The sequence below is a fragment of the Schistocerca gregaria genome, chromosome 10, assembly GCF_023897955.1.
Source record: "Schistocerca gregaria isolate iqSchGreg1 chromosome 10, iqSchGreg1.2, whole genome shotgun sequence".
Classification (NCBI taxonomy): Eukaryota; Metazoa; Arthropoda; class Insecta; order Orthoptera; family Acrididae; genus Schistocerca; species Schistocerca gregaria.
The window spans coordinates 121422609-121566787 of record NC_064929.1 but is presented as its reverse complement, the minus strand read 5'-3'; the positions used below and the strand labels follow the sequence as shown (position 1 = coordinate 121566787).

At 43.4% G+C, this 144179-nt stretch overlaps 1 protein-coding gene across 1 annotated transcript; it reads right to left on the bottom strand.

Annotated features, from left to right (window-relative positions):
- Window positions 1–48188: 48188 nt before the first annotated feature.
- LOC126293571 (natterin-4-like) lies at window positions 48189–117107 on the bottom strand. Its single transcript, XM_049986847.1, has 4 exons — window positions 117001–117107; window positions 90130–90326; window positions 72790–72933; window positions 48189–48355 (listed from the first exon to the last, which is right to left on the bottom strand). The coding sequence occupies exons 1-4, from the start codon at window positions 117005–117007 to the stop codon at window positions 48269–48271; spliced, it is 435 nt and encodes a 144-aa protein (XP_049842804.1). The 5' UTR covers window positions 117008–117107; the 3' UTR covers window positions 48189–48268.
- Between the last annotated feature and the right edge of the window lie 27072 nt (window positions 117108–144179).

Below are 144179 nucleotides of genomic sequence, written 5' to 3'. Positions count from 1 at the left end.
AAGTCATATAATTTCCCTAAACAGTGGGACGCTGACTCGTGTTCGCATTGATGGTGCCTGATAACGACATAAACAGGTGTTGGTTACAATTGGATCATGTGAAATTCCTTGGCCAAGACATCAACGTGAGCTCAGTAGAATGCTCCTCAGACTGCTGTAGAATGGTTCTGGCTCCGAGACACAATACTACTGGGGAGGACATAAAGCATGAATGGATACAGGTGCTTTGTGGCTGTCAAAGTGTACTCGATTACTAGCACAGGTCCCATTCAAGCGCAGGAGAAGGTCTCCCACAGCATAATACGGCTCCCACCAGCCTTCGTCAGTGGCACAGTGTACGTTTCCAGCCGCCGTTCACCTCAGTGACGGCGTTTGTTAAGACGACCATCGACTTAGTGCTTTTCCATTGATCAAAAGTCCAATTTGGACCGAGCGAGGTGGCGCATTGGTTAGCACACTGAACTCGCATTCGGGAGGACGATAGTTCAATCCTGCGACCACCCATCCTGATTGAGGTTTTCCTTGATTTCCCTAAATAGCTCCAGGCAAATGCTGGGATGGACTTCCTTCCCCTTCCTTCCCTAAATCATATACTGGTCTCTTCCCTCAAAACGATCCCCATCTAATTTGGTTCGTTTGTGCCCACTGCAATCGTGACTGACTATGTCGTTGGGTCGACATGTAGACACGTATGGATGGTGAGCTCCGGAGCTTCATGTTCGATACAGTACGATGAACTGCGTGCTATGAAACACTTCCGAGAGCACTGGCATTGTGCTATTTCGCCAGAGACACCACGTTCCGTGAAGGGTCGCGCACGCCCAACCACTTGGTAGTTTCACTGTCCTTCTAAGTCTTTCTATAGACGCTCACGTCAGTAGCACGTGGAAATTCGACCAGCTTCGCCGTTTTTTGAGACAATCGTTCCCAGGCTGTGCATTATAAAGACCTGTCCTTATCTAGCCTACTTTACAGAGCACACAAGTCTCCAAATCCCACTTTCTGTCGCGGACGTTCAACCACTTATCGCCCATTGGTAGATTCAATGTCCTTCTATCTCTTTCTATACACGCTCACGACTGTAGCAATTAGGAAATTAGACCAGCTCCACCGTTTTTTGAGACAATCTTTCACAGGCTCTGAGTAATAATGACCTGTTCTTAAATTATCCTACTTTACAGAGCAGACAAATCTCCAAATGCTACGCTCTGTCGCGGATGCTCAACCACTTATCGCCCGCTGGTAGTTTCACTGTCCTCCTACCTCTTTCTATAGACGCTCACGACAGTTCTTTTTCTTTTTTTTTTTTTGTCATCAGTCTACTGACTGGCTTGATGCGGCCCGCCACGAATTCCTTTCCTGTGCTAATCTCTTCATCTAAGAGTAGCACTTGCAACCCACATCCTCAATTATTTGCTTGACGTATTCCACTCTCTGTCTTCCTCTGCAGTTTTTGCCCTCTACAGCTCCCTGTAGTACCATGGAAGTCATTCCCTCATGTCTTAGCAGATGTCCTATCATCCTGCCACTTCTCCTTATCAGTGTTTTCCACATATTCCTGTCCTCGCCGAGTCTGCGCAGAACCTCCTCATTCCTTACCTTATCAGTCCACCTAATTTTCAACATTCGTCCATAGCACCACATCTCAAATGCTTCGATTCTCTTCTGTTCCGGTATTCCCACAGTGCATGTTTCACTACCATACAATGCTTTACTCCAGACGTACATCCGCAGAAATTTCTTCCTCAAATTAAGGCCGCTATTTGATATTAGTAGACTTCTCTTGGTCAGAAATGCCTTTTTTGACATAGCGAGTATGCTTTTGATGTCTTCCTTGCTCCGTCCGTCATTGGTTATTTTACTGCCTAGGTAGCAGAATTCCTTAACTTCATTGACTTCGTGACTATCAATCCTGATGTTAAGTTTCTCGCTGTTCTCATTTCTACTACTTCTCATTACCTTCGTCTTTCTCCGATTTACTCTCAAACCATACTGTGTACTCATTAGACTGTTCATTCCGTTCAGCAGATCATTTAATTCTTCTTCACTTTCACTCAGGATAGCAATGTCATCAGCGAATCGTATCATTGATATCCTTTCACCTTGTATTTTAATTCCACTCCTGAACCTTCCTTTCATTTCCATCATTGCTTCCTTCTTGATCGTCCACTCTTATTATTCCCTCTTGGTTGTTGTACATATTGTATATGACCCGTCTCTCCCTATAGCTTACCACTACTTTTTTCAGAATCTTGAACAGCTTGCACCATTTTATATTGTCGAACGCTTTTTCCAGGTCGACAAATACTATGAACGTGTCTTGATTTTTCTTTAGCCTTGCTTCCATTATTAGCCGTAACGTCAGAATTGCCTCTCTCGTGCCTTTACTTTTCCTAAAGCCAAACTCATCGTCACCTAGCGCAATCTAAGTTTTCTTTTCCATTCTTCTGTATATTATTCTTGTAAGCAGCTTCGATGCATGAGCTGTTAAGCTGATTGTGCGATAATTCTCGCACTTGTCAGCTCTTGCCGTCTTCGGAATTGTGTGGATGATGCTTTTCCGAAAGTCAGATGGTATGTCGCTAGACTCATATATTCTACACACCAACGTGAAAAGTCGTTTTGTTGCCACTTCCCCTAATGATTTTAGAAATTCTGATGGAATGTTATCTATCCCTTCTGCCTTATTTGACCGTAAGTCCTCCAAAGCTCTTTTAAATTCCGATTCTAATACTGGATCCCCTATCTCTTCTAAATCGACTCCCGTTTCTTCTTCTATCACATCAGACAAATCTTTACCCTCATAGAGGCTTTCAATGTATTCTTTCCACCTATCTGCTCACTTCTCTGCATTTAACAGTGGAATTCCCGTTGCTGTCTTAATGTTACCACAGTTGCTTTTAATGCCAGCAAAGGTTGTTTTCACTTTCCTGTTTGCTGAGTCTGTCCTTCCAACAATCATATCTCTTTCGATGTCTTCACATTTTTCCTGCACCCATTTCGTCTTAGCTTCCCTGCACTTCCTATTTATTTCATTCCTCAGCGACTTGTATTTCTGTATTCCTGATTTTCCCGTAACATGTTTTTACTTCCTCCTGCCATCAATCAACTGAAGTATTTCTTCTGTTACCCATGGTTTCTTCGCAGCTACCTCCTTTGTACCTATGTTTTCCTTCCCAACTTCTGTGATGGCCCTTTTTAGAGACGTCCATTCCTCTTCAACTGTGTTGCTTACTGCGCTATTCCTTATTGCTGTATCTATAGCGTTAGAGAACTTCAAACGTATCTCGTCATTCCTTAGAACTTCCGTATCCCACTTCTTAGCGTATTGATTCTTCCTGGCTAATATCTTGAACTTCAGCCTACTCTTCATCACTACGGTATTGTGATCTGAGTCTATAATTGCTCCTGGGTACGCCTTACAATCCAGTATCTGATTTCGGAATCTCTGTCTGACCATGATGTAATCTAATTGAAATCTTCCCGTATCTCCCAGCCTTTTCCAAGTATACCTCCTCCTCTTGTGATTCTTGAACAGGGTATTCGCTATTACTAGCTGAAACTTGTTACAAAACTCAATTAGTCTTTCTCCTCTTTCATTCCTTGGCCCAAGCCCATAATCTCCTGTAACCTTTTCTTCTACTCCTTCCCATACAACTGCATTCCAGTCGCCCATGACTATTAGATTTTCGTCCCCCTTTACATACTGCATTACCCTTTCAATATCCTCATACACTTTCTCTATCTGTTCATCTTCAGCTTGCGACGTCGGCATGTATACCTGAACTATCGTTGTCGGTGTTGGTCTGCTGTTGATTCTGATTAGAACAACCCGGTCACTGAACTGTTCACAGTAACACACCCTCTGCCCTACCTTCCTATTCATAACGAATCCTACACCTGTCATACCATTTTCTGCTGCTGTTGATATTACCCGATACTCATCTGACCAGAAATCCTTGTCTTCCTTCCACTTCAGTTCACTGACCCCTACTATATCTAGATTGAGCCTTTGCATTTCCCTTTTCAGATTTTCTGGTTTCCCTACCACGTTCAAGCTTCTGACATTCCACGCCCCGACTCGTAGAACATTATCGTTTCGATGATTATTCACTCTTTTTCTCATGGTAACCTCTCCCTTGGCAGTCCCCTCCCGGAAATCCGTATGGGGGACTATTCCGGAATCTTTTGCCAATGGAGAGATCATCATGAGACTTCTTCAACTACAGGCCACATGTCCTGTGGATACACGTTACGTGTCTTTAACGCAGTGGTTTCCATTGCCTTCTGCATCCTCATATCGTTGATCATTGCTGATTCTTCCGCCTTTAGGGGCAATTTCCCACCCCTAGGACAAGAGAGTGCCCTGAACCTCTGTCGGCTCCTCCGCCCTCTTTGACAAGTCCGTTGGCAGAATGAGGCTGACTTCTTATGCCGGAAGTCTTCGGCCGCCAATGGTGATTATTTATCAAAATTTAGGCAGTGGCGGAGATCGAACCTGGGACCGAAGACGTTTTGATTATGAATCAAAGACGGTACCCCTAGACCACGGGTCACGACAGTAGCACGTGGAAATTCGACAAGTTTCGCCGTTTCTGAGACACACGGCCCAAGGCGCTGAGTAAAAATGACCTGTCCTTATCTATCCTACTTTATAGAGCAGACAAGCCTCCAAATCACACGTTCTGTCGCGGGTGCCCAACCATTTATCGCCCATTGGTAGTTTCACTGTCCTTCTATCTTTTTCTATAGACGCTTATGACATTAATACGTGGAAATTTGACAAATTTTCCCGTTTTTGAGACACTCCTTCACAGGCTCTGTGCAATAAAGACCTGTCCTTATCTATCCTACTTTACATAGCAGACCAGCCTCCAAATCCCATGTTCTGTGACAACTCACGGACGCTCAACCAGCTCACTGGTATTTTCACTGTCCCTCTAGCTCTTTCTATAGACGCTCACCGCAGCAGCACGTGTAAATTCGACCTGCTCCGCCGTTTTTTGAGACACTCGTTCGCAGGCTCTGAGTAATAATCTGACCTTATCCATCCTACTTTACAGAGCATACAAGCCTCCAAATCCCAAATCCTGTCGCGGACGCCGAACCACTTTTCGCCCACTGGTAGTTTCACTGTCCTTCTACCTCTTTCTATAGACGCTCACGACAGTAGCACGTGGAAATTCGACCAGCTTCGCCATTTTTTGAGAGTCTCGTTCACAGGGCATGCATAATAATAACCTGTCCTTATCTATCCTACTTTACACACCAGACAAGCCTCCAAATTCCACGTTGTGTCGCAAACACTCAACCACTTAACGCCCAATGGTAGTTTTACTGTCCTTCTACCTCTTTCTATAGACGCTCACGACAGTAGTACTTTGAAATTCGACCAGCTTCTCCGTTTTTTGAGTCACTCGTTCCCAGGCTCTGCGTATTAATGACCTGTCCTTTGTCGAAGGAGCGTATCTTAATTGTTTTTCCCATTTGCAGGGCATATCTTTGCTACGGTCAACCCCCATCTGTGTCTACGCCACTTACATACTTTTTTTACCCACGTGTTTTCAATGCCACCTGGCGGCATACGACGTTGAGATGGGCAGTGGTCATGATGTTTAGGCTTATTAGTGTGTGTATATCGCTATCCCATGCCATTCGTCACCTCAGTGTACATCAGTGGATCAAGCACATATTTTCGTCATTTGTGAGCCAATCAAATGCTGAAAATATGTAGTTCTCTGATAATAATCTACATCTGGTTGATACGTATAGGACGAAAATGTATGTTTGGTACGTTGATGCTCACCGCTTTTCTCCTGTACAGATGATTGTAGTAATCGAAACCAATAGAGAATAAACTTATACTTTCTCAGCTGATGGCACAAATACGACTTCTTCGAATTATCTAACCTTCGAAAAGGTGCGTTACGCAATAGACTATATAATCGTCGTACTCGCTCTCGCTTGCTGTGCTAGAACACACTTCCGAACAGACGCAGAAGCAATCGATACAAAAATTCGCAGAGCACCATGTAAATAGCTACCGCCTTCCAGGCATGCATATTAAGCAGTAACAATACCGGTAAACAAAATTCGTTAAAATTCAAAAACGATTGTTCTTTCTTCAATATTCGATAATTTATGTGAAGCGAAGTGCACTTAAGTGATGCAGAATTAAATAAGTCATTCTTATGGAAAGTTTCCTCGAAACGATTGCTCTATTGGTCGATGCTGGTGAGGAAATTTCGATTTTTTTTTTTTGAATTGATGAGTTTACTTGTCGACTTTTTCTTCAAGAATGTGACCACCGAGCGAGGTGGCGGAGCGGTTAGTACACTGGACTCGTATTCTGGAAGACGACGGTTCAGTCCCGCGTCCGGCCATCCTGATTTGGTTTTTCCACCATTTCCCTAAATCGCTCCAGGCAAATGTCGGGATGGTTCCTTTCAAACGTCACGGCCAACTTCCTTCCCCGTCCTTCCCTAATCCGATGGGACCGATGACCTAGCTTTTTGGTCTGCTCCCCCAAACAACAAAATTTAGCACAATTTTGCCTCTCACTCTATAAAAGTCTATGTATTACCAAAACTATGTGCCCACAAATTGTTAACCAACTCGTATGCTAACCTTTGACTAGACAAGACCTTGTTTCAATTTAACTGCAGCTGTTCTGAATACATCTGTTCCTTATATTAAATGCGTAACTGAAATAAAACAATTGTGTGGCCCTAATCAAAATTACCACTTACCTCACGTCTTGCTAACATAGTTGCAGATTTCTCGAAAGCGCAAGAACACACTGCAAGCAGGCAGCGGCTAAGATAGATTTCTGTTTCTAAATAAAATTGCCACCTGTTGCATACCACGCGTGGTGATAAGTAAAGATAAACAGTGGTGTGGGGAGAGTAGCTATTCCAATGCAATGATGTTCCAAGACAACGATCTTAGAATGAAGTATAATTCAAAAAGACAGAGTAACACTTTTGCGTGATGTTCACGCATGAAATAGGTCTGACCAATACTGTGCTTAACAAAGTGAAGAATGATTCAAAGAGGGTACAATGTTAACAGAGAGTTTCCATGAAAATCACACAGCTTAATCAGTTAATATGTTAATACATCACTCAGCGAAGTAGGGCGGTCTTTCTCTCAGCTCTGAGCAAGTCAACAAAGTTATCTAGCTCCCAATAATCATATCTGCAAATCATATTCGCAGTGATGCAGTTCTACCTCAAACTTCATCTCTTTAAAAAATAATAACATTATTGGAAATTTAAACTCTCTTCGCTTTCTAATATACACGGTGGCCCATTAATCGTGACCGGGCGAAATATCTCACGAAATAAGGGTCAAACGAAAAAACTACAAACAACGAAACTCGTCTAGCTTGAGCGGGTGGGGGGTGGGGGAAACCTGTGGTTGTTCTGCTAGATGGTGCTGCCATGGATCAAACGGATATCAACCACATTTTTTTAAAAATAGGAACCCCCATTTTTATTACATATTCGCGTAACCATGAACCATGGACCTTGCCGTTGCTGGGGAGGCTTGCGTGCCTCAGCGATACAGATGGCCGTACCGTAGGTGCAACCACAACGGAGGGGTATCAGTTGAGAGGCCAGACAAACGTGTGGTTCCTGAAGAGGGGCAGCAGCCTTTTCAGTAGTTGCAGGGGCAACAGTCTGGATGATTGACTGATCTGGCCTTGCAACATTAACCAAAACGGCCTTGCTGTGCTGGTACTGCGAACGGCTGAAAGCAAGGGGAAACTACAGCCGTAATTTTTCCCGAGGACATGCAGCTTTACTGTATGATTAAATGATGATGGCATCCTCTTGGGTAAAATATTCCGGAGGTAAAATAGTCCCCCAGTCGGATCTCCGGGCGGGGACTACTCAGGAGGATGTCGTTATCAGGAGAACGAAAACTGGCGTTCTACGGATCGGAGCGTGGAATGTCAGATCCCTTAATCGGGCAGGTAGGTTAGAAAATTTAAAAAGGGAAATGGATAGGTTAAAGTTAGATATGGTGGGAATTAGTGAAGTTCGGTGGCAGGAGGAACAAGACTTCTGGTCAGGTGACTACAGGGTTATAAACACAAAATCAAATAGGGGTAATGCAGGAGTAGGTTTAATAACGAATAGGAAAATAGGAATGCGGGTAAGCCACTACAAACAGCATAGTGAACGCATTATTGTGGCCAAGATAGATACGAAGCCCACACCTACTACAGTAGTCCAAGTTTATATGCCAACTAGCTCTGCAGATGATGAAGAAATTGAAGAAAAGTACGATGAAATAAAAGAAATTGTTCAGATAGTGAAGGGAGACGAAAATTTAATAGTAATGGGTGACTGGAATTCGAGTGTAGGAAAAGGGAGAGAAGGAAACATAGTAGGTGAATATGGATTGGGGCTAAGAAATGAAAGAGGAAGCCGCCTAGTAGAATTTTGCACGGAGCACAACTTAATCATAGCTAACACTTGGTTTCAGAATCATGAAAGAAGGTTGTATACGTGGAAGAACCCTGGAGATACTAAAAGGTATCAAATAAATTATATAATGGTAAGACAGAGATTTAGGAACCAGGTTTTAAGTTGTAAGACATTTCCAGGGGCAGATGTGGACTCGGACCACAATCTATTGGTTATGACCTGTAGATTAAAACTGAAGAAACTGCAAAAATGTGGGAAATTAAGGAGATGGGACCTGGATAAACTGAAAGAACCAGAGGTTGTACAGAGTTTCAGGGAGAGCATAAGGGGACAATTGACAGGAATAGGGGAAAGAAATACAGTAGAAGAAGAATGGGTAGCTCTGAGGGATGAAGTAGTGAAGGCAGCAGAGGATAAAGTAGGTAAAAAGACAAGGGCTGCTAGAAATCCTTGGGTTACAGAAGAAATATTGAATTTAATTGATCAAAGGAGAAAATATAAAAATGCAGTAAATGAAGCAGGCAAAAAGGAATACAAACGTCTCAAAAATGAGATCGACAGGAAGTGCAAAATGGCTAAACAGGGATGGCTAGAGGACAAATGTAAGGATGTAGCAGCTTATCTCAGTAGGGCAAGATAGATACTGCCTACAGGAAAATTAAAGAGACCTTTGGAGAGAAGAGAACCACGTGTATGAATATCAAAAGCTCAGATGGCAACCCAGTTCTAAGCAAAGAAGGGAAGGCAGAAAGGTGGAAGGAGTATATAGAAGGCTTATACAAGGGTGATGTACTTGAGGACAATATTATGGAAATGGAAGAGGATGTAGATGAAGACGAAATGGGAGATACGATACTGCGTGAAGAGTTTAACAGAGCACTGAAAGACCTGAGTCGAAACAAGGCTCCTGGAGTAGACAACATTCCATTAGAACTACTGACAGCCTTGGTGAGCAAGATGTATGAGACAGGCGAAATACCCTCAGACTTCAAGAAGAATATAATAATTCCAATCCCAAAGAAAGCAGGTGCTGACAGATGTGAAAAATACCGAACTATCAGTTTAATAAGTCACAGCTGCAAAATACTAACGCGAATTCTTTACAGACGAATGGAAAAACTGGTAGATGCGGACCTCGGGGAGGATCAGTTCGGATTCCGTCGAAATGTTGGAACACGTGAGGCAACACTGACCTTACGACTTATCTTAGAAGAAAGATTAAAAAAAGGCAAACCTACGTTTCTAGCATTTGTAGACTTAGAGAAAGCTTTTGACAATGTTGACTGGAATACTCTTTTTCAAATTCTAAAGGTGGCAGGGGTAAAATACAGGGAGCGAAAGGCTATTTATAATTTGTACAGAAACCAGATGGCAGTCATAAAAGTCGAGGGGCATGAAAGGGAAGCAGTGGTTGGGAAATGAGTGAGACAGGGTTGTAGCCTCTCCCCGATGTTATTCAATCTGTATCTTGAGCAAGCAGTAAAGGAAACAAAAGAAAAATTTGGAGTAGGTATTAAAATTCATGGAGACGAAGTAAAAACTTTGAGGTTCGCCGATGACATTGTAATTCTGTCAGAGACGGCAAAGGACTTGGAAGAGCAGTTGAACGGAATGGACAGTGTCTTGAAAGGAGGATATAAGATGAACATCAACAAAAGCAAAACGAGGATAATGGAATGTAGTCAAATTAAATCGGGTGATGCTGAGGGAATTAGATTAGGAAATGAGACACTTAAAGTAGTAAAGGAGTTTTGCTATTTAGGAAGTAAAATAACTGATGATGGTCGAAGTAGAGAGGATATAAAATGTAGACTGGCAATGGCAAGGAAAGCGTTTCTGAAGAAGAGAAATTTGTTAACATCGAATATAGATCTATGTATCAGGAAGTCGTTTCTGAAAGTATTTGTTTGGAGTGTAGCCATGTATGGAAGTGAAACATGGACGATTACTAGTTTGGACAAGAAGAGAATAGAAGCTTTGGAAATGTGGTGCTACAGAAGAATACTGAAGATAAGGTGGATAGATCACGTAACTAATGAGGAGGTATTGAATAGTATTGGGGAGAAGAGAAGTTTGTGGCACAACTTGACTAGAAGAAGGGATCGGTTGGTAGGACATGTTTTGAGGCATCAAGGGATCACAAATTTAGCGTTGGAGGGCAGCGTGGAGGGTAAAAATCGTAGAGGGAGACCGAGAGATGAGTACACTAAGCAAATTCAGAAGGATGTAGGTTGCAGTAGGTACTGGGAGATGAAGCAGCTTGCACAGGATAGAGTAGCATGGAGAGCTGCATCAAACCAGTCTCAGGACTGAAGACAACAACAACAACAACATTCGTGTAGTATGTAAAGAAATATGAATGTCTTAGTAAGACCACTTTTTCCGTTTTGTGATAGATGGCGCTGTAATAGTCACAAACACATGGCTCACAATTTTAGACGAAAAGTTGGTAATAGGTAAGTTTTTTAAATTAAAATTCAGAACGTAAGTACGTTTGAACACTTTATTTCGGTTGTTCCATGTACCTTTGTGAACTTATCGTTTCTGAGAACCCATGCTGTTACAGCCTGAATATCTGTAAATACCACATTAGTGCAATAAATGCACAAAATGATGTCCGTCAACCTCAATGCATTTGGAAATACGCGTAACAACATTCATCTCAACAGCATGTAGTTCGCCTTCGGTAATGTTCACACATGCATTGACAATGCGGTGCCGTATGTTGGCAGGCGTTGTCGGTGGATCACGATAGCAAATATCCTTCAACTTTCCCCACAGAAAGAAATCCAGGGACGTCAGATCCGGTGAACGTGCGGGCCATGATATGGTGCTTCGGCGACCAATCCACCTGTCATGATATATGCTATTTCATACCGGTTCAACCGCACGCGAGCTATGTGCCGGACATCCATCATGTTCTGTCATGCAGTGAAAAATGTTATAGTAACATCGGTAGAACATTACGTAGGAAATCAGCATACACTGCACAATTTAGATTGCCATCTATAAAGTGGGGGCCAATTATCCTTCCTCCCATAATTCCGCACCATACATTAACCCGGCAAGGTCGCTGATGTTCCACTTGTCGCAGCCATCGTGGATTTTCCGTTGCGCAATAGTGCATATTAAGCCGGTTCACGTTACCGCTGTTGATGAATGATGCTTCGTCGCTAAATAGAACGCGTGCAAAAATTCAGTCATCGTCCCATAATTTCTCTTGTGCCCAGTGGCAGAACTGTACACAACGTTCAAAGTCGTCGCCATACAATTCCGGGTGCATAGAAATATGGTACGGGTGCAATCGATGTTGATGTTCTCAACACCGACATTTTTGAGATTCCCGATTCTCGGGCAATTTGTCTGGTAGTTATGTGCAGATTAGCCGCGACAGCAGCTAGAACACCTACTTGGGCATCGTCATTTGTTGCAGGTCGTGGTTCACGTTTCACATGTGGCTAAACACTTTCTCTTTCCTTAAATGACGGAACTATCCGGCGAACGGTCCGGACACTTGGATGATGTCGTCCAGGATACCGAGCAGCATACATATCACACGCCCGTTGGGCATTTTGATCACAATAGCCATACATCAATACGATATCGACCTTTTAAACAGTTGATAAACGGTCCATTTTAACGCGGGTAATGTTTCACGAAGCAAATACCGTCCGCACTGACGGAATGTTACGTGATACCACGTACTTATACGTTTGTGACTATTACATGGCCATTTATCACAAAGCGAAAAAAGTGGTCCAACTGAAACATTCAAATTTCTTTACGTATAACACGAATATGTAATAAAAAATTAGGGTTCGTATTTAAAAAAAGAACCAGTTGTCATCCGTTTGACTAATGGTACCGCCATCTAGCGGGCCAATCATAGTGCCATCTGGTTTCCCCCTTCAAGATAGACGGGTTTCGTTCTTTGTATTTTTTTTCCTTTGACGCTTATTTCGTAGTGCCATCTGGTTTCCCCCTTCAAGCTAGACCAGTTTCGTTCTTTGTAGCTTTTTCGTTTGACGCTGATTTCGTGTGATAATTGGCCCACTCACTATCAATGGACCACCCTGTATACACCTTATTCATGCTTGCTGTTCTTTACAGTAAATCTTTCTTCACCTAATAGATACCATCACAACATAGCACTAATGAATACATCCGTCACCTGACACACTTCGACTAGTAATGAATCAGTGTGTGCAGAGACAAAGACTGTGCCACAACAAGACCAAAGATCCTTCAACAGTAACGTAACTTGCTCTCTCTGACGTGCACATCTACAACATACAAAAATCAAAATGACATGACCGCCTTAAAATGTGACAGCTATTTCCTTGCAACTCTGACTAGAATGATATATCTTAATCGCAACCACGCCATGTCAGCTAGGCTTTCAAAGTCAGAATAAAGGTAGTAAATTAGCTACAAGTCGTATTCTAGAGTGTGCTCAGTGAAAGTAGTTAACCGGACTTAGGATAAGGTGATACAAGGTTCGCCATTTCCATGGATAAGTGGCGGATTCGCAGTTGCAACCTGCGATCCCATGGTGATGATTCATCGAATGTCTGTATTTCTTCGAAACTGTGCACTTCTAATAGAAAAAAAAATATTTGTGTTTAATCGCAGTACATGGTTCTAACGAGTCTTCCTCTGTTCTTCCTTGCAACGTGAGTTCTACATGGCAAAACCGAAGTGGGTAAATGTCAAGATGGTCATCTGGCTGTAACAGCATTCTTTCAGATAACAAGCAGGACCACAGTGTATTTTGATTAAAGCCGATGGTAACTTGATGAGTATAAAACTAAAGACAAAACATCCAGACAATGTTCAGCAAACCCATCTATTTTTTTTTTTTTTTTAGCGTCATGAGTAAAATTAGATATCTGAGAAAGCAGATATCACTTCGTAAGAAAGCCCTACGAGTATTTAATGAGTATTCTACTTAATCGTAAAACCCAAAAAGCCGCCCATTACTGGCGAAAAATCACTTGTTACTGCAGCAGTCAAAATGCATGAAGAAATGTTTGGCGGGAAACTGATACCACTCTGGAATGATACGGTGTTCGTCGTATTGTTGCAAAAGCCACTGACATAAAAAAAATAATTCTGCCACGTCTGAATGATAGCCTGAAATTGGCCCTGTTACCTATGACGGTAGTGATTAGGGACTTTGATATAATATCGATATATCGAGATAATTTCAAAATTCGTATCGATATATATAGGCACAAATTTTCACCACCACTATATCGACATAGCGATGTAGCAATATACTGTTATATCTTTATGATAGCCCAAAATTGGCCCTGAAAACTGATGACGATACTGATTAAGGACGTTGACAAAATAACGATTTATCGACCTTCTTTCCAACAAGTATCGACACATATCGGCACATTACTTTCCACTACTATACGGACATAGCGGTAGTCTGCATGATAACCCAACGTTGGCCTTGCAACCCTGTGGCAGTACTGATTATAGACGTCGACAATACATCAAAATATCGATATTTTTTCGAAAAAGTGTCGACGCGCTTCACCATACTGCCCCCAATCACTTTAACAACGAAGTGATACGGCGATATACAGGGTTATTACAAATGATTGAAGCGATTTCACAGCTCTACAATAACTTTATTATTTGAGATATTTTCACAATGCTTTGCACACACATACAAAAACTCAAAAAGTTCTTTTAGGCCTTCAGAAGTGTTCGATATGTGCCCCTTTAGTTTATTCGGCAGACATCAAGCCGATAATGAAGTTCCTCCCACACTCGGCGCAGCATGTCCCCATCAATGAGTTCGAAAGCTCCGTTGATGCGAGCTCGCAGTTCTGGCACGTTTCTTGGTAGACGAGGTTTCAACACTGAATCTTTCACATAGCCCCACAGAAAGAAATCGCATGGGGTTAAGTCGGGAGAGCGTGGAGGCCATGACATGAATTGCTGATCTTGATCTCCACCACGACCGATCCATCGGTTTTCCAATCTTCTGTTTAAGAAATGCCGAACATCATGATGGAAGTGCTGTGGAGCACCATCCTGTTGAAAGATGAAGTCGGCGCTGTCGGTTTCCCGTTGTGGCATGAGACACTTTTCCAGCATATCCAGATACACGTGTCCTGTAACGTCTTTTTCGCAGAAGAAAGAGGGGCACAAACTTTAGACCGTGAGGTTACACAAAACACGTTAACTCTTGGTGAAGTGCGAATTAGCTGCACGAATGCGTGAGGATTCTCTACCGCCCAGATTCGCACATTGTGTCTGTTCACTTCACCATTAAGAAAAAATGTTGCTTCATCACTGAAAACAAGTTTCGCACTCTTCCATGAGCTGTTGCAACCGCGCCGAAAATTCAAAGCGTTTGACTTTGTCATCGGGTGTCAGGGCTTGTAGCAGTTGTAAACGGTAAGGCTTCTGCTTTAGCCTTTTCCGTAAGATTTTCCAAACCGTCGGCTGTGGTACGTTTAGCTCCCTGCTTGCTTTATTCGTCGACTTCCGCAGGCTTCGCGTGAAACTTGCCCGCACGCGCTCACTGCAGGCCGACCCGTTGATTTCCCCTTACAGAGGCATCCAGAAGCTTTAAACTGCGCATACCAGCGCCGAATAGAGTTAGCAAATGGTGGATCTTTGTTGAACTTCGTCCTGAAGTGTCGTGGCACTGTTATGGCTGACTGATGTGAGTGCATTTCAAGCACGACATACGCTTTCGCGGCTCCTGTCGCCATTTTGTCTCATTGCGCTCTCGAGCGCTCTGGCGGCAGAAACCTGAAGTGCGGCTTCAGCCGATCAAAACTTTACGAGTTATCTACGTATCTGTCGTGTGTCGTGACCATATGTCAATGAGTGGAGCTACAGTGAATTTATGTAATCGCTTCAATCATTTGTAATAGCGCTGTATATTCATGACAGCCCAAAAATAGTACAACATCCAGTTGATGGTATGCATTCTAACAAAATACCGATACATCGATACTTTTTCCTAAACCAGTCGACATACACTCCTGGAAATTGAAATAAGAACACCGTGAATTCATTGTTCCAGGAAGGGGAAACTTTATTGACACATTCCTGGGGTCAGATACATCACATGATCACACTGACAGAACCACAGGCACATAGACACAGGCAACAGAGCATGCACAATGTCGGTACTAGTACAGTGTATATCCACCTTTCGCAGCAATGCAGGCTGCTATTCTCCCATGGAGACGATCGTAGAGATGCTGGACGTAGTCCTGTGGAACGGCTTGCCATGCCATTTCCACCTGGCGCCTCAGTTGGACCAGCGTTCGTGCTGGACGTGCAGACAGCGTGAGACGACGCTTCATCCAGTCTCAAACATGCTCAATGGGGGACAGATCCGGAGATCTTGCTGGCCAGGGTAGTTGACTTACACCTTCTAGAGCACGTTGGGTGGCACCGGATACATGCGGACGTGCATTGTCCTGTTGGAACAGCAAGTTCCCTTGCCGGTCTAGGAATGGTAGAACGATGGGTTCGATGACGGTTTAGATGTACCGTGCACTATTCAGTGTCCCCTCGACGATCACCAGAGGTGTACGGCCAGTGTAGGAGATCGCTCCCTACACCATGATGCCGGGTGTTGGCCCTGTGTGCCTCGGTCGTATGCAGTCCTGATTGTGGCGCTCACCTGCACGGCGCCAAACACGCATACGACCATCATTGGCACCAAGGCAGAAGCGACTCTAATCGCTGAAGACGACACGTCTCCATTCGTCCCTCAATTCACACCTGTCGCGACACCACTGGAGGCGGGCTGCATGATGTTGGGGCGTGAACGGAAGATGGCCCAACGGTGTGCGGGACCGTAGCCCAGCTTCATGGAGACGGTTGCGAATGGTCCTCGCCGATACCCCAGGAGCAACAGTGTCCCTAATTTGCTTGGAAGTGGCGGTGCGGTCCCCTACGGCACTGCGTAGGATCCTACGGTCTAGGCGTGCATCCGTGCGTCGCTGCAGTCCGGTCCCAAGTCGACGGGCACGTGCACCTTCCGCCGACCACTGGCGACAACATCGATGTACTGTGGAGACCTCACGCCCCACGTGTTGAGCAATTCGGCGGTACGTCCACCCGGCCTCCCGCATGCCCACTATACGCCCTCGCTCAAAGTCCGTCAACTGCACATACGGTTCACGTCCACGCTGTCGCGGCATGCTACCAGTGTTAAAGACTGCGATGGAGCTCCGTATGCCACGGCAAACTGGCTGACACTGACGGCGGCGGTGCACAAATGCTGCGCAGCTAGCGCCATTCGACGGCCAACACCGCGGTTCCTGGTGTGTCCGCTGTGCCGTGCGTGTGATCATTGCTTGTACAGCCCTCTCGCAGTGTCCTGAGCAAGTATGGTGGGTCTGACACACCGGTGTCAATGTGTTCTTTTTTCCATTTCCAGGAATGTACTTCTGCACCACAGGCAAAGATATTTTCTTTTCCTTCAATTCCTTTCTTTTCTTTTTTTTAACAATCTGCAGTGGTGAAATTGTCTTGTGCCGATGATTCTGTAAAACTGACTCATTACACCACACACAGAGAGGAGTTGCCTTGTAGCGTGGTACAATTGAGGTTCAATAAAGTGCTGAATGATGCAGCCAGTTGTGTAAATTCTGTGATAGCACGAGCTTTAAACAACAGGCTACCTTCCACCTTCCGTTCTTTTCGGGGGGAGGTGGGTTCTACTCATTATTCGCTTCTATTGCACACGGATATACGTTGGTTGTGTCGTGGTTAAGTTCTTCGACTCGATGTTGATCTGAAGGATGATCAGCAATTCTATACTTGAGGCTGTGTTTCTGCATGGATAAAGGATTCCTGGCTGATGTTTTTGAGGAACTGAACGACACTGCGATATCGCAACAAGGTATAAACAGTAATATCGTCTTCCTAAGCGGGAAAACGCTTGTGTTTGTTAGGACTTGGACTTTAAAATGACAGACAGGGAAGGGTGTTTGCAGAATGAGATTTTCACTCTGCGCTGGTATGGAACTTCCTGGCAGATTAAAACTGTACGCTGGACCGTGATTCGAACTCGGGACCTTTGCCCCTCACGGGCAAGTGCGCTACCAACTGCGCTAACCAAGAAGGGAAGGGTAACTGCGACATCTTATTTTGTCTGGATGATTTCGAGAAGCAAAATAAGTTGGATGTAGGCTAATTAGCGTACTAGATGTCAAAAACATTCGTCAACAATTCGGGGATAAATTTTCAAAAACCTTCTCTTGATTCTGACTACATCGACAACACTTTCAGTGCTATCACAAGAGACTCAGGAGCTAACAGAACTGTCAAGTGATAGAAGGTTTCAACCTGAATCTCAGTCGAAGCATTCTGAAATCTGCGTGTAGACTCGGAATGATTATCTCAGTTCAGCAAGAAGGGTAGCCAATATACACTCCTGGAAATGGAAAAAAGAACACATTCACACCGGTGTGTCAGACCCACCATACTTGATCCGGACACTGTGAGAGGGCTGTACAAGCAATGATCACACGCACGGCACAGCGGACACACCAGGAACCGCGGTGTTGGCCGTCGAATGGCGCTAGCTGCGCAGCATTTGTGCACCGCCGCCGTCAGTGTCAGCCAGTTTGCTGTGGAAAACGGAGCTCCATCGCAGTCTTTAACACTGGTAGCATGCCGCGACAGCGTGGACGTAAACCGTATGTGCAGTTGACGGACTTTGAGCAAGGGCGTATAGTGGGCATGCGGGAGGCCGGGTGGACGTACCGCCGAATTGCTCAACACGTGGGGCGTGAGGTCTCCACAGTACATCGATGTTGTCGCCAGTGGTCGGCGGAAGGTGCACGTGCCCGTCGACCTGGGACCGGACCGCAGCGACGCACGGATGCACGCCAAGACCGTAGGATCCTACGCAGTGCCGTAGGGGACCGCACCGCCACTTCCAAGCAAATTAGGGACACTGTTGCTCTTGGGGTATCGGCGAGGACCATTCGCAACCGTCTCCATGAAGCTGGGCTACGGTCCCGCACACCGTTAGGCCGTCTTCCGCTCACGCCCCAACATCGTGCAGCCCGCCTCCAGTGGTGTCGCGACAGGCGTGAATGGAGGGACGAATGGAGACGTGTCGTCTTCAGCGATGAGAGTCGCTTCTGCCTTGGTGCCAATGATAGTCGTATGCGTGTTTGGCGCCGTGCAGGTGAGCGCCACAATCAGGACTGCATACGACCGAAGCACACAGGACCAACACCCGGCATCATGGTGTGGGGAGCGATCTCCTATACTGGCCGTACACCTCTGGTGATCGTCGAGGGGACACTGAATAGTGCACGGTACATCCAAACCGTCATCGATCCCATCGGTCTACCATTCCTAGACCGGCAAGGGAACTTGCTGTTCCAACAGGACAATGCACGTCCGCATGTATCCCGTGCCACCCAACGTGCTCTAGAAGGTGTAAGTCAACTACCCTGGCCAGCAAGGTCTCCGGATCTGTCCCCCATTGAGCATGTTTGGGACTGGATGAAGCGGCGTCTCACGCTGTCTGCACGTCCAGCACGAAAGCTGGTCCAACTGAGGCGCCAGGTGGAAATGGCATGGCAAGCCGTTCCACAGAACTACATCCAGCATCTCTACGATCGTCTCCATGGGAGAATAGCAGCCTGCATTGATGCGAAAGGTGGATATACACTGTACTAGTTCCGACATTGTGCATGATCTGTTGCCTGTGTCTATGTGCCTGTGGTTCTGTCAGTGTGATCATGTGATGTATCTGACCCCAGGAATGTGTCCATAAAGTTTCCCCTTCCTGGGACAATGAATTCACGGAGTTCTTATTTCAATTTCCAGGAGTGTATTATTACCCTTCACATCAACTTACTTGTCAAACTCAACAATTTTCAGAGTTGCAATAATCACGGTAAAACGTCAGTCCCGACATGCAGCTGGAACGGGATCTGCGTGATAGTGTTTCAAAGATCCAACGGAGGCTGGATATACTTTCTTCACAAATCTACGCACACACAGCACACTAAATGCGCAAATGTAAGAAATTCTTGGGGGCATTTTTGTTCTGTCGTTGCAACTACAAAAACGCGTGTATTTTTTTCACCAGCTGCGTAAATGCTGTGTAGTTCCGCGTAGTCAGCGCGTACACAACTTTCCCACTAGAAGCGCGCTCCGCTAAGCACATCACTGCAGCACTCGTCTGTCTCCGCACTACGAGATGGCGCTGCCTTAGAGACGGACCAAATTGTGCTTCTGCCGATCCGCATATTAATATGTAACGCAGCCAATGAGATTGCTGCTAACATAGAACCTTTTCTCCTCACAGATCACACTCGCGCAGTGATACATTATATTATATTATTATAATGAGGTATTATAATGAGTGTACAGACCTCCGATTAATCAGTCTCCTTCAGTCTGCATTTGTCTGCACCAGTCTGTACCAGTCTATAGTCAAGTTTCAGTCTGCGCCTAATAAAATTACCATATTCCTGTACATAGCCATGAAGGTAAATGTATAGACACTTTTGTCAAGTATCAGAGATATATGTGAGAATAAGATTAACATACCAATACCAAAGGAACTTCAGATTATCAATTGTAAATAGCACCCAGAACCAAGTTAAGTAAGGTTTATGCTTGTTATTATTTTAATAAATGTGTGTGAAAATTAATCTAGTTCTGTTTAAAGTTGATCACCGTCAATCTGCTACTCTAAGCGAGCAAGTGGCATTTCTATCGTCTGACCTAACGGCAGAAGATAAACACGCCACGGTAAGACCACGAGACATATTGATGACACTCGCCTACTTCGTTAGAGCGACAAGTCAAATAATATGATGGTGTGTGTACTGGAGGTCTTACAATGAAATTACATGAAAAACGAAAGAGCCTTCACCATCGTTCACCCTCTCTCACTCTCCCACAACCCGCCCCCCCCCCCCCCATCCCACACACACACTCACTCACAATTTCATTTCAGTTCTCGCTTCTCATCTTCCCCTCTAGCTCACACTCCATCACACTGCTATACACTTACGTCCAGTCATCATGGTTTCTTCGTCCTCCACAACTACAGCAACAAAAAAACTCTCTGATATGGCGCGCGCCACTAACCTGTGATCTTGTTCAGAGCGCGCACTCTAATCGACTGTAGTTGGCTGCTCTGGTGTGGGTGGCAATCCGGTGGTGATTTGCTATTACGTCGCTGGCGTGTGTTTGCGGTGGCCGGCGGAAAGCGAGAGGGTAGAGGGTTTTCTGGGTATCGCACGGAACGTGACGTTCACTCTGCCTGACCGGCTGGTGCTAACGTTGTTGTGCCTCGCAATATGAGCAGAGTGATCTGGGGCGGAGGCGACTTGCCGCTGTACTGGCCATGCAGTGGGGATTAATTGGAGTCGGCGTACTTGTTCTGCCTGCCTGTCTGACGTCGAGGTCCGGTGGGGTCTTGTGATACTCTGGCCCGGAGACAACTAGTTGCTGGAATTTGGAGACGTCTGCCTGGTTAGGGTGTGGGCTCAGTTGGCTTGTCAGATTTCCCGCTGGAAGCTCCAGCGATGTGGGACGGCGTTATTGGAAGTTTTTGCTGCGTGTGTGTGGCGCGCTACGATATCTGTTGGTACTAATTTATTTGCTCAACTTGAGTATCTTTAGGTTGTCCCGCTGAGTGGGTCGTTGCCCACCCGGTGTGCACAGCGCTACCTCTGGCGGTGCCTGTTTGTTCCTTTTTGAAGGAATTCACGTAGGTGGTTCCTGTTACCTGCCCGGAGTTGCGTCCATCCATGGTATATTTTGCATTTCATGTGTTAGGTAGAGTCTGGCTACGAAAGGCTGTTTTGGATAGTATATGCATAGCGAATTACTGCTGCTTGGTATATGTGGTCTTCTGGGACATGAACAACACGATCTAGCCAGTTTGGTTTGTGTAACAGCATCTAGTGGTAGGTTCTGTATTTTTATTTCACTGTGTTATTAATAACAAGGAAACAAAAGAAAAATTCCGAGTAGGTATTAAAATCAATGGAGAAGAATGGAATGGATAGCGTCTTGAAAGGAGGATATAAGATGAACATCAACAAAAGCACAACGAGAGTAATGGAATGTAGTCGAATTAAAACGGGTGATGCTGAGGGAATTAGATTAGGAAATGAGACACTTAAAGTAGTAAAGGAATTTTGCTATTTGGCGAGCAAAATAATTGATGATTGTCGAAGTAAAGAGGATATAAAATGTAGACTGGCAACGGCAAGGAAAGCGTTTCAGAAGAAGAGAAATTTGTTAACATCGAGTGTAGATTTAAGTGTCAGGAAGTCATTTCTGAAAGTATTTGTGTGGATTGTAGCCATGTATGGAAGTGAAACATGGACGATAAATAGTTTGGAAAAGAGAGAATAGAAGCTTTCGAAATGCGGTACTATAGAAGAATGCTGAAGATTAGATCGGTAGATCACGTAAGTAATGAGGAGGTATTGAACAGGACTGGGGAGAAGAGAAGTTTGTGGCACAACCTGACCAGAAGAAGTGATCGGTTGGTATGACATGTTCTGAGGCATCAAGGGATCACCAATTTAGCATTGGAGGACAGCGAGGAGGTTAAAAATCGTAGAGGGAGACCAAGAGATGAATACACTAAGCAGATTCAGAAGGATGTAGGTTGCAGTAGGTACTGGGAGATGAAGAAGCTTGCACAGGATAGAGTAGCATGGAGAGCTACATCAAACCAGTCTCAGGACTGAAGACCACAACAACAACATTAATAACTTGGTGGAACAGTCTCGTTTGGTGTCGTTAAGGTACTTCCAAGACTGTGGTTTGAATGCTCATGTGCGTTTGGCTTTTATTGTTTCGTTTTAAGAAGCGAGAATTGTTTGTTAAGTTTTGTGTGTGTTGGCATCCGGCACATGTAAAGAGCGCCCGAGTTAACGGTGAAGTGGTTATTATGTGCAGTCCGGATGTTATATTGATTCAAATGGCTCTGAGCACTATGGGACTTAATATCTAAGGTCATCAGTTCCCTAGAACTTAGAACTACTTAAACCTAACTAACCTAAGGACATCACGCACATCCATGCCCGAGGCAGGATTCGAACCTGCGACCGTAGTAGCCCCGCGGTCCCGGACTGAAGCGCCTAGAACCGCGGCTGGCGGATGATATATTATTTGATTTTTGAATTTTATCTTGTGTTGATATTATCTGTATTGTCTTACAGAACACAATCAAGGTGCGTAGGTGATGGGCAGTTGTGGGACGCATGTCGGGGAGCTCTCAGTGGTTTATTTCGGGGACCGTTTCTAGTGGGAAGGCTCCGAAGTGTTGAGAGCTCACTCGTCTGTGATTGCGCTGGGAGTTGCCCGTTGCCTTTGGCTGTATCAAATTTTATATATATATTTATATAAAATAATATTTTGTTATTATATTTATTGGTTGTGTGTTGTACTTCTTTGATTTTATGTTGCCAAGTGCCATTATTTTTCTCAAAGTTTTAATATAATTGATTTCAAATTGTAATGTCAAGTTAACTTATTATTGGATATTGGTCTGTGGGGTAAAAGTTGTATTGACAAGTTAACTTATTACTGGATTTTTTTTTCTCTTGGGAGAATTCTGAAAGCACTGTTGTAAAAGGTTCTTTCATTTTATGGTGGCAAGCCGCCGTTATTGTTTTTAATGCTCATTCTCTTAACCATTTGTTAAGTTCTGTAAGTTATATGAATTTTTTGTTACTTAAAAGAGTTTAGTATTGGCAATTTAATAAATTGTGTACAGAGTCTGCTGTTTGGATATTGTTGGATGCAAATCCTTGGATAATTGTCCTATAAGAACACACATTCCACTCCCCATAGCTATTCCTTCACTACAATTACATAAATACACAGAAACATAATTAAATACAATCACGCACATCACATAATCTTAGTAAAAATAAAAATAAATGTTGTAGTTCAAAAACAAAGTAGTGGAAAGGCTATGTTGGCAACACTGCAAAACACAAACCGCAACACACATTTAGAAGCACAAAAACAAACCGAAAACAGTGGTGTGCATAAAAGTGTGTTGTGAAAAACATAAGCAATACATAGTGCTGCAGAACAACTAATATTAGACCAAAATTATTAGTGTCTAGCGCAGAAACACAACGATGTTCTAGCAGGCGGCATTTACCGATGTAAGCGGTAAATCACCCGGAAATCAGCGTAAGTACAACTTGACTTATTCTTAAGGAACTGTTTTTCGATCTAAAGGCAAATCAGAATGTAAGTAACTTATTTACAGATCACTAGTGATGCTTTACTTCAACAAAGCGAAACGCGTCTGGTGAAAAAAAAATCATGCAGTACTGTACTTGCTACGACAGAACAAAAATACCCTCAAGAGTTACAAAGCAGCGACGGACACTATGGCCACACAAAATGAGAATTAAATGACAGAACATTTCCGAATTTTGATCCGGGTGCACGTTTACTCTTCTTTATTTCCTTTTTGGTTTATCGGTGTAAATTAGAGTATTACAGTTTTTAAATTAGAATTTAAATGTTGACTAATGTTCTGTCGTCGTTTGTACAATGTAATATTTCAAATACTAAAAGACTGCAAAAGATTTAGAAGCAGTATAGATGGAAACATTTGTTAGATTCTTTCCATACTATTAACTTGCACTTCGTGCTGTCACGCTTAGTTACTTGTAATGTAGTTTTATATTCCGTGTTTGAACCATTCAGTGGTATGCAATCGCATTAATGTATGAGTTCTTCCAGTGATCATCTAATACTGTGTACATTACCTACATTTTGTGCCCCCAAATATCCTCTCTCTTTCTGTGTATGTTGACTTTGTCTAATATATGGGAACAGCACAACACCTGGCTATCTGCTGTGTTAGAAACAGTGTAACCAACGTAGCTCTCAGTTAAGCCAAAGAGATCTGAACCCTTTCAGTAGTTATTAGAGAGTTGTTAAGAGGGGCAGGACGTCAAACTGGCTTCCTTGGAGTAGAAGGGGCACCAACTGCCTTTTAATTTCCACTCTCCATACTTTTACAAATAAATTGATAAAACTTTGTCTGCATGACCAGAAATGTTTCAGGGTTCACAGTCGTAGCAGGGGAAGTTCAAAAACATAGCACAACACATTTTTTTCACATGTGAAATTTTATCACTTTTTCACATACTATTGGCTGCATTTGTTGCTGTAGGTACACTTTTCTTCATACGTAACAGAGTTCCTTCGATGAATTTTGCACAGCACGCAAACCATACTTATAGCTATATGAAACTCTAGAATTTATTTAATTTATGAAACAATGGTCGAGCTGTTACGTTTTAAGGTTCATGCTTAGAAAATACTAAAATTTTATAGTTATCTCAGTTTTTACCACAGTTTTTTTATACATTTGTAGAACCAAGAGTTTCATACACCTGTAAGTATGGTTTGTATGCTATGCAAAATTCATCGAAGAATCTCTCCTCCTTATGAAGAAAAGTGTACCTATAGCAACAAATGCAGGCAATACTATGTGAAAAATGATGAAATTTCACAAGTTAAAAATGTATTTTACTGCGTTTTTGTACTTCCACTGCTACGAGTGTGAATCCCGAATCCTTTCTCGTCATGATGACAAAGTTTTATGAATTTATTGGCAAAAGTGGAAATTAAAATGTCATGTGGTATCTCTCTTGCTCCAAGTCGGCTCGTTTCACGTCCTACCCCCCCTTAAGTTGGTTGCGGAAGAGACCCCTCTGGCCCACTCCGGCTATCTGGGGGAAGTTCGTAGCAGGGCGAAATGTAAACAATGTGATGGTGTAGGCTGTCTGCAGATAACGGAACAATAAAGTGGCAGAAAGGGTTTAGCGTCAAAAATTGTTGTTCTGTGTGGATCCTGAAATAAATCTACCTCGTAAATGACTTAGAACATTATACATAATTTATATGATTTGAATTTGAAGCTAGTGTATGGAATGAGTGCAGTAGAAAAAGGAAAAAAGGCTGCTCAAACGCTGTGTAGTATGATGGGCCTTCCTCCTCCTCCCACTAGGTTCAGAAAGTACTTAAAATACTTTTAGGTGCCTTGGCGGTTATGTCTAAAGCATCTATGAAACGTGCAGTAGAAGAAACTGCCAATATTAAGAGAACCATGGATATTGGTGTTGCATTTGATGGGACGTGGCATCGTCGAGGATATAGTTCCCTGAATGGTTTGTAAGTGCTACTTCTCTGGAGCATGGAAAAGTTGTTGATGTTGACCGCTTATCTAAGTACTCCCAAACCTGCCATGGTAACACTGAAGGACTTATTGAAGATCAGTGTTCCAATAATTATGATGGTTACAGGCGAGTTATGGAGTGTGATGGAGCTCTAAAAATGTTTCAAAGGTCGGTGCCCGTGTATAACGTTAGATATAAGAAGTACTTAGGCGATGGGGACCCTAAAGCTTTCAATAAAATTAATGAGTTCAATGTTTATGGTGATACCTTGACAACAAAACTGGAGAGTTGTGAACGTGTGCAAAAGAGTATAGGTGCTAGATTGAAGAAGCTAGGAAGGGAAATGAAAGGAAAGTTGCTACGTGATGGAAAATCTCTATCTGGCCGAGGCAAATTGACAGAAACTGAAATAGACCTGCTTCAGAGTTATTACAGACTTGCCATTTGACGAACTGCAGCTCTGAATGAGGAAAGTTCTCCACAGATGAACACCCTGTTCACGGACTTTGCCCTGAAGAAGCAGATTGTTGGTGTGGTTATGAAAGAGCAAAAGCAAGTGGTCAAATATAGCATCACAAGCACTCTCTTCCTGAGCTTGTTCTGAATTAAATAAAACGAATTTTTAGACACCTGAGTGACCCTATTTCTCTTAGTCAGTGTCTTCATAGGGGCATTATGAATACAAAAAAAAGTTTGAACCATTGCGTATGGGAAAGATTACCCGAGAATGTTTCTATCGGAGTAAATACATTAAAAGTTGGTGTACTAGATGCAGTGATATGTTTCAATTATGGAGTAATAGGAAGTTTGGAAGTCCTGAAAAGTTTAGAAATAAAATGTGGCTCTAATACGGAAGATCAATTGCTTGTGTTAGGCAGACAACAGCTGCATGATGCTGAATGATTTGCTCTTCAATTTACCAAAGAATCACGAAGTGCCCTCCGCCACACACCGTCAGGTGGCTTGCGGAGCATGGATGTAGATGTAGATGTAGATGCTACAAGGAATGCCATGAGGAAGCTTGAAGATGAAGAAGTGATGCAGGATGAAGACTATGCTTCAGGAACGTTCTGAGGTACAGTTTAGTTGGACTCATATCTTCATTCGCAATTTCCTGGAAGTTGTATTTTTCAGGATTCAGGTACAAATATTTCCTAAAGTTTATAAAGAATTGCTTTAATTTATTTAAGTTGCGAAAGTCCATACCTATGCAGTAGACCTAAGCTTTCTTGCAGAATGAACTAAATTATAGACAAAAATAACATTTTACTAGGAAAAAATTATAACAATTAAAATGTAAGATGTGATATTTGTTATCTTTGGAAAATATAAAACAAGTAGAATTCTATAGGTCTAGTACCTAAGACACCAAGTCATGCACGTGTGGTAAAAATGTATAACATTGGATTAAATGCTACCTCAATTTGAGAAAGCATCTTGGAAAAAATGAATCAATTTCCGTTGTGGTATTGGAATCTTTAATAATAGGCTTACTGAAATATCTGGTGTTTATTGTTTCATGCTGTATTGCAATCATGAATCCTTCTGTCTCACTGTATATATTGCCTTTTCTTAGCCATGCGTCTTGATCAATATGTGGCTGTGTTAGATGATATGGGTGCTTGCCATGTAGTGTTTTAATTTTCCAATTTACTTTCTTCGTATCTGTTGATGTTATGTGATCTAAAGGGTTGTAGAAGTGGTTATGAAGTCGCAATGGTGTAGCCGATGTATTTATAAGGGTGATTGCCTTGTGTATTTTGCTAGTTTCTGCTCGTTTTTAAATTGTGTACCTGTCCATAATATAGGTTTTTTATGTCGATAAATCCCTTTCGTCCTTCCTTTCTGCTTAATGTGAATCTTACTGTTGCTGAATGTATGTGATGTATTCTATATTTGTGGCATTGTGATCGTGTAAGTGTATTCAGTGCATCTAGTTCTTTGTTACTATTATTATTATTATTACTGTTGTTGATGCAATTGATGTTGTTGTGGTCTTCAGTCCTGAGACTGGTTTCATGCAGCTCTCCATGCTACTCTGTCCTGTGCAAGCTTCTTCATCTCCCAATACATACTGCAGCCTACATCCTTCTGAATCTGTTTAGTGTATTTATCTCTTGGTCTCCCTCTACGATTTTTACCCTCCACGCTGTCCTCCAATACTAAATTGGTGATCCCTTGATGCCTCATAACATCTCCTACCAACCGATCTCTTCTTCTGGTCAAGTTGTGCCACAAACTCCTCTTCTCCCCAATCCTATTGAGTACTTCCTGATTAGTTACGTGACCTACCCATCTAATCTTGAGCATTCTGCTGTAGCACCACATTTCAAAGGCTTCTATTCTCTTCTTGTCTAAACTATTTATCGTCCATGTTTCACTTCCATACATACCTACACTCCAAACAATTAGTTTCGAAAACGACTTCCTGACATTTAAATCTATACTCGATGTTAACCAATTTCTCTTCTTAAGAAACGCTTTCCTTGCCTTTGCCAGTCTACATTTTATATCCTCTCTACTTCGACCACCATCATTTACTTTGCTCCCCAAATAGCAAAACTCCTTTACTACTTTAAGTGTCTCATTTCCTAATCTAATTCCCTCAGTATCGCCCGACTTAATTCGACTACATCCCATTATCCTCGTTTTGCTTTTATTGATGTTCATCTTATACCCTCCTTTCAAGACACTGTCCATTCCGATCAACTGCTCTTCCAAGACCTTTGCTGTCTCTGACAGAATTAGAGTGTCATCGGTGAACCTTAAAGTTTTCATTTCTTTTCCATGGATTTTACTACCTACTCCGAATTTGTCTTTTGCTTCCTTTATTGCTTGCTCAATATACAGATTGAATAACATCGGGGAGAGCCTACAACCCTGTCTCACTCCCTTCCCAACCACTGCTTCCCTTTCATATCCCTCGACCCTTATAACTACCATCTGCAATTGATAGTTGCAAAAATTAGATGTAATTTGATAGATACTGCGCGCCGTTTCTGTACGAAGTATGAGAAGAGCAGAGGAAGGGAAGAGAAGTAGGGGAGGTGAGTTGGTGGGGGGGGGGGGGGGGCAAAACAGTTTTCAGAAGTGGGAGAGGGACGGAAAAAGTTTGAGAACCCATGATCTGGAGCACCCACAGTCTTGTACAAATCGTCACTGAAAACCATTTTCCTGGCGCGGGCACTACATATCGTACCACTGCTGGGAGCCATGTGTCTGGCACTCACTACTGTTCACAGGTCTGCATTTTGACAAAGGTGGCACCAGCGAGAATCTGGAGCTAGAGAGACGTGGTCCTCGGTTTATTACGAAACTATTGAGTAATAAGAATAGTTGGTTGGTTGGTTCGTTTTAGGGGGAAGACGAAGTTAGGTCTTCAGATTAGTGGAGGTTGGGGAACAAAATTGGCTGTGCTCTTTCGACGGAATCACTCCAGCATTTACCTAAAGCGATTTGGGGAAACCACAGAAGACGTAAATCAGGATGGTCAGAAAAACCATCGAAGTCCCGAATGCGAATGCAGTGTACTAACCACTGTGACACCTTACTTGATGACTAATATGAATAAAGCACATCACATCCCATACTTTGAGTGCTGTTTTTATAATCATCTGTCCCCTAATACTGGTTATAAGTGAGGTCTGCAGGTGGGAAGAGGTAAAGAAAATGAGGGAATCACCATGGACACAACAAGTAAGAGAAATGCTTGATGTTGTGCGCTGGGAAAAAATACAAGGAAATAGACATGAGGAGAGAAGGAACTGTGGCATCATCCAGAGATCGTGGTGGCACACCATAGTCGGCAAAGTGAATCAGTACCACACATTATGTTGGGGCCCCACCACAATCCGCTATGATGCCTCGGAGACGCTGCGGGGACTGCTCCCCCCCTCCCCCTACACTCAGCGCTGCAGCACCCTCACACTGAGCTCAATATAGTGCTGAGCAAGCACTGGGGTGGGTTGGTCTCTCACCACCCCTTAAACAATAAGTCCGCCTACCTGGAGTGCTGAGCAAGCAACTGCGGTGGGGTGGGTTGGTCTCTCACTACCCCTTAAACAGTACGTCCACCTACCTGGATAGGTTTCAGGTTGCATGCCCCTTCACTCTGTGATGGTAGATATAGGTTCAGCGGAACAAAAGCAGCGTCGACGAAAATTCGACTAAAAACCTGCCATGCAAACTGCTCAATAAACAGTAGCTGAAAATTAGTTAAACTATCAAGCGTTAGGGGTTCTTGCACAACTCATTTGGAGAAAAGTCTAAACTTCCCTTATTTTGTTTATCGACTTTAAAATGCGGAAAACAGCTATCACGTCCGTATTTAATATCCCGACATCAGTCACACAATGTTACTGACGTCTCTGTTACAAATCCACACCCCAAAACAGTCAGAAGATATCTATTACGACCCAATGATTAGAACATCCTAAACAGTCAGTGACCCTTGACTACTTGCAAGTTAACACAGTCAGTCGTTCAACAGGGTACTTGTGGTTTGCATACTATAAGACCTTCTGTACACAAACTATCAGATTATTTGACTTGTAGCTCTAACGAAGTAGGAGAGTGTCAGCAATATGTCTCGTGGTCTCATCGTGGCGTGTTTATCTTCTGCCGTTAGGTCAGATGATAGAAATTTCACTTGCACACTTAGAGTAGCAGAATGACGGTGACCAACTTCAAACAGAACGTGATTAATTTTCACATACATTTATTGAAGTAATAAAAAGCATAGAAATTACTTAACTTGATTCTGGATGCTGTTTACAACTGAAAATCTGAAGTTCCTTCGTTCTTGGTACGTTAATCTTATTCTCACATATCTCTGAAACTTGACAAAGTCTCTATACATTTATCTTCATGGCTATGTACAGGAATATCATAATCTTCTTAGGTGCAGACTGAAACTTGACTATAGATTGGTACAGACTAATGCAGACTGGTATAGACTGGTGCTGACAAATGCAGACTCGTACAGACTAAAGCAAACTGACTAATCGGAGGTCTGTACACTCGTTATAATACCTCGCACGTTTAGTTATCGCTGCGCGAGTGTGATCTGTGAGGACAGAAAAGGATCTACGCTAGCAGCGATCTCATTGGCTTAGTTGCATATTAATACGTGGATTGGCGGAAGCAGAATTTGGTCCGTCTCTAAGGCAGCGCCATTTCGTAGTGTGTAGACGGACGAGTGCTGCGCCTGCGCTGTTGTGCTTAGCGGGGCGCGCTCTAGTGGGAAAGTTGTGTATGTGCTGACTACGCGGAACTATGTACACAACAAATACTCTAGTCACTTTTCGTCAATGACACGAGAACCGACCACATGCACGAATTTCTTCATTTTAGTATACATTTCGTCAGCACAGTTTAACACAGGTGCTTTACCAGAAGACAGCTCCCAAGCTATTATCTACTCATAGATCTACGGCACAAATATCCGACTGAAACGCACAGGTAAATGCTCAGTTCCTGTTGGCTAGTATGTTGAAAAGTCAATCGGATCGTCTCGAGCAGTTCCATACTCGGAGTATTACTAATGCCACCCAATAAGATTACTACAAGTGATTTAGACTAGAAATCTCGTAATGCCAGAACTAAATATAATTTAATGAAAACAAACTATGGATCAAACGGCTCTGAGCACTATGCGACTTAACTTCTGAGGTCATCAGTCGCCTAGAGCTTAGAACTAATTACACCTAACTAACCTAAGGACATCACACAAATCCATGCCCGAGGCAGGATTAGAACCTGCGATCGTAGCGGTCGCTCGACTCCAGACTGTAGCGCCTAGAACCGCACGGCCACTCCGTCTGGCACAAACTATGGTTGTTTTTCACAAAATATATTACTAATAAATTTAATACTCCACGCCACTTCTGGCTGCCTTTTACAAAATCAAGCTCACTCGACCATACATCACAAATTCTGCTACTGCACAGCAACTTTTTCACACATATATTTACCTGGTTTTAATAAAGTGTCACATTTTCTCTTTAAGTATGTCCTCCATTCACTCTCAGACTCTCCAAAACATTCAAACAACCAAAAAACGATGACATTATAATTTCAGAAAATGGCTCTGAGCACTATGGGACTTAACATCTGAGGTTATCAGTCCCCTAGAACTTAGAACTACTTAAACCTAACAAACCTAAGAACATCACACACATCCATGCCCGAGGCAGGATTCGAAACTGCGACCGTAGCAGTCACGCGGTTCCACGGTGAAGCGCCTAGAAGCGTACGGCCACCGCGGCCGGCAGAAAGCTGTGGTAATTAAACTTAAGAAAATTTCAGAAAATTAGATTATATGAACCTATCCTGTTGGTTGTAGTTTTAATTGATACTACAGAGGAATCATTACATCTTCCAACTCAGGTTTATAAAGCTAGTACGATTATTTTGTGTGTGAAGTAAAAATCGATATAGCTGAAGGTATGGGCATTATTGATTTGAAATATTAACAGTATCGTAGCGTTATCCATGAAATTTGGTATACTAACCGTGAAAAATATTGATTAATATTTAATAGTACTTCTTCAGATTCACAGAGAGTATGTGTTATGTACTGCACGCAGAGGTCAGCAAGTACACGGTTCGGTGGGCCCATTTGCCTGCGTCATGTGTGCCAGCGTGAAAACTAAACATCTGCTCTCTTCATGGCTCCAAGGCAAGCTAAGGTTTCAATGCAAGATGACAACTCGTAATAATTCGAATGAGGAGGTACTGAATAGATTTGGGGAGAAGAGGAGTTTGTGGCACAAATTGACAAAAAGAAGGGACCGGTTGGTAGGACATGTTTTGAGGCATCAAGGGATCACAAATATAGCATTGGAGGGCAGCGTGGAGGGTAAAAATCGTAGAGGGAGACCAAGAGATGAATACACTAAGCAGATTCGGAAGGATATAGGTTGCAGTAGGTACTGGGAGATGAAGAAGCTTGCACAGGATAGAGTAGCATGGAGAGCTGCATCAAACCAGTCTGAGGACTGAAGACCACAACAACAACAGCAGCAGTTCGAGCAGTCAGCTACATCAGTGAACATCGTCGAGTAGGGCAGTGGTAGATGAAGTATCTAATGAACTTTATAATATCCCTTCCCCAAGTTTACTGAAATAATGTACTAATTCACTCTTGAATGAATGTCTACTCTACTGCAAGACTGTGCAGATAAAAAAATTAAAAACAAAAAACAAGAAATGAATGTTTGTGAAGATAATTGCATTGCTTTCCCTAGCAAAAAATCTTGAATATTGTCTGAAAATAATAATAATAGTAATTATTATTATTATTATTGTATCTGCAGCAATAGAGATTCTCTCGTGTAAAGAGTTCATCTTCTGAATCTCGGCGATATCGATCCCGGAACTCCACAGCTGCGGGGATCGACGATGGTTGTGCATAATCTCAAAGAAAAAACGGGAGGGGATTGAAAATGTCAGCAGATCCTTAAGCGTTGTAGATAGATTAAACCCACGTCCGGGGTACTGAATGATACTTCTGAGAAAAGACGGCAATTTCGCTCGTCGCTGGTTTTGATCCGTGTAATTATAAATTCGATGCAGGCTCTTGCAATTATTTGTGCCAGAGAATGTAAACCTTTCTGGTAAAACTTAAACGTATATAATGTCCAACTTGAAGTGTCAGGGTTTTAAAAGAATGAATTACCCTTTCCTGTTTTGTTGTCTTTGAGATCTACATCTACGTGATTACTCTGCTATTCAAAATAAAGTGCCTGACAGAGGGTTCAATGAACCACCTTCATGCTGTCTCTCTACCGTTCCACTCTCGAACGTCACGCGGGAAAAACGAGCACTTTAATTTTTCTGTACGAGCCCTGATTTCTCTTACTTTATCGTGATTATCATTTCCCCCTATGTAGGTGTGTGCCAACAGAATTTTTTCGTAATCGGAATTATTATATTCGCCGTTTATTCACCAAGATGACCTCTTTCGACTTACAATGGTTTTTAATCCTTCCACCTTTTCTGTATTGGCACCAGACATTAATGTCACAACCGTGATTGCAATGGCTGACTATCGCAACTATACAACAGTAAATACCTCTGTTTACCCCCGCTAGGAAGACAACGCCAAACAACAACAAAATTAGAAATTATATCCAAGTCGGCAAACGAAGCCCGAGAAACAATATACAACAGTCTCTTTTTTGCATCGCTGCTACCACTCTGAGTGTCTATATTACCGTCGTAGTTTTTAACATACAAAATAATCTATAGCTTGCTTAGTCTCTCCAGATGTAAAAAGAATAATTATGCATTACGTCTCAAATCACATGCGAAGTAAACATTCGGCCAGTACCAACTTTTAACAAAATAAAAAAACGTTGACTTTACCACTTTCGCACACGCTCTGTAACTGGGAGAATACGATGAAATATTAAATTCTCTCGACGTGATACTACAAACTGTACTGTTGTTTAAGCTGATCACTGTACCTCAAGAGAACAGGTTGTTAATTAGTGTATCAAGAAATGTTTTTCTAACCAACGATGGTCGTTAATTATCAAGTAATCGTATAACAAAGAAGCGTGTCGAAGTTACGCAATCTTTAATTCATTAATGCATTAAAGTGAACTGATATTTCACGTGTTCTAGTATGATAAGACTTCTCCAAAGGTAATAAAAAAAACCACAGTTGTGGCTGGACCAAGGTAGTTCCGTCGTCTCACAACAGGGACAATATTTCTTTTTTAATTTATGGTGAGTTCCTGTGGGAGAAAACTGCTATGATCATCTGTCCCTAGGCTTACACTCCCTCTTCAGGCCACGAGTGGCCTACGGGGACCATCCGACCGCCGTGTCATCCTCCAGGGGTCGTTTGGAGATACTGTGTGGAGCTGTGGACGCTAGAAACTGGAGTAACAAGTGGAGAAATCGGAACATTTACGGCATATTGTTGTGCATGAGTTAATCAGAGGGATAACGGCAGCGGAAGCAGTCACAAACATTTGCACCTCGTATGGGGGTAATACCACTGGAGAGGGCACGGCAGGATAACGGTATTCTCGTTTTTAAGATAATCGTTTTGACACTAGTGACTCGCAAAGTTCGTGGAAGACCTTCGGAGTTTGATGATGATCTTTTAACGCATTAATCCACGACGATTCACGTCACTGTAGCGAGAACTTGCAAATTTACTGAACTGATATCATTTCATTATCGTATGAAATTTGGGTGTTACGGGGAAGATTCAAATATCAGGTGTATGTGAAACACATGTTGTTGCTGTTGTTGCAGTCTTCAGCCATGAGACTGGTTTGATGTAGCTCTCCATGCTACTCTATCCTGTGCAAGCGGCTTCATCTCCCAGTACCTACTGCAGCCTACATCCTCCTGAATCTGCTTAGTGTATTCATCTCTTGGTCTCCCTCTACGATATTTACTCTCCACGCTGCCCTCCAATACTAAATTGGTGATCCCTCGATGCCTCATAACGTGTCCTACCAACTGATCCCTTCTTCTAGTTAAGTTGTGCCACAAACTCCTCTTCTACCCAATTCTCTTCAATACCACCTCATTAGTTATGTGATATACCCATCTACTCTTCGGCATTCTTCTGTGCCATCACATTTCGAAAGCTTTTATTCTCTTCTTGTCCAAACTATTTATCGACCATGTTTCACTTCCATACATGGCTACACTCCATACTTGCAGAAACGACTTCCTGACACGTAAATCTATGCTCAATGTTCACAAATGTCTCTTCTTCAGAAACACTTTCCTTGCCATTGCCAGTCTACATTTTATATCCTCTCTACTTCGTCCATCATCAGTTATTTTGCTCCCCTAATAGCAAAACTCCTTCACTACTGTAAGTGTCTCATTTTCTTATCCAATTCCCTCATCATCCCGCAACTTAATTCAACTACGTTCCATTATCCTCGTTTTGCTTTTGTTGATGTTCATCTTATATCCTCCTTTCAAGACACTACCCATTCCGTTCAACTGCTCTTCCAAGACTTTTGCTGTGTCTGACAGAATTTCAACATCATTTGGATTTGGACTGGATTGTTTGGGGGAAGAGACCAAACAGCGAGGTCATCGGTCTCATCGGATTAGGGAGGAAGTCAGCCGTGCCCTTTCAAAGGAACCATCCCAACATTTGCCTGGAGCGATATAGGGAAATCACGGAAGCCGGACGCGGGACTGAACCGTCGTCCTCCCGAATGCGAGTCAATATCATCGGCGAACCTCAAAGTTTTTATTTATTCTCCGTGGAATTTAATACCTACTCCGATTTTTTTGTTTCCTTCACTGCTTGCTCAATATACAGATTGAATAACATCTGGGAGAGACTACAACCCTGTCTTACTTCCTTCCGAACCACTGGTTCCCTTTCATGTCCCTCGACTCTTATAACTGTTATCTGGTTACTGTACAAATTGTAAATAGCCTTTCGCTCCCTCTATTTTACGCCTGCCACCTTCAGAAATTGGAAGAGAGTATTCCAGTCCACATTGTCAAAAGCATTCTCTAAATCTACAAATGATAGAAACGAATGTTTACATCTACATCTACATCCATACTCCGCAAGTCACCTGACGGTGTGTGGCGGAGAGTACCCTGAGTACACCTATCGGTTCTCCCTTGTATTCCAGTCTCGTATTGTTCGTGGAAAGAAGGATTGTCGGTATGCTTCTGTGTGGGTTCTAATCTCTCTGATTTTATCGTCATGGTCTCTTCGCGAGATATACGTAGGAGGGAGCAATATACTGCTTGACTCTTCGGTGAAGGTATGTTCTCGAAACTTCAACAAAAGCCCGTACCGAGCTACTGAGCGTCTCTCCTGCAGAGTCTGCCACTGGATTTTATCTACCATCTCCGTAACGCTTTCGCTATTACTAAAGGATCCTGTAACGAAGCGCGCTGCTCTCCGTTGGATCTATCTCTTCTATCAACCCTATCTGGTACGTATCCCACACTGTTGAGCAGTACTCAAGCAGTGGGCGAACAAGCGTACTGTAACCTACTTCCTATGTTTCCGAATTGCATTTGCTTAGGATTCTTGCAATGAATATCAGTCTGGCATCTGCTTTACCGACGATCAACTTCATATGATCATTCCATTTTAAATCACTCCTAATGCGTACTCCCAGATAATTTATGGAATTAACTGCTTCCAGTTGCTGACCTGCTATTTTGTAGCTAAATGATAAGGGATCTATCTTTCTATGTATTCGCAGCACATTACACTTGTCTACATTGAGATTCAATTGCCATTCCCTGCACCATGCGTCAATTTGCTGCAGATCCTCCTGCATTTCAGTACAATTTTTCACTGTTGCAACCTCTCGATACACCACAGCATCATCTGCAAAAAGCATCAGTGAACTTCCGATGTCATCCACCAGGTCATTTATGTATACTGTGAATAGCAACGGTCCTACGACACTCCCCTGCGGCACACATGAAATCACTCTTACTTTGGAAGATTTCTCTCCATTGAGAATGACATGCTGCGTTTTATTATCTAGGAACTCCTCAATCCAATCATACAATTGGTCTGATAGTCCGTATGCTCTTACTTTGTTCATTAAACGACTGTGGGGAACTGTGTCAAACGCCTTGCGGAAGTCAAGAAACACGGCATCTACCTGTGAACCCGCGTCTATCGCCCTCTGAGTCTCGTGGACGAATATCGCGAGCTGGGTTTCATAGGACCGTCTTTTTCGAAACCCATGCTGATTCCTACAGGGTAGATTTCTAGTCCCCAGGAAAGTCATTATACTCGAACATAATACGTGTTTCAAAATTCAACAACTGATCGACGTTAGAGATATAGGTCTATAGTTCTGCACATCTGTTCGACGTCCCTTCTTGAAAACGGGGATGACCTGTGCCCTTTTCCAAACCTTTGGAACGCTTCGCTCTTCTAGAGACCTTCGGTACACCGCTGCAAGAATGGGGGCAAGTTCCTTGGCGTACTCTGTGTAAAATCGAACTGGTATCCCATCAGGTCCAGCGGCCTTTCCTCTTTTCAGCGATTTTAATTGTTTCTCTATCCCTCTGTCGTCTATTTCGATATCTACCAATTTGTCATCTGTGCGACAATCTAGAGAAGGACCTACAGTGCAGTCTTCCTCTGTGAAACAGCTTTGCAGGAAGACATTTAGTATTTCGGCCTTTAGTCTGTCATCATCTGTTTCAGTACCATTTTGGTCACAGAGTGTCTGGACATTTTGTTTTGATCCATCTACCGCTTTGACATAAGACCAAAATTTCTTAGGATTTTCTGCCAAGTCAGTACATAGAACTTTACTTTCCAATTCATTGAACGCCTCTCGCATAGCCCTCCTCACACTACATTTCGCTTCGCGTAATTTTTGTTTGTCTGCAAGGCTTTGGCTATGTTTATGTTTGCTGTGAAATTCCCTTTGCTTGCGCAGCAGTTTTCTAACTCGGTTGTTGCACCACGGTGGCTGTTTTCCATCTCTTACGATTTTGCTTGGTACATACTCATCTAACGCAAATTGTACGATGGTTTTGAGCTTTGTCCACTGATCCTCAACACTATCTGTACGTGAGACAAAACTTTTGTGTTGAGCCATCAAGTACTCTGAAATCTGCTTTTTGTCACTTTTGCTAAACAGAAAAATCTTCCTACCTCTTTTTAATATTTTTATTTAAGGCTGAAATCATCGATGCAGTAACCGCTTTATGATCGCTGATTCCCTGTTCTGCATTAACTGATTCAAATATTTCGGGTCTGTTTGTCACCAGAAGATCTAATATGTTATTGCCACGAGTTGGTTCTCTCTTTAACTGCTCAAGGTAGTTTTCAGATAAAGCACTTAAAACAATTTCACTGGATTCTTTTTCCCTGCCACCCGTTATGAACGTTTGAGTCTCCCAGTCTATATCCGGCAAATTAAAATCACCACCCAGAACTGTAACATGGTGGGGAAATCTACTCGAAATATTTTCCAAATTATTCATCAGGTGCTCAGCCACAACAGCTGCTGAGCCCGGGGGCCTATAGAGACATCCAATTACCATGTCTGAGCCTGCTTTAAACGTGACCTTCACCCAAATCATTTCACAATTTGGATCTCCGTGAATTTCCTTCGATACTATTGCACTTCTTATCGCTATAAACACGCCTCCCCCTTCACTGTCCAGCCTTCCTCTGCGGTATACATTCCAATCTGAGTTTAGGATTTCATTACTGTTTACGCCTGGTTTCAGCCAAATTTCTGTCCCCATATTGGTGCTGTGACCGTTTATTAATGACAGCAGTTCTGGGACCTTTCTATAGACGCTCCTGCAGTTTACTATTAGCACATTAATATTGTTATTCCCTGTTGCATTTTGCCTACTCCTACCTTGCCGCGTCTCAGGAGGCGTCTTGTCGGGCTAGGGAGGGAATTCTCTAACCTAAAAAACCTCCATGTGCACTTCACACGTACTTCGCTACCCCCGTAGCCGCTTCCGGCGTGTAGTGCACGCCTGGCCTCTTCAGGGGGACCCTACATTTCTCCACCCGATAGCGGAGGTCGAGAAATTTGCACCCCAGCTCTCTGCAGAATCGTCTGAGCCTCTGGTTTAAGCCTTCCACTCGGCTCCAAACCAGAGGACCGCATTTGGTTCTGGGAACGGTACTACAAATAGTTAGCTCTGATTCCACCCCGCGAGCGAGGCTTTCCGCCTTCACCAACTCCGCCAACCGCCTCTACGGACTGAGGATGACCTCTGAACCCAGACGGCAGGAGTCATTGGTGCCGACATGAGCAACAATTTGCAGTCGGGTGCACCCAGTGCCTTCTATCACTGCCGGTAGGGCCTCCTCCACATCTCGGATGAGACCCCCCGGCAAGCAGACAGAGTGAACACTGGCCTTCTTCCCCGACCTTTCCGCTATTTCCCTAAGGGGCTCCGTCACCCGCCTGACGTTGGAGCTCCCAATAACTAACAAACCCCTCCCCCCGTGTGCCTGCTCGGACCTTGCTGAAGGAGCAGCCACATGTCCACTCACAGGCAGAGCGGGCGATGCCACACGGCCAGCCTCCACATTGACCCTCCGCCTCGTGCGCCGCGAACGCCGCTGAACCCGCCACTCCCCTTGGGGAGAGGGTGGCCCAACCGCGCCCGGTACCCGCGAGGATGTCTCGACAGCAGGGACAGTGGATGAAGCATGGAACACCTGGGGTGTACCTTGCGACGCACCAGACTCCCCACTGCCGCTACACTCCGAGGCAGCAGCCTGAAGACGGCTGACCGCGGCCATCAACACGCTCAGCTGTTCGCGAAGAGTGGCCAGCTCCTCCTGCGTCAGTACACAGCTGTCACACATCCTATCCATCCTAAGGAATCAATTTACTGAAGAGACTTATTCAACTTTTAAGTAGTCTTCTAATTCACTAAAGGCGGCTGATTATTGACTAAACCTTTTCTTAATCTGGCTTCTAAGATAACTCGTAGGGTCAGTATTGCCTCTCATGTTCCAATATTTCTACGGAATCCAAACTGATCTTCCCCGAGGTCGACTTCAACCAGTTTTACCATTCATCTGTAAAGAATTCGTGTTAGTATTTTGCAGCCGTGACTTATTAAACTGATAGTTCGGTAATTTTCACATCTGTCAACACCTGCTTCCTTTGGGATTGGAATTATTATATTCTTCTTGAAGTATGAGGGTATTTCGCCTGTCTCATACATCTTGCTCATCAGATCGTACAGTTTTGTCAGGACTGACTCTCCCAAGGCCATCAGTAGTTCTAATGGAATGTTATCGACTCCCGGGGCCTTGTTTCGACTCATGACTTTCAGTGCTTTGTCAAACTCTTCACGCAGTATCATATCTCCCATTTCATCTTCATCTACATCCTCTTACATTTCCATAACATTGTCCTCAAATACATCGCCCTTGTATAGACCGTCTATATACTCCTTCCATCTTTCTGCTTTCCCTTCTTTGCTTAGAACCGGGTTTCCATCTGAGCTCTTGATATTCATACAAGTGGTTCTCTTTTCTCCAAAGGTCTCTTTAATTTTCCTGTAGGCTGTATCTATCTTACCCCTAGTGAGATAAGCCTCTACATCCTTACATTTGTCCTCTAGCCATGCCTGCTTAGCCATTTGCACTCCCTGTCGATCTCATTTTTGAGAAGTTTGTATTCCTTTTTGCCTGCTTCATTTACTGCATATTTATATTTTCTCATTTCATAAATTATATTCAATATTTCTTCTGTCACCCAAGGGTTTCTACTAGCCCTCGTCATTTTTACCTATTTGATCCTCTGCAGCCTTCACTACTTCATCCCATTCTTCTTCTAATTTATTGATTTGCGTCATTCTTGTCAATTGTTCTCTTATGCTCTCCCTGAAACTCTGTAAAAGCTCCGGTTTAGTAATCTCCTTAAATTGACACCTTTTTACCGTTTCTTCTGTTTTAACCTATAGTTCATAACCAATAGATTGTGGTCAGAGACCACATTTGCCGCTGGAAATGTCTTACAATTTAAAAACCTGGTTCGTAAATCTCTCTCTTACCATTATATAATCTGTCTGAAACCTGTCAGTATCTCCAGGCTTCTTCCATGTGTACAACCTTCTTTTATGATTCTTGAACCAATTGTTAGCTATAATTAAGTTATGGTCTGTGCAAAATTCTAGAAGGTAGCTTCCCCTTTCATTTCTTACCCCCAATCCATATCCACCTATTACATTTCCTTCTCTTCGTTTTCCTACTATCGAATTCCAGTCACCCATGACTATTAAATTTTCGTCTCCCTTCAATATCTGAATAATTTCTTTTATCTCATCATCTGCAAAACTAGTTGGCATGTAAACTTGAACTACTGTAGTAGGCGTGGGCTTCGTGTCGATCTTGTCCACAATAATGCGTTCATTATGCTGTTTGTAGTAGCTTACCCGCATTCCTATTTTTTTTAAATTAATTATTAGACCTACTCCTGCATTACCTCTATTTCATTTTGTATTTATAACCCTGTATTACCTGACCAGAAATCTTCTTCCTCCTGCCATCGAACTTCGCTAATTCAACTTCAACCTATCCATTTCCCTTTTTAAATTTTCTAACCTGCCTGCCCGATTAAGGGATCTGACATTCCACGCTCCGATCTGTAGAACCCAGTTTCCTTTCTCCTGATAACGACGTTCTCTTGAATAGTCCCCGCCCAGAGATACGAATGGGGAACTATTTTACCTGCGGAATATTTTACCCAAAAGGACGCCATCATCATTTAACCATACAGTAAAGCTGCATGCCCTAGGGAAAAATTACGGCTGTAGTTTCCCTGCTTTCAGCCGTTGACAGTACCAGCACGGCAAGACCGTTTTGGTTAGTGTTACAAGGTCAGATCAGTCAATCATCCAAACTGTTGCCCCAGCAACTACTGAAAAGGCTGCTGCCCCTCTTCAGAAACCACACGTTTGTCTGCCCCCCCATTGTGGTTTCACCTACGGTACGGCTATCTGTATTGCTGAGGCATGCAAGCCTCCCCACGAACGGCAATGTCCTTGGTTCACGGGGAGGAGGGGGGGGGGAGGGGGGCAGAACCACATGATCTAAGCCAAAATCACAAAAACCAGCGCATGACAAAATGCGCACCTTTGCTTTCTCTTCATCTGTTGGCTCGTAAACCAACTACTCCTATCCTGTGACGAGAAATTGTGTTTTTATGCTAACGTAAGTGAAGGAAAGGAGTGGCTGAGCCAAAATAATGCAGCAACGCCCCGTACAAAGACCTGTGCACATCCATACGTCCATATAAGGACGTAGCCAGGATTTTGTCAAAGGGGGACCGGGTAGGGGGTGGGGGTGGGGGGTGGGGGGATGGAGGAGGCATCAGATTTGTTCAAGAGGGCCTTAAAAGTCAAAAAGTCTGATGGTTTTCTTTTATTAAGAGAATTCCATAATAAACGACCAACCGTTTTATTCGAAATTTATCTCGGAGTTTTCACCAACTGTAAACGTAATCTCGTTCTTTAAAAGTGCGGTATTTTGCATACCACTGCAAGGAAACCTCCCAATCGCACACCCCTCAGATTTAGTTATAAGTTGGCACAGTGGATAGGCCTTGAAAAAATGAACATTGACCAATCGAGAAAGCAGGAAGAAGTTGTGTGGAACTATGAAAAAATAAGCAAAATATACAAACTGAGTAGTCCATGTGCAAGAGGCCACATCAAGAACAATCTGCGCGCAGGAGCGCCGTGGTCCCGTGGTTAGCGTGAGAAGTTTCGGAAGAAGAGGTCATTGGTTCAAGTCGTCTCTCAAGTGAAAAGTTTAGTTTATCTATTTTCGCAAAGTTGGGATCTGTCCGTTCCTTCATTGACGTCTCTGTTTACTGTAATGAGTTTAGTGTCTGTGTTTTGAGACTGCACCGCAAAACCGTGCGATTAGTAGACGAAAGGATGTGCTTCTCCAATGGGAACGAAAAACATTTGATCGCAAGGCACATAGGTCAACCGACTCCTCCACAGGAAAACACGTCTGATATATTCTATACGACACTGGTGACAGCATGTGCGTCACATGACAGGAATATATTGTCGACCCACCTAACTTGTACACTTGGAGAATGGGTAAAAAGAAGCTTCTACCTTGCCCGATTTAGGTTTTCTTGTGGATGTGATAATCACTCCCAAAAAAGTGATGAAAACATAAGAGTTTGTCACATAAACTAAAAATAAAAATTAAACTTGTCGCTTGAGGGAAGATTTGAACCAAGTACCTCTGGCTCCGCAGCTGCTCATGCTAACCGCAGGACCACTGTCCTTCTTAGCGCATGTTGTCCATTATGTGGCCTTTGTTGCACATGGACTACTCAGTTTGTATATTTTGCTTATTTTTTCATAGTTCCACACAACTTTGTCCTGTTTTCTCGATTGATCTGTATTCAGTTTTTCAGGGCCTATCCACTGTGCCAACTTACAACTAAATCTGAGGGGGCTAAGATGGGAAGGTTCCAAACTTCCTTCATCTTCCTTGACACTCTTCTTCTTTCAGTATGTACTGTAGCTGAGGAAGTTATCACGAATGCACGAGTGCAAATTTTTTGGGGCACCGTGATTATTGCCGATACGACTTTTGGAACAAAGAGAGGTCTGTTCGAAAGAGAAACTAGAATAATGTTGGGTGGCGAAAAGGCAAAAGTTTCGGAATTATTCAGCCTTATACTTTTCCACATTTCTTCATTTAAGTTCACATGTCTCCCTTCTTGGGGTGCAAGAAAGATCATTTTATGCGGTAAAGAATGTCCAGGGAGACGAACGCATGAGCCTAAATGAGGAGAATTTGAGTTATTACTTTAACCGTACGGTTTCTGGTTCTGGGAGTCATAGAAGAGCGGTTTGGCTCGCATTCGATGCAGATCTTTTAATTTTAGCATATCTACATCTACGTCTACATGGATCACATTTAAGTGCTTGGCAGAGGGTTCATCGACCCATCTTCACAGTTCTCTATTATTCCAATCTCGTATAGTTCGTGGAAACAACGAACACCTATATCTTTCCGTCTGATTTCCCTTATTTTATTGTGGTGATCGTTCCGCCCTATGTAGGTCGGTGTCAACAAAATATTTTCGCATTCGGAGGACAAAGTATGTGACTGGAATTTCGCGAGAGGATTCCGCCACAACAAGAAACGCCTTTGTTTTAATGACGTGCACCCCAAATTCCGTATCATTTCTGTGACACTCTCTCCCGTATTTTGCAATAATACAAAACGTGCTGCCTTTCTTTGAACTTTTTCGATGTACTCCGTCAGTCCTACCTGGTAAGCATCCCACACTACGCAGCAGTATTCTAAAAGAGGACGGACAAGCGTAGTGTAGGCAGTCTCCTTAGTATATCTGTTACATGTTCTAAGTGTCCTGTCAATAAAACGCTGTCTTTGGTTAGCCTTCCCCACAACATTTTCTATGTGTTCATTCCAATTTAAGTTGTTCGTAATTGTAATACCTAGGTATTTAGTTGAATTTACGGCTATTAGATTAGACTGATTTATCGTGTAACGTTTAGTACTCATGGGGATGGCCTCACATTTTTCGTTATTTAGGGTGAACTGCCACCTTTCGCACCATTCAGATATTTTATCTAAATCGTTTTGCAGTTTGTTTTGATCTTCTGATCACTTTATTAGTCGATAAACGACAGCGTCATCTGCAAACAACCGAGGACGGCTGCTCACAGTGTCTCCCAAATCGTTTAGATAGATGAGAAACAGCAAAGGGCCTATAACACTACCTTGGGGACCGCCTGCAATCACTTCTGTTTTACTCGACGACTTTCCGTCAATTACTACGAACTGTGACCTCTCTGACAAGAAATCGAAAATCCAGTCACATAACTGAGACGATATTACATAAGCACGCAAATTTACTACGATCCGCTTATATGGTACAGTGTCAGAAGCCTTCCGGAAATCCAGGAATAAGGAATCGATCTAAAACCCCTTGTCAATAGCACTCAACACTTCATGTGAATAAAGAGCTAGCATAGGGGCTGCATGTGAAAGGGAATTGGAATCTTTCAGGAAAGAAGGACATTCGAAAGGAATTGGCTGTGGCTTATAGTAAGGGGAAACCCCCTGGCATGGGTCCAAATGAAAAATGGGAAACCACAGACAACAATTTTCGAGGTCGCCTGCGAATGGATTTCAGCCACCTATCGCCTCCCTGAGCTCAGTGACTTGACACCGACCTCATGTCGGTGGGGAATTTGGAGAAACTGGTTTTATTAAAGTGAAATAAAATGCATCGCAACAAAAGAGTCAATTCTGACATTGCATATTTTTCCTTTGATTGCAGACATTTGACAGTTCATGAATGCATGCGAATTTTAAGATTTAATTTTGCATGGAATTGCTGGCTTCAGTTGTTACAGTATTACAAAGGCGTAAATAGATTTGGGACGCACGTGCAGAGGGGGGGGGGGGGGAGGTGTGGAGAGATTGCAAGGCCCAGTCGGTTGGGTGATAAAGAGGTAGCATAGTGAAAAGGTATGGATTAAAAATAAATAAAGATAAGAGTGAGGTAATGTTATATGGAAGAGGGAAAGGGATCAAAGGAAATATTAACCTTGAATGGAAACCCCTCAAAGTGGTAGAAAGTTTCACTTATTTAGGGAGTGAAATATCTAGGGATCGAAGAATAACTGACGAAATTAATAGGAGGTTACAGAAGGGAGGCAATTTCTACCAAACTATAAAACACCTGATTTGGAGTTAGGATGGTTCAGAAAAAGCAAAACTCCTTATGTATAACTATTATTACTTCCCTATTGTCACCTATCGTGGAGAAACATGGACAATGACAGAAAGGGACTGGAGCAAACTGCAAGCAGGGGAAGTGAAATTTATCAGACCAGTTAAGGGAAAAACAATGAAGGACAGTGTAAGGAATGTAGAGATTAGAAAGGACCTTAAAGAAGCAAGTATGAGAGAAGAAACTCAAAAAAAAAAAAAAAGAGATTAAGAAGGTATGGGCACGTTAAGAGGATGCATAGGCAGAGACTCCCCAAAATTATGGAAGAACTAAAGATGGATGGGAAAAGGCCTAGAGGGCGCCCAAGAACACGGAGGAAAACGGGAGTTAGAATATCTGTAGAAAGACGAGGCGCTGACCTGGCAGCAAGTGGAGGAAGAAAAGTGGTGGGAGGGTCGAGCCAAACGGAGAGGACTCGTCAGCACCCAGACCCGGCAGTAGCTGGAGCGGGATTCAGATGTAGATAGATATAGGCGGTTGGGTCGAATTCAAGCAGCCTGCTGAAAAAAAAAATCTTTTAGAAGCGATCGAACTATAGAATGTGCTATCGTCACATACCCCTTCCGCTCTTCACAAACCCTTCCTCAGCGTTCCGCATCGGTACTGGTTTTCATAATTAAGAACCTCCCAGGTGACCAGATCGACATTTTGCCATCAGGGCTACTATTGATAGAATATAAGCAGTTTTTCCTTAAGAAAAGCAGCCATTTGGGCGATATTTGAGTTGACCAACTCCCGTTTTGGGCAGCACAGCCTCAGGAAATTCAGAAACAGAACTCCACGATCAGCCACGCTCAGGACATCCTGTCACAGCCACTGCTCTAGATGTGCTGAATCGTGCGGATGCCATCATTCGTGGCGACCGTCGCATCACAACTCGGCAATTGGCTCTACAGTTGCCAGTCAGGATTGGAAATGCGTCTGCAATGATCGAGACTCTCGGATATTCAAAGAGGTGCTCACGACGGACTGCACGAATGCCCACAGCGGACCACAAGACTGAAAGAGAGCCCATTTTATCTTGTTGGAGCATTTTGATGCTGATGGAGAGGCCTTTCTGTCACGGACCGTTAACGGGGACGAAAGCTCAGTGCACCACCTTGCGCCAGAAACAAAAAGCAGTCCATGGAATGGCATGATACTCATTCACCACAAAAGAAGCAATTCTAGACAGTCACCTCCACCGGAAAAGTCACAGTGACAGTCTTCAGGGATTGGGATGGCATCATTCCCGAGGGTGTGGTGCCAAGAGGGTGAGTCATCAATTCAGAGTGAATAAACCCAAGAACCGATTCCGACGCGTTCGATCGGAAAAGAATCCGGCGGAAAGCTTGCTCCAACACGATAATGCACGCCCACACACAAGTCTGAGAACCCGAGAACACATTGCCAAATTGGATTGCACATCATTGCATCATCAACCCTACAACCCATAACTGCCACCCTCGGATTTCCATCTCTTTTGGCTGCTTACAGATTCGCTATGGGCAAAACACTTTGAAGATGATGAGAGTGTCAGTCCTGCAGTGAAAACATGGCTACGCCTACAGTACAAGAACTTTTACCTGCAGGCAGTACACGCTCTTCAACAAAGTTGGTGTATGGCCAGTGTACGTGATGGAGACTACGTAGAAAAATAGGACACTGACAAGGCATGTTGATATATATTGTCACCAGATTCTGACTCTTAACAATAAATATATTCTGAGAAAAAAAAATGGCGCATTACTTATTGCACGAACCTAGTATGTATGTTATCTCCCAAACTTCCAAACAACTCCCATTATTAGATCAGCTGTTATGACTAATTATAGTAGTTCAGATTTATATGGATCGTACTATAGATTCGTAAACACACACACACACACACACACACACACACACACACACACAACCGAGCGAGGTGTCGCAGTGGTTAGCACACTGGACTCGAATTCGGGAGGACGGCGGTTCAATCCCGTCTCCGGCCATCCTGATTTAGGTTTTCCGTGATTTCCCTAAATCGCTTCAGGCAAATGCCGGGATGGTTCCTTTGAAAGGGCACGGCCGATTTCCTTCCCAATCCTTCCCTAACCCGAGCTTGCGCTCCGTCTCTAATGACCTCGTTGTCGACGGGACGTTAAACACTAACCACCACCACCCCCCCCCCCACACACACACACACAACACACACACTCACACAAACACATGTCTAAAATGTCTGGGATAACCAGCTACCACTGTGTTACGAGTTAGCAAGAAATGAATCGTAGACATGTCAGGGGGAAACAGTAAAAAAGAGGAAAACACACATGTAAGTGTATAAAAATGGCAGTTTATTTACAGAAACTAAGTGGTACAAATGAGAGCACACATCTTGTTATTCCCGCGCAGACTAATTTGTGATCAGCACCTCGTACTCACTCTTGCCTATCTCTCTGCCACCATATGGGATGTAGCACACGCCGTGGGACGGATGAATCTGTAGAAAGCAGAAATAAAAGACACGTAAAAAACAAATAGTAAACTGACATTTTTCAGAACTGTAATAGTTGTTGGTGAAGATAGCAGCACAGGCTGCTGACAAAAGTAACAAGGAGTTAGTAAGGAGAGTTAATGTAGTAGGTAAGAAATACACTGAGGTTATAACTGTCGTGGATAGCGGTATGCACATATACAGATGGCGGTATTATCGCTTACAAGAGGGCAGTGCATTGACAGAGCTATCGCCTGTACTCAGATAATTCGTGTAAAAAGGATTCCGCCGTGATTTCGGCCGCAAGACGGTAAGACTTTGAACGCGAAGTGGTATTGGGAGCTAGACGCTTGGGACATTCCATTACGGAAGTCGTTAGGGAATTCAGTATTTCGAAATCCACAGTGTCAAGAGTGTGCCGAGAATACCAAACTCGAGGCATTAACTCTCACCATGGACAATGCTGTGGCCGATGGCCTCCACTTCACGACCGAGAGCAGCGGCGTTTGCGTAGAATTGTCAGTGCTAACAGACAAGCAACACATCTGTTACGGCAGTGCGGCGAAATTCCGCGTTAACGGGCAATGGCCTCAGACGTCCAGTGCGAGGGGTTTAGGTAACAACACGACATCGCCTACAGCGCCTCTCTTAGGCCCGTGGCCACATTGGTTGGATCCTAGAAGATTTCAACTGCAAAGAGCCAATGCTAGGTTTCGAATCTGGCGCAGAACCCAAGAAGTCATTGACCGAAGTCGCCAACAAGGCATTGTGTGAGCTGGTGGTGGTTCCATAGTGTGTGCGCTGTACTTACATGGAATCTGCTGGGTCCTTTAGCCCGAACGAAACAATCATTTGACTAGAAATGGTTATGTTCGTCTACCTCGAGATTATCTACAGTCAGCCATCCAGGGACATCATATTTCCCAAACAACGATGGAATTTTAATGGATGACAATGCGCCATTCTGGTCGATTCGAGCGAATAATTTGTGATCCGTGGTAAAAATTGTGTACAGCAATCGCCCTCCGTTTCTGGAGGTGGCGCCGCTGTGGCAATCGCAGCTTTGGTGTCTCCCTCTGGTGGGAAAGGGGAAAGGTTGCCTGTTCACGTGCGTTTAAGGGGGCGCTATGAGCTCGGCAGAAGGCAGCCTGGGGTTAGTCTCTCGTCCACATTTGTTTGGCAGTTAGTGTTCGCCTGTCGTCACGAGTGCTGGTACGTCTGTCGTTCGGATCAACCTTTAAAGCCGGCAAAATGGGAGTCTTTCCACTCCGCCAGTAAGAGAACTCAGCGAGTGGTCGATCGGTCCGAGCTTAGCTGCTGCATCAGAGTCCGCGCGTTAGGCCGCCAGTCTGCTCGAGTTTGCTCAGGCAGTGGCCATTGGCGGTTGGATCGTTCGGTCGGTCGGTCGCGCACTGAGACACGAGATGGCTTGTCTGTCTCGAGCGTCGGCGCATGTGAGGCCGCCACGTGAGTCCAGTGGGCCGCGGCGTATAGCGAGGGGTAGTGGCTTCAGCGGTCGACACGAGAGCAACAGGAGTCAACCCACGACATCAGTCTGGCCGGTGCGAGCTGCGGCGCCGTGACACGGGAGAAGCGACTGGCAGCGAACGGTTCGGGAGACCGATTGGGAGAGGGGGGTGGAGGGGGGGGGGGGCGGGAGGTGCTGCGTCAGGTCTTCTCGAGAAAGAAGTTAAGTGATTGGTGGTATGGCCGGGCAGGGTGGCCGTGCGGTTCTAGGCGCTACAGAGTGGAACCGCGCACCGCTACGGTTCGAATCCTGCTTCGGGTATGGGTGTGCGTGATGTCCTTAGTTAGCTTTAAGTAGTTCTAAGTTCTAGGGGACTGATGACCTCAGAACTTGTCCCATAGTGCTCAGAGCCATTTGAACCATTCGATTGGTGATGTGTTGTTTCATTTACTCTTGTTAAATTCTACTTGTCTTCTTGGTCAGTCTCTCGTCTCCAGCTTGCTCGTATGTCCCCCGTCCCCATTTGTTAGGCAGTTAGTGTCTGCCGGCCGCGGTGGTCTAGCGGTTAAGGCGCTCAGTCCGGAACCGCGCCACTGCTACGGCCGCAGGTTCGAATCCTACCTCGGGCATGGCTGTGTGTGATGTCCTTAGGTTAGTTAGGTTTAAGTAGTTCTAAGTTCTAGGGGACTGATGACCACAGCAGTTAAGTCCCATAGTGCTCAGAGCCATTTTTTAGTTAGTGTCTGTCTATCGTTCGGAGCTGAATCTGTCATGTTTGTCGGATTTGGTGTGTCAACGAATTTATTGCTTGGAGTGTAACGGCCTAATAAGTGAAATATGTTCTGATCTTGCCTATCATGTTGACAGGCGGTATCTGTGTACTGTAGAGCACCTTAACCTGTCTGGCCAAATTTGTAGAAGTTTACATGAGATTGCATTTCCTGGGCTTTCATTTCAATGATCATCTTAGTATATAAAGTTGCCACTCTTTTACCGTAAGACTTTCCTTAGAAGTTAAAATCAAGTTGCACCTTTGGTGGCAAAAATTAATATTTTAACTGTTAGTATTTTGTACCATTTCTATCCCTCCTACGGGGATGCATAGTTTGTGTGCTTGTGTGAATTGTTAAAACCCTTAAAGTTATCTAGTGTGTTCCAGATTTGCACCAGTGTAGTCTTTCAGAGGGTGTTGTGAGCGGTCGTAACTACGGCCGTGTCAAAAGGGAGCGGCAAGGTTCTCTGCCTGAAAGCTCATACACTCAAAACTTGTTTCTTTCTGCCTCTGAATAAATTGTAACTTTTACATTTAGAGGGTGCTTTTTGATTATAGTTTTAAATATGCTTCTCTTAAAAAATGCTTTTAGGCACTACTAAAGTGAATAAAATTCCCATTTGTTAAAAGGAATTTGGTTATGATTTCATCAGTTGCTCCCTGGCAACTACTTCCACGCTTACATACTGTGATTAATTGTGTTAATGTTTTGATAAATCGCTAGTAAATAAAATAAATTCTTAAGAATATTCTCTGAAAATAACTCACGGTTCAATTTGGCCACCCATATCCTTCGAAATTTATCCAATCGAAGATTTATATCGCATAATCGAGTGTCCACTGTGTACACAAATCCTGCACTGGCAATACTTTTGCAGTGATGAACGGCTGTAGAGGCTCAGTATTTATGAGAAATTTCCAACGACATTTTCAGTACATGCCACGCCGAGTTGCTACCCCACACTGGGAAAATGGATATCCGACACAATATTAACAGGTATCGCAAGACTTTTGTAACCTCGACGTGGTTCTGAGGTTGCCCTCCATATTTATACTGAATCATATGAACGCACGCACACAGGCCAACTTGTCGATACATATGGAAAGATTGCCTGTATTGGGTACAAACTGGAAATAGTGCACAGAATTTAAGGTCTGCCAAAGTTATCGAAAACTGTCAAGAAGAGACCCCTCCGTTACCCTGAAGGCATGGCTCCTAACTTCTCCAACAAACGGGCAAGACCTTGCTTTCTTTGATTGTTGGTAAGGCCAAAAGTTGTCTTTCCATTCACCTGCTCTTCCTTTCAAATGGTTCAGATGGCTCTGAGCACTGTGGGACTTAACACCTGAGGTCATCAGTCCCTTAGACCTTAGAACTACTTAAACCTAACTAACCTAAGGACATCACCCACAGTCATGCCCGAGGCAGGATCCGAACCTGCGACCGTAGCGGTGGAGCGGTTCCAGACTGAAGTGGCGAGAACCGCTCGGCCACCCCCGGCCGGTGTCTTCGTTTCATGCAGGTAATGACGCTATTATCTATTTCAGTAGCTTAGTGCTAGTGCGAAATCATGAAAGGATCGTCCGAATGGAACGGATATCGATAGGTGTGCTGTACATGTACAGACAAGGAAATAATTACAATTGGAGAAATAATTCTTGATGAATTCAAGAGAGAGATCTTCACAAACAGAGCAAGTGAATAACGCACTGGTCGACTTCTGGCATTTTGAAAGCAGTTATTCAACTCGCCATTGATTGGTGACTGAATGTCTTGAGGGATTCATGCCAAATTCCGCCCAATTAGCGCGTTAGATCGTCCAAGTCCGGAGCTGGCTTACGGACCCAGCCCATAATGCCCCGAACGTAGCACGCACAAATGATAAACTTCCGTTATTAAAATTAGAAAAACTGAACGGTGAATGTATGTGCATTTCATATAAAGGCATTTCTCAATACTATGCTCTCATTCCACTGTTTGAGAAATGTTAATTACCAGCAGAATAATAAACAAATGCTAAACGAAAAGGCAGACGAAGCAGTTCGGGGATCTTCGGGTCGCGCCCAACTTGATTAGGCTATAAGATCAGATCTGGTTCGGCAATCTCTGTCGGTGTCGGTTAAGATCTTAATTAGATCCCTGGCTATTTGCAAGTATAACTGCGAACTAGTGTAATAGTAAATACGCAAACATCCAAGTCTTTATTTTATTTATTTTCTGTGAACGTGTCAAGAAGAGAAATTATCTGTGATTCATAAAGTGATATACAATGAAGCCTGCGTAATCAAATACAAACATATGTAAACAGGCAGTATTCGGCGCTGTGGTCGGCGATGCCTATATATGACAACAAGTGTCTGGTTCAGTTGTTACATCGAATCGCAGGTTATCAAGATTTAAGGGAGTTTGAACGTGGTCGGCGCATGAACGATGGCACACAGCACCTCAGAGGTACCGACGAAGTGGGGATTTTCCCGTACGACCATTAATATGAATATTAGGAATCCGGTTAAATACCAAATATCTAACATCGCTCCAGCCGGAGAAAGATCCTGCAAGATCAGGACCAGCGATGACTGAAGAGAATCGCTCAGCGTGAGAGAACTGCCACCCTTCCGCAGATTGCAGCAGATTTCAATGCTGGGCCATCAGCAAGTATCTGCGTGCGAACCATTCAAAGAGACATTATCGAAGTGGGCTTTTGGAGCCGAAGGCCCGCTCGTGTACCTTTGATGACTGCACGTCACCAAGCCTTACGCCTCGCCTGGGCCCGTCGACACCAACGTTGGACTTTTGATGTCTGGAAACATGCTGCTAGGTCGAATGAGTATCGATTCAAAGTGAATGAAGCAGATTGACGTGTACGGGTATAGAGACAACCTTATGAATCCATGGATCCTGTATTTCAGCAGGGCACTCTTCAAGCTGGTGGAGGCTCTTTAATCTCTGTAATGGTGTGGGACGTGTGCAGTTGGAGTGATATGGGAACCCTGACACGTCCAGATACGACTCTGACAGGTGTCACGAAGGTATGCATACTGTCTGACCACCTGCATCCATTGATGTCCACTCTGCATTCCGACAGGCTTGCGCAATTCAGCAGGGCAATGCGACACCACACACGTCCAGAATTACTACAGACTGGCTCAGGGAACACTCTTCTAAGTTTAAACATTTCCGCTGCCGACCAAACTCCCCAGACATGGACATTGTTGAGTATGTCTGGCATTTCTTGCACTGTCCTGTTCAGAAGAGATCTCCATCCTCTAGTGCTGTTACGGATCTATGGATTCATGGTGTCAGTTCCCTCCAGCACTGCTTCAGAAATTTGTCTAGTCCATGCCACGTCGTGTTGCTCGCGGGGGCCTTACACGATATTAGAAAGGCGTACCAGTTTCTTGAGTTTTTCATTCTGCAATTCATCAAATTCTACTTATAAAAAGCGAGTGGCTTCTTGCGCTTTTCGAGAAGACCGTGGACGATGCGAGGGTTTGAATCCAGCCAACACAAATGTTTTTAAACAACTTTTTTTCATGAGTGGTCACTTTATTTCATTTATATAACAGAGGAAATACACTACTGACCATTAAAATTGCTACGCCACGAAGATGTGCTACATACGCGAAATTTAACCGACAGGAAGAAGATGCTGTGATATGCAAATGATTAGCTTTTCAGAGCATTCACACAAGGTTGGCGCCGGTGGCGACACCTACAACGTGCTGACGTGAGGAAAGTTTCCAACCGATTTCTCATACACAAACAGTAGTTGAACGGCCTTGCCTAGTGAAACGTTGTTGTGATGCCTCGTGTAAAGAGGAGAAATGCGTACCATCACGTTTCCGACTTTGATAAAGGTCGGATTGTAGCCTATCGCGATTGCGGTTTATCGTATCGCGACATTGCTGCTCGCTTTGGTCGACATCCAATGACTGCTAGCAGAATATGGAATCGATGGCTTCAGGAGGGTAATACAGAACGCCATGTTGGAACCCAACGGCCTCGTATAACTAGCAGTCGAGATGACAGGCATCTTATCTGCATGGCTGTAACGGATCGTGCAGCCACGTCTCCATCCCTGAGTCAACAAATTGGGACGTTTGCAAGACAACAACAATCTGCACGAACAGTTCGACGACGTTTGCAGCAGGATGGACTATCAGCTCGGAGACTAAGGCTGCACTTACCCTTGACGCTTCATCACAGACCTGAGCGCCTGCGTTGGTGTACTCAATGACGAACCTGGGTACACGAATGTAAAAACGTCATATTTTCGGATGAATCCAGGCTCTGTTTACAGCGTCATGATGGTCGCATCCGTGTTTGGCGACATCGCGGTGAACGCACATTAGAAGCGTGTATTCGTCATCGCCATACTAGCGTATCACCCGGCGTGATGGTATGGCATCCCAATGGTTACACATCTCGGTCACCACTTGTTCCCATTGACGGCACTTTGAACAGTGGACGTTACATTTCAGATGTGTTACGACCCGTGGCTCTACTCTTTATTCGATCCCTGCGAAACCCTACATTTCAGCAGGACAATGCACGATCGTTGTTGCAGGTCCTATACGGGCCTTTCTGGATACAGAAAATGTTCGACTGCTGCCCTGCCCAGCACATTCTCCAGATCTCTCACCAGTTGAATACGTCTGGTCAATGGTTACCGAGCAACTTGCTCGTCACAATATAGTGGTCAATACTCTTGATGAAGTGTGGTATTGTGGTGTCACCGCCAGACACCACACTTGCAAAGTAGTAGCCTTTAAATCGGCCGCGGTCTGGTAGTAGACGTCGGACCCGCGCGTCGCCACTATCAGTGATTGCAGACCGAGGGCCGCCACACGGCAGGTCTAGAGAGACTTCCTAGCACTCGCAAAGTTGTACACTCGACTTTGCAAGCCATGGTTCACAGACTTCTACGCTCCCATTTGCCGAGACGATAGTTAGCATAGCCTTCAGTTACTTTATTTGCTACGACCTAGCAAGGCGCCATTATCAGTTACTATTGATATTGTGAATGATGTACCGTCGAGACTAACTTTCATCATTAATGCATTAAAGTTAAGTATTCCACGAGCTACGTCCGTTTACCTGAACTCTAATTTCCTTGTCTTGTTCCAGACCTCACGCCAGCCTGCGTGAGCTAAAATGCGTGCCTTTCGGCCTCCTCTAGTAACACGGTGTTGGCTCTCCTGCCAACCACAATATTGGCGACGAGGCAAAATTGCGTTCTTATCGAAATTGCCCTGATTTACTTGTGTACTGGCTTCGCCACAATCTCCAGATGTACTGTCCGAATATCGTCACTTAAAGAATCAGCAGACGCAGGCATTACTGGATGCCCTTGGACAGCTCGTCCAGGGTCAACGTGCAATGCAAAACGATGCGGCAGCAGCCGCTTCACCGCTAACGCAGCCACAACACGCTGTTGCGCCCACTTTTCGACCTTTTGATGCTGCACTGGAAAGCTGGACGGAGTGGTCCCGCCAATTTGGATTCCATCCAGTATTAGAATCGGAATTTAAAAGAGCTTTGGACGACTTACGGCAGAAGGGATAGATAACATTCCATCAGAATTTCTAAAATCATTAGGGGAAGTGGCAACAAAACGACTATTCACGTTGGTGTGTAGAATATATGAGTCTGGCGACATACCATCTGACTTTCGGAAAAGCATCATCCACACAATTCCGAAGACGGCATGAGCTGACAAGTGCGAGAATTATCGCACAATGAGCTTAACAGCTCATGCATCGAAGCTGCTTACAAGAATAATATACAGAAGAATGGAAAAGAAAATTGAGAATGCGCTAGGTGACGATCAGTTTGGCTTTAGGAAAAGTAAAGGCACGAGAGAGGCAGTTCTGACGTTACGGCTAATAATGGTAGCAAGGCTAAAGAAAAATCAAGACACGTTCATAGGATTTGTCGACCTGGAAAAAGCGTTCGACAATAAAAAATGGTGCAAGCTGTTCAAGATACTGAAAAAAGTAGGAGTGAGCTATAGGGAGAGACGGGTCATATACAATATGTACAACAACCAAGAGGGAATAATAAGAGTGGACGATCAAGAACGAAGTGCTCGTATTAAGAAGGGTGAAGACAAGGCTGTAGCCTTTCGTTCCTACTCTTCTATCTGTACATCGAGGAAGCAATGATGGAATATAAAAGAATGGTTTAGGAGTGGAATTAAAATACAAGGTGAAAGGATATCAATGATACGATTCGCTGATGACATTGATATCCTGAGTGAAAGTGAAGAAGAATTAAATGATCTGCTGAACGGAATATGTCGGGATGTAATGGGAATATTGCGAGGCAATCAACGCCGTTGTGTATTTGCTTTGTCATGCTATAGACTGCTGAAGAAAAAATATAAGAGGTCCATTTAAAAAAAAAACATAGGTTTGTGTTAAAAAACACATATGGTTTCGTTTTAGAATGTTTCCAAATATGTACATTCATGGGCCGCAGCCCTACATTAACACCGGTGAAAGTCGTTTTCCAGTAGCTGTTATTGTTCCAGAGATTTTTTGGGTGGACAAGATAGCTGGGACACCCTGTATATATATAATTATGAGATTAAATTTGAAAGAATTGAAATATATTTAACTTTTTTGTTTCTTCTTTTATCATACTAGAAACACCAAAAAATAATTAATGTAGAGTGATGAATTTTCGGGAGTACATATGTGTAGGTACAATATTTAAGTGACTACCGTTGCAAAAGCTCCGGTTAATATATGCGAGAGCTAAGCCACTGCAAACGTGAAATCGTGGCACGTTAATAACCGACACAACCGTCAGCATATTGACTGCTAGCATGCAAACGTGCATGCATTGTGTTGTACAGGTAGTGCTCGTCAGCTTTCGGAATGGAGTTCCATGCGTGTTGCACCAGGGTTGGTCAATACACGTAAAGTTAATACAGTTTATGTATGACGCTGGAGTCCGATGATGTGCCAAGCAAGACCAATTAGAGGCGGATCTGCTGACCAAACAGGACAATGCAAAGTGTCGAACCCCTGAAACGCTGTCCCTGAACTGCAGCCAGACGGGTCGAATCACCAGATTCGCTTATAAATTTGCTGTCAGGGTGCTTGGAACCACCACCATTGTGCTCCTGGTGTCATACAAAATGGTAACCAAAACCACATCTCCAGGTGTGGGTCCAGTCTGTGCTTCTCGCAGACAGTTTGGTTCCAGGCTCTCAACTTCCCTCCTTATGAACTGCTCACGACCATCACCGGCACAGAAATGCCGTGTTAGAGTAAGCGTCGATAAGTGCGAAGCCGCTCTGTTCACCAGAAGACCAAGGCAACTGCGCAAACACCGATACTGCACACCCCAATAACTCTACATGCACGCCCAATACGTTTCCGCGAGAAAGTCAAATGCCTCGGTGTCTGGCTGGATCGGAAACTACTCTGGGGGGACCACATACAACACATGACCAAGCGAGCAAGCGCGAGGCTCAAACAGCTCTACCCTATGCTCAACAGGTGTAGCACACTGAACAGAAGGGTGTCGAAGTCCATGTACATGACGTACGCAGTGCCCGTCTGGCGTAGCAGCCCTTTTTCTGTTTCCGCTTTTTCGTCTGATAGGTGAAAGTTTGATTTTTTTTTATATACACATTGACTGTCATTGAAGGGTTTTACTTTTATTTAATATTGTCCCGGCTAAGTATCAGTTGATTACTTTTAAAACCCAATGTTAAACGTGGATGACCTGGATAAACTGAAAGAACCAGAGGTTGTACAGAGTTTCAGGAAGAACATAAGGGAACAATTGACAGAAATGGGGGAAAGAAATACAGTAGAAGAAGAATGGGTAGCTTTGAAGGATGACGTAGTGAAGGCAGCAGAGGATAAAGTAGGTAAAAAGACGAGGGCTAGTAGAAATCCTTGGGTAACAGAAGAAATATTGAATTAAAATTGATGAAAGGAGAAAATGTAAAAATGCAGTAAATGAAGCAGGCAAAAAGGAATGCAAACGTCTCAAAAACGAGATCGATAGGAAGTGCAAAATGGCTAAGCAGGGATGGCTAGAGGACAAATGTAAGGATGTGGAGGCTTATCTCACTAGGGGTAAGATAGATACTGCCTACAGGAAAATTAAAGAGACCTTAGGAGAAAAGAGAACCACTTGTATGAATATCAAGAGCTCAGATTGAAACCCAGTTCTAAGCAAAGAAAGGAAAGCAGAAAGGTGGAAGAAGTATATAGAGGGTCTATACAAGGGCGATGTACTTAAGGACAATATTATGGAAATGGAAGAGGATGTAGATGAAGATGAAATGGGAGATATGATACTGCGTGAAGAGTTTGACAAAGCACTGAAAGTCATGAGTCGAAACAAGGCCCCGGGAGTCGATAACATTCCATTAGAACTACTGATGGCCTTGGGAGAGTCAGTCCTGACAAAACTCTACCATCTGGTGAGCAAGATGTATGAAACAGGCGAAATACTCTCAGACTTCAAGAAGAATATAATAATTCCGATCTCAAAGAAAGCAGGTGTTCACAGATGTGAAAATTACGAAACAATCAGTTTAATAAGCCACAGCTGCAAAATACTAACTCGAATTCTTTACAGACGAATGGAAAAACTAGTAGAAGCCGACCTCGGGGAAGATCAGTTTGGATTCCGTAGAAATGTTGACATACGTGACGCAATACTGACCTTACGACTTATCTTAGAAGAAGGATTAAGGAAAGGCAAACCTACGTTTCTAGCATTTGTAGACTTAGAGAAGGCTTTTGACAATGTTGACTGGAATACTCTCCTTCAAATTCTGAAGGTGGCAGGGGTAAAATATAGGGAGCGAAAGACTATTTACAATTTGTACAGAAACCAGATGGCAGTTATACGAGTCGAAGGACATGAAAGGAAAGCAGTGGTTGGTAAAGGAGTAAAACAGGGTTTCAGCCTCTCCCCGATGTTATTCAATCTGTATAAAACAAGCAGTAAAGGAAACAAAAGAAAAATTCGGAGTAGGTATTAAAATCCATGGAGAAGAAATAAAAACTTTGAGGTTCGCCGATGACATTGTAATTCTGTCAGAGACAGCAAAGGACTTGGAAGAGCAGTTGAACGGAATGGACAGTGTCTTGAAAGGAGGATATAAGATGAACATCAACAAAAGCAAAACGAGAATAATGGAATGTAGTCGAATTAAGTCGGGTGATGCTGAGGGAATTAGATTAAGAAATGAGACACTTAAAGTAGTAAAGGAGTTTTGCTATTTGGGGAGCAAAATAACTGATGATGGTCGAAGTAGAGAGGATATAAAATGTAGACTGGCAATGGCAAGGAAAGCGTTTCTGAAGAAGAGAAATTTGTTAACATCGAGTATAGATTGAAATGTCAGGAAGATGTTTGTGATACTATCTGTATGGATTGTAGCCATGTACGGAAGTGAATCATGGACGATAAGTAGTTTGTACAAGAAGAGAACAGAAGCTTTCGAAAGACGGTGCTGCAGAAGAACTCTGAAGATTAGATGGGTAGATCACATAACTAATGGGGAAGTATTTAATAGGAGAGGGGAGAAGAGAAGTTTGTGGCACAACTTGACCAGAAGAAGGGATCGGTTGGTAGGACATGTTCTGAGGCATCAAGGGATCTCCAATTTAATATTGGAGGGCAGCGTGGAGGGTAAAAATCGTAGAGGGAGACCAAGAGATGAATACACTAAGCAGTTTCAGAAGTATGTAGGTTGCAGTAGGTACTGGGAGATGAAGCAGCTTGCACAGGATAGAGTAGCATGGAGAGCTGCATCAAACCAGTCTGAGGACTGAAGACAACAACAACTACAAGTATAGTCTTCCCAACTCTGAGAGAAAAAAATCTTGAGTTGCTTTACTACCAATGTTTACAGACGACGATACTTTAATCTTTTGTTTACTTGTTTTAGTTACGAATCGCTAGTTTGTTCTAGGCACAGATCACGTAATCTTAACGATTATTAATCGAAGTTAAATTAATGTTCCAGACTTGTGTTATGTTTCAAATTAACAACATCAGTTTATTGACAAGAATTATTAATAAATAGGTTACTCATAGGATATCATTCAAAGAAGTTCTTTAATTAGTTGTCTAAGAAGGATTCCCGCTAGCATCAGAGATGTTAGATAATATCCTGTCACTTTCGGTAAATACGTTATTTCTATTTAATATCTGCAAACTGTCATTAACTATGAACACTAGTCGCGTGAAGTTAAAGTTTCCCACTATCACAATTCAGAGTCCAATCCGGTTAAAATTCTAAATTCAGTAAAGCGTTTAAATATTCACACGAATTGACATTAAAGCCAAAGAGATTTCTATTCACCTTCCCGTTTATCTAATCTGATAAATGTCCAAATTAAAGTCTTGAATTGACAATCGTTAAAAACAATCTCGTCACGATATATTCTTCATCCCCGTTTAATAAAGTTGCAATTGTTGTTCTCTAAGGCTGTACGTCCTAAATAACTTCCGAACTAGAACAGACTAGAGACTGGAGTATCGTAATTACAACGTAATACTTTAATAAACACTATCTTTGGTGTCCCAGGCCTACGTTCTATAACTGTTGTTGTTGTTGTTGTTGTTGTCTTCAGTCCTGAGACTGGTTTGATGCAGCTCTCCATGCTACTCTATCCTGCGCAAGCTGCTTCATCTCCCAGTACCTACTGCAACCTACATCCTTCTGAATCTGCTTAGTGTACTCATCTCTCGGTCTCCCTCTACGATTTTTACCCTCCACGCTGCCCTCCAATGCTAAATTTGTGATCCCTTGATGCCTCAAAACATGTCCTACCAACCGATCCCTTCTTCTAGTCAAGTTGTGCCACAAACTTCTCTTCTCCCCAATCCTATTCAATACCTCCTCATTAGATACGTGATCTATCCACCTTATCTTCAGTATTCTTCTGTAGCAACAACATTTCGAAAGCTTCTATTCTCTTCTTGTCCAAACTAGTTATCGTCCATGTTTCACTTCCATACATGGCTACACTCCAAACAAATACTTTCAGAAACGACTTCCTGATACATAAATCTATATTCGATGTTAACAAATTTCTCTTCTTCAGAAACGCTTTCCTTGCCATTGCCAGTCTACATTTTATATCCTCTCTACTTCGACCATCATCAGTTATTTTACTTCCTAAATAGCAAAACTCCTTTACTACTTTAAGTGTCTCATTTCCTAATCTAATTCCCTCAGCATTACCCGTTTTAATTCGACTACATTCCATTATTCTCGTTTTGCTTTTGTTGATGTTCATCTTATATCCTCCTTTCAAGACACTGTCCATTCCGTTCAACTGCTCTTCCAAGTCCTTTGCCGTCTCTGACAGAATTACAATGTCATCGGCGAACCTCAAAGTTTTTACTTCGTCTCCATGAATTTTAATACCTACTCCAAATTTTTCTTTTGTTTCCTTTACTGCTTGCTCAATATACAGATTGAATAACATCGGGGAGAGGCTACAACCCTGTCTCACTCCTTTCCCAACCACTGCTTCCCTTTCATGCCCCTCGACTCTTATTACTGCCATCTGGTTTCTGTACAAATTATAAATAGCCTTTCGCTCCCTGTATTTTACCCCTGCCACCTTTAGAATTTGAAAAAGAGTATTCCAGTCAACATTGTCAAAAGCTTTCTCTAAGTCTACAAATGCTAGAAACGTAGGTTTGCCTTTTCTTAATCTTTCTTCTAAAATAAGTCGTAAGGTCAGTATTGCCTCACGTGTTCCAACATTTCGATGGAATCCAAACTGATCCTCCCCGAGGTCTGCATCTACCAGTTTTTCCATTCGTCTGTAAAGAATTCGCGTTAGTATTTTGCAGCCGTGGCTTATTAAACTGATGGTTCGGTAATTTTCACATCTGTCAGCACCTGCTTTCTTTGGGATTGGAATTATTATATTCTTCTTGAAGTCTGAGGGTATTTCGCCTGTCTGATACATCTTGCTCACCAGCTGGTAGAGTTTTGTCATGACTGGCTCTCCCAAGGCCGTCAGTAGTTCTAATGGAATGTTGTCTACTCCGGGGGCCTTGTTTCGACTCAGGTCTTTCAGTGCTCTGTCAAACTCTTCACGCAGTATCGTATCTCCCATTTCGTCTTCATCTACATCCTCTTCTATTTCCATAATATTGTCCTCAAGTACATCGCCCTTGTATAAACCTTCTATATACTCCTTCCACCTTTCTGCCTTCCCTTCTTTGCTTAGAACTGGGCTGCCATCTGAGCTCTTGATATTCATACACGTAGTTCTCTTCTCTCCAAAGGTCTCTTTAATTTTCCTGTAGGCAGTATCTATCTTACCCCTAGTGAGATAAGCTTCTACATCCTTACATTTGTCCTCTAGCCATCCCTGTTTAGCCATTTTGCACTTCCTGTCGATCTCATTTTTTCAGACGTTTGTATTCCTTTTTGCCTGCTTCATTTACTGCATTTTTATATTTTCTCCTTTCATCAATTAAATTCAATATTTCTTCTGTTACCCAAGGATTTCTAGCAGCCCTCGTCTTTGTACCTACTTTATCCTCTGCTGCCTTCACTACTACATCCCTCAGAGCTACCCATTCTTCTTCTACTGTACTTCTTTCCCCTATTCCTGTCAATTGTTCCCTTATGCTCTCCCTGAAACTCTGTACTACCTCTGGTTCTTTCAGTTTATCCAGGTCCCATCTCCTTAATTTCCCACATTTTTGCAGTTTCTTCAGTTTTAATCTACAGGTCATAACCAATAGACTGTGGTCAGAGTCCACATCTGCCCCTGGAAATGTCTTACAACTTAAAACCTGGTTCCTAAATCTCTGTCTTACCATTATATAATCTATCTGATACCTTTTAGTATCTCCAGGGTTCTTCCACGTATACAACCTTCTTTCATGATTCTTAAACCAAGTGTTAGCTATGATTAAGTTGTGCTCCGTGCAAAATTCTACTAGGCGGCTTCCTCTTTCATTTCTTAGCCCCAATCCATATTCACCTACTATGTTTCCTTCTCTCCCTTTTCCTACACTCGAATTCCAGTCACCCATTACTATTAAATTTTCGTCTCCCTTCACTATCTGAATAATTTCTTTTATTTCATCGTACATTTCTTCAATTTCTTCATCATCTGCAGAGCTAGTTGGCATATAAACTTGTACTACTGTAGTAGGTGTGGGCTTCGTATCTATCTTGGCCACAATAATGCGTTCACTATGCTGTTTGTAGTAGCTTACCCGCATTCCTATTTTCCTATTCATTATTAAACCTACTCCTGCATTACCCCTATTTGATTTTGTGTTTATAACCCTGTAGTCACCTGACCAGAAGTCTTGTTCCTCCTGCCACCGAACTTCACTAATTCCCACTATATCTAACTTTAACCTATCCATTTCCCTTTTTAAATTTTCTAACCTACCTGCCCGATTAAGGGATCTGACATTCCACGCTCCGATCCATAGAACGCCAGTTTTCTTTCTCCTGATAACGACATCCTCCTGAGTAGTCCCCGCCCGGAGATCCGAATGGGGGACTATTTTACCTCCGGAATATTTTACCCAAGAGGATGCCATCATCATGTAATCATACAGTAAAGCTGCATGTCCTCGGGAAAAATTACGGCTGTAGTTTCCCCTTGCTTTCAGCCGTTCGCAGTACCAGCACAGCAAGGCCGTTTTGGTTAATATTGCAAGGCCAGATCAGTCAATCATCCAGACTGTTGCCCCTGCAACTACTGAAAAGGCTGCTGCCCCTCTTCAGGAACCACACTTTTGTCTGGCCTCTCAACAGATACCCCTCCGTTGTGGTTGCACCTACGGTACGGCCATCTGTATCGCTGAGGCACGCAAGCCTCCCCACCAACGGCAAGGTCCATGGTTCATGGGGGGAGGGTTCTATAACTACAATACTGATTTTCCTACGTATTGGAATAAGTAATATTTTAATATTTTCTAACATTTTTCCCCATTCCCATGTTTCTAAAATTTATAATTAAATTTTTCTTTTCTTTTCTTTTCCTGTTATACTATATATTTCCCTTTATTTGTTTTTTATTTATTTTTCGTAATTACTACTTGTGGAGGGACTTGGGTCATTTTGTGAATTGATATTTTAAGGACATGGGAGCTTTTTTTTTTTCAACACCGAGACGCGCTCCAGGTAGTGCTGCGCCCACACGCCTGTGGCGTCTGCACGATATACACTGTAATATTTGCTATTTTTGACTTCATTAAAATAGCAAATAGTTAATACATTCAGTCAGAAGACAAATATTTGTTTATAATAAGGCGTCGCATAGCGACGGTGGAATTTCCTAAACAATGTAATTATGGCCGAACTCCCACTAATAAATAACGATCCTGATTATTCCAGGAAAGCAGGCTAGTAATCCACTGCTGCTCTTACTACCCATTCCACTGACACAGAGGTTTTTTTTCCCACAGTACGGACCTTGACACTTTTTTCCCTCAAATCGCCACCCCCACTCGCGTTTCGTCCTCTATCACCCGATGGACCGTGTTAATGCGTAGTGTCACTGTGGTCATGTACTGCACTACTTGAAATCGTGTCAATGTTGCACACAACATCCTTTAATACCAAGCTAGTGTCATCAGCAAACATAAATATCTTAGAGTTACCCATAACACTAGAGGGCATATCATTTATATAAATAAGGAACAGGAGCGGGCCCAACACTGATCCCTGGGGCAACCCCCAATTGACAGTACCCCACTCAGATCCCACATCACAGCCGTTATCAACATTGTGAATAATTACCTTTTGCTGCCTGTTGCTAAAGTAAGAGGTGAACCAATTGTGAGCTACTCCACTTATTCCGTAATGGTCCAACTTCTGGAGCAATATTGTGAGATCAACACAGTCAAATGCCTTAGATAAATGAAAAAATTCGCCAAGCGTTCGAAACTTCTTGTTTAGCCTATCCATTACCTCACAGAGAAAAGAGCATATAGCATTTTCAGTAGCCAAACGACCTCTAAAGCCGAACTGTACGTTTGATAGCAAATGTTTTGATACAAAATGTTCAATTAACCTTACATACACAGCCTTTTCGATAACTTTTGCAAACTCTGATGGCATAGAACGTTTGGTGTGGTCACCACGTTGGTGCGGGCGTGGAGAGGCCCCCATCTCTGTACAAAAAACTGGCACTGGGGCAGAACCAGCTCCCATCAGAAAACACACCTGAACGCCGTCCTGGCCTCCACTACGTTCTCGCTTCAAACCAGTGAAGTGGCTGATTGAAATGATTTGGGGTCAGTGGAATGCAGGTTACAGGGTGTGAGGCATAGAGCTGTCCTTGAAATAACCGATTTGTAACAGTTCGTTGTGTCACTGTAGCGCTAGCTGCTGCTCAAGTAGATGCTGCAGGTGCAGTACGATGCACCAGAACTACAGGGTGTTACAAAAAGGTACGGCCAAACTTTCAGGAAACATTCCTGACACTCCAAGAAAGAAAATATGTTATGTAGACATGTGTCCGAAAACGCTTACTTTCCATGTTAGAGCTCATTTTCTTACCTCTCTTCAAACCACATTAATCATGGAATGGAAACACACAGCGACAGAACGTACCAGCGTGACTTCAAACACTTTGTTACACGAAATGTTCAAAGCGTCCTCCGCTAGCGAGGATACATGCATCCACCCACAGTCGCATGGAATCCCTGATGCGCTGATGCAGCCCTGGAGAATGGCGTATTGTATCACAGCCGCCCACAATACGAGCACGAAGAGTCTCTACATTTGGTACCGGGGTTGCGTAGACAAGAGCCTTCAAATGCCCCCATAAATGAAAGTCGAGAGGTTTGAGGTCAGGAGAGCGTGGAGGCCATGGAATTGGTCAGCCTCTACCAATCCATCGGTCACCGAATCTGTTGCTGAGAAGCGTACGAACACTTCGACTGAAATGTGCAGGAGCTCCATCGTGCACGAACCACATGTTCTGTCGTACTTGTAAAGGAAGATGTTCTAGCAGCACAGGTAGAGTATCGCGTATGTAATCATGATAACGTGCTCCATTGAGCGTAGCTGGAAGAACATGGGGCCCAATAAAGACATCGTCAACAATGCCTACCCAAACTTTCACAGAAAATCTGTATTGATGACGTGATTGCACAATTGCGTGCGGGTTCTCGTCAGCTCACACATGTTGATTGTGTAAATTTACAATTTGATCACGTTGGAATGAAGCCTCGTCCGTAAAGAGAACATTTGGACTGAAATTAGGATTGACACATTGTCGGATGAACCATTCGCAGAAGTGTACCCCTGGAGGCCAATCAGCTGCTGATAGTGCCTGCACACGCTGTACATGGTACGGAAACAACTGTTTCTCCCGTAGCACTCTCCATACAGTGATGTGGTCAACGTTACCTTGTACAGCAGCAACTTCTATGACGCTGACATTAGGGTTATCGTCAACTGCACAAAGAATTGCCTCGTCCATTGCAGGTGTCCTCGTCGTTCTAGGTCTTCCACAGTCGCGAGTCATAGGCTGGAATGTTCCGTGCTCCCTAAGACGACGATCAATTGCTTCGAACGTCTTCCTGTCGGGACACCTTCGTTCTTTAATTCTGTCTCGATACAAACGTACCGCGCCACGGCTATTGCCCCGTACTTATCCATACATCAAATGGGCATCTGCCAACTCCGCATTTGTAAACATTGCAGTAACTGCACAACCACGTTCGTGATGAACACTAACCTGTTGATCCCCTACGTACTGATGGGCTTGATGCTAGTACTGTAGAGCAATGAGTCGCATGTCACCGCAAGAACCGAGGTCAACGTTACCCTCCTTCAATTGGGCCAACTGGCGGTGAGTCGAGGAAGTACAGTACATACTGACGAAACTAAAATGATCTCTGACATGGAAATTAAGCGTTTCCGGACACATGTCCACATAACATCTTTTCTTTATTTGTGGGTCAGGAATGTTTCCTGAAAGTTTGGCCGTACCTTTTTGTAACACCCTGTTTACGCCGAACACAACGATATTCCTTCTCGGTATTGCCATGACGTAGTCCAGGGCCCGATCTTCTTGCGACCGCATATTCTCGTGCCAACTGGTATCAGCAATCATGTGCCGAGGCTGAATTCCTGCCAAGTCTTCCTGCAACTGCTAACAACGTCTTTGTCGCCTTAAAGGCTTTCCTGACTGACATCAACTCACCAAGTCCAATCTCAAAAGGCAACCAACGTTCATGGCCGCTGCAGCGTGTATTCAAAGTAAAGCTGGTTTGCATCCCCATACTGGAGCTACTAGCGCCACCCTTATGCGACTGGCTTGAAATCTGAATAATCATCATTCAGATGTAGAAACACGCCTACCAATTTCGTTTATGTTGCACAAGTCCTAAGTGCTGCAATTTTTTTCTGTCAGCGTATGTATGTTAAAATTTTTTTTTGGTGTTTTATTAATACTGTGTTTTGTTATACACCTGGAAGAGCAGTTGAATGGAATGGACAGTGACTTCACATGAGGATATAAGGTGAACATCAAGAAAGCAAACCGAAGGTAATGGAATGTGGTCTAATAAAATCAGGTGACGCTGAGGGAATTAGAGTAGTAAATGAGTTACTTAAAGTAGTAGAGAGGTTCTGCTGCTTAGGGACCAAAGTACCGATGATGGGTGAAGTAGGGAGAGTATGAAATGTATACTGGGAATGACAATAAAAACGTTTCTGAAGGAGAGAAATTCAGTAACACTGAGAACTGATTTAGGTGTCATAAAGCTTTCCTAAATTATTTGTATCAAAGTACTTGTATCTACATAAATGATCTTTTGAATAGGGTGGATAGCAATGTGCGGCTGTTTGCTGATGATGTTGTGGTGTATGGGAAGGTGTCGTCGTTGAGTGACTGTAGGAGGATACAAGATGACTTTGACAGGATATGTGACTGGTGTAAAGAATGGCAGCTAACTCTAAGTATAGATAAATGTAAATTAATGCAGATGAATAGGAAATAGAATCCCGTAATGTTTGAATACTCCATTAGTAGTGCAGCGCTTGACACAGTCACGTCGATTAAATATTTGGACGTAAAATTGCAGAGTGATATGAAGTGAGACAAGCATGTAATGGCAGTTGTGGGGAAGGCGGATAGTCGTCTTCGGTTCATTGGTAGAATTCTGGGAAGATGTGGTTCATCTGTAAAGGAGACCGCTTATAAAACACTAATACCACCTATTCCTGAGTACTGCTCGATAGTTTGGGGTCCCTATCAGGTCGGATTGAGGGAGGACACAGAAGCAACTCAGAGGCGGGCTGCTAGATTTGTTATTGGTAGATCTGATCATCACGCGAGTGTTACGGAAATGCTTCAGGAACTCGGGTGTGAGTCTCTAGAGGAAAGGTGGCGTTCTTTTCGTGAATCGCTAGTGAGGAAATTTAGAGAACCAGCATTTGAGGATGAGTGCAGTACAATTTTACTGCCGCCAACTTACATTTCGCGGAAAGACCACAAAGATAAGAGAGATTAGGGCTCGTACAGAGGCATATAGGCAGTCATTTTTGCCTCGTTCTGTTTGGGAGTGGAACAGGGAAAGAAGTTGCTAGTTGTGGTATGAAGTATCCTCCGCCACGCACGTAGATGTAGGTGTAGAGTGTAGCCATGTATGGAAGTGAAACATGGACGATAAATAGTTTAGACAAACAGAGAATAGAAGCTTTCCAAACGTTGTGCTACAGAAGAATGCTGAAGATTAGATGGGTAGATCACATAACTATTGAGGATGTACTAAGCAGAGTTGGGGAGAAGAGAAATTTGTGGCACAACTTGATCATAAGATGGGATCGATTGATAGGACATATTCTGAGGCATCGAGGGATCACGCAAGTTAGTATTGTAGAGCATCGTGGAGGATAAAAATCGTAGAGGCAGACCAAGAGATGAATACACTAAACAGATTCAGAAGGATGTAGGGTGCAGTAGTTACTTGGAGATGAAGAAGCTTCCACAGGGTAGAGTATCATGAAAAGCTGCATCAAACCTCTCACTGGACTGAAGACCACAACAAGAACAACTCTGTTATGTCCCTAATGTGCTGAAACCGAATGCACATGTACGAATGTCGTCACCAATAAAAAAAGTATGCGTGTCTGAGATACACACCTCAATACGTAATTACTAAGGAATCTGAATTGCTGGCACTTTACACCAATGCAATCATGGAATTACCTACATATTGCATTGTCTAGTTTTATAACTCAGAAACTTGTGGAAAAGACCAGAGAGGGTTTAGAAAGTGTTTTTGATGAAAAGCATCTTAGACTGTTTGTTGACCAATAAGTCTCGGAATGGAGTATTCTGCAAATGGTTCTAATGGCTCTGAGCATTATGGGACTCTACTTGTTCAAATGTGTGTGAAATCTTATGGGACTTAACTGCTAAGGTCATCAGTCCCCAAGCTTACACACTACTTAACCTAAATTATCGTAAGGGCAAACACACACACCCATGCCCGAGGTTGGACTCGAACCTCCACCGGAACCAGCCGCACAGTCCATGACTGGAGCGCCTTAGACTGGGACTCAACTTCTGAGGTCATCAGTCCCTTAGAACTTAGAACTACTTAAAGCTAACTAACCTAAGGACATCACACACATCAATGCCCGAGGCAGGATTCGAACCTGCGACCGTTGGGGTCGCGTGGTTCCAGACTATAGCGCCTAGAACTGCTTGGCCACCCCGGTCGGCAGAGTGTTCTAGAGCCCAGCGGGTACCAAAGCGAGGAATTCCAGCTCGTTTCACGAATGGTGAAAACAGATGTCCTGGGACTGATCTTCAGATCCTAAGAGGTCCAGTGAATAAGGTCCCTCTGTGAGACTGAGGGAGAGAGTGGTATATGCAAAGCTAGTGTTAGTCCTTTTTCCTGATGATACAAGTATAGTAATAACATCCAAAAACCAAGAATTAAGTGATGTAATTGTAAATGATGTTTTTCACAAAATTATTAAGTGATTCTCAGCAAACGGACTCTCTTTAAATTTTGATAAAACACAGTATATAGAGTTTCGTACAGTAAATGGCACAACTCCAGCAATAAATATAGACTTAGAACAGAAGTCTGTAGCTAAGGCAGAATTTTCAAAATTTTTAGGTGTGTCCATTGATGAGAGGTTAAACTGGAAGCAACACATTGATGGTCAGCTGAAACGTCTGAGTTCAGCTACATATGCTATTAGGGTTGTTCCAAATTTTGGTGATAAGAATCTCAGTAAATTAGCTTACTATGCCTACTTCCATTCACTGCTTCCTTATGGCACCATATTCTGGGGTAATTCTTCGTTGAGTAGAAAAGTATTCATTGCTCAAAAACGTGTAATCAGAATAACTGCTGGAGCCCACCCACGCTCATCCTGCAGACATCTATTTAAGGATCTACGGATCCTCACAGTAACCTCACGGTATATATATTCACTTATGAAATTAGTTGTTAATAATCCAGCCCAGTTCAAAAGTAATAGCAGTGTGCATAGCTATAACACAAAGAGAAAGGATGATCTTTACTATCCAGGGTTACATCTGACTTTGGCACAGAAAGGGGTAAATTATGCTGCCACAAAACTCTATGGTCACCTACCAAACAGCATCAAAAGCCTGACAGATAGCCAACCAACATTTAAAAGTAAATTAAAAGAATTTCTAGATGACAACTCCTTGTACTCATTGGCTGAAGTTTTAGGTATAAATAAAGGGAGGGGAAAAAACCAACTTAAACATTAGTGTCATGCAATATTTTGAGTAATTAATACGAGGTGCATTCAAGTTCTAAGGCCTCTGATTTTTTTTCTCTGGACTGGAAAGAGATAGAAACATGCGCATTGTTTTGAAATGAGGCCGCGTTCATTGTCAATACGTCCCAGAGATGGCAGCACCGTACGGCAGATGGAATTTTACTGCCAGCGGCGATAATGAGAACTGTTTTAAATACTTAAAATGACGACGTTTTTCTTACTTGAACAGCGTGCAATCATTCGTTTTCTGAATTTGCGTGGTGTGAAACCAATTGAAATTCATCGGCAGTTGAAGGAGACATTTGGTGATGGAGTTATGGATGTGTCGAAAGTGGGTTCGTGTGTGCGACAGTTTAATGAAGGCAGAACATCGTGTAACAACAAACCGAAACAACCTCGGGCTCGCACAAGCCGGTCTGACGACATGATCGAGAAAGTGGAGAGAATTGTTTAGGGGGATCGCCGAATGACTGTTGAATAGATCGCCTCCAGAGTTGGCATTTCTGTGGGTTCTGTGCACACAATCCTGCATGACGACCTGAAAATGCGAAAAGTGTCATCCAGGTGGGTGCCACGAATGCTGACGGACGACCACACGGCTGCCCCTGTGGCATGTTGCCAAGCAGTGTTGATGTGCAACGACAACATGAATGGGACCTTCTTTTCGTCGGTTGTGAGAATGGATGAGACGTGGATGCCATTTTTCAATCCATAAACAAAGCGCCAGTCTGCTCAATGTAAGCTCACAGATTCACCGCCACCAAAAAAAATTTCGGGTAACCGCGAGTGCTGGAAAAATTATGGTGTCCATGTTCTGAGACAGCGACGGCGTATTCCTTACCCATTGCGTTCCAATGGGCACTACGGTAACAGGTGCATCCTACGAAAAAGTTTTGAAGAACAAATTCCTTCCTGCACTGCAACAAAAACGTCCGGGAATGGCTGCGCGTGTGCTGTTTCACCAAGACAACGCACCCGCACATAGAGCTAACGTTATGCAACAGTTTCTTCGTGATAACAACTTTGAGAAGTGATTCCTCATGCACCCTACTCACCTGACCTGGCTCCTAGTGACTTTTGGGCTTTTTCCAACAATGAAAGACACCCTCTGTGGCTGCACATTCACCAGCTGTGCTGCTATTGCCTCGGCGATTTTCCAGTGGTCAAAACAGACTCCTAAAGAAGCCTTCGCCGCTGCCATGGAATCATGGCGTCAACGTTGTGAAAAATGTGTACCCCTGCAGGGCGATTACGTCGAGAAGTAAAGCCAGTCTCGTCGACTTCGGGTGAGTAGTTAATAAGAAAAAAAATCGGAGGCATTAGAACTTGAATGCACCTCGCGTCTTGTACAGACATGTTTTATTAACCTGACACATTCCACGTCATTAAGAAGTGACGTATTCATGATCTATGGAACAAGTATTAATCTAATCTAATGTACCTTGCCAACGGCGGTGGCCCCGTCGTGCATCACACGTCCAACGAACAGCCGCTCCCCTGTGGACGTCTGCCCCACGCGGTACCCCGAGGGAGGCACGTGGCCTGCTTTTGCATACATCCAGGCGGGGCTGCCGCCACACAGCACCTTTCAACGACAGAAAAAAAAATTGTTCAAATGGCTCTGAGCACTATGGGACTTAACTTCTGAGATAATCAGTCCCCTAGAACTTAGAACTACTTAAACCTAATTAACCTAAGGACATCACACACATCCATGCCCGAGGCAGGATGTCAACCTGCGACTGCAGCGGTCGCGCTGTCCCAGACTCAATCGCCTAGAACCGCTCGGCCACCCAACGACAACAAGCAGCATCTATAAATACCGGGTGATCAAATAGTCAGTACAAATTTGAAAACTGAATAAATCACGGAATAATGTAGATAGAGAGGTACAAATTGACACAAATGCTTGGAATGACATGGGGTTTTATACGAAACAAAAAAATAGAAAAGTTCAAAAAATGTCCGACAGATGGCGCTCCACACGATCAGAGTAGCAATGAGTAGAGTAACAAAGCAAGACAAAGCAAATATGAAGTTCTGTACAGGAAATGCTCAATATGTTCACCATCATTCCTCAACAATAGCTCTAGTCGAGGAATAATGTTGTGAACAGCACTGTAAAGCAAGTCCGGAGTTATGGTGAGGCATTGGCGTCACATGTTGTCTTTCAGCACCCGTAGGGATGTCGCTCAATCACGATAAGCTTGCGACTTCAGGTACCCCCAAAGCCAATAATCACACGGACTGAGGTCTGGGGACCTGAGAGGCCAAGCATGACGAAAGTGGCGGCTGAGCACACGATCGTCGGCAAACGAAGCGCGCAGGATATCTTTCACGCGTCTAGCAACATGGGGTGGAGCGCCATCGTACGTTCCAGCAGGTGTTTATCAGCCAGGCTGGGGATGATGCGATTCTGTAACATATCAGCGTACTTCTCACCCGTCACGGTAGAAATTACGAAAGCAGAATCACGAATTTCCTCGAAGTAAAAAGGCCCGATAACGGTACATGCGGTAAATCCATCCCAAACCGTGACTCTCACGTCGTGCATTGGAGTTTCCACGACAGCTCTAGGATCATCGGTAGCCTATATTCTGCAGTTGTGGCCGTTGACAGACCCTCGGAGCGTGAAATGAGCTTCGTCGGTCCACAACACGCTACTCAACCAATCGTCATCTTCCGCCATCATTTGAAACGCCCACACAGTAAATGCCCTCCGATTCACTAAATCGCCAGGTAACAGTTCATGATGCTCAAATGGTTCTGAGCACTATGGGACTTAACATCTATGGTCATCAGACCCCTAGAACTTAGAACTACTTACACCTAACTAACCTAAGGACATCACACAACACCCAGACATCACGAGGCAGAGAAAATCCCTGACCCCGCCGGGAATCGAACCCGGAAACCCGGGCACGGGAAGTGAGAACGCTACCGCACGACCACGAGCTGCGGACAGTTCATGATGCCGATGGATTTTGTACGGATAACATCGGAGGGTACGCCTAATTGCCAACCAAACAGCAGTGTATGGAATGCCTGTGCGACGTGCGTCTGCACGAGAGCTGATTTCCCCATGCATAGACGAACCCGCTACAGTCTCCATTTCTTCCTGAAATGTCTCAGCAGCATTACGCCTTTTGCTCGGTCGGCAAATACGGGGTCTATCGTCTAAACAACCCGTGGCTTCCGACTCTAGCCACAGCTGCATCTATAAATATATGTACAAAACACTGCCTTACGTGCAGCACCTTCGCTCTACTCACTATGCAGGCAAACCTCTGCAGAGGGAAAATACCACACTGTGCATGTAGCCAGTATCAAACCAAAATAATCACATGACGTTTTGGTACGAAACCGTTTTTTGAAATTTTGTAATGAGGAGGATTAAGGCAAGGAAAACCTAAGTTTCTAGCATTTGTAGACTTAATCTTTTGACAATGTTGACTGGAATACTCTCTTTCAAATTCTGAAGGTGGCAGGGGCAAAATACAGGGAGCGAAAAGATATTTACAATATGTACAGAAAGCACACGACAGTTATAAGAGTCGAGGGACATGAAAGGGAAGCAGTGCTTGGGAAGGGAGTGAGACAGGGTTGTAGTCTCTCCCCGATGCTATTCAATATGTATATTGAGCAAGCAGCGAAGGAAACAAAAGAAAAGTTCGGAATAGGTATTAAAACGCATGGAGAAGAAATAAAAACTTTGAGGTTCGCCGATGACATTGTAATTCTGTCAGAGACAGCAAAGGACCTGGAAGAGCAGCTGAACGGAATGGACAGTGTCTTGAAAGGAGGGTATAAGACGAACATCAACAAAAGCAAAACGAGGATAATGGAATGTAGTCGAATTAACTCTGGTGATATTGAGGGAGTTAGATTAGGAACTGAGACACTTAAAGTAGTATAGGAGCTTTGCTATTTGGGTAGCAAAATAACTGATGATGGTCGAAGTAGAGAGGATATATAATGTAGACTGGCAATGGCAAGGAAATCATTTCTGAACATGAGAAATTTGTTAACATCGAGTATAGATTTAAGTGTCAGGAAATCGTTTCTGAAAGTATTTGTATCGAGTGTAGTCATGTATGGAAGTGAAACATGAACGATAAATAGTTTGGATAAGAAGAGAATAGAAGCTTTCGAAATATGGTGCTATAGAAGAATGCTGAAGATTAGATGGGTAGATCACAATAACGTCTGAGGAGGTATTGAATAGAATTGGGGAGAAGAGGAGTTTGTGGCACAACTTGACTAGAAGAAGGGATCGGTTAGTAGGACATGTTCTGAGGCATCAGGGGATCACCAGTGTAGTACTGGAGGGCAGCGTGGAGAGTAAAAATCGTAGAGGGAGACCAAGTGGTGAACACACTAAGCAGATTCAGAAGGATGTAGGTTGCAGTACGTTCTGGGAGAAGAAGAAGCTTGCACAGGATAGAGTAGCATGGAGAGTAGCATCAAACCAGTCTCAGGACTGAAGACCAAAAAAACAACAACAATGAGGCACAAACCTTAATCCGACACATACTCTCTCCAGTGCTGAATTCCGAGATTGGTTTGCAGTAGTACGCCATTCTCCTTCTGTCTGCCTTCTCCTTCATTTTGACTTACGCAGTGCATCTCACATGTACGTATAGGATGAGTCACGAAGTTATCCAAATAGTTTAATAAAACTCTACAAGCAAAACTAGGGAAAAAATTCCATATAAACATAGGTCTACAAATATTTAGTTATGGAGTTACCACTAATGAAAGATTTTGCATGAAACTTAGCAACTCGATAATATGAAGGCCTCGCAGAAGTATACGAGGTTAAAGTAAAGTACGATTTCCATTTATTTTGTTGTTATTCGTCTGGTGAATCTAATAAAACATGTCCCAGACCAGTACCTGCAGTAGTTTTCTAGGACAATGAGAGAAGCCAAGAAAATTATACATTTGTTTACTTGAGAACGTAAAAACTTTTATGTCATTATTGACTACCGTTTGTGAATTGTTTCAGTCATTTCCTAGTTTTCTATTTTGTTCAGTGAAACAACATAATAACAGCAGTACATTTAACTGTAATCACATAGTTGTAGTTTGTAGATTATTTATGAAGTAGGGATGCCTTCCAAATTTAGGACAGAGGATTACGCCGATATGGTGTTTATTTATGTCAAATGTGATTGTTACTGGCCCCTTCCAGTTAACGAATTTCACGTACATTATCCGACTCGGAGGATTCTGAATGTACGAACCATTAATGGAGTGTTTCGAATGTTAGAGAAGACAGTTTCTCTGCCTAGTGTTCATAACCAGTACGAGCGCTCGTTACGTGAAGATGATGATGAGGGTATTGTTGTTGTTGTTGTTGTTGTAGTCTTCAGTCCTGAGACTGGTTTGATACAGCTCTCCATGCTACTCTCTCCTGTGCAAGCTTCTTCATCTCCCAGTACCTACTGCAACCTACATCCTTCTGAATCTGCTTGGTGTATTCATCTCTTGGTCTCACTCTACGATTTTTACCCTCCACGCTGCCCTCCAATACTAAATCGGTGATCCCTTGATGCGTCAGAACATGTCCCACCAACCGATCCCTTCCTCAAGTCAAGTTGTGCCACAAACTTCTCTTCCCCCCAATTCTATTCAATACCTCCTCATTAGTTATGTGATCTACCCATTTAATCTTCAGTATTATTCTGTAGCACCACATTTCGAAAACTTCTATTCTCTTCTTGTCCAAACTATTTATTGTCCATGTTTCACTTCCATACATGGCTACACTCCATACAAATACTTTCAGAAATGACTTCCTGACACTTAAATCTATATTCGATGTTAAAAAATTTCTCTTCTTCAGAAACGCTTTCCTTGCCATTGCCAGTCTGCATTTTATATCCTCTCTACTTCGCTCATCATCAGTTATTTTGCTCCCCAAATAGCAAAACTCCTTTACTACATCAAGTGTCTCATTTCCTAATCTAATTCCCTCAGCATTACCCGTTTTAATTCGACTACATTCCATTATTCTCGTTTTGCTTTTGTTGATGTTCATCTTATATCCTCCTTTCAAGACACTATCCTTTCCGTTCAACTGCTCTACCAAGTTCTTTGCGGTCTCTGACAGAATTACAATGTCATCGGCGAACTTCAAAGATTATATTTATTCTCCTTGAATTTTAATGCTTACTTCGAATTTTTCTTTTGTTTCTTTTTCTGCTTGCTCAATATACAAATTGAATAACACCGGGGAGGGGCTACAACCCTGTCTCACTCCCTTCCCAACCACTACTTCCCTTTTGTGCCCCTCAACTCTTATAACTACCACTTGATTTCTATACAAATTGTAAATAGCCTTTCGCTCCCTATATTTTACTCATGCCAACTTCAGAATTTGAAAGAGGGTATTCCAGTCAACATTGTCAAAAGCCTTCTCTAAGTCTACAAATGCTAGAAACTTAGGTTTGTATTTCCTTAATCTAGCTTCTAAGATAAGTCGTAGGGTCAGTATTGCCTCACATGTTCCATTATTTCTACGGAATCGAAACTGATCTTCCCCAAGGTCGGCTTCTACTATTTTTGACATTCGTCTGTAAAGAACTCGCGTTAGTATTTTGCAGCCGTGACTTTTTCAACTTTTAGTTCGGTAATTTTCACATCTGTCAACACCTGCTTTCTTTGGGATTTGAATTATTATATTCTTCTTGAAGTCTGAGGGTATTTCGCCTGTCTCTTACATCTTGCTCACCAGATGGTAGAGTTTTGTCAGGACTGGCTCTCCCAAGCCCGTCAGTAGTTCTAATGGAATGTTGTCTACTCACAGGGCCTTGTTTCGACTCAGGTCTTTCAGTGCTGTGTCAAACTCTTCACACAGTATCATATCTTCCATTTCATCTTCATACATCCTCTTACATTTCCATAACATTGTCCTCAAATACATCGCCCTTGTATAGATTATATACTCCTTCCATCTTTCAGCTTTCCCTTCTTTGCTTAGAACCGGGTTTCCATCTGAGCTCTTGATATTCATACAAGTGGTTCTCTTTCCTCCAAATGTCTCTTTAATTTTTATGTAGCCTGTATCTATCTTATCCCTAGTGAGATAAGCTTCTACATCCTTACATTTGTCCTCTAGCCATCCCTGCTTGGCCATTTTGCACTTCCTGTCGATCTCATTTCTGAGACGTTTGTATTCGTTTTTGCCTGCTTCGTTTACTGCATTTTTACATTTTCTCCTTTCATTAATTAAATGCAATATTTCTTGTGTTACCCAAAGAATTCTACTAGCCCTCGTCTTTTTACGTACTTGATCCTCTGCTGCCTTCACTACTTCATCCTTCAGAGTTACCCATTCTTCTTCTACTGTATTTCTTTTACCCATTGCTGTGAATTGTTCCTTTATGCTCTCCCTGAAACTCTGTACAACTTCAGGTTCTTTCAGTTTATCCAGGTCCGATCTCCTTAAATTCCCACCTTTTTGCAATTTCTTCAGTTCTAATCTACAGGTCATAATCAATAGATTGTGGTCAGAGTCCACATCTGCCCCTGTAAATGTCTTACAATTTAAAACCTGGTTCCTAAATCTCTGTCTTACCATTATATAATCTATCTGATACCTTTTGATGTCTCCAGGGTTCTTCCATGTATACAACCTTCTTTCATGGTTCGTAAACCAAGTGTTAGCTATGATTAAGTTGTGCTCTACCAGGCGGCTTCCTCTTACATTTCTTAGCCCCAATCCATATCCACCTACTACCTTTCCTTCTCTCCCTTTTCCTACTACTGAATTCCAGTCGCGCATGACCATTAAATTTTCATCTCTCTTCACTATCTGAATAATGTCTTTTGTTTCATCATAAATTTCTTCAATTTTTTCGTCATCTGCAGAGCTAGTTGGCATATAAACTTGTACTACTGTAGTAGGTATGGGCTTCGTATCTATCTTGGCCACAATAATGCGTTCATCATGCTGTTTGTAGTAGCTTGCCCGCATTCCTATTTACCTATTCATTATTAAACCTACTCCCGCATTACGCCTATTTGATTTTGTGTTTATAACCCTGTAGTCATCTGACCAGAAGTCTTGTTCCTCCTTCCACCGAACTTCACTAATTCACACTATATCTAACTTTAACCTATCCATTTCTCTTTTTAAATTTTCTAACCTACCTGCCCGATTAAGGGATCTGACATTTCACGCTCCGATCCGTAGAACGCCAGTTTTCTTTCTCCTGATAACGCCGATATGGTGTATATTCATGGCAAATGGGATGGTAATGCAACGGCTCCAGTTAACGGTTATCACATACATTATCCAACCCCGAGGGTTCTGAATGTACCAACCATTAGTGGAGTGTTTCGAATGTTAGATAAGACAGTTTCTCTGCCTTGTGATCATAACCAGTACGAGCTCTCGATACGTGAAGATGATTAGGAGGATATTTTATGGATGCTGCTCTACTTAGTCCGATTACCAGTACACGATGTATTTCTCAAGGATTAGGCATTTCACAACCTAAGGTATGGTGTGCGCTGAAATACAATAATTTGTATTCTTTATCGTAAACAAAAAGTGCATCATTTATATCCGGAAGATCCTGTCCTTCGCTTGGAGCTGTGCAACTGGTTTAATACTAATCTGCAGTAACACAAACAAATTTTATTTACTGATGGGGCACAGTTTACTCGAGATAGTGTAAACAATTTACATAAAGAGCAGTTATCGGCTGAAGCAAACCCACATGCAGTGATGTACCGCAATTTCCAGCGCGATTTAGCATAAATGGTAGCTTCCTATAATCAAACCATACTTTATTGGGCCATTCATTTTCCTAGGAGGTCTACCTGGCGAGACGTACTTACAATTCCTCCAAGAAGAAATGCCCCGCTTGTTCGAAGATGTTCCACTTGGCGCCCCCATATTTCACAAACGCCGTTGCTACACGTTTAAATGAACATTTCCCCCAGAAATGGATTGTTCGTGGTGATACACTTGCGTCGCCTCCCAGATTGCCCGATTTAGCACCAAATAGATTTTTGAGTATAGGGATGGATGAAAGACATAGTTTATGGGGAGAAAATACACGTGAGGCGTTACCTGCTCGCATTATCAGTGCAATAGACGAAATTAAGAACAACACTGTGAAACTGAAAAGAGCAACAATATCTGTTCATACACGTCCAGCTAAATGCATTAAACTCGGTGGAGACATTTTTGAACATTTATTGTGAATGTAATGTGAAATTGTAGGTACACTGTACAATTTCCTCAACACTCAGCTTTGGTTTTTCCGGTGTAACATGAATTCACGTGTGCTATGGTATTAATAAAAGCAGATTATCTACCACATTCATACACTTTGAGTTAACGTTACTACCGCCATTTTTCCAAACTTAAATTCTCTACAACTTCTGTCGAAAACTTTCTGTAGTTGTCTGGAATTTAAAAAACAAATTGAGCCAAACAGTTAATAAACTAAATATTTTACGAAATTACTTCCTTGCTTCTCTGGATGTTCTTGAAAACTACTGCAGATACACGTATGGCATATGTTTTATTAGATTCACCAGATCAATAACAACAAAATAAATGGAAATACTGCTTTACTTTAACCTCGTATATTTTTGTGACGCCTTCGTACTAGCGAAGTTGATAAATTCCAGGCAAAATCTTTTATTAGCGGTAACAGCGTAACCAAACACTTGTGGACCTGTGTTTACATGAACCTTTTTTCCTTAGTTTTACTTGTAGAATAACATATTAAAATATTTGCATCGTGAATCATTCTGACTCACTGATTCATCATCGCTCACCTCAGACCGCTAGGGATAGAAACTTGGAATTTGGAGACAGTGTTGATCTTATGCTCTAAGCGTCACATAAAAAGAAAGAATTAGGAATTGCACCTCTAACTGGGTGAAATAGGAGATGAAAAGTTTTTGAAGACGTATTGCCATTAACGCAATTTTGGAATAAGACCTTCGAAAACTGGTATTTGGTTTCTTGGTTTGAAATAAATAAATATATCTTTCATCATTTTTTTGAAATTTAACCCCTATGCAAATGATGCATTGGGTGACAGACATTTTATAAATATAAACCGTTATGAAAGAATTACTAAATTATTTTACAGCTGCATGCATGAAAACTAGTATTTGACTCTTGGGTATAATTTAAAAAAAAGTGTTTCATTGGTTTTAGAAATTCAACCCCTATGGGAGTGAAATAGTGGATGAAAAATTTTATATAATTATTTCATTATGAAAGCATTTTTAATATAAGTCCTTGAAAATTTTTATTTGGTTTCTCAGTTAGAAATGAAAAAAAGGTGTTTCACTATTTCTGGAAATTCAACCTCGAAGCGGATGAAATAGGGCCAGACCCATCCAGTGACTCACCGTCGCCCACCCTAAAACGCTAAGGGTACAATCTTGAAAGTGGGAGATAACGTGGATCGTTTAAGAAGGGACTGTTCGAGATACCACTGCTGGGGGTTGAAATAAGGGGTTAAATGCTTTTTAAAAATATGTCGCTACTACGGCAATCTGAACTATTAAAATTTGTCTTTGGTTTATCAGTCAGATGTACAAAAGTAAGTGTTTCAACATTTGTGGATACTCAGCCACAAAGGGGGTAAATGATGGATGAAAGTTTCTTTGATAATAAATCATTATTTGAAGAATTACTAAAGCATTTCTGAAGTTACTCCCATGTACATTGGTGTATGGCCTCTCGTTTGAAAAGAAAACCACGTGATTCAGTGTTCCTGTAAATTCAGCGCCCTAAGGCAGTGAAATAGACAATGAAAAGTTTTATGACATTATTTCATTATGAAAGCATTTTCAAAGCGGAATCTGCAAAAAATTGTGTTTGCGTTCTCTGATAGAAATAAAAAGAACATGTGTTTCATTATTTTTGGAAATACAGGTCCTAACTAGGTGTGGTGGGGTACGGAAATTTTAACCTAAATGCTCGGTTATATTAAAGAATTTCTAAATGTAAAACTATAAAAAGTTTCACTTTTTGGTTTGATATGAAGGGGTTGTAAGTTCCTATGGAACAATCACAACAAGAACTCAAAAGGCATGATTAACAAAAACTATGGGCTCCAGTTACCAGAATTGCTTCTTGGCCAGATGTACATTCGAAAAAGACCATGCTTCTATGGCCTTAATTGGCGTGAAAAGTGACAGCATAAAAATTCGGTTAGAGAAAAACAGAAAACAAAAAAAGAGAAAAGTGTGTGCAGTCCATACAGCGAGGCAAGCGGAGGGCAGTAAGCTGGTCGTACATTATTTGATGCATTTGGAATATCTTTGGTTGTCCCTAGCGACTTTTTTCCTCGATAGCTCATTGTTTCATCTATGTTGTTATGTCATAAACTGTGTCCTATGAGATTGCCCCAACAGCGACCTGGTTTCCCGTACTGCTCTCAACACCTCTACATTGGGTAACCCAGTCTCTCTTGCTGATTTTCCTTTTGTAGCTTCAAATCCCAGGACTTCTAGCCGTCTTCTCTCTTCCTACGTCCTAGTTGCATACCTGAATGGGTCCACACTCTAAAGAAATGCTTTCATTGTCCGTTTCCGCATTTACAGACTCTTCCTCAGGTTAAATGTAATTTTAGCTTGCCGTGTTCTGCTCACAATTTATTTCAGGTCTCTACCATCCCTCAATATCCTGCTTCCCAAAAAGATAATATCCTCTATAACTGCTAGCTCCTGTTTCCAGTTCTTATTCCTAAAAGTTCGTACTGTTCTTCGGTTCTGCTTGTTTATCCTGATTATAGGATATCCTTTCCATTGTTCTGAACACTTCCTCCGCTTCCGTGGCCACAGTAATAGCATGTGCGTAACATATAAAGTCTATCTTCTGCTCATTAATTTTGATCCCAACCTAAATGGTTTCACGGACATGGTCGATAGCTTCCTATATGCAAGCATCGAATGTAAAAGGAGATAGAGTAGAAACACCGCCTCACGCCTTTTCTTAATTTTTGCTTCCTGTTCCTGATGAAAGTTCCTAATGTCAGCCACTTCGTTCTTATAGAAGCTAATTATCACTCCTATTTCTTTCTCTTTTACACATGATTTCTTCCAGCACTCTGAAGGTCTCCTGTCATAGAATCCGTCTTAGTATTTTTGCTAACGTGACTTATCAAACTGATAAATCTGTAAGTTTCACAACTGTGAGCATCTGATTCGTTTGAAACTTGAATTACTATATTCTTCTTGAAGTCTGAGAGTATTTCGCCTGTCTCCTCCATCTTTCTCACCAGATGGAAGAGTTTTGAGATAGTTTGCTCTCCCAAGGCTATCTGCAGTTCTAAAGGAGTTTTGTCTATTCCTGGTGTCTTATTTCGACTCAGGTGTTTCAGTGCTCTGTCAAATTCTTCACGCAGTAACATATCTTCCATCTCATCTTCGTTTACGCATTCCTCCGTTTCCATAATATTGCCTTAGGACTGGTTTTCCATCTGACCTCTTGATAATCATACTGTAGGTTCTATTTTCTTTAATGGTCGCTTTAAGTTTCCTGCACTGAGTCAGTAAAAAGGAGCTGTGAGACCGTATTACGAGGTATCTCATGACGACAGTGACTCAGTTAAGAACGGCTACCAAGCCGAAACTCCGATACTGATTCTACGAGGGTAGTTCAACAAGCAGTGCTCTACATTTCTTTCTCAGAACATATTTATTCTTAAGACTCAGAATTTGTTGACATTATAGATCCACCTGTCTTCTCCATGTCCTATTTTTCTACGTAGTCTCCTTCAAGTTCTATGGCCATATGCCAACGTCGTGGAAGGGCATGTATTCATTGCTGGTAAAAGCTCTTGTCCTGTAGGCGTAGCCATGTTTTCACTGCACGGATGACACTCTCGTGACCTTCAAAGTGTGTTCCCCGTAGATTCTCTAAGCGGCCCAAGGAGATGCAAGTCCGAGGGTACCAGGTCTGGACTGTAAGGGTGGATGAGGCACCTGTGTCCAACCCAATCTCGCGATGTCTTCTCGGGTTCTCAGACTTGTTTGTGGGAGTGCATTATCCTGCTGAAGCATGACTTCAGCTGGATCCTTGTCCGACCGAACACTTCGGGAACGGATTTTAAATTTATTCAGAGTCTTCACGTATGCCATTGCATTGATGGTTGACGCTCTTAAGCATCGCATCCACGAGAATGACGCCATCACAATCCCAGAAGGCTGTCACCTTTACTTTTCCGGCAGAGGGAGTTGTCTTGAATTTTTTCTTGAATGAGGCTGATGCCACTCCACGGACTGCCTTCTTGTTTCTGGCGCAAAGTGATGCGCCCAGCTTTCGTCTCCCACAACGATCCGTCACAGAAAGGCCTCTCCGTCGGTCTCGAAACGCTCCAACAATTCAGAGGAAAATGGCCTATCTTTGAATCTTGTGCTCCGCTGTGAACATTCGTGGAGCCCATAGTGACCACCTCTTTGATTATCCAAGAGCCTCCATCATGTCAGATCGTCAACTGTAGAGCCAAATGTTTGAGTTGCGATGAGCCAGTCGGCACGAATAATGGCATCCGCAAGACTCAGCACGTCTCGAGCAGTGGCTGTGACAGGACGTCCTGAGCATGGCTGATCGTGGAGCTCTGTTTCTGCATCTCCTGAGGCTGCGACTTCCTTCACCCATTGCCCCACTGTACTTCTGTCGACTGCAGCATTGTCATACACTGCACAGAAAAGTTTATCGATGTTCAACTAGGTTTCTATTTCTGAACACGAACACGCTGCTTGTAATGTCAGCCATACGTGGACGCCATTTTGAAGCTGTACTACGGCTCTGCCATCTGGAAGCACAGTTTGAAACTTCACCGGCGCACATAACGAACATAACATCTGAAGCACCAACAATGACGTTTGTCTACGTACAAGGAACACTCCAAAAGAAATCCACACTATTTCCTTTCAATCCATCTTTTATTTTACATGTTTGAAAGTTTTACATTGTGTTACATGCTTTAGGAAAAATATTTTCATTTCTCCACATAATTTCCCTCCCTATCATCTGCACCGGCCTCAGTGACCGAGCCAGCCGCGGTGGTCTCGCGGTTCTAGGCTGTCAGTCCGGAACCGCGCGACTGCTACGGTCGCAGGTTCGAATCCTGCCTCGGGCTTGGATGTGTCTGGTGTCCTTAGGTTAGTTAGGTTTAAGTACATTCCTGGAAATGGAAAAAAGAACACATTGACACCGGTGTGTCAGACCCACTATACTTGCTCCGGACACTGCGAGAGGGCTGTACAAGCAATGATCACACGCACAGCACAGCGGACACACCAGGAACGGCGGTGTTGGCCGTCGAATGGCGCTAGCTGCGCAGCATTTGTGCACCGCCGCCGTCAGTGTCAGCCAGTTTGCCGTGGCATACAGAGCTCCATCGCAGTCTTTAACACTGGTAGCATGCCGCGACAGCGTGGACGTGAACCGTATGTGCAGTTGACGGACTTTGAGCGAGGGCGTATAGTGGGCATGCGGGAGGCCGGGTGGACGTACCGCCGAATTGCTCAACACGTGGGGCATGAGGTCTCCACAGTACATCGATGTTGTCGCCAGTGGTCGGCGGAAGGTGCACGTGCCCGTCGACCTGGGACCGGACCGCAGCGACGCACGGATGCACACCAAGACCATAGGATTCTACGCAGTGCCGTAGGGGACCGCACCGCCACTTCCCAGCAAATTAGGGACACTGTTGCTCCTGGGGTATCGGCGAGGACCATTCGCAACCGTCTCCATGAAGCTGGGCTACGGTCCCGCACACCGTTAGGCCGTCTTCCGCTCACGACCCAACATCGTGCAGCCCGCCTCCAGTGGTGTTGCGACAGGCGTGAATGGAGGGACGAATGGAGACGTGTCGTCTTCAGCGATGAGAGTCGCTTCTGCCTTGGTGCCAATGATAATCGTATGCGTGTTTGGCGCCGTGCAGGTGAGCGCCACAATCAGGACTGCATACGACCTAGGCACACAGGGCCAACACCCGGCATCATTGTGTGGGGAGCGATCTCCTACACTGGCCGTACACCTCTGGTGATCGTCGAGGGGACATTGAATAGTGCATGGTACATCCAAACCGTCATCGAACCCATGGTTCTACCATTCCTAGACCGGCAAGGGAACTTGCTGTTCCAACAGGACAATGCACGCCCGCATGTATCTTGTGCCACCCAACGTGCTCTAGAAGATGTAAGTCAACTACCCTGGCCAGCCAGATCTCCGGATCTGTCCTCCATTGAGCATGTTTGGGACTGGATAAAGCGTCGTCTCACGCGGTCTGCACGTCCAGCACGAACGCTGGTCCAACTGAGGCGCCAGGTGGAAATGGCATGGCAAGCTGTTCCACACGACTACATCCAGCATCTCTACGATCGTCTCCATGGGAGAATAGCAGCCTGCATTGCTGCGAATGGTGGATATACACTGTACTAGTGCCGACATTGTGCATGCTCTGTTGCCTGTCTCTATGTGCCTGTGGTTCTGTCAATGTGATCATGTGATGTATCTAACCCCAGGAATGTGTCAATAAAGTTTCCCCTTCCTGGGACAATGAATTCACGGTGTTCTTATTTCAATTTCCTGGAGTGTAGTTCTAAGTTCTAGGGGACTGGTAACCACAGATGTTAAGTCCCATAGTGCTCAGAGCCATTTGAACCATTTGAACCTCAGTGGCCGAGCGGTTCTAGGCGCTTCAGTCTGGAACTGCGCGACTCCTATGGTCGCTGGTTCGGATCCTGCCTTGGGCATGGATGTGTGTGATGTCCTTAGGTCAGTTAGTTTTAAGTAGTTCTAAGTTATAGGAGACTGATGACCTCAGATGTTAAGTCCCATAGTGCTCAGAGTCATTTGAACCTCTCATCTGCCTTACGCCATCTTGGAACCAGCGCCTGTATACCCGCACGGTAAAATTGTGGACCAACCTATTGGAGCCACTGTTTGCACAAGGGAGACATCATCTTCTAACCTTGTTCCACGAAGAGAGTCTTTCAGTTTCCTAAAGAGATGATAGCCACGTGGAGCCAGGTCAGGACTGTAAGGCGGATGTTGTCCATCCGAGTTTTGTGATCGCTTCCACGGTTTTTTGACTGGTCTGTGGCCGTGCATTGTAGTGCAACAGCAAAACATCCTGCTTTTTCCAATGTGGTCGAACACGACTCAGTCGAGCTTCAAGTTTCTTCAGTGTAGTCACATATGCATCAGAATTTATGGTGGTTCCACTTGGCATGATGTCCACAAGCAAGAGTCCTTCGGGTTCGGAAAACACCGTAGCCATAATTTTTCCAGCAGAAGGTGTGGTTTTAAATTTTGTTTCTTGGGTGAATTTGCATAATGCCACTCCATTGATGGTCACTTCGTCTTTGGTGAAAAATGATGGATCCATGTTTCATCAGCTGTCACAATTCTTCCAAAATATTCATCTCCACCAATCTCGTACTGTTCCAAAAGTTTGCTGCATACAGTTTTTCTTGTTTATTTCTGAGCCACTGTCAACATCCTGGCACAAACCTTTTTTAACGCCAACACTTTCAGTATTCTGTAAACACTTCCTTCCCCTATCCCAAAGTAGCGTGGGAATTCCTTCACTGTGATGCGTCTTTCAGCAGTCACCAATTCGTTAACTCTCTGCACATTACCTGTAGTGTGTGCTGTTACGAGGCCTGCCGCTGCGAGGACAATCCTCAGTATTTCCGTGCCCGCTTTCATCACGTAACCTGCTTGCCCACCGACTAACTGTACTGCGATCGACAGCAGCATCTCCATACACCTTTTTAATCCTCTTCTGGTTGTTTCCCACTGTCTCCTTTTCACAGCACAGGAATTATATGACAGCACATTGAAATTGTAAACGGTGTTTTTCAGAAAATCATTAACTGGTTCTCTGCAAATGGGCTCTCCTTAAACTTTGACAAAATGGAATGGAATGACACCATAAATAAATATAGACTTTGATCAGAAATCGGTAGCTAAGGCAGAATATTCAAAATTTCTAAGTGTATGCATTAATGAGGGGTTGAACTGGAAAAACACACTGAGGATCTGCTGAAACGTTTGAGTTCAGCTACGTACGCTGTTTAGGGTCATTGCAAGTTTTGGAGAGATACATCTGAGTAAATTAGCTTACCAACCCTATTTTCATTCTCTGCTTTCGTATGGCATCATATTCTGGGGTAACTCATCATTGAGTATAAGAGTATCCATTGCACAAAAGCGTGTAATTAGAATAATTGCTAGAGCTCATCCAAGATCCTGCAAACACTTGTTTAAGGAGCTAGAGATCTTCACTGTAGCCTCACTTATATATATATATATATATATATATATATATATATATATATATATATATATATATATATATCACATATGAAATTTGTTATTAACAATCCGAACGAATTCAAAACTAATAGCAGTGTACATGGCTGCAACACTAGGAGAAAGGACGATCTTCACTACTCAAGGATAAATCTCAGAAGGGGGTAAATTGGCTGGCTCTGAGCACTATGGGACTCAACGGCAGTGGTCAGTAGTCCCCTAGAACTTAGAATTACGTAAACCTAACTAACCTAAGGACATCACACACACCCATGCCCGAGGCAGCACTCGAACCTGCGACCGTAGCGGTCGCGCGGACTGTAGCGCCTAGAACCGCACGGCCACCGCGGCCGGCAGGGGTGAATTATGCTGCCACCAAAGTCTTTGGACACTTACCTAATAGCATCAAAAGTCTGACAGACAGCCATATATCATTTAAAAGGAAATTAAAAGAATTTGTTAATGGCAAATCATTCTACTCATTACATGAATTTTTGGATATAGTAAGTGGGTAATTTCCCCAACACCCACAAAAAAGTTTAAAATATTGAGTGTCATGCAATATTTTGCGTAATGTAATATCTTGCATAGACACCTTTTATCAACCTGACACGTTGCACATGATTACGAAGTGTCGTATTCATGATCTATGGAACAAGTACTAATCTAAGTCTGACAGATAGCGATATACCATGCAAAAGGAAATTAAAAGAATTTCTTAATGGCAACTCACTCTACTCATTAGATGAATTTTTGGATATAGTAAGTGGCTAATTTCCCCAACCATCACAAGAAAATAATTAAAAATATTGAGTGCCATGTAATATTTTGTGTAATGTAATAACGTGTATAGACACCTTTTATTAACCTGACACGTTCCACACGATTACGAAGTGCCATATTCATGATCTATGGAACAAGTACTAATCTAATCTAATCTTCTGACGAACGTCAAGTGTGGCAGCCACCTTGAAGACATGCTGTGACGGCGCCACTCACAGGAACGGGTTGAACAAAGTTTGAAAACAAGCAGGAAGGATGTATCTACACACTGTAAAACTTTGACACAAGCAGAATGAAAAGTGTATTTTTACAAAAAAAGTCTGCATTTCTTTTGCAGTGACCCTCGTATATTAATGGCTTTTTAAAATAATATGGCCGCACGGTATTAGCCGAGTGGTCTAGGGCGCTGCAGTCAAGGACTGTTCGGCGGAGCCCGGCGGAGGTTCGAGTCCTCTCTCGGGCATGTGTGTGTGTGTGTGTGTGTTTGTGTGCCTTAGGATAATTTAGATTAAGTAGTGTGTAAGCTTAGGGACTGATAACCTTAGCAGTTAAGTCCCATAAGATTTCACACACATTTGTCACTTAGGCAATATATGCATGGTATTTCTCTCCTCTGAAGACAGATATTGAAAAGCTGGCTGAGCTTGAAATCAGATTTCTGGCATGTGTGGGAAGTGGACTCACCTCAAAGGCGGTCTTGAAGTGTTCCTGGCCGTTGTGCGGCACGTAGGCGCCGCCCTTCTTTGGAACCACCTTGGCCGGCAGGAGGTCACCTGCGTGGTGAGCCCTTCCGATGTACAAGGGGGCGCCGTCCTTATCGTACCCCGCCATCACCGCGCCATGGGGGACGTGTCCACCCCTGCACACCTGCCAGTAGTAAGCTGTGGGACAAAGACAACACGACGTTACGTTGGATCCTTCTGCCTCAAACTTCCTGGCAGACCGTATCAGCGCACACTACACTGCAGAGTGAAAATCTCATTCTGGAAATATCCCCCAGTCTGTGACTAAGCCACGTCTCCGCAATATCCTTCTACAAGGTTTGCAAAAGAGCCTCTGTGAAGTTTGGAAGGTAGGAGACGATGCAGTGGCAGAAGTAAAGCTGTGAGGACCGGTCGTGAGTCGTGCTTGGGTAGCTCAGTTGGTAGAGCACTTGCCCTTGAAAGGCAAGGGTCCTGAGCACAAGTCTCTGTCCAGACATAGTTTTCATCTGCCAGGAAGTTTCATATCAGTGCACACTCCGCTGCAGAGTGAAATTGTCATTCTGGAAACATCCCCCAGGCTGTGGCTAAGCAATGTCTCCGCAGTATCCTTTCTTTCAGAAGTGCTAGTTCTTCAGGGTTCGCAGGAGAGCTTCTGTAAAGTTTGGAAGGTAGGAGACGAGGTACTGGCACAAGTAAAGCTTTGAGGACGAGGCGTGGGTCGTGCTTGGGTAGCTCAGTTGGTAGAGCACTTGCCCATGAAAGGCAATGGTCCCGAACTCACACCTCGCTCTGGGACACAGTATTAATCTGCCAGGAACTTTCATATCAGCACACACTCCGCTGCAGAGTGAAATTCTCATTCTGGAAACATCCCCCAAGCGGTGGCTAATCCCTGTCTCCGAAATATCCTTTCTTCCAGGAGTGCTAGTCTTGCAAGATTCGCAGGAGAACTTCTGTGAAGTTTGGAAGGTAGAACAAGCGGAAGTGGCACAAGTAAAGCGGTGAGGACAGTTCGTGAGTCGTGCTTGGGAAGTTCCGTTGGTAGATCCCTTGTTGGAGAAAGGCAAAGGTCCTAAGTTCGAGTCTCGGTCTGGGCCAAAATGGCATTGAGCACAATGGGACAAACATCTGAGGTCGTCAGTCTCCTAGAACTTAGAAGTACTTAAACCTAACTAACCTAAGGACATTACATACATCCATGCCCGAGGCAGGATTCGAACCTCCGACCATAGTGGTCGTGCAGTTCCAAACCGAAGGGCCTAGAACCGCTAGGCCACCAGCGGCCGGATGACTGGGACACAATTATAATCTGCCAGGAAGTTTCTTATCAGCGCACATTCCGGTGCAGAGTGAAAATTCATTCTGGAGACCTCTCATCTTTGGGATTGTCCGTTTCGAAACAAGTATCAATGACAGTGATGCGGTCGTGACAGCAATGATTACAAAAAGTCAAAGGACAAATAAATTAGATAAAACAGTCGGTTATGTCACTTCTCACTGAGGAACTTGAAACTTTTAGCACAGCTCAGGAGTATGTGGAGTAGCTGTGGCGCTAGTTTAAAAGCATACTTGACCGCTCACTGAATCAACATATACACAGTAGTACAGTTGACAACGGAAATGAATCTCTATGGTATATAGTCACTGTAAAAATACTTCTACAGAAACAGAGATTAGGTATAAAACAAAATGCATATCTATAGATAGAGAGATGGTGAATGAAAAACTTTAAACTGTCACCAAAGCAAAGCGTGATTCCAGCAATGACCATTGTAGCAGAATATAGTCAGGTGATCTTTCACAGAACCCAAATAAATTCTGGTAAAGGCACCAAAGTTAGTGTTCAGTCCCTAGCGACTGAGATCAAAATGGTTCAAATGGCTCTGAGCACTATGGGACTTAACATCTGAGGTCATCAGGCCCCTAGAACTACTTAAATCTAACATACGGACATCACACACATCCATGCCCGAGGCAGGATTCGAACCTCCGACCGTAGCGCCCAGAACCGCTCGGTCACACCTGCCAGCAGCGAATGAGACAGAAACTGTAAGTGAGCGTAGCAAATCTAATGCTGATATGCTTAATAGCGTTTTCAAACGTTCCTTTACAAAGGAAAACCCAGAATTACTCCCATTTAATCCTCGTGCCTCTGAAAATATGATTGAAATAAGTATTGGTGTCAGTGGTGTTTAGAAACAGCTGCAATTGTTAAAACTGAAGAAAGCTCCAGTGTCTGATGGGATCCCTGTCAGATTTTATGCCGAATTTGCGACTGCTTTAGCCCCACTTCTCACTATAATTTGTCGTAGATCCCTCGAACAAAAAACTGTGCCCAGTTCTTGGAAAAAACTCGCAGGTCACTTCCGTCTACAGCAAAGACACTAGAAGTGATCCACAAAACTACCATCCAACATCTTTGACATTGATTTGTTTCTGAATCTTACGACATAGGCTCAGCTCAAACATAATGATGTATCTTGAACAGAATGAATTCCTTACTGCCAACCTGCCTGGTTTTCAAAAACGTCGATCATGTGAAAATCCAACTTGCACTTTTCCCCACATGACGTACTGAAAGCCTACAAGGCTACCAGGTAGAAACACTGTTTTCTCATTTCCTAAAAACATTTGCCTCAGTTCAGCACCTACGCTTATTGTCAAAAGTACTATCATACGGGATATCAATTGAAATTCGTGACTGGATTAAGGTATTTTTGGTAGGGAGGACACAGTATGTTATTTTGGATGCATAGTCATGGTGAGATGTAGAAGTAGCTTCGAGTCTGTCCCACAGAAATGTGTTTGCACCCATGCTGTCCATATTATATGTTAATGACATTACAGACAATATTAATAGTAAAATCCGGCTATTTGCAAATGATGCAGTTATCTATAATGAGGTAGTATCTGAAAGAAACTGAATAAATATTCAATTAGATCTTCATAAGTTTGGTGCAGAGATTGGCATCTTCCTCTAACTGTTCAGAAATGTAAAACTGTGCACTTCACAAAAAGAGAAAAAAAACTGTTATCCTAAGTCTATCGTATCAACGAGTCGATGTTAGAATCGCCCCAAATACCTGGGTGTAGCACTCTATATGGATATGAAATGGGATTATCACTTAAGTTCAGTCGTGGACAGACCAAGTGGTTTATTGTTACACTACTGGGGAAGCACAATCAGTGTACAAGAGGGATTGATTGCGAATTATTCGTTCGACCCACCCTAGAATATTACTGAAGTGTGTGAGATCCTACGAGATACGACTAATGGCGGACGTGGAACGTATACAGAGGAGGGCAGACCGAATGGTCAGACGTTTGTTTAGTCCATGGGATAGGGTCAAAGAGATACTGAAGGAACTTAACTGGTAGATTCGTGAAGAGAGACATAAACTATACCGAAAAAGTCTACTAACAAAATTTCAAGAACCGGGCGTAGTTGATTACTCTGGGGATATACTACAAATGGTTCAAATGGCCCTGAGCTCTATGGGACATAGCTTCTGAGGTCATCAGTCGCCTAGAACTTAGAACTAATTAAACCTACGTAACCTAAGGACATCACACACATCCATGCCCGAGGCAGGATTCGAACCTGCGACCGTAGCGGTCGCTCGGCTCCAGACTGCAGCGCCTAGAACTGCACAGCCACTCTGGGATATACTAAAACCCCTTATGCATCGCTCACACAGGGATTGCAAGGATAAGATTAGAATAATTACTGCATGCACAGAGCCATTACGACAACCATTCTTCGCACACGCCATATGTGAGTGGAATAGAAAGAAACCATAATAACTGGTATAGTGGGACTTACCCTCTGCCTTGCAGAGTAGTTGTTGTTGTTTTGGTCTTCAGTCCAAAGACTGGTTTGCTGCATTTAATACAGAAAACAATGTCCTCCTGAGTAGCCCCGCCCGGAGATCCGAATGGGGGACTATTTTACCTCCGCAGTATTTTACCCAAGAGGACACCATCATCAGGGCATCACCATACAGTAATGCTACATGCCCTGGGTAAAAATTACAGCTTTAGTTTCCGCTTGCTTTCAGCCATTTACAGTATCAGCACAGAGAGGCCGTTTTGGTTAGTGTTACAAGGCCAGATCAGTCAGTCATCCAGACTGTAGCCCCTGAAACTAGTGTAAGGGTGCTGCCCCCTTCGGGAACCACACGTTTGTCTGGACTCTCAACAGATACCGCTCCGTTGTGGTTGCACCTACGGTAGGGCTATCCGTTTCGCTGAGGCACGCAAACCTCCCGACCAACAGAAAGGTCCATGGTTCATGGAGCGTGTATTTATAGATGTAGATGTAACTTTGAAGACCCTACAGGAACAGCCAAAACGTGACGGCCAGTAGTGGTAATTTTCTATGGGTTTAATGGTTTCTTTTATCAGTTTTTTGTAAATAAGTGAACTTACAATACGTCTTACGATTTTATAATGCGTTTCCTGTAGAGTAGTGTTGAGTATAATAAAGTATCCGTCAGTTTTTAAATTATTGATAACTATTTCTCTAGCTTCGATCAGTTCTCTCTTTTTTTTATTCCTGTAAATAATGAAAATATCGACTGATACATCGAATTGTAGAAAGAAGAAGCTGATGATGTGTGTACTAATTTTAGCTGCCACTGTATCAGCATCAGCTTCGAAATCTGCATCTATATCCAGTACTACATCTACATTTACAACTAGATCTACATCTACAGCATTTACAACTAGATCTACATCTACAGCATTTACAACTAGATCTACATGTACAGCAATGCCTTCATCTGAATCTACACTTACTGCATCTGCATCAATGTCTAAATCTACATTTCTCATATCTAGATCACAATACGCCAGTCACTACTCTTGATGTACTGTGGTACCGTGTTGAAGCTGCATGGGCAGCTGAACCTATGCACGCCATCCAAGCTCTGTTTGACTCAATTCCCAGGCGTATTGAGACAGTTATTACGGCCAGAGTTGATTTTCTGGGTACTGATTTCTCAGGATCTATGCACCCAAATTGAGTGAAAACATAATCACGTGTCAGTTCTAGTATAATATATTTGTCCAATGAACACCCGTTTATCATCTGCGTTTCTTCTTGGTGTAGTAATTTTAATGGCCAGTAGTGTACATAATTTAGAAAAGACAGATGTTTATAAAAGTCCATCATAAATGGTCAATATGTCCTCCATTGGCTGCATGGACGACATCTAGCCAATAGCCGATTTCATCCCTAACTGTCACCGAAGCTACAGCACCTGATATTCTGGTTTTTAGTTCATCAATGTCACGAGGTAAGGGAGGAACGTAAACACATTGTTCAACATATCTCCACAGGAAGAAATCACGCGGTGTTAACTCAGGGGGCCTAGGAGGCCAAGAATGTAAAGCCTGGCCTCTCGGTCTAGTAAGCTCTATCCAACGTTGGGGCACGTTGGCATTGACTAAATTGCGCACGTTATTGTTCCAGTTCGATGGTGCTCCATCTTATTGATAGATGAAACTGTCGGAGTCAAGTTGTGGGAATAACCAGTTACGCAGCATTGCAAGATTTCAATAACACAATACGCCTTTGTTGCGCGGACGCCATATTGCGCGAGATTCGCCGCACGCTCCATGTCAGCGCTCGTACCGACATCTAGCGGATTTTATCTGAAACTCTAGACCCTGGCGATTACATCTAGCGCTGTTTGACTTACCTAGTGACATTATCATTACAACTTAAAATCGGGTCTATCTTTATGGGTCACCCTGTGTTTCTCTGCGAACATTGATTTATTTTGATTTATTATTATGATCGTTTCGCCCTATGTATGTCGGTGCCGACAAAATACGTTCCAAATTGGAAGTTCGTGACTGAAATTTCCTGTTGAGAGCCTGCTGCATCGAAAAACGCCTTTGTTTTAATGATTGACACTCCATTTCGCTAATCATATCCGACGCGTTCTGTCTCCTACTTCGTGCTAAGACGAAACGAGCTACCTCTCTTTGAACTTCTTCAATGTCGAAAACCACACAAAAACCAAGATCGGAAGAAGTATTTGTTATTCAAGATAACGGGTTTCAACACTCTTAGCTGTCATCTTCAGCTCTTAAACATGTTTTTTTGTAGTAACACGCGTTCATTTGACACTCACGCTCATGCACAAGATGTTAAGTGGATAAAATTTAGCACATTATAAGCGTTTGTCATTGCTAAAATATTTTACTACACACAGCATATTGTCCGTGAGGCCTCGTTCATGTTTGTAAAATGAACATTTTCTACTACAACAATTAATTTTCTACTGTAACAAAACAGATCGCCCTTCAATACTTTCATTACGAGAAGATTCATTTCTTCGCTGTCCTTCGTCAATCCTATCTGATGTGTATCCCAGACCGCACAGCAGTACTCCAAAATAGGACGTACAAGCGTAGTAAAGGCAGACTCTTTGGTTGACCTGCTCCACTTTGTAAAAGTTCTGCCAATAAATCGCAGTCTCTGGTTCGCTTTTCCACAACATTTTCCCTATTTAGATTCAACTCCGACTTTTCGCACTATAGGGATAAATTGGTTTTGATCATCTGATGACTTAACGAGACGGTATATAACAGCGCCATCTGTAATCACTTTAACAGTGTGCTGAGATTGTCTCCTTGGGGAACACCTGATATTGCTTTTGTTCGATGATTTTCCATCAGTTATTACGAATTGTGACCTTTCTGAAATCACGAATCCAGCTACACAATTGAGACGATAGTACATAGGCAGGCGATTTCCTTAGAAGTCGCTTGTAAGGAACAGGACAAAAGCCTTATGGCTATCTAAAAATATGAAATCAATTTGACATCCTCTATCGATAGCACCCAATAAGTCGTGGGAATAAAGAGCTATTTATGTTTTACAACAACGATATTTCCTAAATCAGTGTTGGCTATCTGTCAATACACCGTTTTCTTCGAGACAGTTCATACCGTTTGAGCCCAGCATATGTTCTAAAATCCTACTGTAAATCGAAATAGCAAATAGTAACAAATAATGATAAAATTCTATGTACTGCTCGTGGCTAGCTTGACGATGGCAATTTGAGCCATAGCAGCCTATCACAATAAACAAATTCAGTTGAAACAATGTATACTACAGAATAGGTATCAAAATATATAACAGATTCCCCAAGTGTGTCCAACATATTATATAATCCAAGCCTTGCATTTGATGTAGTAAATGCTGCTAGAAAAATATTTGTGGATCTATTATTTTCCATGTAATAATCCTTGAAATTGTATTTCATTTGAGCCACAATGCCATTAATGAACTTTATATCTATATTAACTAATCGGCCATCCAAAAGTATCTCATCAAATTTTTGTAAATCTGTCACATACTCAGTTTTCCTCATATTTTGCCTTTGTCCAAATTTTCCCTACATTGAATTAAGACATCTTAGCAACAGCTCGTTTCCCAGGATTTTCCTTTATTCTGTCCGGATCTAAGTCAGTATCCAGTTTCTGTTTAACTATTTTGATATACTCTTCATCAGTTTCGAAATTTCCAGATTTTTTGTCATAAAATCTTTCATATAAATTTTAAACAGCATGTTGCTTTTTTCTCTAACATCCCAAACTTCATAGACATCTACAATTTTATATCCCATTTCTACAGCCAACTTCATCTGTTACCCAGGTACCAATAAAACTTCTCTCATCATCATTGTGACTGCATTTTTTTCTTCAATACATTTGGCACACAAAGGAAAAAACACTTTCTCATTTCCATCGATTTGCATATGTGCAGGTAAAACAGGGGGATACAATCCTCTAGGTACCAATACCTTACATTTTATAAAATCATACCATTTTTTGCCATAATGTCTTGGTCTATATATTTTTCGTTCATGTCGCTCATGATAATAATCATAACATCGCACAGTTGGATACAAACAACATACATCAATATATTTTATTTTTGTGCTAACACCAGCTGCTTTAACTCTTAATTTTATCGCACTTGTATGGCCACCATAAAATGCATCTCTTCGATTCAATGGTTCGACAACTTCTGGTAACTTTTCATATTTTTTAAGCTTTTTGTACTTCAGTGATTTAGGCTAATGACATTCCCACATCTCTACTAAATTGTATCCAGCATTTCGTATTTCTGCATTTCTCGTTAACGTCTTTTGATAAAGGTCATCCATTCTTTCTATATTTTCATTGTTATTCATCTCACTTTTGAAGAATTTTTTACAACCATGACAGAAGCAAGCATGATATTGATAATCAGTATTGCTTTCTTTATCAAATGCATGTACTTTTGCACCAGCGATTCTTACTTCGCCACCATTAAGAGCATGCGAGATATTGTCATTGTTTAAACTGGATTCATTACTATAGTTCTCTTTCTATTCTTTATCCAATACTTCAATTCTATTTTCAGGTAACTATTTATATCTGTAAATTCAAACTTCAGCAATGGTTAAATACCAGAATGGGTCTACATTAGCTATTTCTAGCAATTGTTTTCTCAGTTCTAAACAACCTCTTCTCGAAATATCTACATCAGAATTACAGCATTCAAAAATTTCTTTCTTCACATTGACCACAAAATCTTCTTTGACTGTGGAGCTATGCCATTTGAGAAATGCTTCCCTATCTTTTGGCTTCATAGTGTCAACACAATAGTATTGAGTATCTGGAATAGGTCCAATGTAGTTTTCGTTTTCTGGTGTATTGAACAAAAGAGGGAAGTAGCCTTTCTTCAATTCTATCAAATCAAAAGTTTCTGGAAAACTACTAAGAGGCTCTCGTACATAGTCACTACTATATAATTTTTAGACCTAAATGTTTGATCTCCAATTACATCAGTCTTGGTCCAGTGTAGATGGTATATGACTTTATTGTATTTTCAATGCAGTACTTCAAAATAAATTGGGAATCGTAACCTTTAGCATTGTGAGCTATGAATGTATAGTCACAGTGTTCATCAGATATCATCCAGCAACAGAAATCATCATTTGTATTAAATTTATGTTTGTCACAACTAAAATTGTGAGCTATTACGAAATTTGGAATATGTTGAACTTCATAACCAAGCCACATATATCTTTCAGTGTAGGTACAATTCACTCTCCTCAACTCGGTGTTAAGTATGCTACATCAACATCGACTGCACCCGTACCATATTTCTATGCACCAGGAATTGCATGGCGACGCCTTTGAACGTCGTGTACAGCTATGCCACTGGGCACAAGAGAAATTACGGAACGATGACAGATTCTTTGCACGCGTTATATTTAGCGAGGAAGCGTCATTCACCAACAGCGGTAACGTAAACCGGCATAACATGCACTACTGGGCAACGGAAAATCCACGATCGCTGCGACAAGTGAAACATCAGCGACCTTGGCGGGTTAATGTATGGTGCGGCATTATGGGAGAAAGGATAATTGGTTGCCATTGTATCGATGGCAATCTAAATGGTGCAATGTATGCTGATTTCCTACGTAACGTTCTACCGGTGTTACAACAAGATGTTAACTACATGACAGAATGGCGATGTACTTTCAACATGATGGATTTCCGGCACATAGCTCGCGTGCGGTTGAAGCTGTACTTAATAGCATATTTCATGACAGGTGGATTGCTCGTCGAAGCACCGCACGTTCACCGCATCTGACGTCTCCGGATTTCTTTCTGTGGGGAAACTTGATGGATATTTGGTATCGTGATCCACCGACAACGCTTGACAACATGCGTCAGCGCATTGTCAATGCGTGTGCGAACATTACGGAAGGCGAGCTACTCGCTGTTGGGAGGAATGTCGTTACACGTATTGCCAAATGCATTGAGGTTGACGGACATCATTTTGAGCATTTATTTCATTAGTGTGGTGTTTACAGGTAATCACTCTGTAACAGCATGCGTTCTCAGAAATGATAAGTTCACAAAGGTACATGTATCACATTGGAACAACCGAAATAAAATGTTCAGACGTGCCTACATTCTGTATGTTAATTTAAAAAACCTGCCTCTTCCTAACTGTTCGTCCAAAATTGGGAGCCCTATGTTTGTTACTGTTACAGCGTCATCTGTCACAAACCGAAAAAAGTGGTCCAACTAAACCATTCATATTTCTTTACGTACTACACGAATATGTACTAAAAATGGAGGTTCATAGTTAAAAAAACACAGTTGATATCCGTTTGACCTATGGCACTCCCATCTAGCGGGCCAGCCGTAGCACCGTTCTTCCCCGTTCAAGCTAGACAAGTTTCTTTCTCTGTAGTTTTTTCGTTTGACGCTTATTTCGTGAGATATTTGGCCCGGTCACTATCAGTGGACCACCCTGTATACACGGACTATTTATACGAATTTTATTTTATCTAAACTCACTGTACATACGTCGACTAAAGGACGTGGCCATAATTTCGCAAAGTCACAACTGCTTTATGCATGGGCAGTGCTAGCTGTTTGACAAAACATTTCCTATCCGCCATTCTCTACGATTTATCGCCATCGAGGCAGGTTTAAGAACTGTCTGTAGGTTGGATGGCGTGTTGCAACTCGAATAATAGAGTAGCTCTGTTAAAAGTGATGTGCTGAGTTGACGTACATAAGGCAAAGGGCTGAAGCTCAGTGGAGTGGAAGTTGTTCGATAGGAAATGTTTTGCACTTGTTTCTAATTTTCAGAACAACACCAAACAGCCAAACCTGCAAGTACAATCAGATAACCAGAGATGCAGATACTAAAAAGCTGGTTAAGAAACAACTTGCGGCAAAAGAGTCGTTCTGGAAAATTTTGATACAGTGCCTTACCTTTATTAAAGTGTAGTTAATTATTATTAAAGTCATTTTTTATCTCGTGGGCGTGTTTGCTCAGTTATAAAAATTGTTTTATTCATCTTGTGTGTGAATTTGTTCAGAAAAATTATCCTGTAGTGTACTCAGGTAATCTATTTATAAAAAAATAGAAAATGTCGGCAAATTGTCTGTGAGTACACTCAATAGTGCGAGATCGAAAGTTTCGATCGCCATGTCCCGCGAAGACGTAAATGCTGTTTTCCACCAAATGAAAGCACGGCAAAATAAAATCGCTTAGAGTTTACGAAATGCAGACCATTCGCATCACGTTTTCACAATCAATGGTTTGGTCATCGATAGCAAACTTATGAAACATAACAGTTTGGATGAGCTGAAAGTGTTAAATGAAAGTATTAAACATGTTCCATCACGCACAATTTCTGGTAAACAGGTAGATGTAGAAGATCTTGAGCTGGCGTTCGGTGACGATTTTGCAGCCCACGATTCAAAAACTGATGCCGTTATTGTCGAATTCTCACACAATTAAATAATTACGTTTCGGAAGCGAATAATCTCCAATGATGTCATTGCTACCATACATGATAAATCGTACAGTTTAGTTCTTCTGAGCAAAACAGGTCACGTTATAAAAATGAACCCTGTTCCTTGATAGTTTCGTCTCCCAACATTTAGAAGTAGACCTGACGGCAGCTTTCAGTGAACAAATAAAAATCACTATCAAATGATGTAAAAGTATTATGTCTGAAACCAACAGCAATGTGATAATTAATATGAATCACACGGTTCCTGGATTATATGGCTCACCCACGTTACGTTAACATGGTGTTACAGAATAACCAATAGTGTCATCCTTTTCTGCTCAATGTTACCAACTAGCGAAACAGCTCGATTATACAAACATGTACACAGAATGTAGTTTAAATTTGTCATGATTTGTTATATGTATCTCCACATAAAAACTTTGTTTAACACCCCCCTCCCCTTTGTTTAGTTAGTGTAATTATTGTAAATTTTTCCTATGTAAATAGTTTCTTATTTTTGCATCTTCCGTACAAATAATATCTGTGCAAGTCACACTTGATCTGGATCCGAGTTTGCGACTATCAGTTGTCAGATGAAATAAGATGCCGTGAGAAGCTGAAAGCAGGTTCGTGGCCGAATGAACATCATTTTACAGAACATCAGGAAGTGTTTTCCTTTTTAACATTATTTGTTTATTGTTATTCTTGTGATTAAGAAACTCTTAATATTTGCCATAGGATAAAATAAATGTAGCACCACGTCTCAAAGACTTTGATTCCCTTTTTTCACGGTTTTACCACAACTCATGAATGACTCCCCTCGATTCAATGCTCTGCTCGAAACTCAGATTTCCAGAATCTTCTGCCGTAGATGTAGGACCATGTTTGATATCATCAGACTTCTCTTGGTCAGGAATACACTCTTTATCTGTGTTAATCTGCTTTTTACGCCCTCCTTACTACATCTGTGATATGTTATTTTGTAGGAGAATTCCTTCACTTCATTGGCTTTGTGGTCCTTATTTTAGATATTAAGTTTAATGCTAATATCATTTCGCCTACTCCTCTTTACTTTATCCGATGACATATGCAGCTGGATAGAAAGTTTTCTGACAGAGAGCAGTATGTCGTCCTGAATGGGGTGACTCCAACAGAAACAAGCGTAACATCAGATGTGCCCCAGGGCAGCGTAATAGGTCCACTGCTTTTTGCTATTTACATAAACTAGTAGAAGCCGACCTCGGGGAAGATCAGTTTGGATTCCGTAGAAATAATGGAACACGTGAGGCAATACTGACCTTCCGACTTATCTTAGAAGAAAGATTAAGGAAAGGCAAATCTACGTTCCTAGCATTTGTAGTCTTAGAGAAAGCTTTTGACAATGTTGATTGGAATACTCTCTTTCAAATTCTAAAGGTGGCAGGGGTAAAATACAGGGATCGAAAGGCTATTTACAACTTGTACAGAAACCAGATGGCAGTTATAAGAGTCGAGGGACATGAAAGGGAAGCAGTGGTTGGGAAGGGAGTGAGACAGGGTTGTAGCCTCTCACCGATGTTATTCAATCTGTATATTGAGCAAGCAGTAAAGGAAACAAAAGAAAAATTCGGAGTAGGTATTAAAATTCATGGAGAAGAAATAAAAACTTTGAGGTTCACCGATGACATTGTAATTCTGTCAGAGACAGCAATGGAAGAGCAGCTGAATGGAATGGACAGTGTCTTGAGAGGAGTATATGAAATGAACATCAACAAAAGCAAAACGAGGATAATGGAATGTAGTCGAATTAAAATGGGTGATGCTGAGGGAATTAGATTAGGAAATGAGACACTTAAAGTAGTAAAGGAGTCTTGCTATTTGGGGAGCAAAATAACTGATGATGAGCGAAGTAGAGAAGATATAAAATGCAGACTGGCAATGGCAAGGAAAGCGTTTCTGAAGAAGAGAAATTTGTTAACATCGAATATAGATTTAAGTGTCAGGAAGTCATTTCTGAAAGTATTTGTATGGAGTGTAGCCATGTATGGAAGTGAAACATGGACAATAAATAGTTTGGACAAGAAGAGAATAGAAGCTTTCGAAATGTGGTGCTACAGAAGAATGCTGAAGATTAGATGGGTAGATCGCATAACTAATGAGGAAGTATTGAATAGGATTGGGGAGAAGAGAAGTTTGTGGCACAACTTGACTTGAGGAAGGGATCGGTTGGTAGGACATGTTCTGAAGCATCAAGGGATCACCAATTTAGTATTGGAGGGCGGCGTGGAGGGTTAAAATCGTAGAGGGAGACCAAGAGATGAATACACCAAGCAGATTCAGAAGGATGTAGGTTGCAGTAGGTACTGGGAGATGAAGAAGCTTGCACAGGATAGAGTAGCATGGAGAGCTGCATTAAACCAGTCTCAGGACTGAAGACCACAACAACAACAATAACAACAACATAAACGATCTGGTTGATGGTATTGACAGCGGCATTAGACTGTTTGCCGATGATGATGTAGTCTACAGGAAAGTAGTATCACACGGAAGCTGTGAACAAATCAATGAGGGTTTGCAGAAAATAAATGCGTGGTGTAATGACTGGCACATCTCTCTCTATATTATTAAGTGTGACCTACTGCGTATCACAAAGCTAAAACCCCCAATTACGAGTATACAATAAATGCCCATTCTTTGGAAGCGATAACATCAGCCAAGTATCTGCGTGTGACACTTCGAAATGATCTCAAATCGATCAGATTACACAAGTAACGGGTAAGGCGAACTGTAGATTGCGGTTTATTGGTAGAATCCTGAATCGTAGCAGTCCTTCAACAAAGGAAATAGCTTACGATATTTTAGTCCTTTCAGTTTTGGAGTACTGTTCGTCCGTGTGGGACCCGTAACAGTTAGGTCTGATTCAGGAGACTGAGAAGGTCCAAAGAAGAGCAGACAGATTCGTGACTGGTACATTTAGGCATCACGAGGGCGTTACAAATCTCATAGAAAGTTTGTAGTGAGACAGACTAGCAGATAGACGACACTCTAAACGGAAGGGCTGCTCACTAAATTCCAAAATCCGATCATTGCCGAGGATGTAGAGCATATATTATTACCACCAGCTTTCAAATCGCGCAATCATCAACATTCAAAGATGAGGGGAATTAGAGCTCATACTGAGGCATTCAGGAAGTCGTTTATCCATCGCGTGAAAAAGGGTGGAGGGTGGGGGGGGGGGGGCGGATATGACTTTGGCGCCAATAGTGCAATCTGTTGTGAAACGTGCTGGCAGCTTAAAACTGTGTGTCAGACCGAGACTCGAACTCGGGACCTTTGCCTTTCGCGGGCAAGTGCTCTACCATGTGAGTTACCGATGTACGACTAACTCCCAGTCCTCACAGCTTTAGTTCTTCCAGTATCTCGTCTCCTGCCTTCCAAACATTACAGAAGCTCTCCTGCGAAGCTGTGAGGACCGGGCGTGAGTCGTGCTTCGGTTGCTCAGATGGTAGAGCACTTGCCCGCGAAAGGCAAAGGTCCCGAGTTCGAGTCTCGGTCGGGCACACAGTTTTAATCTGCCAGGAAGTTGCATATCAGCGCACACTCCCCTACAGAATGAAAATCTCATTCTGGAAATTTTCCCCCAGGCTGTGGCTAAGCCATGTCTCCGCAGTTTCCTTTCTTTCAGGAGTGCTAGTTCTGCAAGGTTCGCAGGAGAGCTTATGTAATGTTTGGAAGGTAGGAGACGAGATACTGGCAGAAGTAAAGCTGTGAGGACCGGGCGTGAGTCATGCTTCGGTAGCTCAGATGGTAGAGCACTTGCCCGCGAAAGGCAAAGGTCCCGAGTTCGAGTCTCGGTCGGGCACGCAGTTTTAATCTGCCACGAAGTTTCATATCAGCGCACACTCCGCTACACAGTGAATATCTCATTCTGGAGTGCCCTCTGTCACACACCGCTTGGTGGCTAGCGGAGTACATATATGCAGATCTTTCTTTACTTCAATCTGTGTCCATATTCTGTGCTCATTAGACTGCTCATTGCATCTAACACGTTCAGCGATTCCTTTGCTTCTATGCTACATGTACGATGAATACAGCGATATTGTTTAATTTGTAGCATGCGATTCGCATGTTCTGTAAAGCGTGTGGCAGTACGTATTTTTTTTTTAATTATCGTGGCGGCTGGTGGGACTATCTCGGTGTTTACATGGTACCTTCCACACAGATGATTCGGGATCAAGTGTCGAGATAAGGATAACGCGCTGGAACCAGATAAAAAAGTAGCTGATATGGAGTACCGGCAGAGCTTAAAGGTCAAAGCAGTTCCTGTGGAAAGATACCGTCGAAAATGTGCTCACATGGTTCAAATGGCTCTGAGCACTATGGGACTTAACATCTTAGGTCATCATTCCCCTAGAACTTAGAACTACTTAGACCTAACTAACCTAAGGACATCACACACATCCATGCCCAAGGCAGGATTCGAACCGGCGACCATAGCAGCCCCGCGGTTCCGGACTGCAGCGCTAGAACAGCACGGCCACCGCGGCCGGCGTGCTCACATGTAGGCAGGACTGATTGTGCTAGGGTAAAGTGATTTACAAGAAAGGTAGTCAAAGGTATCCTAAATCCTGATGATTGTGCTCAGTATGAGTAAGACCGGCTCAGGGAGCAACACAGGCCTGACAACTAAGGAGCTTGGTGTGGTTCAAATGGCTCTGAGCACTTTGGGACTTAACTGCTGAGATCATCAGTCCCCTAGAACTTAGAACAACTTAAACCTAATACAAGAACGTCACACACATCCATACCCGAGGCAGGATTCGAACCTGCGACCGTAGCGGTCACGAGGTTCCAGACTGAAGCGCCTAGAACCGCACGGCCACTCCGGCCGGCCAAAGGCATGCCGTGAGTGATGTCATCAGCCTCATGTTGAGGCAATAACTCCCATTCTTTATGCGGACTTGTTCGCAAGTCTTGGAGAGCGCTTGGTGAATGCTGACGTGATGTATGCCCTCTCCGCGCGGGATTAGCCGAGCGGTCTCAGGCGCTGCATTCCTGGACTGTGCAGCTAGTCCAGGCGGAGGTTCGAGTCCTGCCTGGGGCACGGGTGTGTCTGTTTGTCCTTTGGATAATTTAGGTTAAGTAGTTGTAAGCTTAGGAACTGATGACCTTAGCAGTTAAGTCCCATAAAGTTTCACGCACATTTGAATATTTTAAGCCATCTCCCTAGTGCTTGCCAGACATGATCTACGGGATTCAAATCAGGAGAGCGAGCAGGCAACACCTTCCGTGCAATATTTTCAGATTCCAAGAAAACATCAGTATGAAGTCTGGGCTCAAATCTTCTGGCAACAGTCGCAAGTGTGGTCCCAACATCTGGTCACGATACCTGACAGAAGTTAAACCTTGCCAGTCCACCCTTACAATTTCATGAAGGCTGGTTGAAACGCCCCTGTGCTTAAACTGACACACAATAGTTTTTAGCGCAACGCAATCTGACTTTCAATAATCCCTACAAGAGAATGGCCCTGACTAACATTAACCTATATGTTTCACAAATCACTTACCTCACAAAATCTTCGTTACTCGAACTACTGCAATACAGCGAGCGCCACTACTGCCAGCTAACTAAAAGATTCAAACTACGGAAGTCACTAACTACTGATAGGCATAGTTAGCAAATGAAATATTTTAATACAGAACAATGTATTTACCTTAATAGTCATAATATATATATCAGTTCGTGACACCAATTCTTACAAATTTCAAAACTCCGCCATCTCTCTCCCCACGTCCACCACTGCTGGCGGCTCACCTCCAACTGCGCAACGCTACGTGCTGTTAGCATCCAGCTGCCGCTGCGCAACACTACAATGGCAGACAACAATGCAAACCAGCCACAGACTGCACACAGCACAGCCAGCGATTTTACATACAGAGCGCTACGTGGCGTTACCAATAAGAAAACCTAAACAGCCTACTTACATAGAACATAATTCCTGCCCACACCGTTAGAATTTTAGAACATGTTTTTTGCTCGCGTATCATGTCATTTCTGGAAACCCAGAATCTACTCTCTAGGAATAAACATGGATTCCGGAAACAGCGATCGTGTGAGACCCAAGTCGAGTTATTTGTTCATGAAACCCAGACAATATTAGATACAGGCTCCCAGGTAGGTGCCATTTTTCTTGACTTCCGGAAGGCGTTCGATACAGTTCCGCACTGTCGCCTGATAAACAAAGTAAGTGCCTACGGAATATCAGACCAGCTGTGTAGCTGGACTGAAGAGTTTTTAGCAAACAGAACACAGCATGTAGTTGTCACTGGCGAGACGTCTACAGACGTTAAAGTAACCTCTGGCGTGCCACAGGGGAGTGTTATGGGACCATTGCTTTCCACAACATATATAAATGACCTAGTAGATAGTGTCGGAATTTCCATGCGGATTTTCGCGGATGACGCTGTAGTATACAGAGAAGTTGCAGTATTAGAAAATTCCAGTGAAATGCAGGATGATCTGCAGCGGATAGGCACTTGGTGCAGGGAGTGGCAACTGACCCTTCACATAGACAAATGTAATGTATTGGGAATATATAGAAAGAAGGTTCCTTTATTTTATTATTATATGATGGCGGAACAAACACTGGTAGTAGTAACTTCTGTAAAATATCTGGGAGTAAGCGTGCGGAACGATTTGAAGTGGAATGATCCTATAAAATTAATTGTTGGTAAGGCGGGTGCCAGGTTGAGATTCATTGGGAGAGTCCTTAGAAAATGTAGGTGGCTTACAAAACGTTCCTTCGACCTATACTTGAGTGTTGCTCATCAGTGTGGGATCCGTACCTGCTCGGGTTGACAGAGGGTTTCGAGAGGGTGCGGTTCTGGATGAGGTATCGAATATGTTGCTTCCCCCTACTTATACCTCCCGAGGAGATCACGAATATAAAATTAGAGACATTCGAGCGCGCACGGGGGCTTTCCGGCAGTCGTTCTTCCCGCGAACCATAGAGACTGGAAGAGGAAAGGGAGGTAATGACAGTGGCACGTGAAGTGCCCTCCGCCACACACCGTTGGGTGGCTTTCGGAGTATAAATGTAGATGTAGATGTAGATCCTCCTCGATATCGTTCTCTTTCCACAATGTCTGGGTTCCGAAATCGTGTTCCACATTCCCTGCACACGTGAATCCGTCGAGAGTCACTCTGCAGACCAAATGGGATCTGTGAAAAGTACACTGGTCCACCGTTCTACCGTCCAGGTGACATGTTGATGGATCCACCCTACACGTTCCTTTATGAGAAGATGCGTCAGAGGTGCACACACAACATGTCTCCGACAGTAAAGGTCACTCTGACGAAGCCTTCTGCACACCGTTTGACTCGATACAGCACGTCCAGTGGATCCTGCGAGCTCACATACCAGTTGCCGCGCAGCACTAAGGCGCTACCGCCGTGCCCTTACAGCCAAATAACGCTCCACTCTCTCTGATGTCACTCTTAGTCGGCCTGCCCTGCTCTTCGGGATACAATTTCGGTCCCTGTAAGCTATCCCCACATCTGAAGAACTATTGATATTAAACAATCGGAGCAAATCAGTTGCCGGCCCTGTGTGGCCGAGCGGTTCTAGGCGCTACAGTTTGGAACCGCGCGTCAGTTACGGTCGCATGTTCGAATCCTGTCTCGGACATGGATGTGTCTGATGTCATTTGGTTAGTTAGGTTTAAGTAGTTCTAAGTTCTAGGGGACCTCTGAAGTTTAGTCCCATAGTGCTCAGAGCCATGTGAACCATCTGAACCAAATCAGTTCGCTGCTGTCCTGCTTCCATTCTTCCTATGGCCCTCCACTGCAGAGAGCCTGGTAGGCGTCTTGTCTGTGCTACACGGCACCATCTGTGACTGTGTACACAGCGTTTGTGGATGTGGGGCTACCTGTCCAACACTAGGTTGCCTCATAGGTGCCCTGGCGTCATCGTTGGCATGGTTATCTGTTGACTGGAATGCCACCTTTCGTGCTGAACACGACTGTAGGGACACTTAGTATGATAATATCGTGGATTAGACACAGGACAGGGAAATGTTTTCATTTTGGACACCAGCATATTTAGGGTCGCATACAATACTCGTTCTGATAGGCAGTGGAGAGCAATAAACGAGTAAATTGGAATACCAAAGACCCATGTGGGGGAGAAAAAGGACAACAGGGTTCACGTGGACTGCCTAGCCCTTCCAGATGACGTAGCAAGAGTGAGACGGATGAAGACGGAAAGACACAAAAATGGCTCTGAGCACTATGGGACTCAACATCTTAGGTCATAAGTCCCCTAGACTTAGAACTACTTAAACCTAACTGATCTAAGGACATCACGCACATCCATGTCCGAGGCAGGATACGAACCGGCGAGCGCAGTGGTCGCATGGTTCCAGACTGTAGCGCCTAGAACTGCAAAGACACAACTCGACAACTTAAGCAAGGTAGCCAGAAAAGTGGGACTGAGGACAGCCTATAACAAGACATAGACATTAAATACCGCTACAGGCTGGGAAACACCGGAAGGCACTGTGCTAATGGTGGACAAATTTAAATACCTGGGAGAATTTATAACAGGAAGGAACAGGAGCATGGAGGGAATAACAGATAGCATAAAGAAGATGAGATCAGCCTTCGGCATGACGAGAGAGATATACAATAAAAAGAACATATCCTCAAAGGCAAAGACAAGTCACTACAAGTCAACAGTGAGGAATGCAGTATTATATGTTGCTGAGGCGATGACACTAGGAAGAAATGGCGCAGAACAGTTAGAAAAAGAAAAATACTGAGAAAAATAATAGGTCCCAAAAGAGGTGGAGAGAAGGGGATGCGAAGACCTAGGAAAGAATTGTACTGGAACATGAGAACAATATCCAGGGAAATCAGACTCAAAAGGGCAAGGTTTGCTGGACAAGTAGTTAGGATGAATATAGACAGACTGACGAAGAGAGTGTGGGAAACAACAGGGAAGACAAGGGGAAAGACAGGAACCAAGTGAGTTGTTGAAATTCAGAAGGGCCGGTTGGAATGGGGATCAAGGTCGAAGGAAAGGAAAATTGGAGGAACAAATAAAAACCGACCACTATGCCGGAGATCAGTGACAGAGGAGAATACAGGAAACGATTAGAGTGTCACCAGTGGAGCCAACAGGAGAAACGGAAACTGAAGTTCTTGGAAGAAGAGTGGGAGAGAAGGGGAGAAAGAAGGAAGAGGTTCTGGGAGAAGAAGAGGAAAATGCATTCCACAAAGGGACTACGCTTGGTACTACAGGGGCTGTAATGCAAGAATAAGAATAAGAAGAAGAAGAATACTCGTTGTCATGTCGGTGAACTGTGACGAGGCATCATTAACATGTTTTTAACCGTTTTATGTTACATGGAATTGCATCTTCTTCTTCCAGGGTATCAATTCGCCGTATGAAGAATCCATAGGGTTATCTACTCTAGCGTAGACATTCTTGGAAGTGCGTTAGGCTTAGCGTTGTTGCTTTGCGGCAAATTGAATAACTCGTTATACAGGGCAGGGCAAATAAAAGTGGCACGGAGAAGAGAGTTCCAGGATCCAGTGAAGGCACAGTAGTGGAAAGGAAACGCGGTACTAATCTGACCGCCATTGATCTCTTGCCCTGATCAGCAAGTTGCTGATGGCGGATCGAAGATGGACTGTTGGAATTGCTGCAGTCTCATCGGAAATATTGTGCCACTGTTCTTGAAAACTAAGAGGCCTGTTGCGATACACAGACTTGAGGGCTCCGCGAACAAAGTAACCGCACATTGACAGGTCACGTGACCTGGGCCCCAGGTAGAGCCGCGACGAGACTGATCGCTGCTGTCAGGTGTGAAGAGTATGTAAATGTGCTCCACAGAAGCGTTGGAGATCCCGTAGCCAATGTACATGTTGTGTGCACGTCACAGGGTATGTATTGTGTACATAGTTCCGCGTAGTCAGAGCGTACACAACTTTCCCACTAGAGCGCACCCCGCAAAGCACAACAGCGCAGGCGAAGCACTCGTCTGTCTCCGCACCACGAGATGGCGCTGCCTTAGAGATGGACCAAATTCTGCTTCCGCTGATCCGCTTATTAATATGTAAAGCAGCCAATGAGATTGCTGCTAACGTAGAACCTTTTCTTCTCGTGGATCACACTCACGCAGTGATACACAAATGCACGAGGTATTATAACTGTAAGTAGGCTGTTTAGGTTTTTTTTATTGGTAACGCCGCCGCCACGTAGCGCTCTGTATGAAAATCACTGGCTGTGCTGTGCGCAGTCTGTGGCTGGTTTGCATTGTTGTCAGCCATTGTAGTGTTGGGCAGCGGCAGCTGGATGCTAACAGCGCGTAGCGTTGCGCAGTTGGAGGTGAGCCGCCAGCAGTGGTGGACGTGGGGAGAGAGATGGCGGAGTTTTGAAATTTGTAAGAATTGGTGTCATGAACTGCTATATATATTATGACTAGTCAGGTAAATACATTGTTTGTTCTCTATTAAAATCTTTCATTTGCTAACTATGCCTATCAGTAGTTAGTGCCTTCAGTAGTTTGAATCTTTTATTTAGCTGGCAATAGTGGCGCTCGCTGTATTGCAGTAGCTTGAGTAACGAAGATTTTTGTGAGGAAAGTGATTTGTGAAACGTATAGGTTAATGCTAGTCAGGGCCATTCTTTCGTAGGGATTTTTGGAAGTCAGATTGCGTTGCGCTAAAGATATTGTGTGTCAGTTTAAGCACAGTCGTGTATAATTGTTCAAAGAGGACGTTTCACATAGACCAGTCTTATATAATTGTTCTAAGGGGACGTTTCATAACGAGTGTACAGGCCTCCGATTAGTCAGTCTGCATTAGTCTGCATCAGTCTGCATTGGTCTGTAGTCAAGTTTCAGTCTGCCCCTAATAAGATTATCATATTTCTGTACATAGCCATGAAGATAAATGAATAGACACTTTGTCAAGTATCAGAGGTATGTGAGAATAAGATTAACGTACCACGACTAAAGAAACTTAAGATTTTCAATTGTAAATAGCATCCACAATCAAGTTATGTAAGGTTTATGATGGTTACTATTTTAATAATTGTGAAAATTAATCAAGTTCTGTTTAAAGTTGGTCACCGTTTAATCTGCTACTCTAAGACTGCAAGTGGCGTTTCTACCGTCTGACCTAACGTCAGAAGATAAACACGCCTCGATAAGACCACGAGACATATTGCTGACACTCGCCTACTTCGTTAGAGCGACAAGTCAAATAATCTTATGGTGTGTCTACCGAAGCTCTTACAGTAAGCACACCACAGTGTGGTTGCATGCATACATTCATGTCAAATCGAGACCGCTCATCTGCGCCACTTTCATTTTGCCCATAATACAAAACGTTAATGCAGTCCTCTAAGGAAATTTGCATCACTTGTGTAAGAGATAGCTCGCGGAGGGGACAGTACATTTATTTTCATCACCATTTTTCTCTTTTGTCGCAGCAATTTTTTTCCAATTCTGGTCATTTTCTTCGGATATCTTTTCGTAAATAGCGCGCAACTTCCCGATAGTATTCCTTATTGACCGTACGACTTCTTTCGTGTGGTCGTCGTAAGCGATGCGCTACGGCGTCCGGGGACGGGGGGGGGGGGGGGGGGGGGGGAGTCGTCACCCTCAGCGTCTTCTCGATCCTCTTTTGAAACGCTTATACCACTCGTAAACACTTGTCTTGCTCACAGAAGATCCGCCAAATGCCACTGTCGACATTCCGAATAGGGTGCTGCACTTTATTCCATTTTTCAAGTAAAATATAATCGAAATTGAGCTGCCGAGAATTCTTCCAGGTTCTATGGCCGTGGTCCATGGAACTCATCTACCCCAGACGTTTCCTTCAAGGCTACGTTGGACATCTTTGGAGGTAATCCTGGCTGTGCTGAGTCTTGCCGACTGGACCACAACCAGGAGCACCTTCGAAAATGTCCAGCGTAGCTTTGGACGAAAGGAATAGAAGAGTTCCATGGATCATGGCCGTACAACCCGGAATAATTTTCGGCAGCTGCAACATCCGGTCGTGAAACCCTTCGTTGTATGATAACGCGAATTCCTTGATCCATTTTTCTCCAAAGTACAACTTCGCCGAACATTCGAAAACAAGTGTAACCTTTCCGACTGTCAATAATAAAAATAAGTATTCAAAACAGCTCTTAATGCAGATATACATCAGGTGCATGTGTTTCCGAAAACCGGATGTATAAAGGCCGCAAAATTAAAGAAATTCCCGTTAGGTTTTGATCTCTCTGTCCCAAGAGGCCTTGGAAGGTCCAACGGCGCCGACCGGCCGCCGTGTCATCCTCAGCCCACTGCTCTCCCGGCCGTATGTCAGTTTACAAGAATGGAGCCGCTACTTCTCAATCAAGAAGATCCACAATTTGCCTCACAAGGGCTGAATGCACCCCGCTAGCCAACAGCGCTCGGCAGACCGGATGGTCACCCATCCAAGTACTAGCCCAGCCCGACAGCGCTAAACTTCGGTGATCTGACGGGAACCGGTGTTAACACTGCGTCAAGGACGTTGGCGTTACGTTTTGATCACACCTCGTATATTACTGTAAGTCACACAATCACCGAGAGATGACGTCATGAAGATTGAGATCCGAAGGAAACTAGCTTGTCATAAGGCGGAGCGCCTAATTTTCGATTCTTTGAAATTATCTGGAGAGGGGTTAGTGGCGGAAAAAGAAACCATTAACAGTACCTCTTCAGAAATTATAATTCATACATTATAAAATCCTAACCGCGGTCTCCCCTACTTACAGATCATGCTCTGGGGCTTATCTGCACCAATAAGTTCTCAGTCCGATACTGCTCAGGAGCGTATTTCCTTTCACTGCAAATCGATGAGATTCGGAATCAGAATCAAAGTAAATACGGGTGATTCATGAAGACGTGCAAATATTTTAGTATGTCACTCTATAAGTAAAATTAAAGAAAAAAATTCATATAAACATGGGTCTTCAAATTTTTAGTTACTGAGTTACGGCTAATAAAAGACTTTGCCTGAGATTGAGCCACTTCGCTGCTACGAAGCCATTACAAAACTTCACGAGGTTAAACTTATGCAAGATTTCCATTAATTTTGTTGCTATTGATCTGGTGAATCTAATAAAACACCTCCAAATCGTATATCTGCAGTTGTTTTCCAGAACATCCAGAGAAGTGAAGAAGTAGTTTCGTAAAATTTTTAATCTATTAACTACTTGGTCCATTTTTTTTAATTCTAGAGAATTGCACAAAATTTCAAACAGAAGTTGTACACCACTTAATTTTGAAAAAAAAAAAGATGGTAATAAAGTTAACTGAAACTGTATGAATGTGTCAGATAATCTGCTTTTATTAACACTAGGTTGTTTCACATAAGTACACTGTTGTTATTATGTTCTTTCACTGAACAATACGGAAAACTAACTCGTTTCAAGGTTAGGAAACGACTGAAACAACTCACTAACGGTTGCCAACAATGACAAACGTTTTTACATTCTTAACGGTAAGTGAACAAATTTACTCATATAATAATCTTTGCTTCTCTGGATGTTCTGTAAAACTACTACAGATACATGTCTGGTACATGTTTTATTAGATTCACCAGACCAATGACAACAAAATAAATGGAAATCGTGCTTTCCTTTTACTTCGTACAGTTTTGCGGGAGATTCATGTTAGCGAAGTTGCTAAATTTTATGAAAAAAATTTATTTGCCGTAACTCCGTAACTGAACATTTGCTGACTTATGTTTATATTAACCTTTTTGCTTTAGTTTTACTAGTAGAATAACATATTAAAATGTTTGCATATCCTCATGAATCACTCTGGATAAGCTTAGGCATCTGCGGCTGTTGTCACATTTAACATTATTTTTCTCGGTTTGTGATCGCAGAACATAACTTCTAACAGGGACCGAAACATCGGTAATTTTACATACGGCCAATGCGGTCCCTGTTGCGAGTGACCTTCTTCAGGGTGTTTTTGTTTACTGGAAGCAAACACACCCTGAAGAAGGTCGTGTACAACAGCGACCGAAACGTCGGTAGTTTTACGTATTGAAAATGCGGTCACAAACGCAGAAAAGTTTTATTGATTAAGAATCGAAATAGTTCGAGAATCACGAACACTTCGAGCTGGCCGCGGTGGCCGAGCGGTTGTAGGCGCTCAGTCCGGAACCGCGCGACTGCTACGGTCGCAGGTTCGAATCCTACCTCGGGCATGGATGTGTGTGCTGCCCTTAGGTTGGTTAGGTTTAACCCTTAACTACTATCGACCGTCTCTCAGACCGCTACTAATTTTTGCGTCGAGATATTTCTCACATGGAGTCTTCCATGTACCTTCCTATTGGCTGTCAAGCTACACGTGCCAGCATTCTTGCATTGTTGCTGCTCTTTGTTTCGTAATTATTAGCCTTGAGAGGTCTCACAGACGTACCATAATGTTTGCGTGCAGCGTTTTTATTGCATGATACTGTTTCTCCATGGCGGGGAAGGCTGGGCCTTCTGTGCGACGTGTGCTATGTGAGACAGACGTCTTCACTTGCAATATGAGCCTCAGACACCGAAACAAGAATTCGAAAATCGAAAAACATGCACCTTTTGCGTTCCTCGTTTGAAGAGGAAAACAAGGTATCCATGTCAACAGCGTGGTGTTCCGATTTGTTTGGAGTGTTCCAGAAAGGTCTGCGTGAAGTGTTTGCAGGTGTAAATTGACTAATGTATGATTCAGTGGCACATGAGAAAAAGTATTTAGTTTTACATGTAATTTTAGAAGTAAAATCGTGGCAAAGGTTCTCCATTCATAGACTTATGGACTGAAATATTCGCCATACATTGCAAAGTGAGTCGTAAACTGAAAGATCACTTCGCAAAAAAATTATCGAAAGTCATGTCGGATTTTTCCACCTAGTTATATTGCCAATTTGTAATATAATCCCTCTGACGAAAACCCATGTGTGAGTAGAGAGCTAACTACATGCTCTTATTTTCGTAACTAAAATGAAGATATACTCCAGATATCGCTTTGTTTTAATTGTCGAAGAGTTTAAAATACCGCAGTGTTTAAAAAAAATCTAATTTCTACAAAAGCCACCTCTAAGAAGTGTAATAAATGACTGGAAGTCAAGAAACTATATATATTCAGCGAAATTCTGGTTTGATATATAAAATAGAAAAATACGTTCCGTGAGACCCCTCCATAGTAATTGTGTTGCTGTGGTTGGTTGGTTTTTGGGGGAGGAGATCAGACAGCGAGGTCATCGGTCTCATCGGATTAGGGGCGGATGGGGAAGGAAGGTGGCCGTGCCCTTTGAAAGGAACCATCACGGCATTTGCCTGGAGCGATTTAGGGAAATCACGGAAAACCTAACTCAGGATGGCCGGACGCGGGATTGAACCGTCATCGTCCCGAATGCGAGTCCAGTGTGCTAACCACTGCGCCAGAAACAGATGCAGTGCAGTTCGAGGTTACAGAAAACATGAAGCGCATTTCGTGTGGGCGGTACTTACGCGGCATCGTGTACTGCTGCGTGAAGAACAGATCTGGTCGAACGCCGGCTGTCGTATGTGCCGCGTCTGGCGCGGGGAGGGGCGTGAGACAGAGATTAGAGTTGAGCTATCAGCAGCTGTTACTGCTTGCGCACAGTCACTGCGGACGGATCTCTGTGGAAAAGGGAGTGGGGAGAAGAGGGGGGGGGGGGGGGAGGGAAGGGAGGAGAGGTGTAATGATAGCCGCTCTGACACATCAGGTAGCGAACAGCCGAGCAGTTTCGGCGTTTCCGCCGCCTTCGTTCATAGGCGACTCGCCGCAGCAGTCATTGTCAAAGTTCCTTACGTGTTTCCGCTTTAGCGGCGCTTACGCGCGCGCTAGAACGATTCGCGTTCGTCTATGGTCCACTTCAAAATTCGCACCGGTTTCGACAAATCAAATTACGATCTCTTATTCGCTCGAAAGGCTTTGTCTCTCTCGGTACTGTTTGTGATCCTAGGCTAGTTTTATTATTGGCATAAGGGGACTTTATCCCCTATTTGCCTGCCGGTCCAACCGCGTCTTCACCAGAGCCCGATTGCTGGCGATCACTTTCCGCAGTTCTTGCAAGGCCTCCAGAATGGTTCAAATGGCTCTGAACACTATGCGAGTTAACAACGGAGGTCATCAGTCCCCTAGAACTTAGAACTACTTAAACCTAACTAACCTAAGGACATCACACACATCCCATGCCCGAGGCAGGATTGGAACTTGCGACCGTAGCAGTAGCGTGGTTCCGAACTGCAGCGCCTAGAACCGCTCGGCTACCACGGCCGGCGCTAGGCCTTCAGTGTTGCCATAGCTAGGGATAGGTAAATTTTTAGAAATATCGACATTTATAGAAGACGTCGATACTATCGAGACAGAAACGCCGACAATTCGATGTATCAATCGATATTTTCGTTATTTACAGGAATTAAAAAAAAGAGAACTTATCGAAGCTAGAGAAATAGTTATCAATAATTTAAAAACTGACAGATACTTTATTATACTCAACACTAATCTACATGAAACGCATTATAAAATCGCAAGACGTATTGTAAGCTCACTTATTTACAAAAAACTGATAAAAGAAACCATTAAACCCATAGAAAATTACCACTACTGGCCGTCACGTTTTGGTTGTTCCTGTAGGGTCTTCACAGTTACCATAGGTAGGGACTGGCAGTTTTTTAAAATGTCTTATAAATATGAAAGTCATCAACAGGAGCACACATATTTCGATATATCATTACGTATTTGCAAAATTTACATGAATTAAAAAAAATTATCTAAGTCACAGAAGTGATTATCAAACACTTAAAAATACACAAATACTTTTTTATACCCAATATGAACCAATAAAAGACGCACAATGCACTATAAAATCACTTATTTGTCCATCATTAATCAACAGAATCGGCCGCTGGGGGCGAGCGGTTCTAGGAGCTTCAGTCCGGAACCGCACTGCTGCTACGGTCGCAGGTTCGAATCCCACCTCGGGCATGGATGTATGTGATGTCCTTAGGTTAGTTAGGTTTAAGTAGTTTTTCATCTAGACGACTGATGACCTCAGATGTTGAGTCCCTTAGTGCTTAGAGCCATTTTTAATGAATAGAAGACGCACAGTCAAATCGTAAGACCTACTACAAAATCACTTACTTAAAAAAAACTGACAAATGATACCATCAATCATCACAGATAGAAATTTTTTTAAATTTATTTATTTACATATCTAGTTCCGTAGGACCAAATCATGGAGCAAATCTCCAAGGTCATGGAACGTGTCACTACATGATATTGCAACATAAGAGTGATAGCAGACATAAATAAAATGTTTACGAACCAAAAAAAGGCAAGTCATAAGTTTAAACGCAATCAACAATATATCATAGGAATCGGCATAATTTTCCAAGGAACTCCTCAACAGAATGGAAGGTGTGGCCCATTAGGAATCTCTTAAGCTTCTATTTGAAAGCGCGTGGATTGCTGCTAAGATTTTAGAATTCCTGTGGTTACTTATTGAAAATGGATGCAGCAGTATACCGCACACCTTCCTGCACAAGAGTTAAGGAAGTCCTAGTATTAACTGTGTGAAAGCTGTTAATTCTTGAGAATAAACTGATATTTTTAACAACGACAGTAAAGAATATATATGTTGTGTTGGCAGAAGAGCCAAACCGTGTTACGAGTGGAGGCCGAAATGCACGCGTTTTAGCTCAAGCAGGCTGGCGTGAAGAGGGAAGGACTATACTGACGTGAGGTCAGGAACATGACAAGGAATTAGAATTCAGAAAGTTGGTTTAATTAGTTTGATACTTAACTTTAATCCATTAATGAGGCACGTCGCTCTTGACGGTACATGATTCACAACATTATCTGTTCAGAAGACATATAGCAACTGAATATGGCGCCTTGCTAGGTCGTAGCAAATGACGTAGCTGAAGTCTATGCTAAACTGTCGTCTCAGCAAATGAGAGCGTATGTAGTCACTGAACCATCGCTAGCAAAGTCGGCTGTACAACTGGGGCAAGTGCTAGGGAGTCTCTCTAGACTAGAGCTGCCGTGTGGCGACAAGCGGGTCCGACGTATACTAACGGACCGCGGCCGATTTAAAGGCTACCATCTAGCAAGTGTGGTGTATGGCGGTGACACCACAAAATTATATATATATATATATATATATATATATATATATATATATATATATATATATATATGACAATATGCTTCTAGAATGAGAAGAGTGACCCTAAAATGCAATACCATACGACATAAACGAATTAAAACGAACAAAGTACACTATTTTTCGTGTCCAACGATCACTCACTTCAGATAGCGTTCAAATACTAAAAATGGCAGCATTAAGTCTTTGAACAAGATCCTGAAAGTGGGCTTTCCATGGCAGTTTGCTATCTATCTGAGCATCTAGAAATTTGAACTGTTCAGTTTCACTAATCATATGCCCATTCTGTGAAATTAAGCCTCTTGGTTTAGTATGGTTCTCTGTCAGTCTACTTCTCTTATCTGCCAGAACCAAGTACCCTGAGAAACAACTTTTTCGTACAAAACGGAAGGAGCTTGTTATACTTTCTGAGCAGTTTCTGTCAAAACAGGAGCGAATTAACGACTACACATTTCAGACGACAGAGTGCATTCTACATTAGACACCACTGCAGTAATGTGTGCGTTTTTGTGCAGAGTGTACGAAACCTTTCCAGTGCGTCAATCTTTTCTTGAACCTGGCAGACAGGAACTAAAAGAAGCGCACATTTTGCCTCATAGCCGGGAGGACGATGTGGTATTTTCCATAACTCTCATACAGTGCTGTCACGAAACGTGTTCATTTTGCGCCTCGCACCTATGATTTGCAATGGTGCAAACGACACACAGAAGTAATAAGCTTTCAAGAGCATACACTATAAATTAATTCGTGTTCCAATCTGGAGCTCATTTGAAGTAAAGAGTATGAAATTAAATTAAGCCCATTCTAAGACATTTGACGTCAGACTGCAAAGGTGGGTAGTAGTTGGAATGGGCAAGAAACAAATAATGTTGTTGTTGTTGTTGTTGTTGTTGTTGTTGTTGTCTTCAGTCCTGAGACTGGCTTGATCCAGTTCTCTATGCTACTCTATCCTGTGCAAGCTTCTTCGTCTCCCAGTACCTACTCCACCCTACATCTTTCTAAATAGTGTATTCATCTCTTGGTCTCCGATTTTTACCCTACACGCTACCCTCCAATACTAAATTGGTGATCCCTTGATGCCTCAGAACATGTCCTACCAACCGATCGCTTCCTCTAGCCAAGTTGTGCCACAAACTTCTCTTCTCCCGAATCCTATTCAATACGTCCTCATTAGTTATGTGATCTACCCATCTAATCTTCAGCATTCTTCTGTAGCACCACATTTCGAAAGCTCCTATTTTCTTCTTGTCTAAACTATTTATCGTCCTTGTTTCACTTCCATACATGGCTACACTCCATACAAATGCTTTCATAAACGACTTCCTGACACTTTAATCTATACTGGATGTTAACATATTCTATTCTTCAGAAACGCTTTCCTTACCATTGCCAGTCTACATTTTATATCCTCTCTACTTCGACCATCATCAGTTATTTGCTCCCCAAGGAGCAAAACTCCTTTACTACTTTATATGTCTCATTTCCTAATCTAATTCCCTCAACATCACCCGACTTAATTCGACTACATTCCATTATCCCCGTTTTGCTTTTCTTGGTGTTCATATTATACGCTCCTTTCAAGACACTGTCCATTCTGTTCAACTGCTCTTACAAGTCCTTTGCTGTCTCTGACAGAATTACAATGTCATCGGCGAACCTCAAAGTTTTTATTTCTTCTCCATGGATTTTAATACCTACTCGAACTTTTATTTTGTTTACTTTACTGCTTGCTCAATATACAGATTGAATAGTATCGGGGAGAGGCTACAACCCTGTCTCACTCTCTTACCAACCACTGCTTCCCTTTCATGTCCCTCGACTCTCATAACTGTCATCTGCTTTCTGTACAAATTGTAAACAGCCTTCCGCTCCCTGTCTTTTACCCCTGCCACCTTCAGAATTTGAAAGAGAGTATTCCAGTCAACAGTGTGAAAAGCTTTCTCTAAGTCTACAACTGCTAGAAACATATGTTTACCTTTCCTTAATCTATTTTCTAAGATAAGTCGTAGCGTCAGTATTGGTTCACATGTTCCAACATTTCTACGGAATCCAAACTGATCATCCCCGAGGTCCGCTTCTACCATTTTTTCCATCCGTCTCTAAAGAGTTCGCGTTAGTATTTTGCAGCTGTGACTTATTAAACTGATAGTTCGGTAATTTTCACATCTTTCAACACCTGCTTTCTTTGGGATTGGAATTATTTTATTCTTCTTGAAGTCTGAGGGAAATTTCGCCTGTCTCCTAAATCTTGCTCACCGGATGGTAGAGTTTTGTCAGGACTGGCTCTCCCATGGCTGTCAGTAGTTCTAATGGAATGTTGTCTACTCCCGGAGCATTGTTTCGACTTTGGTATTTCAGTGCTCTGTCAAACACTTCACGTAGTATCATATCTCCCATTTCATCTTCATCTACCTCCTCTTCCATTTCCATAATATTCTCCTCAAGAACATCGCTTTGTATAGACCCTCTACATACTCCTTCCACCTTTCTGCTTTCCCTTCTTTGCTTAGGACTGGGTTTCCATCTGAGCTCTAGATATTCATGCAAGTGGTTCTCTTTTCTCCAAAGGTCCTTTAATTTTCGTAAAGCAAACCTGAAAAACGGAAATCAATGAATTAATATATTGAGAATGTAAATATCGACGATGTGTATCAATATTATTTTGAAAAAAAAAATTCTACACTCCAGTGCATCGATTTTTTCTACCCCTCACTAACCGTAGCGGTCTCGGTGGCCCACAGACACAGTCCCTCCGCCCCCCTCCCCTCCCCCCACAGTATATCCCGTACTTCATGCCTCCGTCCATCTTTCACGATGCCGACGAGGAGTTGCACTTTCGTGAGATGAAAATCTGCAGGAAAATGAAAAAAAAATTAAGTATCATACTTTCAATGGAAAAGTCGTTACAGAAGTAGACGCTTTATGTATCTACGAAATAAATTAACCAAGAAAGGAAATATCAAGGACGAAATTTCGGAGATAATGGAAAATTTTATTATTGGATATCAGACATAGTCTGCAGTTCGTGGTCTCTCGGTAGCGCTTCCCGAGAGCGGGGTCCCTGGTTCGATTCCCGGCGCTGTCTGGGATTTTCACCTACCTGGAGATGACTGGGTGCTGTTGTGCCTTCTTCATCATCATCATTCATCCCCATTACGGCCGAAGGAAGGCAACGGAAAACCACCTCCATAGTGCGTACTCCCAGATAATTTATGGAATTAACTGCTTCCAGTTGCTGACCTGCTATTTTATAGCTAAATGATAAGGGATCTATCTTTCTATGTATTCACAGCACAATACACTTTTCTACATTGAGATTCAATTTCCATTCCCTACACCATGCGTCAATGCGCTGCAGATCCTCCTGCATTTCAGTACAATTTTCCATTCTGACAACCTCTCGATACACCACAGCATCAACTGAAAAAGTCCTGAGTGAACTTCCGATGTCATCCACAAGGTCATTTATGAATATTGTGAATAGCAACGGTCCTATGACACTCCTCTGCGGCTCATCTGAAATCACTCTTACTTCGGAAGACTTCTCTCCATTGAGAATGACATGCTGCGCTCTGTTATCTAGGATCTCTTCAATCCAATCACACAATTCGTCTGATAGTCCATATGCTCTTACTTTGTTCATTGAACGACTGTGGGGAACTGTATCGAACGCCCTGCGGAAGTCAAGGAACACGGCATCTACCTGTGAACCCGTGTCTATGGCCCTCTGAGTCTCGTGGACGAATAGCGCGAGCTGAGTTTCACACGACCGTCTTTTTCGAAATCCATGCTGATACCTACAGAGTAGATTTCTAGTCTCAGGAAAGTCAATATACATAAATACATACGCTGATACTATAGCTCCCTACTTAGCACTCATATACACTCCTGGAAATTGAAATAAGAACACCGTGAATTCATTGTCCCAGGAAGGGGAAATTTTATTGACACATTCCTGGGGTCAGATACATCACATGATAACACTGACAGAACCACAGGCACATAGACACAGGCAACAGATCATGCACAATGTCGGCACTAGTACAGTGTATATCCACCTTTCGCAGCAATGCAGGCTGCTATTCTCCCATGGAGACGATCGTAGAGATGCTGGACGTAGTCCTGTGGAACGGCTTGCCATGCCATTTCCACCTGGCGCCTCAGTTGGACCAGCGTTCGTGCTGGACGTGCAGACCGCGTGAGACGAAGCTTCATCTAGTCCCAAACATGCTCAATGGGGGACAGATCCGGAGATCTTGCTGGCCAGGGTAGTTGACTTACACCTTCTAGAGCACGTTGGGTGGCACAGGATACATGCGGACGTGCATTGTCCTGTTGGAACAGCAAGTTCCCTTGTCGGTCTAGGAATGGTAGAACGATGGGTTCGATGACGGTTTGGATGTACCGTGCACTATTCAGTGTCTCCTCGACGATCACCAGAGGTGTACGGCCAGTGTAGGAGATCGCTCCCCACACCATGATGCCGGGTGTTGGCCCTGTGTGCCTCGGTCGTATGCAGTCCTGATTGTGGCGCTCACCTGCACGGCGCCAAACACACATACGACCATCATTGGCACCAAGGCAGAAGCGACTCTCATCGCTGAAGACGACACGTCTCCATTCGTCCCTCCATTCACGCCTGTCGCGACACCACTGGAGGCTGGCTCCACGATGTTGGGGCGTGAGCGGAAGACGGCCTAACGGTGTGGGACCGTAGCCCAGCTTCATGGAGACGGTTGCGAATGGTCCTCGCCGATACCCCAGGAGCAGCAGTATCCCTAATTTGCTGGGAAGTGGCGGTGCGGTCCCCTACGGCACTGCGTAGGATCCTACGGTCTTGGCGTGCATCCGTGCGTCGCTGCGGTCAGGTCCCAGGTCGACGAGCACGTGCACCATCCGCCGACCACATGCGCACTATACGCCCTCGCTCAAAGTCCGTCAACTGTACATACGGTTCACGTCCACACTGTCGCGGCATGCTACCAGTGTTAAAGACTGCGATGGAGCTCCGTATGCCACGGCAAACTGTCTGAGACTGACGGCGGCGGTGCACAAATGCTGCGCAGCTAGCGCCATTCGACCGTCAACACCGCGGTTCCTGGTGTGTCCGCTGTGCCGTGCGTGTGATCATTGCTTGTACAGCCCTCTCGCAGTGCCCGGAGCAAGTATGGTGGGTCTGACACACCGGTGTCAATGTGTTCTTTTTTCCATTTCCAGGAGTGTACAACCGCTCGCTCACCGATAGATCTGTACCAACAGATTGGAAAATTGCGCAGGTCGCACCAGTGTTTAAGAAGGGTAGTAGGAGTAATCCATATAGCTACAAACCTATATCACTGACGTCGGTTTGCAGTAGGGTTGTGGAGCCTATACTGTATTCAAACATAATGATTCACCTCGAAGGGAACGATCTATTGATACGTAATCAGCATGGCTTCAGAAAACATCGCTCTTGTGCAACACAGCTACCTATTTATTCGCAAGAGGTAATGGCCGCTATCGACAGGGGATCTCAAGTTGATTCTGTACTTCTACATTTCCGGAAAGCTTTTGACACCGTTCCTCACAAGCGACTTCTAATCAAGCTGCAGACCTGTGGGGTATCGTCTCAGTTGTGAGACTGGGTTCGTGATTTCCTGTCAGGAAGGTCGAAGTTCGTAGTAATAGACGGCAAATCATCGAGTAAAACTGAAGTGATATCAGGTGTTCCCCAGGGAAGCGTCCTGGGACCTCTGCTGTTCCTGATCTATATAAATGACCTGGGTGACAATCTGAGCAGTTCTCTTATATTGTTCGCAGATGATGCTGTAATTTACCGTCTAGTAAGGTCATCCGAGGACCAGTATCAGTTGCAAAGCGATTTAGAAAAGATTGCTGTATGGTGTGTCAGGTGGCAGTTGACGCTAAGTAACGAAAAGTGTGAGATGATGCACATGAGTTCCAAAAGAAATCCGCTGGAATTCGATTACTCGATAAATAGTACAATTCTCAAGGCTGTCAATTCAACTAAGTACCTGGGTGTTAAAATTACGAACAGCTTCAGTTGGAAGGACCACATAGATAATATTGTGGGGAAGGCGAGCCAAAGGTTGCGTTTCATTGGCAGGACACTTAGAAGATGCAACAAGTCCACTAAAGAGACAGCTTACACTACACTCGTTCGTCCTCTGTTAGAATATTGCTGCACGGTGTGGGATCCTTACCAGGTGGGATTTACGGAGGACATCGAAATGGTGGAAAAGAGGGCGGCTCGTTTTGTGTTATCACGTAATAGGGGAGAGAGTGTGGCAGATATGATACACGAGTTGGGACGGAAGTCATTACAGCAAAGATGTTTTTCGTCGCTGCGAGACCTTTTTACGAAATTTCAGTCACCAACTTTCTCTTCCGAATGCAAAAATATTTTGTTGAGCCCAACCTACATAGGTAGGAATGATCATCAAAATAAAATAAGAAAATCAGAGCTCGAACAGAAAGGTTTAGGTGTTCGCTTTTCCCGCGCGCTGTTCGGGAGTGGAATAGTAGAGAGATAGTATGATTTTGGTTCGATGAACCCTCTGCCAAGCACTTAAATGTGAATTGCAGAGTAGTCATGTAGATGTAGATGTAGATGTAAATGACCTTGTAGATGAGATCGGAAGTTTACTGAGGCTTTTTGCAGATGATGCTGTGGCGTATCTGGAGGTTGTACCAATGGATAATTGTACTGAAATGCAGGAGGATCTGCAGCGAATTGACGCACGGTGCAGGGAATGGCTATTGAATCTCAATGTAGACAAGTGTAATGTGCTCCGGATACACAGAGAGAAGTTCTCACTTAAGCGCGCATTATAGAGCTCAGGGCCACGTGGAGCGAAAGATAAATGTCATTCCACCCACTCTTTGAGGAGACGAGAGGTGGAGTGGTAAATCCCATGTGCAGAAGTGTGAGCATAAGCCACTCTGCGATTATGTGTGGGTGGGCCTATACAGCTGCGTATATGGGAATTCCAGGCATACTTGCAGGTATTTGATATCTGTGAAGATGTCTGAGCAACATCTAAACTCGAAAGGAGATGTATCGTTACCAATAATGCGGCCTCCATTGTTTGATGAGTTGACAGGCCCAGAAGTACAGCCGAGTGAATGGAATGTGGAGCTCGAGGGACAGGTGGCGTTTATGATGTTGAGAAGCCCACCTGTGGTCTCTAATTGCCACAGCGACTTGCGGCGACCACAAAATGATGCACCTGTGCTTCGTAGAAGGTGTTGGTGATGGAGGTGAAAGTGTCCTATTCAGGCTTGGTAACAGCCCATCAGGAAAGCGTCCAGGTGAGTGACGCTGGAGGAGGGACAGATGGAGTGGAAGGTGGTCGCTACCACACAGGTCATCGTGAGCTGTCCAGTGGACAGACAAGGCCAGAAGAGATCAATGGCTGAGTAATTGTCATGTACCACACTGAAATGAGTGGGGCACCTATATTTAGTAGGCAAAGTAGATTCTGAACTTCCCCATTGCCAGTAATCTTGGTTCCGTCCAATAAAGTGTTGTAGACATTACTATCACACAGAAGTAGAAAAGGTGGGGGTAGTTTGGAAATACATGCAGTCAATACATGGATCGATACATCACTATCTGAAGGAAGACAGTAATTTCGTGCAGTGTCCTCACCTTGACAGCAACAGCTTCTAAAGGTCTTTGAAGGGCCACAGTTGCCTTTAGGTAATGACGTAGATACAGACTCCACCTGATGTCCTGTAACAGTTAGTACGATTTATGTCAGATTCCAGATAGCCATGAAAGGCAGGGGTCCACAATGCTGGAGACCAGGTATCCTGAAGGGCAATGCACAAAGCAGGTGTAACGCCTAAGAGTTGTCGTAACTCAGCTCGATGAGGAAAAAAAAGCACCGCAATTCCACTATAGGGTGACGCTTTCTGTGGTCCTGGAAGGCATGAAGATATGAAGGGGGCAATTTACGCTTCAGGGCCACCGGCTACTACCGGTTGAGTAGATGTGTCCATTTCCATTGCAGCTGAAGCGTTGGCGAGATCTAGGTTCTTGGAGGATGTTAAAATCTCTGCCTCTTCCTCAGATGCACAACTGGTAAGAAGATGTGGCATGGGGACTACCAGAGTCTCATGTTTCTTAACAGTCTTCTTCTTGGACTGTTGCTCTTTAGGGGCTCGCTGGGACGGCTTCTCGAAAATAGCTTCAGTCATAGATGAAGACCATGAAGCACTTTGCACAGCAGCTTCTGGCTCGTTCAACCACTGGCTGATGTTCATTTTTGCACAGTGGAAGACCTTGGAAGGTAGAGTCCAACGTGACCTCTTCTGTGGAAGAGGAGCAGGAGGAGGCTGTCGCTGCCCCAGCTGGTGTGAGGGTACCAATGTCCCCAGCGATTGGAGGGTGCAGCGCTCCCAAAGTGGAAGATTTAGGTTAAACTGAAGAAAATGGGTCGAACCTACCAGGAGGGCCCATTATACAAGGTTTACATGAGGAGAGTATCGTCATGGCGGCAGCTTAAGGTAAGTCTAATTGAAAAGCTTACCATTTATCACATTTCAGTTTAGCCTTTCTGTAAGTCATCCTGTCCAGGGTCTTGTACTCGAAAATTTTCGTCTCTCTTTGGAGTACCGTGCAGTGCAGCGAGCAAGGGTAGTAGTGCCCTCCACAGCTGGCACACGTGGGGGTAGGGGCACATGGAGTATTCAGATGCAGTGGACGCCGACAGTATCGACATGTGCGGCTGGAATGGCACCAGGAAGACATGTTTCTTAACAGTCGATTCTTAATGATGTGCAATGAAACGTGGTTAAGAGGATGCCAAATTCACCATAAACATGTCACTACCTATATAGAGTCAGATTTCACAATATTTCATTCAATGCACTGGGTGATCGAAAAGTCAATATACACTCCTGGAAATTGAAATAAGAACACCGTGAATTCATTGTCCCAGGAAGGGGAAACTTCTTTGACACATTCCTGGGGTCAGATACATCACATGATAACACTGACAGAACCACAGGCACATAGACACAGGCAACAGAGCATGCACAATGTCGGCACTAGTACAGTGTATATCCACCTTTCGCAGCAATGCAGGCTCTATTCTCCCATGGAGACGATCGAAGAGATGCTGGATGTAGTCCTGTGAAACGGCTTGCCGTGCCATTTCCACCTGGCGCCTCAGTTGGACCAGCGTTCGTGCTGGACGTGCAAACCGCGTGAGACGACGCTTCATCCAGTCCCAAACATGCTCAATGGGGGACGGATCCGGAGATCTTGCTGGCCAGGGTAGTTGACTTACACCTTCTAGAGCACGTTGGGTGGCACGGGATACATGCGGACGTGCATTGTCCTGTTGGAACAGCAAGTTCCCTTGCCGGTCTAGGAATGGTAGAACGATGGGTTCGATGACGGTTTGGATGTACCGTGCACTATTCAGTGTCCCCTCGACGATCACCAGAGGAGTACAGCCAGTGTAGGAGATCGCTCCCCACACCATGATGCCGGGTGTTGGCCCTGTGTGCCTCGGTCGTATGCAGTCCTGATTGTGGCGCTCACCTGCACGGCGCCAAACACACATACGACCATCATTGGCACCAAGGCAGAAGCGACTCTCATCGCTGAAGACGACACGTCTCCATTCGTCCCTCCATTTACGCCTGTCCCGACACCACTGGAGGCGGGCTGCACGATGTTGGGGCGTGAGAGGAAGACGGCCTAACGGTGTGCGGGACCGTAGCCCAGCTTCATGGAGACGGTTGCGAATGGTCCTCGCCGATACCCCAGGAGAAAAAGTGTCCCTAATTTGCTGGGAAGTGGCGGTGCGGTCCCCTACGGCACTGCGTATGATCCTACGGTCTTGGCGTGCATCCGTGCGTCGCTGCGGTCCGGTCCCAGGTCGACGGGCACGTGCACCTTCCGCCGACCACTGGCGACAACATCGATGTACTGTGGAGACCTCACGCCCCACGTGTTGAGCAATTTGGCGGTACGTCCACCCGGCCTCCCGCATTCCCACTATACGACCTCACTCAAAGTCCGTCAACTGCACATACGGTTCACGTCCACGCTGTCGCGGCATGCTGCCAGTGTTAAAGACTGCGATGGAGCTCCGTATGCCACGGCAAACTGGCTGACACTGACGGTGGCGGTGCACAAATGCTGCGCAGCTAGTGCCATTCGACGGCCAACACCGCGGTTCCTGGTGTGTCCGCTGTGCCGTGCGTGTGATCATTGCTTGTACAGCCCTCTCGCAGTGTCCGGAGCAAGTATGGTGGGTCTGACACACCGGTGTCAATGTGTTCTTTTTTCCATTTCCAGGAGTGTAAATTTGAAAACATAATAAACCACGGAATAATGTAGATAGAGAGGAAAAAATCGACACACATGCTTGGAATGACATGGAGTTCTATTAGAACCAAAACAAAAAAAATGTATTGCTAGACGTGTGAAAGATCTCATGCGCGTGTCGTTTGGTGATGATCGTATGCTCAGTCGCCAGTTTCGTCATGCTTGGCCTCCCAGGTCCCCAGACCTCAGTCCGTGTGATTATTGGCTTTGGGGTTACATGAAGCGGCAAGTGTATCGTGATCGACCGACATCTCTAAGGGTGCTGAAATACAACATCCGACGCCAATGCCTCACCATAACTCCGGACATGCTTTACAGTGCTGTTCACAACATTATTCCTCGCCTACAGCTATTGTTGAGGAATGATGGTGGACATATTTAGTATTTCCTGTAAAGAACATCATCTTTGCTTAGTCTTACTTTGTTACGCTAGTTGTTGCTATTCTGATCAGATGAAGCGTCATGTGTCGGACATTTTTTGAACGTTTGTATTTTTTTGGTTCTAATAAAACTCCATGTCAGTCCAAACGTGTGTGTCAATTTGTACCTCTCTATCTACATTATTCGGTGATTTATTCAGTTTTCAAATTTACACTGACTTCTTGATCACCTGGTATTTCTTATGAAATCGGATGATCAGAAATATTGTAGTTCACTCAGAATTTTATTGATGGTAAGTGTTTTGTAGCAGCTTTCACGAACGACAAGGAGAGAGAAGAAATGTACTGAATTATTCTCTGCTACACACTGTAAGATATATTTCCAAGTATAAATTTCAGATAATTCTCATATATTGTTCTGTTCGATTGCACATTCTTAATTACATTACATGTTTCCATTATTCTGGATCACCTTTGGATCTAAGTAGTTGCTTCAGCAACCAATCGTACCTACTCAGAATCACATACGAGAGTACAGTACTCCGATATATGGTTCTAAGTAGAACAGGCCGGAGTGGCCGAGCGGTTCTCTGCGGTACAGTGTGGAACCGCGCGACCGGTACGGTCGCAGGTTCGAAACCTGCCTCGGGCATGGATGTGTGTGATGTCCGTAGGGTAGTTAGGTTAAAGAAGTTCTAAGTTCTAGGTGCTCAGAGCCATTTGAACCATTCTAAGTAGACAAGAGACCGATAGCCTTTGTAGTCTGGTCCCTTCAACCCCCACAAACCAACCTAATGAGACAAGATGGGTTGCTGACGCAAGTACATAGTTCTGAAGATGATCCAAAGTGATCTAAGCATGTAATGTACTATATAGTTGTTGAATCTCTCAAGACGATTATGTCGACGATAGTAGAAATGTAGATTATAACAGAAAATACAGGGATAGGACTTTGGTTAAACCGCACTAGTCATCCGAAGTAGCCTCTTGCATTACCAAGCCTAAATTGACCCCGATAGACCACTCCACTGATGACGCTCGCCGACAATCACCCTGTCAAGTGAAGCAAATAATAACGCAACCGGCGTATCGAAAACTGCATTGGCTCCGCCCCGGCGGAAAATGAGATGCCTGCAGCAATAACGGCGCAACGCAGCGCTTCCCTTGCGGGCTTACACAGCGATTGGTGGAATAATTGCAGCCACAGCTCTGCATTTCTGTCGCACGAGTAACCAGACAAGAGGCGAGAGTTTGGCGCGCCACATGTTGCCAGTTGTGAAGAGAGATCTGACGCCTGGCGAGCGTCACCTGTCGCCGGCATTGTGCGCTGCGATTGGCCATACCGTGCTGGCTCCCTGCGGCGCAGTTGTGACGCCATTTTTACTACTGTTAAGCGGCAGGGTGGTTGACGAGGTGTGCTTGATACCAATCCATCCCACATCGTCCCCCACTACTGTCATTTGGATCAGCAGCTTCTAAGGAGTTCACATAACCAACAATTTAGATTTTAATTGTAATTAGCAACCTCATGTGACGCAGATAGTATCTACATCTACATCTACATTGATACTCCGCAAGCCTCCCAACGGTGTGTGGCGGAGGGCACTTTACGTGCCACTGTCATTACGTCCTTTTCCTGTTCCAGTAGCGTATGGTTCGCGGGAAGAACGACTGTCGGAAAGCTTCAGTGCGCGCTCGAATTTCTCTAATTTTACATTCGTGACCTCCTCGGGAGGTATAAGTAGGAGGAAGCAATATATTCGATACCTCACCCATAAACGCACCCTCTCGAAACCTGGCGAGCAAGCTACACCGCGATGCAGAGCGCCTCTCTTGCAGAGTCTGCCACTTGAGTTTGCTAAACATCTCCGTAACGCTATCACGCTTACCAAATAACCCTGTGACGAAACGCGCCGCTCTTCCCTGGATCCTCTCCATCTCCTCTGTCAACCCGATCTGGTATGGATCCCACATGGATGGGCAATACTCAAGTATAGGTCTAACGAGTGTTTTGTAAGCCACCTCCTCTGTTGATGGATTACATTTTCTAAGGACTCTCCCAATGAATCTCAACCTGGTACCCGCCTCACCAACAATTAATTTTATATGATCATTCCACTTCAAATCGTTTCGCATGCATACTCCCAGATATTTTACAGAAGTAAATGCTACCAGTGCATCATGGTCGTACATGACTACGAGGTCTTTGGCGACGGAGTCCTTGCATAAAAAGTTCTCGGTTTACTTGGCGCGTCAAATTTGGATAAAATCCCAAGCTTTCGATGACTACCTCCATCTTCTTCGTCAGGGGTAAATCTGACCTTCGTGGACCGGTGAGGCTTCCGCCTTTATAAGAAGTGGACGGCTTCTCATTGGCTGGATGACATCACGGAGAAACCGGCGAGTACTGAGGTGGCGGCATCTGTGTCCATAGATTTTGTTTGCGGTGCAACGACCAGCAAGATCGCCAGAGTCCTGAGCCAGCAGGGAATCAGACCAGTCTTCCGGCCACCCAGGAATATTAAGGAGCTGTTGCGACACGTGAAAGGTAATCTTGGCCTCAGACTACCGGGAATTTACAGCATTCCTTGCGAGTGTGGCAAAAGTTGTGTGGGCCAGTCTATAAGAACTGTCGCCAATCGCTGTGTGGAACATCAGCGTTACCTGAAATACAGGTACCTAGAAAAATCAGCAGTAGCTGAGCACAGTTTCTTAAATAAACATAAGATTTTATTCGATGAAACAAGACTACTTGCTCGCGCTTCAAACTATTGGGACTCTGTCATCAGGGAAGCAGTTGAAATTAGTCTCTGTGAAAATAATTTCAGCAGAGACTTTGGATATGCGCTCAGCAATGCATGGAAGCGCGCAGTTGATAAAGAAAGAGCGCAGAGGGAGACTTCTCACGTTCCTCGCAGTTCTCCGCCTGTTGCGATGGATGGCGCTGCAAGCAACACTGGATAAAGCGCGCAAACAAAACCTATGGACATAGAGACCGCCACCTCCGTATGCGCCGTTTTCACCGTGACGTCATCCAGCCAATGAGAAGCCATTCACTGCTTATAAAACCGGAAGCCACACCAGTCCACGACAGTCAGTTTTACCCCTGACGAAGATGACGGAGGTAGTCATCGAAAGCTCGGGATTTTATCCAAATTCGACGCGGCAAGTAAACCGAGAACTTTTTATGCAAGTATTACAAATCATAGTCTGCCTTCATCAGATGACTTGTTTATAAAGAGACTAGCTGACCCAGGGAAATCTATTCCGCCTTAAAGCCAATAAATAATCAGATTTTGAAAGTTAAGTTCAATTTTTTTTTAGGAAATACAAATAAAAAAATTGAGCATTTTAATGATTCTTTATTCTTTATGGTTTTTGGTGCATAGCTCCCACTCTTCAATTCAGTACCTTGTGATATACGACATTTTTTGTTTCATTATCAAGCGCAAGAACAAACAACGCAGATGGTCTTCCAACCTGTGAACATGCCACATATATATGACCATATGAAAAATATGGATTTTCGATATTTAAATCACAAACTTTCAACGATTGGCCTTGTGATTTGTTAATGGTCATGTTGAAAGCAAGACGTATCGGAAATTGAAGTCTTTTAAACTCATACGGCATATCAGTTGGGACCATCGGGATCCTTCGAATTTTGCTTTGGGTATTGTCGGGTAAATAACATATTTCATCAGTTTACTTACCACCAAACGCGTACCGTTGCATAGTTTTGGTTGGTTTGTGTTTCGAAGCATGATTACTACGGAGTCAACTTTTAGGCGTAAATTGTGCGGTAGTAAGCCAGGCACATCCAAGGATTTTAAAAATTCAATTGGATAGTTCGTGGCTTCATCTTAATTTCTTACACAGTCAATAGATTTGAATGTATGCATTTTACCGAAGATCTCATTCTGAATTATGTAGTTTAGGTCATCTACATCTTTATCCTTAACCGCTAAAATTGCTCGCTCAATCAACCATTCATTACTTTTGTAGTTAGTAATGATGTCTGGGAATACTTTGTTCAAATTGCTCTGAGCACTATACAACATAACTTCTGAGGTCACCAGTCGCCTAGAACTCAGAACTAGTTAAACCTAACCAACCTAAGGACATCACACACATCCATGCTCGAGGCAGGATTCGAACCTGCGACCGTAGCGGTCGCTCGGCTCCAGACTGTAGCGCCTAGAACTCCACGGCCACTACGGCCGGCAATACTTTGTTGATAAGTTCGTCTTTCGATGACACAAAGTTACAGAAGTTTTGAGGCAATGAAATCAATCAGCTCAATTCTTCGACAGGTACTCGACCATTACCGAAAGTCAGCAGCTGCTCAGAGAAATTTTCAGCAGATGTATCATTAAGCAAGGTAACTCTCATGTTTGTTGTCAGCTGAAGTTTCTTCACGTAGCGCCATAGATTCGATGATTTGAGGCAAGCATTTATTTAGTCTGCAGCCGTTGATCCTAGAAGTACTGGCAGTGCCTGGCTGAAATCGCCAGACAGTAAAAGCATTGCTACTCCAAAACATCTCGAGCCATTGCGCAGCTCTTTCAGTGTTTGTTAAGTGCCTCTAACGAACGTTTTTGTGCCATTGTGCAGTCGTCCCAGATGATGATCTTGGATGCTGATAAAACTTTGGCCATTGCTGAGTTTTGTTGTAACATTACATGTTGGTTCTTCAACAGCTTGAACATTTAACGGTAATTGTAATGCAAATTTTAATACAAATTACTTCTTTAAATTTTTAATTAATGACATATACTTATACTTAACCATAGACGTTTAGCTGTCATTTGTGTTTTGTTATTCCTTGTCAGATGTATTTTTGTTATTCCACGTTTTATAGTGACGTTTAGCTGACATTTGCATTTTGTTATTCCAGCCAGATGCATTATTGTTATACCACGTTCTATAGCAGTCGAACGGGATTACAAGTATCCTATGTCCGTCTCCTGGTTGTAACCTACCTCTCCACCAATTTTCGGCCAAATCGGACAAGCCGTTCTTGAGTTATAAATTGTGTAACCAACACGACTTTCTTTAATACATATAGATAACAGGAGGGGCTGTGAAATTTGAGGGGTGTTGAAGAAGTGATGGAACACATTCTTCTCGGAAATCAGGTTGGTTTCATTGGGAATTGCGATACATCATATTATTTGCGACACTTTTTGCTACCAAACCATATTTCTTCCCAGCCCTGTTCAATATGATGGTATTAAGTCAGCTTACTGGGAAGGTCTCTACGCCCTCATGGTACCACTTTACTGGTCGATGAAGGAGCAAATGTCTTGCTGCATCAGTGACCTCCCTATGGTCTTCATGCTGCTTACACAAGAGTGGATCCTTAAATGCCCCAAACGGATGAAAGTCAGAAATGTGTGTGAGAGATCCGAGCTGCAGGTTGGGTGAGGAAGAACACTCCAACCAAGTTTTCTGAGCTCCTCCTGGATCTGTGGAGCGTCGTGTTCAGATGGAAAAGGAGATACTACACAACTGGCCAGTAAAATTGCTACACCAAGAAGAAATGCAGATGATAAACGGGTATTCATTGGACAAGTATATTATACTAGAACTGACATGTGATTACATTTTCACGCAAGTTGGGTGCATAGATCCTGAGAAATCAATACCCAGAACAACGACCTCTGGCCATAATAACAGCCTTGATACGCCTGGGCATTGATTGAGTCAAACAGAGCTTGGATGGCGTATACAGCTACAGCTGCACATGCAGTTTCAACACGATACCACAGTTCACCGAGAGGAGGTGACGAGACGTGTAACCAATGGCACCCTATAACATCACGCCAGGTGATACGCCAGTATGACGATGACGAATAGACTCTTTCAGTGTGCGTCCACCGCGATGTCGCAAAACACGGAATCGACCATCATGATGCTGTAAACACAACCTGGATCCATCCGAAAAAATGACGTTTTGCCATTCGTGCACCCAGATTCGTCGTTGAGTACACCATCGCAGGCACTCCTGTCTGTGATACAGCGTCAAGGGTAACCGCAGCCATGGTCTCCGAGCTGATAGTCCATGGGGCTGCAAACATCGTCGAACTGTTCGTGCATGTGGTTGTTGTTTTCCAAACATCCCCATCTGTTGACTCAGGGATCGAGTCGTGGCTGCCACGATGCCTGTCATCTTGACTGCTAATGATATCAGGCCGTTGGGACCCAGCACGGCGTTCCGTATTACCATCCTGAACCCACCGATTCCATATTCTGCTAACAGTCATTGGATCTCGACCAACGCCAGCAGCAATGTCGCGATACGATGAACTTCAATCGCGATAGGCTACAATCCGACCTTTATCAAAGTCGGAAACGTGATGGTACGCATTTCTTCTTCTTACACGAGGCATCACATCAACATTTCACCAGTCAACGCTGGTCAACTGCCGTTTCTGTAATAGAAATACGTTGGAAACTTTCCTAATATCAGCACGTTGTATGTGTCGCCACCGGCGCCAACCTTGTGTGAATGCTATGAAAAGCTAATCATTTGCATATCACAGCATCTTCTTCCTGTCGGTTAAAATTCGCGTCTGTAGCACGTCATCTTCGTGGTGTAGCAATTTTAATGGCAAGTAGTGTAGTTAACATTTTTGTGGCAGTGAAAACAATGAAGTCATTACTTCAGTTTCCTGAGAGTAGCACAATACACTTCATACCCGATCGCTGTAACATGAGGGAGGACATGATACATAATAATTCCTTGAGAGTCACAGTCTAATTGTGCACCAAAGTGTTTCATTGTGATCTATCGACACCTAGAATGGCAGTGTCCACACGTTCCAAAACTGCAGAAGTAACAACTATGTTTGGTTAGCTGTGATTCGGGAAATCAGACAGGTTAGTACGACCTTGCTGCGCTGATGACAGATGCGTCACCCATCGGCTCACCGTGCCTTTGTTCACAGTCAGGTCTCCGCAGACGTTCTGCAAGCACCTGATAATATCCGCGATACTCTGGTTTTCTGCCAAAAGGAACTCAGCAACAGCTCTACGGTTGGACCACACCTGCGTCACCGTCGGCATATTGAAGGCTGCATACAACGGGCTCCAACTATCGAAACTTAAAACAGCGGTAGGGGCTGAAGGGGGAAGATGTCGCGACGTCTCACAGTAAATTCCTCATTTTTTTTCTGCCTAAACTGGCCTAGAAGGGAATGCCTTGCATTACTTACTGAATGTGCCTCGTACCAGAAAACCACATTTTTGATCAAAGAGCTACACACACTGCATCTACCTCAATGTTTGCTAGTGCTGTCTGCATAATCACCTGTTTCTCAGAAGAGAATTTCTCAGAAAGAATTGTACATATTTCCGAATTTTTCCTACTACCTTCACATCTTTTGCGAGTTTCCGTTGTTTATCCTCACACTCAATTTGCAAAACTTATTTCTTGGGCTGAATTCTACTTTTTTGAATCTCGTATTCTATGCTTCACTTCCACAAACTAGTCTTGAAAACCCCTAAGGTTTTGAACAACTTCAGCTCTGATTGTCTTCATATTTATATATGAACATCAGTGTCAATTACGTTAAATATTGAATCGCAATTTATTCTTCGCTTCACATTTTAGCCAAACTGCCTGTTACGCTCTGTAGTTCTTGTATTGGCCACCTACATTTCTTCTTGCTCTGAACTCTTAATTGTCTTTCTCTACTCATATAGTCTGCATCACCTTTCCTTTTACTCCTATTTTCTTATATTTTTTTCGGTTAGGTTACACATTCACTAATTTTTCCTACTACTCTCATTTCTTTGGCCGTCTTTCCTTGTACATCCTCACACTCACCTTAGAAAACGCGTTGCTTGAGGCTGGTTTCTGCTTCCTTCACGTCTTGTATCCCACACTTCCCTTCCACAAACAAGGCTTCGTGCAGCTAAGGTATTGCAGAACTTCAGCTCTGTTTCTTTCCTGCCTTAATTCTCGGTTTTTTTGCAATCTATGCAATAATATTTATTTATCTTTTCGTCTCTCACAATGTTTTGTAATGAAAACAACAAGTCATTATTTTTAATTACGTATTTCGTGGAAATACACTTAATATTTGATATATGTGCGCGCAATGAGATAATATTAGATGAAAAACATTACATACATCGATAATAATGTCCAATCGCCAGAAAAACGAAAACGAATTTTACTTTTAGGGTTCACTATGTTATCTGTTCGTATGGCTATCTGTGTTGCTGTCCGACTGTTAAAAAGCCCTGTTTCTCAGGAACGGCTACATGTGTCAAACTGAAATTTGTGGCAGATAATGCGGCCTATGGTCCCTTGGTGGTGGCAAACATTGAAGCTCCTACGTCAATGAATTCCAAAGATACGACTATGAAGGATGAGTTTGCAAGTATTAAAATGTCTGAATTATGTCAGACATTTTAATACTCTTAGACTGACTCATGAAAGCCTGTAGGATACATCCCGCTGCCATAGATTCACGAAATTTAGCAGAAGGGAAGTATTAACAGTGCAACCAAAGAAAAAATTCGAAAACTGTAAATTTATAATTGTATCAGACGAAATTATTTTTTGTTATATCTTATACGACTGTCTGTTTGTCCATTGGTTAGACCTATTTTTCTTAAGAATGGATAGACGCATCAAGTTGAACTTTGAAACATACTAAGACCCTTGACTGTGTAAAAAATGCAGTGAAATGATATGGAATTTAAGTCAGATGCTTTGCTGCTCGCAATCTCAACCATCAAAATTAGAATTATGAAATTTGTCAAAAAGGAAAGCTTTTACTGTATAACGAAAGTAAAGCAATCCGAATGCAGTTTGTAAGTGTATCACATACGAAAAAGAATTTAGCGTTTTTCATCTGGATGACTATCAGAACGCCTGTTAAGACCCCTTTTCTTTAGGAACTAGGAGACATATCATGTTGATTGGTTGGTTTTATGATTTTTAGGTTAAAGGGACTAAATTGCAAGGTTGTCACTGGCTGAATAAAAAAGGAGGAGCAAGCCACTCTGGAACGCACTAAAATCTTTAGCCGCAAACACTAGCCTAGAGAAACTCCAACTGGGAAAAGACGAACACCAGGAGAACAAACAGTAAAGAAAGAACGTGGAAGAGTTAAAAAAAAAAAAGAGGGAGGGTGAAGGCCTGGGAGATAAGGCCACACAACCACCCTTAGATTGAGTAATAGAAACCTCCCTCTCAAAAGAAACGTAAAACTAGATCATCCTCTGAGGCATTGTGTCCTAACACGATAGGTAGTGTGGTAAGAAGGTTAAAAGTCCGCCTCAGGGCGGCTAAGATTGGGCAGTCCAACAAGATGTGGACCTCAGCCAAGTAGGAACCACAGTGGCTCAGTGAGTCAGCCATGTATGGCTGATGAAGAGCTGCCAAAGGGGCATGAAGTCCCTGCAAGTGGCTTGCACGGATGACCTCCACACATTCTGTGCCTCGTTGATAACATGTAGTTTATTTGGTGTACTGCAGGTGCGCTATTCAGTATCCCAGATACCAAAAACGTTACGGTGTGAGACTGACTGGAGATCAGCCTCTGGTGTGCCAATTTGTAGGTTCGGTTTACCAGTAGCCTGTTTCGCCAGCCTGTCAGCATGGAGGCTGGGATCCCGATGTGTTCTGGGGTCCAAACAAAGGTCACTGAACATCCACTATTTTTGAGGGCATGAGGACACTTCTGGACAGTCACTACCAAAGGATGGCAAGGGAAGCACTGGTCGAGAACTTCTAGGCTGCTGATGAAGGATGAAGGACTCACCTGCGCAAGAGCTCGACAGATGGATATCAATTCTGCAGTGCAAACACTGCAGCCATGTGGCATGGAGTGATGTTAAGTGTCTCCAGCCAACGTGACCATCGACGATCGAGTCATTGGTGAAAACCATTTTTAAGCCCTAGAACTCGCCGAGCTGGTGGATGGCCTTACATGGAACGGAGCGTTTTGGGCCTTGTGACAGGTCTAGACGAAGCTGTGACCGAGGCATGGGCCATGAAGGTGTATGTGAGTGAACCCAGAGTGATGGTGGTAGATGGAGGCACTGGAGTTCTGTGAGAAGGAATCAGACACATTCGGGAATTGTAGTTCCCGATATGGGCCGCCACTCTTGGAGATGAATCACAGTGGTTGGGAAAAGGAGATGGTAATTGGGAGGCTGTGGAAAGTTGCGAACGTGTACAATATAATTCACAAGCAGATCTTATCGGCTGATCCGCAATGGAGGAACCCAAGATTCCACAAGGAACCTGTTCACTGACCTCATCTGGAAAGCTCATGTTGCTAGTGGACCTTCACAGTGGGGTACAGGGTTCAGCATCATCAGTGCTGCCATAGTCAAGATGGTTCTGTACCAGTGCTGCAACAGAGTAGGACGATCTGCAACCCAGTCAGTGTAACTCAGGCATCGAAGAGTGTTAAGGTCCCATCAACACTTTTGCTTAACCCTCTGACAATCGCGCATGTATCTGTGAGATACATGACCTACTTTTTCTCTAATATTGCCGCTATGAACAGTGGTAACGGTTTGCTGGCCCAACACATCTTGAGTCATACCTTTCTTATTACTTCACAGGAATTTCTGTCTTATCCCGATACTGACAAGGTCATGAATGAGCCAGGTGTGGGAACGTGTACTGCATGTATCTCTCAGATACAGCGCGCCTTCTCGGGTAACGCTTCGTCGCCGCTGATGACTGCAGCTGTTGCATTGTTTGCAGCGTACGCACGTCGGCAGTTGCGTTGTTGTCTTCTAAATGAAGCAACGTTTCCTTGTATCTACGTGTACTCTCTTTCAAAATGAGTAAACGATATGATCTAGAAAATCCTAAGGATTTGGAAGTAGTACATCGCCTTCTTCTCGACGACGAGGTATCCATTGAAGATGAAGATGATCTTGCAGAAACTGATTCAGAAACCGAAGATATGCTCGAAACACGATCTGTAGACCGAGACACAGATCATGAATCTCATAAAGAGGAAAATAATGAAGGGCAGGAAACTAATGAACATTACTATTTTGGTGAGTAGAAAAGACAATAAATATGCTTTCAGATGTCATAATAACAATACCTAATAATGGTGTAATGTACTTATTTTTTATTTTAGATAAGGATGGTACTAAATGGAGGAAAGTGCCTTGGAAAGCAACACAGACACGGCCTCATAATATACTAACCAAACTGCCTGGGGTAGTTGGAGACGCAAAGAAAATGGTAACTGAAATTGACTGCTGGAGCCTATTCATCAGTAATGATATCCTAGATCTAATTGTGGTCAACACTAACAGGCGTATAGCTGATGTAAAAGGAAACATTCCTCGCGGGAGGGACTGCAACGACACAGACGCAATCGAATTAAAAGCCTTCCTTGGCTTGTTATACCTTGCTCGTGTGTTCCGTGGTGGGCGACAGAATGTTCACGACTTCTGGACAGCAGATGACCTTGGTCTGGATATTTTTAGAATGACCATGTCCGAAAAACGTTACCCGTTCGTAATAAGATGTGTTCGTTTTGATGATGGAACCACAAGACAAGAACGGCGCAAGACAGACAAATTAGCACCCGTGAGGGAAATGTTCACCATGTGTTTGAATAACTGCAACACACATTACACCCTCGGTCAGAACGTCACAGTTGATGAGCAGCTACCAGCATTTCGAGGCCGGTGTGGATTTCGCCAGTTCATACCATCCAAACCATCTAAATATGACATCAAAATTTTCTGCCTATGTGATGCCAAGCTTTATCATACTTACAACATGGAAATATATTGTGGATTACAACCACAAGGACACTTTGAGAATAACAACTCCGCCAAAGAAGTAGTTCTGAGACTTGCCGAACCAATATATGGGACGGGTAGAAACAATACAGCAGATGACTGGTTCACTAGTTTGGTGTTAGTAAGAGAACTGCATAAAAGGAGACTGTCGTTTGTAGGCACAATTAGAAAAAACAAGAAGGAACTGCCATCGAATTTCGTAGCACCAACAAGTAGACAGCAATATAATAGCGTATTTGGCTACAGCAAGAATGAAACCCTTGTGTCGTATGTCCCGAAAAAAGGAAAAACTGTAGTCCTCCTTTCGAGTATAAATGTATCGTCAAGTGAGGTTTCGGAAGGTTTAGGGAAAAAACCAGCAATTATTCTACGCTATACTGACACCAAATTTGGAGTTGATGTAGTTAGCCGGTCGGAGTGGCCGTGCGGTTCTAGGCGCTACATTCTGCAGCCGAGCGACCGCTACGGTCGCAGGTTCGAATCCTACCTTGGTCAGGATGTGTGTGACGTCCTTAGGTTAGTCAGGTTTAATTAGTTGTACGTCCTAGGCGACTGATGACCTCAGAAGTTAAGTAGCATAGTGCTCAGAGCAATTTGAACCATTTGATGTAGTTGACAAACTCTGTGCAACCTACAATGTAGCTAGGTCAACAAGAAGATGGCCTATGGTGATTTTTTTCCACCTGTTGAACATTGCAGGCATCAACTCAAGAGTAATTTTCTTGGGCAACAAGAATGAATACTCAAATGTGCGCGAGTACCTCAAAACTTTGGCTCTGACTCTACTGCCAGATCATCTCATTAGAAGAGCTCTTATTATGACTCTACCTGATGATATAAGGTCGATGCTAGTAAAGTACAAACATAAAGGAAAAGAGAAAGAAAATGCTGAACAATCCTAGGAATCACAAAACAAGAAAAGAAAAATGTGCCAGTCATGCTACAGGGGGAAAAAAAGACTTGTATCAGCAAGTATACATGTGAAAGATGCGGTACACATCTTAGTTTGCAAAAGCACGAAAAAATAATTTGTGAACAATGTCTTTCTGTAGAGGACAATCATTAAAAAGAGACATGCTTTGATTAGTTCAATAATTTATTTGTTTCTATAATAAAACCAATTTTTAAAAGAATTTCATGCACTTCTCCATTACAAAATGTCAAATACTTCTGTTTATTTGAAAGTGTAGTGTGACTGAAGTTCACTTCTGTATTTGTAAAATCTGTAACAATAAAGGTAACTGCAATTTAAAACAAAAACAAAAGAAAAAGAACCCGTAAACAAACAAAAAACACAAAAATAGTCGCATGTATCCACGAGATACATCGCGACCGGTGGCGCCATGAAAGTTGACGCGTCTGTTGGAGGGTTAACCTGACGAGGATGGAGAAGCCAAACTGTGGGGGTCGAAAACCAGTCCTAAAAAGCGATACCTTTCCACTATGTTAAGTAGTTGGCTCCTGAGGTAAAGTTCTCGATGTGGGTGGACAGTACAACGCCCGACAGAAGTGTATGACACAGAGGATGAAAACTGAAAGCCACGAGGGAGGGTCCATGACTGCGCTATTTGTATGGCTCCCTGCATTCTAAATACAGCCACACCAACAGCAGACGAGCAAAAGTGAACACAAACGTTGTCGGCTTATAAAAGGGCAATACTGAGAACCCAACCGCCGCTTCGAGACCATTAATGGCCACTAAAAATAGTAAGATGCTCAGTACGGAGCCTTACAAGATCCCCATTCTCTTGAAGCACTTATTCGACTCGAAGCGACTATGGTTGAAACTGTGCTGCGATGGAGCCAGGAGACCCTGAGACTCAAGAAGCCAACACAACTTCCGACTCACCAACCATTGGAGAGAGTTGTGTAGAATGTTGGTGAGGCTGATACGGCGATAGGTGTCCACATCTGCAAAGTGATAGACAGGCTTTAGCGCTGGAACTACGGCACTTTCTCGCCATTGCGACG

Bases quoted from the DNA above. Each gene is read 5' to 3' on its own strand.
- LOC126293571 (XM_049986847.1), bottom strand. The intron at 72,934-90,129 runs GTGAGTCCACTT...TGTCGTTGAAAG, and splicing joins ACTTCAAGACCGCCTTTGAG to GTGCTGTGTGGCGGCAGCCC. The intron at 48,356-72,789 runs GTACATTAGATT...TGCTTTCTACAG, and splicing joins GGGCCACCGCCGTTGGCAAG to ATTCATCCGTCCCACGGCGT.